Here is a 114,489-nt window from a genome sequence, read left to right as displayed (position 1 = left end):
GCACTTCCCTCCGCATTTGCACTGGGGTTTGTATCTATTTGTATTCATTTAGCATCTCCCTTTAGTCAGTTCTGTCTTGATTTGCATATTTATTTTGTGTGTAAGAGTTTGCAGTCCATTTGAGTTTGTTCACTATCTCATTTTAATTGCTTTGCACATTTTCTGTTATTTAAATTTTTCTTGTGGTTGTGTGCCTCACTTTGTGCCATTTTGTGGCTCTGTGTAATTGTTTTGCATCTCTTTGGAGTTGCTCCGTGAAGCTATGTGGAAATTTAATAGAGTTGCCAACAAGGAATGCCAATTATTTCTTAAACAGCGTCTAAACCAGAGCTCAGGAGTCAGGAGATGAACTCAATCTAACAGGTTGTTCCTCAGAATTGTGAAGTAAATGTTTGTGTGTTAGTTTATTCAAAGCAGATTCCGATTTTACATTTGATTTTAGGAAAATTCAGTATTTTCAAACCTTAAATTAAATCAAGTCAATTGTTCAGTTTGGAAAATCATTGTAAACTCACCAACAGTCCTCAAATTAGCCATTTAAAACATTTATATATTTATATGTAAATTAATTTTAATGTATTCACCAGTATTCCAAATATGTTTCATTTTATTATTTTTTTAAATTAACTTTAGTCATACTATTCAATTTTCTATATGATATAATATTGCTTTGTTTAGTGTGAATTCCTCTCATATTCCAAACTTGGATTTTTCCAATGCATGATCCATTAAAGTGGATTTCAAGTTTGTCTTGGATTCCTAATCTGCAAACTGTAATCTAAAAAGATGAGGCTGAGACCGAGCACACCTCTTGGGAAGTAATAGGCAATATCGATATAAATGAGGAATGATCACTTTGCATTACACTGCGTGGCTCCAGAGGAGAAGGGAGCGACTCCAGCTGGCACCGTCTCCTTCACTATGTGAGCCCGAGTGAATTGCAGTACAACAACCTGACGCTGGTGCGCGCACTGCAGCTTCCATTCCAGCCCACTCACACCAGGATCCGCAGCAGCCAAAATCAAGCCAACCTGCATCAGCCACACGCATGCAGGAAATTAATTTGCTACGCCTTCAAAATAAATCACAACAAGCCTCTGGTGGGAGGTGGAGGCACTTTGAAAACAAGGACGAAGGTGAGTTCTGCGTATGGAGCCCGAGGAACTGATGGGGGAAATTTGTGCTTCATTTTTATTTATGTTTGTGTCTTTCCCTGCAAATCTGCATCGGTAAAGTCAGAGAGGGCAGAGACAGAAATTAGCAGGGGTTGTTGGGGGCAGAAGTCAGACGAACTGAGATTTTTGGGGGTCAAAAAGAGAGAATTGCTCTTTTTATTAAATATATGTTTTCCTAAACACCACATTTTCTAAGTTTTCAAAGTACCCATCAATCATTTTTGAAAAATAAAGGCCAGAAAATCTTTCAAGATGTGCACTTAACACATTATGAAATGACTAATAAATATCAATTAAATATAACTAGTAAGTGTAATAATAATTAAGGGTAGAATATTTTAGTAACAATGTTTGATATTTCTGTTATAAATGTTTGTGTAAACATTGCAAAATAGTGGAGGGATGCAACAGGTTTGATCTCACAGCCACAAATTCAAACACCAACCCACACCATCACTAATACCTCTATTAAATTGTTATAGCTGTTGTGCATTTAACACCCTTACTTTTTTTTATTTAGTCGTAAGTCAAACATTAAGATGTTAAGCATGTTTGTTATATTTATCACAGTCATTTCACATTATTTATTGAAGCAGGTTTTGGAGGCCAGTTTACTTATTTGGGTTATTCAGGTTGGCATCCATGTCTGCTATGCAACTTGGGTATAAAACTCAGTGGAGTAGGGAAGAGAGTCCATATTTAATTAGATGTCGTGAGAAGAAATATCGGAATATTTATGTTTCTAATTAGAAGTTAGTTGCAAATACAGTGTGCATAAAATAAGATTTCCTGTGAAATGAACAGGATCAAAATATGCTGCTACAGGGGAGGCGTGATGTCAACTTATGAAGTGAAATATTTCTTCTAAAGGGGCTGTATCATGTATGTTAATGTCTGTTAAAACATTGCTTTATCAAACACATCTTAAAGAGAGGGTGATGTCATCATGAAATGGCACTATGTGCTTGGAAAGTATGACACCATCCCTCTAACAAAACTATGAAAGTATGAAGATTCTCTATTGTATGAGCATAACTACTGTGTGTCTTGGTTACTTTCTATGCAACCTCTGTTACACTATGTGGTTGTGAAATTGCCTCAAGCTGTTTCTGGATTTATTAATGCAGCCAAGGTGCCTGTGTGTGCATCTTCTACCAACACTTTGTTCCCATTTAGTGGTAAGAGTTTGAATGACATCCAGTTGTGATCTTGCATTATTCATCTGTATTTGAAAATACTGTGGTGATGGACCAGACAGAAACTTAGTCAACTTCAAACTCCTGGTCTGCCGCAGAAACGATAAAATTAATGAATCAGGGAAATTAATTCAGTTGCTTTTTCTTTTCTGCATTTAGTGGCTACTTTGCAATAAATTTAGACCTATCCCCAGGCTGTACTTCCTTAATTTCAAAGTTTCTGTCTGCACATGATTAAGCATCTGGTTCACCTCAAAAAGTCATCTGATTACAAATGTGAAGTTTGAGAATTAGATCTTGTGTCTGCTGGCTTGTCTTGTAATGTAATTTGGATTTGAACCGCACTTGATCTTAATGGATTTGAATTTCAGAATACGATACTATGAAATGATCTTGAATTTGGACAGAATTGTGTTACTTTTTTCTGGAGATAAATTGACGCTCTTTGTAAAGATTATATGTCTTTAAGTTGGCGCGATGTAAATAAACTGACTTGATAACTTCACAAAGTAAAGCCCCGGCAAAAATGCCACTCAAAGGTGAAATTACAAAGACTTTTATTCTTGAAATTCTCCACCGGATGTTGTGTTTTCCCTCCTCCCCGCTCTGTGTTGACACCGGCCATTCAGTAGATCCCCACCGAGCAGACTGGACTGCCGTATTCAGAGACCCGAGCTCTTCTAGTTCCTGTTTCCGCTGCAGCCTTTCTGCTCAGTTTTCTGGAGCAACAAGACTCGCGTCAGACCCAGCCTCCGGCAGCCTCCCCGCCGTGCCTCCGGTCGGATGCCTCTGGAAGCTGGCGCGTCAGATAAAGGTAGATAAAGGTAGGAAGCGAACTATCGCTTTCATTTTGAACGCAAACGCTGTAGAAGGAGGCAGCGCTTCAGCTTACGTTTCCCGGCCTGTTGACTGCGTCGCGGCTGATGAGATCGGGGTAGCCAAATAGCGGTCACGGCAGAGAGCAATGCCTGTTACCGTTATCTGAGCGCCGCCGCTCGGACGTGCTTGTGCGTCTTCTGTTGGGGATGTGAGGATGCTAGCCGGTGCTCCGTGCCACGCTTTGTTTGTTAGCGAGCAAAGCAAGTAGGACCTCTGTTGTTGTTACCTTGGTTTCAGTTGTGAGACCGTACCTTCATTGTGGTGGATGAATCAATCATTTATTTGACAGCTTTTCTTTCAGGTACAGTTAGAGCTAGAAGCCATTTAGCTCAAAAATAAAAGTATGTTTGTGACGGTGTGGCGTCTGCATGAGATAATGCCGTAAAAAAAAAGAAAGAAAAAAAGAGAGAAAGAGTGAAACACATGTGACTCACAACCTGGAAAGAAACGCGCCTGACACATTTAGTTGCGCATCCTCTTGTGTCGTCTTGTTTTGTTGTGAATGCAGCTGCCGGTTTGGTCAGCACCATCGCTTGGCTGCTGCGGCCAGGATGAGAAAATGTGCAGGGTAATAATCAGCACAGCCAGGCAGGAGTTTGCTTTCAGTATCTTCAGGTGTGGTTTAATAAGGCCTCTGATACGGTGATTAAACGACACGGTCTGGCATTTACACCAGGATAGTGATAGGGTGACTTCTGTTTCACACAACTTTACGAAGCTGTATGATTACAGAGGCCGAAGACGTCATGCGGAAACAATGATGTGCTAAACGTGGATGGTGAGAAATGACCTGGTGTAAATGTGCAGCTCTTTGGAAACTGCACGCATACAGAACATTGCATGTAAATATTCGTGACCCGTTCGCTTTTACATGATTTATTGTTACCACCACAAACTGCACTGCGTTTTTATTGGGTTTTTATGTAATAGATCAAGAAAGTTATATGGTCTTCCCCAGCGTTGCAGCTCCAGAGGATGATTTTTGTTGTTGTTGTTGTTTCAGTCAGTTTGGATGTAGAGAATCTGTGAGCCAATTGTCAAATGTTGCCACAGATTCTCAATTACGTCAAGAAATGGACTTTGACTATGCCATTTTAACACATTACGTCATCTAAACCTATTTTGACTTCATTTTTCTGGTTTCTGTCCTGTTGGACGGTTTCACTTTACCCGATTTATAAGCTTCTTTACAGCCTCTGACGTAAGTTATTAATGAATTCTCCACCACATGATACTGCCACTACCAAGTTTCACCACAGACATGGCTTTTTTTAGAGTTGACAGCGCATATTTTGCTGCCATTTCTGGCTTGTGACTTCATTTTGGCAGCCCATACTTGTGGAGTGCACCACCAATAGTTGTCCCGCCAACAAGACGTAGAAAAATCCCAGTATTATTTATTGTCTCTGCTGTTTATTTTATAAGACTTTTTTCATCTTCCTTGCATGACAGCAAACTGTTTTGACAATAAGTGCCGTAATAATTCCAGACTCCCAATCCATTTGCGCCAACACTCCTACTTGAATTGCAGCTGCTGATTGCTGATAAGACGGAAGGAAACTCGACACCTATGGACAACTAATTCATCATTAATGTTATCTTATAAAGCCTGCCTTGGTTACTGGCAGAGCAGATTGATTGAGTTAGTTGCCCTAATCCATTCATGAATAAGTAAACAGCCGTATATATTGCGGCGACAGCACTCTGTGCCATAGTTGGAGGCGGTGATGGCGGTGGGGGCGGGGGGGACGCGAGTCTCGTACTCCGGCCTGCCTCAGATAGATGTCTGCCTAAATTTAAACTCCTCTCAACTGTCAGTGGCCAATTATTTTACGTAAAGCAAAAGTGACTCACTGTTCGGCTACAATTTGCTTTGATCAGGGCTGTCGTGCCATTTTTTTTTTTTTTTTTTTTTTTTGCACTGAACTTAGGTATTCATATCTGTCAAGTGCAAATAATTACATTGGAGTAGTTAATTCAAGGCTGTGCAATTTTTGATGATTAAATCAAATAATGGCAAGGGCAGTCAGAATGATTCCTTAATATTTTCAAAAAAGGCTTTGAAGCTTTTTTCTTTTTTTAGCAGAAACCAGCTTTGACTTTTCAAACAAATGACTTCAGCACGCTGGCACCTTTCCTGCCATGTTTACACTGAGTCACATGCATATGTAATGCGTTTTGAGAAGTAGGGTCCATTTCCTCTATTTCATTCTGCCTCTTTCTGCCCTTTATGGCCCCACATCGAAAACCTCACACCACTGTCTGTCTTCATTTTTTGACTAATGACTTCATTAAACACATTAGTGTTGCTCTGCCAAAGCCGTTAGGCGCGCTGCACTGAGCAAAAATTGGCGGTGACTCCTGTGATAATTTAACCTGTACATAAAATGTTGGCATTTGTCACATGGTGAGGAGCCTTTCTGTGTTTGTTTGGCTTTTTTTTTGTGTGTGTGCAGCAACTCACTGCCAAGTGGAGTTTTATTTAAAATAGCACCCGGATTTGTTTTTCATTTCAGTTCTGTCTGCAGCAGCAGCCCCGTCACCTGCACAGCTAGCGCCCATGTTTGCATGAAAAGCCATTCTAATTTCAAGCATCACAGTGTTTTTGGCTCAGTGTACAGTGTGTGTATAATGCTTGATATTGGCTTCAGTGTGCTGTGTATACATTCTCTTCCCTGCTTTTGTTGTTCCAGATATATCCTGGGTCTCCATCAGTAGGTTGATGATGGGGATGGGGTTTTGGGAGGGGGTGGGGGGGAGGCTGAATGAAGGAGGATTTATTTTCAAGAAATATTTTGAGGTGGAGTTCCTCATAGTTTGAGCATAGACAACAGGGAAGTAAAAACTCTATGCAAGACCTTAAAATCCTCGTAGCAAATTGTGTTGACAGTGTTACCAAAGGAAGCATGTTCATGGCGAAGCATTATTTTGTTGGAATTGTTCATCTCAGTGCAGCGAACCTCAGTTCTAGGCTATACTATATCTGAACAAGGCACAAACTATTGAAAAGATGCCTTTGTTAAATGTGGGGAATAAATATCTATGGGATTATAGATGTGTTCTGTGAAAAAAATCGTTTGTTTCCAACTGGTTGGCATTCATTTTGTTATATCTGCCTTTCATGTTGGCTTTATTTTTTCTCTGCCATCTTTTGAAACCAATTACTAATCTAATACTGTGTACAATGGAAATAATAAGAACTGAGCATGCCAGTATTTTCCACAATAAATGTATTTTTAATGGGGCTATTGACACAAAATTCACTATCCGAGTTACATAAACACACAAAGAATCAAAAACAAAACAGTCAATAAATTAGGTTTTGTGCAACAAGGTGGAATGGCACAGAAAATAAATACTGAAAATGCTGCGTGAAATGTTTTCACTTCTAAGGAGGAAAACCTTTGTTGGTATTGACAGTTTATATTGTTAAGCTGGTCAAGAATGTCCCAACTACATTTCTCTTTTCACTACATCAAACCACTTTAGTACCATATTCTAGAAAGCAACCCCACACCAACATATTCCCAGTTCCTAACTTCACAGTTGATATGCTGGTTTTCAAGTTTCTCTTACAAACATGGTGTGTGCAATTTCATTTAAAGAGTTCAGCTTTGCTCCTATCTCATAAGACGATGCTCTCCCAGTGTTATATTGGTTTGTTCAAATGTTCTGCAGGAAACTTTAAACAAGCTTCAAAGTGCCTATCACTTAGGTCTGAGTGTGCAAAGTTATAAAAAGTCACCCCACGGTTCCCAACTTAGCCACTTTGTCGATGTGGCCAAATAAAAAAATCTGTATTGGCCAAAATTGGAATCGACAGGCCAGGCTTTTTAAAGATCGGTCAGATCGCTGCACTCTATTGCGAGTGTCATTAGAGGTTTCTGACTTGTGCTTTTAACCACTCTTAGTGCTAATTTCATGTCAGTGAACCTATTGAAAATATATAATGCAAAAAATGTTGACATGACCGGTACTTCTTTTCCTCCCTGTTCCGTGGTGAAGACTTTTAAGAGAACATCATCTATAGGGTACGTATGCAGGCACTGAATTTCTTTTATACGTTTTCAGAACGTGGCTAAAGGGCAAAGTCTGTAGGAGAAAGCTGTTCCTCCATCAGTCTTCTCCCGCTGTCATCCTTTGCGGAGGGCCATTATTATCTGTATTGTAAGACAGAGTGTCTGTCTGGTGATTGTGTGAGCCAATCACAGGGCGAGTGTGAGGCAGGTTTCCATGGAGAATGGCGGCGAGGACCGGCCCGAGAGGCTGCTGAAGCTCAGCTTGAACAAGCTGGACTGATCCGGGCTGATAGCATTCTCCAGCAGGTGAAAGAGTAAGGCCCCAGAAGCCTCTTGCTGTTTATCTTCCTGTCTCACTGAGGAGTTGGGAATAGTTCAGTTTGAAAAGAACAATAGTAGCTCTACTCAACAGCTTTGTGGCATTAGGTTGGATTTGTTTTTTTCTAGACGGTGGATTTATATCACATAAAGCTATCTTTTGTTTGGGTATGAAAGATGTTACAATGTTAGATTTGGGTCATAGTTTAGCTTAGAATGTGACCTGCCTTTGTTTCACTTGTTACCAGTGCAAGGGCTTGACCTGAACGCTACCTCAGATGGTCTACTGCCCTGGCTCTGTTTGGCCCTGCAGGGAGGTTGCTCAGCAGGAGAGAGAGAAATAAAAAACAAGATAACATTAGAAAAGATGTGTATTTCTGTCCTCACAGTAAGCAGACTTGCATGTGTTTGGTTTTGATATATCTTGGGCAGTTATTGCTACAGCAGCCATGCCTGGGAAGTGAGTCTTCTTGGCTCCAGAAATGGGCATCCTGTACTTCCATTCCCCCTTTTTTTTTTTCTTGGTATAGGTAAGAAGCACATAACTCTGCAGTTCCTCGACCTCCTGCGGTTTTGCATAAATTTCCCTCTCCTCCTGAATTAATACTTGCAAGTATTCATACCCCTTCAGTTTTTTCACACTGTGTCATGCTACAACCGTTAACTTCATAGGGATTTTATGGGATTGACCAAGGATTAGCAACTCCAGTCTCGGTGAGCTACTGTCCTTTTATCTTTGGATACTATTTGCTACCTGAATTACAGAAATTATAATGGCCGGGTTTTTAAAAACTTTCTGTCATGCCAAGGAGGTGATTTAGCCTTTTCAGTTAGGTGTGTCGGAGCAGATATGCATCCAAATGTTGCAGGACAGTGGCGAGCTTTTGGCCAGTATTCGACTCTCTTCGCTCACACTATAAAATCCAGTGCAACTAATTGGCATCTGTGTGTGTAATGGAGTCCCACTAAAAATACAGCTGTTCTGTTGGGGCTTTAGAGTTTTGTTGGACCACATTAGGGAATAAAAAGCCCAGTAAAAGAAAAAGGACTGTGGTTAAGCTATTAAATAATATCCCAAGCTCTGGACTTCTCCAAAGCACACTTCAATCCGTCATCCGGAAATAGAAAGATCCCCGCTGCGAAACACTGTGGTGGCTACGTCATGCTGTGTGGATGCCTTTCTTCAGCAGGGACAGCGACACTTCTCAGAGTTCGTAGTGGCCAATCCTGGTAGAAACCCTTCAAGAGGCTCTGGGAGTATTTTAAACTGCAGAGAGGTTGACCTTCTGGCATATCAACAACCCCAACTACACAGCTAAAGCTACAATTGAATAATTTGGAATTACACATTTTCATGACTTAGAATTGCCAACTCAATTTTCAGAAGTAAAGTTGAGAATTTTTGCAGAGTCTTGAAAACCTACATTCCCAAATGTGCTGATTCAATTTGACTGAGCTAGAGCTATTTTGCAAAAAAAAAAAAGGTAAATAAATTTCTACATAGCAAAAGCTTTTTAGCTACAATACCAATGAAAAACTGTTGATACAGGGAGACTGAACGTGGATGGTATACAATTCAGATTATTTGTAAAAAGAAAAAAAATCAACAATCACTCTCATCATTGTATTAATCTGTCACTTCATAAATGCTACTTGCTACATTAAAACTTTTTTTTTATGTGTGTAGTTCTGTGAGTGTCATAACTAGATCAGAACAAATGAAGGTTTCCAGCTCTTTCTCTTCCTTAGCAGCTGAATTCAAATGGGTATGACACACAGTGGGAACTTTTAGCTCATCAGAAGTTGCTCAGGGATTCACAGTGGGACACAAACAGCCCCCACCGCCCTCACCCCCCATCTTCCCTCAAAACCTCCCACATCCTCGCAGATTCCCCTGGTGCTCAGTACCCTGGGCCCATCAAAGTGCCTTTTAGCCGCTGTGAGTCCACGGCTGAGGACGGGATCAGAGCGAGCACGGAGGGCTGGAGGGATTCAGAGACGCTGTGAAAAATTCTCAGCTGCCCGAGAAGACGCTGTGCTTTCTGGGTTTTAGGAAGTGGCGCCACACAGCGCCTTACCTAAAGCTGGATCTGAGTTTGCTTTGGTCTTCAAGAGCCCTTCCTCTGAACCGGAGTGTGTTGAACGCACAACCCGCTCTGATGGCATCAAAGGATACGTAGGACAAAGGTTTTGGAGTTTGGAAAGAGCAGATGGAGGAAGAGATTGAGATGGCTGCCGTGCTCCAGGCACAAACACTCAGATCATTTCTAGAACACAGCAGAATAGCTGAAGAACCAGACGCTGGACATTAGGATCATAGTGACAATAGCCCCAACTGGAACTCGGAGTGCTCAGGCCCACAGCGACATGCAGAAAGGCAGCAAAGAGCACGACTCTGAGCTCATGTGACAGAACTGGTGCAGTTCCCACACTTGGGTAGAAAAGGTTGTGTGACAGGCCTGCCTCTGCATGGGGGAAAATTTGGGATTATTCTGCTTTCAACGCCGAGTCGGAATTTCCCAGCAGCCGCTGCATCGCCACACACGCACACACCCACACACACACACACACACACACACACACTGAATGTCCTCCATTTAGTCAGGAATATCTGATTTAGTGCTAACTGGTATCGAGTGCCCTGTGTGTGACCTCTTCACGTGTCCACAGAGGGTTCATCCCCAGGCCCTGGAAAGTGGGCGCTGGAATGTGATGAAAGGTGGGCATTATCTTGCTCACATGCGGGGAGCTAGAAGTTTCGCTCCTGCTAGTCCTCCTTCCTGGAGGGCTTGTTTGCATTAGTAAGGCAACGTTGTGATTACTGTTAAACTATTGATCTTGAAGGGGTCAATTAATCTCTGTGACCTGCACTGAGAGGTCACGAAGCAAGGTTACCTGCTTTGTAAAGCTGGAAGCGATCCAGTGTTACTTAACACCTAACCCCTTTCCCATGTGTCTTTGCCAAGTTCACGAGAGGTAAGGTGATTAATGTGGATGGTTTGCTGCTCTATGTCTCTCAATAAGTTCACTGTAAGTGCATGTGGCATTCGCAGTGTGTGCCGCTGATGGTGCGGCGGCGCGCGGGCGGCGGCTGAAACGGTTTGCGAGGGATCGGAGAGGATTGGCCTGATTGGATTTCAGCCGCAGGAGTCCTGTCACCTGGCACAGCGTGGTGCTCTGGAAGTCGGCGGGGCGGTAATCAGACAGCAGTCAAACTGTGAAGAAACAGTAAAATTGGCAGTCAGGCACCGATGGCACACTTACTCACAATGGGGGAAAAAAATGCCAACAAATACTCGGTATAACTCAAGGGGGCTGTGTGTAAGATGAACAGTAAACGTTCACAATCTGAAGAAAGGAAATGTTTCTGTTTAAACATTTTCAAGGTCTTGAATCATAAGAGAAAGTAGAAGGTGGAAAAACATCGGTGTTGGAGTGATTTACCTGTCCTGTTGTTTACATGCTGAATAAATGAGCTTTGAAAATAAGTAGCTTTTTTTTTTTTAATGAAAAATATCCATCACGTCTTTCCGTCCATCCATCCATGCATTTGCCTGTGCAACCAGCCATCCCCGGAGTTTTTTTGCAGGTGCCATATTTAAAGGCTGATCACCATAGAAACTGATTTTGACAAAGACGTACATAGAAGTGATTAAACTATGCTGTTGCCTTCAAAGACTCAAATGCGGTCTTTTCTGTCTGGATTCCAGGAACATCCGCCCCACTTACCGTCTTTTCTTATCACAGGTCGAACTAAGATCCAGTGCTGCGTGAAACAACCTCTTCTGTTCACTTTTCTTTTTATAGCGCTTGTTAAAAAGCACTCTGGGAAATATAGGAAATCACTAACTTAAGCCAAATATGATGAAAAACCGGAACAAAATTGTAAATATACCAATCAAAGCTGAAATGCATTGTTTGGTACATATTGTGCTTTTCGAAACATTGCGGATGTAACTGAGGACACAGCATGCTTTAGTTGTTTTTTTTTTTATATCGCTGCACAATGGAGTGAGGGGGATTTAATTGGGGTCATCAGCAAAAGATTCAGCTGATAATGCAGAGAAGGAAGAGGAGTGGAATTTTAAGTAGTCGCCTGTTACAGGTACATGGATTCGATATGACCATAAGAGACTGAATGCAATCCTTGATCCTAACATCTCAGGCCTTTAATTGTAACTAATTCACAAGAAATGATTTCCGTTATCCTTGAAACGTTTTTTTTTTCCCCCCCTTGTAGCATAGTGAGCAGCATGGCCTTCTTATCGGAGATAAATTATGAAAAGTGGATTTTATGTTCATATATTGTACAAATCATTCTCTGCTAGGTTTCTTTGCAGCTGATTTAAAATTCAGAAACTTTCCTCAACTTTCACAGCTCATTTCCTGGTAGTGAGGAGAAACACGAGCAGACTTTTACGATGATCCGACAGTAAGACAAGAAAAAAAACAAACAAACGACCGTTTTGTCACTCTTAATGTGACTCAGCGCAGGTAATATATTCACTTGTTTTATCGCTTTCTATCAGTTTGAGTTCGTTACCCTTGGCCGCTGCATGCTATTTTTACAATCATTCTGCAACCCAAGGACAACCGACATGTCAAGGAGCAGCTGCGGTTCCCACAGTGAGCAAGCTTTACTTCAGGCTTTCATGCGGTCGGCTCAGCAAAATACTAAAGCGCGGAGCAACTAGAGCTACAAAGCAGGGAGAAAGCATCACATCAGCATGTTTTGACAGTTATTGTAATTGCAGTGCATTTAAAGAAAGGATTTATTGTTATATTAACCTAATAGATGTATCTTGAAACATTTCCAGGAGCGTTCCCCCTCCTAGGATACAGTTGTAATATCTCTTATTAGACCTCACCGTGATGTTCAATTTATGATCGCTTAATGGTATTCCTGGGTATTAGGGAGCTCTGTTGGCAAGGAAAGTCTCATTTCCAATGTTTTGGTTATTGATTGAATTATAAAATGAATTTATAATGCTTGTGTTGCAGCCAGTGCAATATTGATGCTTCTTCTTTTATTTTATGCTGCGTTGTCAATAAAAAAATCCTCCCCTTGTGCCAGTGCAGATGGAGGTTATTTATTAGTTGCAGGGGCAGTCAGTCTAAGCAATGCGCGTGTTTTATGAAAAGCAACATGCATTACTCTCGAGACAAAGCAGGCAACGGGATGACAGCGGTTTTTCATGCACAAGAAACAATTGAATGTTCTGTTCCACATCACCCCCAAAATAAATATTTGCAGAAGTGAAAAAGTGGGCTGCTTCCATTACCAGATGCTACGGTGAAAGCAAATTGAGATGTACAATTAGTACTGTTACTTTGTGTTGACGTCTGATTCTTCTTTTCATATGCAATCCCTCTGTTTTTAATAGTTTGCATAGGTGCAGCTGAATAAGAATCTGAATTGTTTGTGATGTTATGCTGTCTGTAAGTTTTCTCTTCATACCAGTGCTACAACTTTGATCATTCATCTACAATATATAATCTCCTTCTACATTAAGCTTCTTACTTACTGTAACACAAGATTATATGCTCTCTGGTGTCTCTGAAACTTCAGTCAGTTATGGAGCACGTTTTTTTACTATCATAGATTAGCATTGGCACAGTTTGATACTTTGTAGAATGGAAAAAAAAAACCTAGTTCTTATTTTCCCTTTTGGTCAATTGTTTTCCCTGTTTACTTTTTATATCGGGGTTTTATGTTTCAGATTGTTTTGCATTCTGTGTGGTATTTAATTAATTCTACATTGATACAGCCAATTGGCACCAAAGAAAATGAGTGGACCTCCTGGGTTTGAGGCTTTGCAACCACCAAGTAGTAACAATCAAGTAGTATTTAACCTTGGTATTTCAGCTTACCAATCTTCATGTGCTTGAGAATATTTTGGATATGGGGCAAAAAAAACTGTAAATAGGCAAATATTCCATGAATAAGTTAGTTAAGTTCCACAGAAAAATCCTCAAATACTTGACTGTGAAAAGACAGGGACACGCTGTGTTTCCATCAAATCATCAAATTTTTTCTTTTAGCCCTGACGATAAGAACCAGTTAAGGAAAATACAGCCCGTTCTGGTCTTTGGCTGATTCATTAGTGTATATTCGCATAAAACCTTTATGGTATTGGGGCATCCTTAGTTTGCCTGTTGTTGTAAGCTCGATGTTTCACCACAGCCCCAGTTACATTGCAAGTGTATCTAGAAAGAACAAACAAGTGAAGAAAAAACCTTGTAAGTGTTTTTTTGGTTAAGTTTCTTGTCACCAACTTGCTTTCCCATGTCAGCACTCTTTAAAATAGTGCATTTTGCTGCCTCTGCAGGCTTGTAAATGCCTCTCAGCATTTATAAGAGTGGTATTCACCTATGGCAAGAACCTCAGTAAACCAACACAAGGCCATATCCATCTGACACTTCTGCCATGTAGCCGCCGAGATTTTGCCGTCTCCTATTGTTCCTCTTTTCATACTTTCATTGCACAATTTGACATTGTCTTATTGCCAGTGCCACTGGTGCATGAAGGACTTTGAAAGGCCAGTTTGGCAGACCCTGTCCTCAGTTTTAGCTTTTGTCTTGAAGAGCAATAACAACATGCCAGTCAGATATAAGGCCCCTAATAGGCCTCAGTGTGATGACACAGCTGTCCAAGACCCATTATGTTGTTGGAGCTGTAAGACAGATTGGAGGAGGGGAAGAAGGAAAGCCACAGCAAGTGCCTGACCGCAGTCCAAAAAACATGATGCAACATCGTTCAGTCAAGCAGCAGGGAGAGCATGACAGAGGGCCGAGGAAACAGCATGGAGTTAGGCCGAGCCAGTGGGACGGATCCTGTCTGCGTCAGTCGCCCCTGAGCCAGTTTTGACGAGGACTGAGAAGACACTCGTGTGACGCCAGACGTGCCACCGCGTTGGAAACGTGCATCTGTAGAACAGCTTCGTGACGCGTAGTTGCATGAGAAAAACAGAAGCATGTCTTTGTGTGAATGTTTTTTGATCTGGCAACATCGCTACAAATTAAAGTCGGCATATCAAGTTAATGTGGAGCTTTAAATACCTCCCAAGAGCTCTTTTTCAACTCTGATTTGAGGAGATACTAAAGGATTGTTGTTGATGGATTCACTTTTATGGCTGCATTGAAACTTTCCATTTTGAAAAAGACAATAAAGCCGGGAAGCCATCCGAACTGCTTTGCCGTCACATTGCAAGATCAATGAGGCACAATGCAACCCCATATGGCATACTTACTCAATGTCATTTCACGTTAATACCATGTTATGGAGTCATTTAGAAACCGATAGATCTGATCTGGTGAGAGCTAATTTTATAGGCATTATTGAACCTAGGTCTTGGGAGTAGTCAGGCTTCATGTGTAAACTCGGCCCTCCGTTTTAAAAGCTGCTCTATCTACTCAAAGGAAATAACAAAACGCCTTTCTCAATCATAGCAGCATCACCCGCCTCACTCGCTCTGTTTGTCCTAATTGAGGCACTCTTGAGCCACGTTTATCACTGTGGCAACGTTACCCCACAGATAATCATTGCCTTGTGGATTAACATAACAACAGAGAGGAGGCTTTGCTTTAATTCCACCAACACTGGACCAAGCTCCTTTGTGTCGGCCTGCCTGCCAGGCTTGTCTTAACTGGGATTAGAAGTTCGGGCCCTCATGTTGTGCTCATGCCCTCTCCTCAAGAACTTGGCCCAACTTTCCATCGTGCCCTTGGATGGGTCTGATTACTATGAATAGTAAACATGTCTTGAGTTATCAAAACTTGAAAAGATTACCTTTTTAGGTTTAGTAGACATTGGCCATCACGCTTTGGTCTGGCATTTAGACTATTTACCAATGTCAATGTATGAAAAGGTTTCAAACAGTCGGGGTTAAAAAGCAGAATGCCATTCCTACAGTTTGAGGTCTTACTACTGAGAGTCCAGAGAAAGCTCCGCAGTAATCAGCGCTACGCTTCCCCAACTGCTGGTCAACTAGCAATGAGATTTTCTTAGTTTTTACAGGACAGACAATTTTTGGACAGTCGGTGAATGAAAACGAATTGAGCATCCTTCGTTGCTCATGTTAACATTATGCAGCAGTTAAAAAATGTGTTGATCATCTGATAAAATTAAATTTGTTTTTGTTTCTTTTCATATGTGATCTTGTAAAAACTGTGATCATTTTAATCCAGGTTGTCAGATTGTGAAAGTCTCACTCCGGCCCTTGTCCACTGCCATTTAACTAACTAAAACTAAAGGACGTTACTTTTTAGGAAAGAGGCAGAAGTGCCAACCGGCTGAGTTCAAATTGCTTATGATGCTGAAAAAAATTTTGTTTTAATGTTAGTCTGAAATTAATCTGCCAAATATTCTTCCTTTTAAAAAAGCGACACATTGAAAGCATTCTTTCTGAAGTAAATCGACTGAACTTAAATAGCACTTTTTGTGTCATAATGGCCACTTAAGGCACTTTACACCAGAAAGACATTGGTCTTAATATAGCACACAGGGCTGGTGTGAATGTCCTCCTAATTATTTCTGTCATGTTGTTTGTGTAAAGGCATCCGATTCTTTAAAGTTGAAAATGTTAACATAAAAAACTGGAAGTAGTCTAAATAAGTAACAGAAATTGTGACAATATGACTTTTACCTAATTGTACTGAACCAGCACACATAAGTGCCCTGGCTGGTGTCATTAGAAATGAGTCACAATTGGCAGCAAGTGGGTGGCTGGTGGCAGCTGAAGGGAATGGAGGCAGGCGTGGAGCAGGAGTGTGCTGTGCCGTCCTATGCTGATCTTGTCAGAGCAAAGCGGTGCTCCGCTGGGACACTGGGTGTAACCGCTTGTGTCCTCCAAGCTGCAGGGGGGGTTGGCGACTGAGGCGGGGGAGTGAAGGAGAAAGTAAAGACAAACAGCGGGGAGCGGGGGCAGCCACTGACCTCGAAAGCACACAATATTAAGAAGAAGAATAAAAAGCAGTCTTCCCATTGCTTCACTAATACGCGTGGTAATTTAAAGACTCTACAGAAAAGAAATGTCAGCGATGTGTGGGTGGGCACATTTCAGGGAGACCGAGAGAGAGAGAGAAGGAAAATCATCCATCAACAATCTGCATGGTGGTTTCTTGCGGCAAACCAACTCTGGCTTCTCGAGCAAACAAGTGGCAAAGCATGCAAAAGGAATTTCAGGCCCTCTCAAAACGATGACCACACGATGGCTGGGGAGCCCCTTTGAGCGATTAGCAGAGCCTTTATGCTCTCACCACACAGACACAAACCCGTACACACACTGATCTTTGTTCCATTTATTCAGTGATTGTGGTTTCACGCATCTTCCTGCAGCTGACATTATCTAAGTACATTATCCATTGCTAGGCTTTTTATCCAGGCTGATAAGATGTGTTTAAGGCCAATGTTTAATTTAGTGTAGCATGAACTGTAAGTGCTTGGCAAAACCATAGCAACCTGACATTGCCTGCAGCTCTGGGTAGCATTTCTGTAGTATTTTTGGGTTTTCTGCATGTGACTGCTTTGTGAATTCTCTTGAATGTTCTCGTTTTGTGGTCAGTTTTTCAATAGTTAGAAGATCTAAGCAATCAAAGAATCTTGATTTTTTTTTTTTTTTTTTTTTTTGTATGTCCGTGCTTTCTTGTGGAGCTGCGCACAAACAGTTGGAGCGGAGGGGCCGGGAGAGGAGGAGGGGGAGTGGGGTGAGGCAGGGACCAGGTGACATCTGTGACCTAGCACAACATCGGTGGATGCTGGACACATGCTCCCTCCTCAAAAGCTGCTGGCACCGTTTCTGCCTCACTGGGCCCATGCCCACACAAACACATCCCCAAACGCCACACATATATTTTCTTCAGTTCAACTTAGAGCTGCTTTACACAATGCTGTCTAATTAGTTGAGTTTAGCTAGTTTTGCATTTTCAGACAATTGTTTCGCAAACATGAAGCCAGGACAGGAAGCCTGCTCACGGTATGCTTATGAAATTTAACACTGTAAAGACAAATTATCACTTCTAATATGGTGGTGGCTCCATTAGGATATAGAAAGAACATTCTTAAGAAGGATAAGGAAGCTGGATAAAAATGAGAAGAAATGCTAGAGGTTGCAAAAGACTTTACATTACGGGGGGAGTTCACCTTTCAAAATGAGTATGACCCTAAAAAGACAGCCATAGTAATAATAGTACAGAAATATTAAAATTTCCTTTCTTTCCTTTTTTTTTTACATGAACAGATTTGAAAACCATGTATCATTTTCCCTTCTTTTCACAAACTCATTTGTGTTCATCACACAAAGAAAATCGCAATTAAATGTCATGAAACAAAATGGTGGAAAAGTTGAAGGACTGTTATTACTTTGCAATGCTTGGCTAAGTGCCTGAACTGAAACTTTTTGCAGTTTCACAAAGTGATAATCGGGTGATTAATCATAGTTTCTGAATTATAAACCTATTATATTTAGTAAGCCATTAGCCGTGTTATAATTGAACTGTTAATTAAAACAGAGGCCATATTTTTCCTTTATTAAGTCCCAAACTCCTCTCAGTAGTCGATTTTGCACTCAGTGAAAAAAGGAAATCAGAAATACTGGAAAATTTCTAACAAAAAAAAAAAAAAAAATGAAGTAGCCAGCTTTTGATTAACTTGTTTAAAAGTAAGAAACTACTCTACATAGCATTGCCACAGAGTGGCAATAAAGGCTTCATATGTCATTAGTTTCCTAATCAGACTAAGAAGAAGTACATCTACAATATGTGCAGAAAATTCACTAGTAAATGATTGTCTTGAAGAAATATCTCTCAGGAGTTCTGGGATCCTCACACACAGTGTTTGCATCTCTCTTCCATAATCTAGCAACCGTTTTGGGAGAAAACGTGTTTGGCTTGTTTGTGTTGTTAATGTTGTCTTTGACTAGAGTGGCCAACGTAGGACATTGAAGCGATAAATTGCACAGTATGTTAATGTTAGAAGTAATATGTAATATAATATTTTTGGAGTGACCCAGATATGTAAAAAGCTGGTCAACTAATTAAGGAAGGATTTGATTTCTGTCCTTCTAATAAAGATGTTTAAATAATAATAGTTTTTAAATATGCCACTAAAAAGAAAGGTTAATCAAAACAAGGAAAGTGTTTGTTTTTTTTTTAATTAATGGAGCTTTTACTTTGTTTCTCTACTTTCTGTGAGCTAGCTGCCTCATTTTCATTCAGAAGCAAACTTTTTTGATAAATTAGCATGGAAAGCTATCGTAGATGCTACAGTGTTTCCAGCCGCTTCTAAAAACCCTAAGAACTGCTACACCCAATTACAGTTAACACACAACACAAGCAGTCTGCCTCTTACTGCTTCTGTTCCTCTACCAACACCACCAGCTCACTTAGCGTAGTTTCCCAAAAACTCAAAGTAATCCACATCTAGGACTATGTCATAAAAGGCATTACATTCCTGCCAGAAGTCAAGATGTATTTTTATTTATTTTTTTTCTTTGTATGCGCCTCTACCCATCACTTCCCTTCCCTCCTCTTCTCCCTGCAGGGAATACAACTCTTCTCTTACTTTTTTGCATCCTGATAAACCAGACTCTCCCTCTGATCTTTCTTATCTGCTTGCATCTCATGCTGTAAAGTCCTCTTCTGTTTGTTCTAAGCTCCCTGACTGTTTTTTTTTTCTCTCTTTTGCCCCCCCCCCCACTCCTCTCTCCAACCCACCACTTCTCTCAGGTGACGGCTAGAGCCACGTACTGGTGCGCAATGAATCAGACTTGTCAGAGTAACCAAATTGTATGTTGACCCGCATCCCGACCCCTAGTGTTTATCAGAGTCTATGATGTACTGTAGCTAGATAACCCCCCCCCTCCGAACCCTTGCTTTCTTTGTGCAGTATAGATTTGTTGCACTATATCTCCGGCAGCACAAGGCTCTCCTTGCCTGCAGAGGGTGTGTCCAGCGCCAGGCTGCGCTTGGATGCGTCAGGTTAATGCTGCTGGCTAGCACGGATCCAGCAAACAAACATCCATTACTGAAAGCAGGGAGAACGGTTATACAGCCAAAAGGCCACACACAGAGTGTGCGCAACACTCTGTGTGCGTATGGTTGCATTTTTCGACGTGATTGTGTAGGCATCCACGCTGACCTGGTATGCACGCTGCATTTCAAGAGGAAACTGTTTCAGACCAGCTCTAACCAGGCTTGGGGCTCTGGCGTAATAACATCAAGTTGTACTTGGCAGAAGAAGAAACCTTTAAACAGATTGCAGCAGCAAACAAGTTTGTGTGCACTCCCTGCTTTGTGAGGCTTTCGGTCAGCATTATTTTAGCTCTCTGCAAGCTGGAAACGGGAAATCACGGAAAGTGAAGGAGATGGTTACATATGCCTTAAACTTAAATAGAAAGTCCCTCAATTTATTCTAATGTGAACTCCCTTTTTGTTACTTTTGTTGGAGTCTTGGCTGAGAATTCAGAATGCGTTTTTCTTGCATGAACCACCCCTCAAAATTCAGGCAACATAAAGTATTTATGGGCAAATGATCATGAATTGGCTTCACCTTCCAATTAAACATTGATGAGCCTGGGAATCTGAGAAAATAGGCAATTTGGATGTCACCTGAAGCCTTCAGGAATGTATTTCGACTTCATTTTGCTCTGCGCAAGATAATCAGTTCGAGTATGAGTTCCCTTTCATGGCAGCGCAAGACACACACACACAAAAAAAAAAATCCTGGGGAAGAACAGCAGCCTTATGAATTACTTCACTGGTTGATTGTTGACCTTGGAGGTGAACGTGTTTGTTATTTTTAAGTAAAACAAAAGAGGCTAATTACTAAAAAGCTCCACTGCAGGGTATAAAAAAAAAGGAATAAAAATCTGAACATTTTAAGCAAGCACTAGATGGTTTAAACTTTCGATGGTAATGTATGTAAATGAACCAAACAAGGTAACTATTGCTTTGTTAGCCTCATTTTAAGTTCTAATATTTCCTGCATTCCCTGAAGATAATATTCACAGTACTAGAAGGGTATGCCATCCTCCATGGCTGTGTTAGACCTTCTCCTGCTCCATGTTTCTTATCTTTAAACGGTCAACGAAAGGCCAAAAGGCAAAAAAAAAAAAAAAAATTATAATAATAATAATTACTGGTCCAAACATTTAGAATCCAGATGTCTTATCAGTTCCAGCAGTGTTGTCACAAGCAGAGCCAGTTCCCCTCTGATGTGGACTGGCAGACCAGACTGTATGAAAACTTGTCTGAAGTCACCATGACTTTGCCCCCTGTATTCTGCTTTGATTCTAACAGCTCTGGAAACGTCATCACAGCTGAACCTTCATACAATAATCATGTTGCATGTTGTTGCTTAGTCTGAAGCAAATCACAAGAATCTCATTAAAGATGGACGGAGTGGACATTTACCAGCCAGTAGCGATTTCTCACTGGAACTCAGACAAACTAACTTTGTTTCAATTCAAAATTAGACGTAAAATAAATGTCAGCCCATTTATGGAATGTCAATTGTTCTTAAAACTTCTTCAGAAACGTAAACAAATGCACTTTGGCTCCGTTAACTCTTTGCCCAGGTATATTTTGTTGTAAGTCTTATAAAAGGTAAGTCTCGATATGACATTGTTGCCATTTCAGCCAGCCATAACAGCAGCCCCTCATGCTGAAGGCGAGTTCAGCCTGGCAGTTCTAAAAGGGCAAATTCTTAAAATCTGTGATATACTTGAACCTGCATTGATTCATGTTCATCTTTGAGTGCAAAAGAAAAAAAAAGAGAAAAGATTTGGGAAGATTCTGTTTTACTAGGCTTTCCCTCCGCTACACTTTGATATTTCCCTTCCGCCATATTTACCCTTGACTTTGTATTGGCCTAAGAACGCAGAACGGTTATTTCATGTGACTTCGTTCTGGTAAAACGCACCTCCGTCGGTACGATCTGTCACACTCTCAGAACCTCATTTTCTCTCCATCTGTCACTGTCTCTCGTACTTCTTCACCTTCTCTTCCCATTTCTTTCATATGATCTGATTTACAAACAGAAATAGCTCGCAGATATGCGGTAATGTTAAGGGAAAAAAAACAACCCGGGACTCTTGGGTTAGTTCTGATATTCCGTCAACTCCTCTGCGTCTCCTTTGTACGCTCAACGCCGCCAAACGCTTCCCTTAGCTCAGGTGTGAGAACGAGGTGGCAGCCTGCTCTCTCTGTCAAGTCCTCGGCTCCCACTGGCCTTCCAGATGGCCTTGTTGTCACGACCGTACCTTTTGGCTCACACCACACTCCCCGCATCCTTCATCAACCCTGTCCCTAAGTCCCTTTCCCCCCCAAAAGGCACGCAGATGGAAATTATTGTGTATGTGCAGAATATCAAACAAACAATTCCTGATTAGGTTGTTGTTTTGGGTCTAAAACAAATGGTAAAGCAAGAAAAAGCTGGAAAAGGCCAGGCTTTGTTTAGAAGGTCTTTGTTGACAGTGTTCCAGAAGGCTCAATGAGATTTTTTTTTTTTTTTAACAATGTACTTCACATTTGATTTGGATGAAAGAACTTTGTGGTGGTCCTCCACACCTGTTGGCATCTTAAAATAATTTAAATTCTTTATTGCAAAAGAAATAACTGCAGCAAAACATCATTCGGCCTGCAACATTACAGAGTCTTCACTGGAGTTATTGATGGGGATGTTTAGTGCTAGTTTAAAGTAGGGCTGTTTTAACAAGCTGCACATACTTACATTTGTAATTTTAAGACAAAAAATAAATACTGCCACGCCTGCCAAATAAATGATTGCCATTTAGATGGGAGCTGATGGCAAACATTTCACCCTTTGCTGCAGTTCTCTTCCAGTGAGCTTTGAAGAATGTTTTTGTCTCCTTTTTGTGTGGTGGTTAAGGAAAATTGGGTGCTAAGCCAAAAATTGCAGTCGTGTTTTTCCTTTGAATTATTGTTCCGATTGAAGATATTGTCAAACTCCCAAACGAAGAGATTTTAGAGGATTCCTTGGGAACGTTTAGAAAAACTGGGCTGAAAGAAACCATCTTTCCCTGGGAGATGCCAGCTACTTGTGCTGTTTTTTTCTAATAATGCCAGAAAAGGGGAAAAAAACAAAAAAACTCTTTAGATTCATCTGTGCAGGAGGTTTCTGTAACAGAAAAGTTTTTTTTTTTTTTTTTTTTTTTTTTTAATCCCTGCTCCTTAAATTATTCAGCAAAAATCTACAGATGGCTGTCCCGCTTTTGTTTTGAAATGCAGTCATGCTGCATGTTTCCCAGCCATTCAGCACTGTGGATTCACCGTGAGGTTTCTGACGGGGAACCGACCACTCGCTTCCTTCTTTGGCCACGATGCGAAGCGGCTAACCCCGGCTTGTTGTTGAGGAAACGAGGGCCGTCTGTCCGTCTCGCCGCGCCCCTCTGACGTGGCCGTCATTTTTTAACTTTGACTCGAGCCCCCTTCGTTTTTGGTTTTAATTCTGTTCCCATCATCTCCCCTTTCAGTCATTATTGAAACAAGGTTCAGCTATTCAAAGACATATTCCCATTCGCTCTGTGTCTCAGCGGCGCTCCTTTTCATTAACATGCCTCATTCTCACCGCGCTCCTCTCGCTGTTAATACATTCCTCCTTACTTCCCCTGGTGAATTCCTCTGTGGTGTGTATAAATAAGCTCCCATTTGTTGTTCCTATCATGATCATCTCTCCTGCTGTCCTCCCCTCCCTCTCAATCTCTCCCCGCGTGCCCCTCACCTCCTCTCTTCTCCGTAACCTTCCTCTCTCCCCGTTTGCTTCCAACCTCGCTGCAGGGTTATCAGTCCCCTCCCGCCCCTGTTTCTGCTCTCCCCGTCACACTGGCCCCCCGCCATTCTCATCCATCCAGGCCTGTCGCAGAGAGCTAAAGGCGTTCAAGGTCCGTGACTCCACCGCCGACCTGTCTCTCGCTCAGAAATGGCGCCGATACAATCAAAACGAGACACGTCTCTGCCGCAGGTGATTTTAATCGCCGAGTACAGTATGAGTCGCTTTCATTCGAGCCCTTTTCAGATCAGCAACCAGAAGGCGGAGGGGGTTTGATAGTTTTTGTCTCTCGGTGATGTGATCACAGCCAAACTTTATCTGAATTCAGAGTTTTTCAGGGCTTTTCATCCATATCTTGCAGTCCCCGATCCACTTGGTATTCTTTGGTTGTTGTCCACGTAATAGACCACATCAGCACTATTCTCTTCAGAGCCGTTCCCCTCCTCCCCCTCCACCCCTCACAAAAGAGTTAGCACTTCCCCGGCAAACTCTCGCTTCAAACGGCGCACGCAGCCCGCGTTTGAACGGCAGAAAGCCCAGCCTTGATATAAAAAGTGCTCGCAAATGAAAAGTCCCCCAGAATCCTCCTCGGTGGAAAATTGAGTCATGGCCCCTTCTGCTTGCGTAAACTGACAGACAAGCCAAGCGAAAAATGGAATCAAAAATGTCCCTATACTCGGGGAGTGTGTGGGCTTGAGCGGTGACAGTGTGCAGCTCTGTAACAAGCACATGCAAATCAAGTCAATCCAATCCCCCAGGCTCATTAAAAAAAAAAAAAATTGTCAGTGAGGACAAAAGCTGGAATCTGCTGTAACCTTGCATATCCATAATAAGTGCTCTTCGCTAATGTGGAGTGGAAGGATGTAACGCAGGTTGACATTATGTGGCTGGCTGCTTCTTGAGTCTGAGCTATTACTGTAGATTCTGATTACAGAGGAGTGTAAGTTAATTATGTATTCAAATTGACCTGAATGGACTCTTTCACTTAAATGTTGCCTCAATGTTGAACGGTTAAAAAACAAACAAAAACAAAAAAATCTGATTTTCTTTAAACAATGACACAAAATGATACAAGATAACATCTCCAAAATCTTTATCAGTAGCAGTTAAAGTGCTTTATGTTCAGTTGGTGGCTGTGGTCCTCTTAAATGTAGTTTTTTTGTTTTATTTTAAAGAAATGTTTCCGCTTACCTATATTTATTTTTAGCGTTGCGTCAGTCAGTGAGTAAAACCCTTCTAAATTTATGTCTGATTTGAATACATTGGCCACTTAAAGCGTCTTTCCCCTTTTCTTGCCTGTCTCTCTCTCCTTTCAAGAGCAATATAACCTTTAGTAGTAACAAGAATAGAAATTGTGATGTTTTTTTTTTAACTCTTAAATCTTGTGAAGGCTAGGTACTATTTGCAGCTTTCAGTTTTGTTGTATTTCTGTTGCTTCTGCAGACACTCCATTACGCAACCTCTTCTTGTCTAGTTAATGCTTTATTCAGTTGTCAAGTGATTCGTGTTTAAAGTTCACTACCATTACCGATCCTGAAAATGTCTGGTCTCTCTGAAAGCGGTGATGTTCCTTTATTTATATGTTGTCTTTTTTTCTGAAATTACCAGAAATTCTCTGACTTCAGTCTTAAATGAAAATCCTAGCTTAAATATTTTATATTTAAGTCACAGCTCAACCACACCTGAAGCTCGGCTTTGAATCAGGTTTCTTTGGAAACAGAAACTGATAGTTGGACTCGTCCTTGAATTACATAATTTTCCCCAGCGATGTTGACAGATGCCTTATTTTAGCTTTCTGTTCAAGTAATTACTTTTTTGGACTTGACTATCAAGAGTCAGCACACAGCTTCAGCTACTACAGCTAGGAAATAGTGCATCTGAGTGTAGTGATGGATTCAGACCTGAACCTTCAGATACACATAAAGACGGGTACAAAATTGGCCTTCTATTACCAGAAGAACATTTCCTGGTTTAAAGGATTCATGTCCCAAACTTGATCTTGAAAAACTCTGTTATGCTTTAATCTTTAGTTGAAATTAATTACTTCAACAGTTTCTTAACAAGTCTGCTAAAAAAGTCAGTTAAAACAGCTGGAGATGATCCCGATGCTGCTGCTCGTGTTCTCACTACAACTAGGAAAATTGAGCATATTATACTGTTTTAAAGTCCTCCTTGTAGCTCAAGAAATAAACTTTAAACGTTGAACAAATCTCCAGAAAACTGCACTGATTCTGAATCATTAATTTCCTTTAAATCAAGTTAGTTTCCTGTGATTAGTAACAACTAAAACATCATGAACAATAATCTCTTTCAAACTGTCATAACTTTCCCCATCCTTCCCCCTCTACAATATAATGTTCTTTCTTATTTATTGTACTTTCACATAATTTTTCTAATCACATAAGCTCCTTAATGTGCCACGTTGCTTAAAACGTTCTATACAAACTGCCCTGCCCTGCCTTACCTTATTCCAGGGGGGAGTGGTTTCTACATTTTGCCACATTAGCTCTTAACTCCCTCCTGGAGTATTAAAAGATCTATGATGACGGCAAACAAAAAAACGAAAAGAAAAAGCTCAAGAGTGGCATACTTTTTAAGTAAAACTGGTGTTCCAAGTTTTCAAACTCAGCTGCACTGTCCCCAAATGAGCCAAGTAGTGCTAAAAAGGCAGTAATGCCCCTCTGCCTACATGTGCGTTTCATAACTACTTTTAGTGCTACATTGGTAGTAAAAATGAGCCAGAAGTTGCTCATTGGCATTATCTTATCTATATAAGCCCACAGAAGTTGCATGCGCATTCAGCATGTGGGCTAAACCCATAAAACAATTGCAAACACCATATTTTCTGCTAGATCCCCGGTTTTATTGGTGTGCTGCAGAAAGCAGCTGCGGGTCTGTAGAATAGGACAAACAAGAGATGGGCAAACGCTGGATCATAGTGCAAATGGCTTCTTATTGTTAGTGTATTGGTGCTCAGGCACATTTCAGCAAATATATATTACAAAAGGGGCTGGATTACTGCCGACGACATATTCGCGTTTGTAGATAGATTTTTACCCAGAATGCAAATGGAAAAAAAACCGTGAGCGAAACGGTGACTGGTAGTGACTAGTATATATTCCATTGAGGGAAACTAAGTTTCATATCTGCTCAAGAGCCCCCCTGGTGGTTGCAGAAAAATCCACATATATATGAAAAAAAACACTGAACGCTCTCATTGTTCAGGGGGCCGGACCAAATGAGGAGGCGGGCCGGATCCGGCCCGCGGGCCGTAGTTTGGGCACCCCTGGTTTAGATACTAGTTTTAAGACCCTCAGTCAGCAGAGTGGAAAGGAGAGCCCGTTTAAATCCGGCTGCACTGATCTTTGAGTCCTTGCTCAAACCGATGGGTCACATATGTGCAAAGAGGTCCTGGGCTCTGACAGACAGTCTTCATTAACGCTCCACTCTCTGCTGCAGAGTCCAATCAAGGTGCTCCACACAGGAGCACCCTTAAAAACTGAAGCGCTTTCACATGCATCCATCCATCCAAGCAATGATACAGGCAGGCTAAGCGTGGGCACTGATGGCTTCACCGCCTCAATTGATGGGCGCTCAGAAAGGGAGGGGAAAAAAGTAGATGGCAGGCCACTGAGAGTGATGGAACGGCTGGTGTGACCCGCTGACGACCATGTGATAGCAAGAGCTTAGCGCCACTTCTGCTCAACATGCAAAGCCCATCGCATTAACTCGCTTGCTATCCAGCTGTTTCCATTAAACGCTTCAATCGTGAAAAATCGGTCGAGCTGTCAGCAGATACACTGAAACTGCAAAAAAAAAAAAAAAAAAAAGCCTTCTCACTCCCAGGTGTGAAATTATGCTGCAAACAAGCTGCATTCTGTTTCGCCGATTGGCTATTTACCCAACGCTTGTATGCAGAGTCAAAGCGAGTGCAATGTTAGAATCGGTGTATTGTCATAAATTGCCTACGCTAGGTGTAACCGATTTCATTTAAATGTCCGCCTCTACAGAGAGCTGGCAGGTGCCACGTGTTTCAATATGCGATCCTCACGATTTACTGCGAGACTTGGCAAAGCTTAGTGCCGTGTCTCTCACAGTGTTCTGTTTGTGCTGTCATTCAAATGTTTACTTCCCGACAGCCATCTGAAGTGTAATCAGCAATATGTGCATTGACTCTAAGCCCATTTAGTGGTGTGATTGAGTCAAACGGTGGACAAACAGCCAGAGCCCCTGCAAACATTTTTCTTAGATAAAGAGGTCAGTCGCTGACTGAAGCTGCGTCTCCCCGATCCGTCCTTGACCTAACTGGCAGTAAAGACGTTGAGAGTGTGGCAGAGTGCAAAGTCAAGAGTATACACATGGCGCTTTGTAAACAGCTGGCTTAAGGTAAAGGGGTGTAAAAAATCCAATTTCACTTTTTCATTGTTTGTGATCTTGTTCAATGACGGCTCAATTATACAACATATTTTCTTGTATACATACTAGGATGTTTTATCTTTAACATAGTTTTATAAGGAATTTTGTATTTTATCTTACTGGGACAATTGTTGGCTTCAATATTGGCAGAATTAAAAGGTACTTTAGCAATTCTCAATGTCTAATTGTTGCATACAGTTGTTGCTGAACAGGAAGTGTGGAGAATTAGGTATATTAAAAAAAAGGTTACTTCTTCACAGGAAGCAACCTTGTGTATCAGTGGGGTTATTGAAGGTATAGAGTTTGAAGACGAGCTTCATGCATGCTACATGCTTTTGTTTTTGTTCTTTTTTTAGTTGCATTGTCAAGAAGGAAGAGATTAAAGTCCAGATTAGCTTGATGCTGTCGTGCAATACATGTTGCGCTAACTAGAACATTTATTTACTGCTGTTTTAAGAGTGTTAAGTATTTTACAGTGCTTATTGCGCAGAACATTATACGTTTTTACCATTCTGGTCTTTATAGAGTAACAAGACCATAATAAACCATTATTAACTGGTTAATTAGTCAGGCTATCTACTCCATTAGCCAGTCTGCGGTTTGCTACTTAGCCATGCCTTTCGCAGCTTGCCAACTATAGTTTTAAAGCAGCGCTACTTTACTACGAGTATGGTCGCTGTTACTTTGGTTTGCACAACATGGCAGTCCATGTTTTTCACAACCTGAATTTTTCCTTTCTTGTAAGTAAAGGACATGTACGTAGGAGCCTTCTTTCTGCCAGCTGATTGGCAGTTGCCAGCAATAGGTGGGAGAAGGCCAGTGCAGTTTTACTTACAGTGGGAGAAAATTCTAGTCAGTCCAACATTTTTTTTTTTTTTTTTTTGTGGCATCTCATTAAAACAAGTTCGATTGTTGGAATAGTATGACAGAAAATTATGATTTTTTTTTAACTTTGCCATACAGAGATACTGCAGAGAGCATGTCTTTGTCATGTGAAATAAGTCACGTATTAGACAAGAAGATGTAATGAAAAGCTCTAGATATTGTGTATCTTTGTCTGAGACTCTTATTTTGAAGTAGGAAAGATGGTGAGCATGTTTGAAAGTATCTTCACATGTAGCAGCTAATGACAGAAAAATCCTTTGGTGTTAAAGCATTTGTCAGATCAAATTTAAACCCAGTCAAATAGAGATTTTTTTTTTTCAGATAGAATTTTAAATTGTTATATTCTACTTGAATAAAAAGACCACTTTTAAGATTGAAGACCACAAAACAAAGAGTAGACTGAATCTTCCTGCATTAATTACAGATTACTAAAACTCAGTTTGGGATTTATAAAACTGAGAAAATTAGTATTGTTAGTTATCCAACAAAAAAAAGGCAAAAATCTCATTTTGCATAGTTCTCATGAGCCTAATAAATCTTTACACCCCTTGTCTGTCTTATCTACTTTGCTTGCTGAAAATCTTAGATTGCCCATAATAACTGGGTTGCCGCTTCCTGTAAGCTCTCCGTCTCGCCTCTTTCCTGCATAAGCAACATCTCCTCTTCAGCCTGTAGGAGATTTGAGGCTTGTATTCCAGGCATTAGAAAAACCTCAGTTCGCTGCCCCTGTATGATAACACATCTCCGGTTGGCATCACACTCATCATAACAAATGTTAAAAAGTCCAAGAATCACTGTCTGAAACCGCCCAGGCAGGACAAGACAAACTAAGATGCAAAATCTGTGTTTCAGAGGAAACGTAAAGGGAAAGAAAAAAAATCCCATAAAAAAAAAATATATATATATATATATATATATATATATATATATATATATATTTTTTTTTTTTTTTTGTAATTTACACAGTAGTCTCTTTTCTTATTGCTCTGTATAATTACAGAAGAAACACTAAAGAGCTTTTACACTTGCTTCTATAAAACTAGAAATTTCTTTACAAGAAGGAGTTTAAGGCCATTGTCACATGGTTTGTTTAGTGTGAGCCAGTTAAGTGTGTAGATCCTCTAAAGGCTGTGCTTAAAATCTAACAAAGCAATGAGGAGAAACACTTTTATAACTCTTTCAAATATGAGTATGTGGAAAAACAGCCAGATGTTCCTTTTAAAGTCTCATTTTTAAGACTTAGTCAAACACAAATTTGCAAACATAAAAAAAAAGAAGAAAAATCTCAAGTGTGTGATTGAAATGGCGTTATTAGCATGAATAAACTGGAGTACAACGCAGAAATGGCGTGACAGAGATTTAGAAAAATACGTTATGACAGAAAATCCAAAGTCATAAATTACGGTGGACTTGTCCTTTGAAGCGTGTGCTACATTCCCTCGAGACTGCCTCTCTGTTTCAGTTGCTCCCACACAAGTCAAGTATCTGCCGCCTTTTTTTTTTTTTTTTTTTTTTGCATAAAAAAAAAAGATGTTCAATGAATCTAATTATTTTGATAGCTTATGTTCACGTTAAACGTTCAACACTGGGACCCTGCTTGCTGGTTTGAAACTCTCCTTCCCTCACGGTCTCCTGCCTAATTACGTTGTACCAGATTTTCTTTCCCCCCCTCACCATCCTCGTGCTCCGCTAATCACATGAGACAGTTGCAGTCAGGGACAAGACTGATCAATCTCATTAGATGAGCTGATACATCTGAGGAAACTGCGTGAGTATTGGCTGCTGGACATGCGGCGACAAATGGAGCCGCGTGACTCGGTGTCTGCTTCAAAGTGCATCCCTTTGAGCGGTTAGGGGAATGAAAACAGGTTTTGCTCCATCAGGAGTGCGGCGCGGAGACGGGGTACTGAATTCTAGGGGGCTGAGCATGCTAACGAGTTCATTATTGCTGCACGGTTTAGGAGTAATTACCATTTTGCATCCAAAGCAAGACAAGACTGAGTTGCGCACGTCAAATTAAGACAAGTGTGAACTCATAAAAAAAAATAAAAAAAATGTGCATAAGCGTGAGAATGCACTATGTGAATTTATTTACCCGGCTGTCGGTGGCTTTAGTTTGCCGACATGCTCATATAACCTTTGGTGCATTGAACTGCAGCGAGAATTTAATAGCATCTCCTGCAACATGCGATTGTAAAATAAGTCATTTTGATTATCGTAGCTTACAGCTAACTAAAACCCAAACTGTTTCTCAGGCCATGTAATTTCAACACAATAAAAAAAGATTTTCAATACAGAATGTTGCTATCTCACATGTGGCAGTTTTAGAAAGTAGCACTTGACATGCTTTAAACAAACTAAAGAAAAAAAAAAAGACTGTATTGGCACTCTGTGGTCTAAAGTCCGCTTTTTAGATAAAAGCACATTTTTGTTTCATCTTCAAATTGAGGTCCTACAGTTTGGAGACGGAGCAGAGAGGTACATAATTCAAGCTGTTTCTGATCCACAGGGGACTTGACAAGGTCTGTCACAGTAACACATTTTGCTGGATGATAAATTGTCCCAATAATTATTGTGATAAATGATAATATTTGGCATATTATATGGCAGAATAATTTGAATTTCCCCTCTCAAAATTATTCTCAAATATTAATTCTGTAAAGAACCTTTAACACAGGAACTGGAAGATGGTTTTAAATACCCAAAAATAAAGCACAGCTAAAAACAATATTGTTTTTGAATATTGAAAACATTTAAACCTGAAATAAAATGGATTATAATGTCTCTGTGAACAAAAAAAATTAATAATCAGAATGTATGACCCTCTTTTAAATTGCTTATTTTAATGGCTTAGACATAACAATTACCTACACTGCCAAAAGTACCAGTTCCTGATTTACTGGCCATTCTATCACTGTTGACTAGCTAGCCTGAGTCAGTTTGCTGGTTAAACCCCATAGAAAACGTAGCCATTTCCACTGGAGACAAGCTGGACACTGCTATGAAAATAACTTACGCTGCCAAACTGAATTTATGCAGAAATGAATGAAACAGGATCCCCACTGAGTATTCACTGTGTTGTGGATGGTCATAGTTTTGTGTACGACAACATTCACGTAATATTTACATTTTCAGAAAAGCCGAATTTATTTATTTACCAGCTGTAAAAGTTTGAAATATGTCAAAAAGTTACACTTATTTTTGGCTAAGTGAAATAAACTTCGTCTTTCGAGGCGTACTTACCGAGCTGCACTTGTTTCTTATTGTTCAGCGTAAACCTGCTTAACTCTGAATCTTTCGCTCTGTTTCCTTTTCTAGCATGAGATTGGAAATGGCACGTTCCTAACAAGCAGCCATGCATATAGCCCACATCAGATAAGTAGGTTCGTTTTTTTTTTTTTTTTAGGTCTCACAAGAACATCATTAATTATAAAAAAGAACAAGCCCTTGTAGTTGTCTGCGTTGCTACTCTTATTCCCTTACTTGCCAGAATACACAGCCACAGAGGAGGATGTGCGAGAGCATCCCCTGTAAGCCTCAGAACTCTCCGATGCTTCATTAAATCTCTTTGCAGAGGTTGCTCAATCAATGTTCCTGAAAAGACGGGATTTTAAGAAGATCCCAACAGACGTGTAGAGAGAGATTGATTCTGTACGTCGGCGGATGTGTGACATTGGCAGCTTAGAGCGAAAATTGCTCCGGGTTTAGTCTTCCTCGAGATTTTAAAAGGTTCATTTTACTAAAAAGATTTTTTTTTAGTCATCTTTTTCAAAGACCATAATTATTGTATTAAATTTTTAGCATATGACCGCTCAATTGCAATTCCCTGATTTTCTCATTTGTTTGCTTTTAACTGGTAATTAAATCCCTCAACTGAATGATTTATAGCCTCAAATTAGGAATCCTTGTTTGCGTCTTCTTTGTTGTCTTGCACATGTATTACTTAAAACATCTTTCATTAGAGTGGTTACTGAATAAATCATAGCAGCACATGAGAGAAGTGATTAAACGTCATTATGTTTTACAGTTAGGGTGTAGCTCCTCTTCTTTGGACTCATGATTAAAGTAAATCATGCCTCCCATGTTGTTTTTGTTATCATTACTATCAACAGGCACGTGGGGAAGCAAAAAAAAAAACATCACAAAAGTATAAGATCTAAGGCAAAATGTATTCCCAAATAAATTTGCTAAATTGCATCTGTAGCTGGAAGCACATCACATCTGTGATCAGACAGATACCCAACTAGAAATGATGCGCGGCCACGTTGTTGGCTGTGCTCGTCGCAAAGCCTCCACCCATTGGTGTTTATGACAGAGAGCCTTTGTTGTTCTGACTAAACAGAGTTCAGCTCTCACTGCCAGCTAGCCACCGGCACACGCTCGATCTTCTGGGTAAGAAATATGTTTACTGCTGGATCAATTTGAGCTGGAACACCACAAGTCAGGGGAAATATATGACTCTAACTTTCATTTTAATGTTCATCCCTCTTAAGAGGCTGCAAAAGCATTCAGCGCTGGGGGAAAAACAAAAAAAAGAGAGACATTCAGTAGGCCCATTACACAGTTCCAATCAGGGATTTCAGTCGATCAGTGAGAAGTTTGGCAACGCTCATTTGATTCTTCATCCTGGTTCTTGCGTCCCAAAAAATGTATACCAGCCACAGTGTTTTGTAAAACTATTCATATTCCTTCGACTTTTCATATTTTCTGTCACAACAACCGCGAACTTCAATGTCTTTATTGGGATTTTAAATGATGAATCAATGCAACGTGGATAATTGGAAAGCAGAAAGAATACGATAGAAGGCTTTCAGATTTTTCAGATGCGTTGCGGGCCATTTTTGTTCCATGATGAATGCAGCTGTTCAGTGAAGGCCTCATTTGTTGAAGAACATTCATGAACAAGTAGCATAATGAAGACCAAAGAACGCGCCGCAGCACCGAGAGCCAGGGATGCTGTGCAGAACTTTAAAGCAAGTCTTAGGTTATAAAACTTTATCCAAAAAGTGCAAAGCCTGTGGAGGCACAACGCAAAAAACCTGCAGCAGTAATTGCAGTAATAGAGGTTGCACAATGTATTGACCCGAAAAGCCTCAATACACATGCACACACCACATTTTAGAACGTGTTGAAGACCTGTTTCTTCCACCTCACATTCATGCACTACTTTGTGTTTACTAAAAAAATAAAAGTAAAAACATCGTTTTGAGGTAACGCAAACAAAAAGGGAGTAGTAAATAGTTTTGCAAAGTACTGCGATTTAATATAACAATAATGGCTTCGACAAATCAACGCTAACTTCAACAGAAAAAGAAAAAAATAATCTATTTTTCTGGGTTTTAACACCGGTTGTATCAAAACAGCTGCCTTGAAAAACATGCGGCGTCTCTGCAGGTGTTTAGCTTTGTAATTTTGACTGAGGGTTTGCTCCTCTTTTCATATGCATGCCACTGCAGGTGCACAACTGAGATTTGGAAACTTCACATTACAAAGATTGCTTTCCCCCCCTACTTGAAAATTTGACGTGATTTCCGCAGGGTGAATATTTAGTTGCTAGGCAGCAGTTTTTTGGCATCCGATTGCAATTATTAACTGGAGAAAATAGTGAAAGGTGTGGCAAAAAACAACAACAACAAAAAAAAAGCAGGAGTAGATCAGATTACGTTTTATGAACAAAGTGGCAATTTCATGTGGTTTGAACCGAGTATGTTGTTTGGATAAATCGGCCCGCATGCTGGACAGCTGATTGCCGAAATAAGGCCTTTAATCAGCACGGCTCAACATTACTGCAGCCTCCTAAGAAGGGATTTTATTCAGAGCTCTGAAACTTCTAGTTTTTCTTGGATTTAGAAAATAACCTGAAAATTTCAAAGTGTTGAAGATCTTTAAAAATATATATATTTTTCATTTTTTTCCCCCGTCTGATGCTTAAATATACTAAACATTCCTGCTACATATCGGTTAGGATTACCCAAAATATTTCTATTTGTTAACTTCTTTTTTACCTTTAGGTTACATACATTTTATTAATGTGTGGTAACATTGCCTTTTAGGTGAATCTTCTCATATAGTTTGGTGGAATTTTGACCCATTCCTCTTGACGGCACTGCCTAACTCCGTCAGTATTCCAGGCTGACTTTCTCCCAAACTCTTTGTTTTAAATTTTAGTTCTTCCCACAGATTTCCTGTGGCACTGAGATGAGAGCTTTGTCACAGCCAATCCAAATCACTGACACTGTTAAGTTACTTTGCAACCATGTGGCGACATGATAAGGTTTGTTGAGCATTAGGAAAACCCATTCTGTCCTGTTTTATCTTAATGTTCTGCATATTGTCACCTGATGAGGCCGTCTATTATGTAAAGTGCACCAGTCTCTCCTGCAGCCAAAAAACTTCCACTATACGATCCGGCCGTCTGCATGCTTTGGAGTTTGGGATCATGTTGTCAGGCTTGCAAGATCCCTCTTGTTCCGAGAATGGGAATATTGGACTTCATGACCAAAGAGTTCAGTTTTTGTTTTGCCAGATCACAGGACATGTCTCCAGAAATTGAGTGCATTTGCAAATCTGCCTTTGTGTTTGTTTTAAATTCATGGCTTATTCCTCTACTGAGAGAAAACGATTGGTGTCTTGTAATTAGGACTGAAACGATTCCTCGAATGATTCGAGTACCTCGATTACTAAAATTCCTCGAGGAAAATTTACCTGCCTCGAAGCTTCGTTAATTTATGTTTTAGTAGTTAGCGCACCGTGTTCCGGCCGGGACTTCATTTGCGTTGCGCGGAGCTCTCACTTCCGCCTCTGAGTTGTTGACAAAAGCTAAGTCTCAGCGGCATAAAGTCCAATCTTCAAGATTGGCCCGTGGGGATTTTATTGATTGATGATAATGCCCGACCTTAAAATGACTGGGGGAATGCCTGGAGTACGGCAGCATTTCTCCTCCGGGGCTGCTGGTTGAAAGCGAACGGCGGGAAGAGCGCTGAGGTGAGCGGATAGCCTGAACAGGGCGGGCGGCTGAGTAGCTGATGCTTACCGTGTAAATGTAGCTTTACCGACGAACCGCACAATAAATTTCATATCCCGGTCTGAAGAAACGTGTGGCGGAGCGCATCGTACATGGCTGGTAGATGAGTTTCTGAGTGTGACCAGTGAAGGTGTCGTAAATATCCCGTATTGCTTCCCCCCGTGTTCATCCCCCGGTCTAACGGTTCGTCAGTCCGCTGGTCTATTTCCTCCCCTCCACCCCATGTTCGTTCATTCGCCCTCTCCTCCCACTCCAGGCGGCATTTCCCGTATTTTCAAACCCAAAGCGTGACAGGTTAGGTGGCAAGGTGAGTTTAATTAATCTATTAAACTCACTGAAGATGAATACATAAACTAAAAGCTGGATTGTAGACATTTTTTATAAGCATATTTGTGAGCCTGCCTCTTTGTTATTAAATTCAATATAATTTCAGATTTTTCTATAACTTTTCTTCTGGTTAACTTAGAAAGTGAGCTATTATTGTTACAGGTTAGTTTTCTAAACTACAAAAAAGCAACTGTTAGGGATGCTCAAATATGAAAAATTGGACTGATATTGATATCTGATAGTAACACCGGTATTATGCCAGATTTACCAATATTTCATTTTATAATTTTTTTTATCCGATTACTCGATTAATCGTAAGAATAATCGATAGATTACTCGATTACTAAAATATTCGTTTACAACAGCCCTACTTGTAATAGTTTTATTAATATCTGGTACATGGATTAGTTAACTGCCTGATGCTTTTGCATCTTTATATATTTTATCATTATTCGCTCATTACCTTCAGGGCTGTGGCTGCTCCTTGCCTCTCTCTCTCCCAGAGACGAACTCCATGACGTTGATGCAGAATGTTCCTAATATCATTCTCCATCCACGCCCGTTTTTTCCTCAGATTTAAAAAAAATAAATACATCTGTCATGTTTCTAATCTCAGGGCATGGACTAATAGTATTTGCTGAGCAAAATCCGTTTAAAACCTGTTTTTTTTATTTTTTTTTATATAATGGCTTCAAGTGCGTGACATTGCCTGCAGCCCCCCTGTCTTGAATAGTGGAAGGATGGGTCTAATTTTGGGTAATGGGTGACTCAGCCGGCTTCGTCGTGTGTCCCACGGTGGGCTGCAGATGGTCGGTGAGCCACGGGTGCAGGGGAAGCCATTGTTACACACACATTCAGTCACACGATGCATCAAGCCTGTGACACAGGCAGCCCATTCTGGCATTTGTCAAGCCACATCCAGGGAGAGGATGGTGGAAGTAATGAGCCCCGCTCAGCTATAGGTGAGCAAAACGCAGGCGGAAAGGGTTAATCAGTAGCCAGGATAATCGAATCATTTGTCATCAGATTAGATTAAAGCACTGAACCTTTCCTGGGGCGGTCGCAGGGAGATAGCTGCTGCTCTGGGACTATAACATTGATGGGAAGTTATCCTGTGCGGTAAGTGATTGCTTACTTTTTCCCGCTTGAACTTATCCGTACGTAATTGGAGATGGACACAAGGTAGACTTGCTGGAAGCTGCAGGTTTTGAAGGTGTGTTTGGCCCTGTGTTTGGCTGCTGGATGCGCAGAGGCGGAGGCGGGGTGAGGGGGCAACCAGCAGCATGCTGGTTCCCAGTGGGGAGTGTGACTGAGGGCAGGCAGGAGCCGGGTGCTGCAGTGCTTAGTTTACATTCCACAAAGTCGGTTAAGTTTCACCAAGCACTACTCTGCTTAGACATGCTTACAGACATACACACACACACACACACACACACACACACACACACACACACACACACACACACACACACACGCGCGCGCTGTTGTATTTGCAATTTGTCTGAAAAAATAGCTTTGCTATTCCTCTCTGCTCCCCTTTGAACAAAACCCCTGTACTTCCCAAAACCCTTCATCAGACTTTTTCAACTGCGTGGCCCGATAGCAAACCATCACATCTGTACCACTTCGCCTCATCCCCACCCTCTTCCTTTCCCAAGTTACCTTGGCAACAGCGTCACCTCGCTTCATTGTGACGCGAAGAGAAGGTGCTGCGAGGTTGCAGCATGCATGAGTCGGTCCCGAGGGGAGCGCAGGCCCGTTTACGAGACAACCTGGCAGCACGGTCCAGCCGTGAGCCTCCCTACGGCCCCCCCAGCCCTTGGAGACTGATTACCAGAGGTCAGAGAACTGGTCTCAGAGCGGCCCTGCTGGGGCCTCAGTGCGCAACCCGTCAGAGATCAGCTGTGTGACCTGAGTGCACATAGGGCTTGTCCGGAGGGTTGGGTGGTAACGCGTCTGCTGTGGATCATCTGTGAGCCGCTGAAGGATCAAAGGGGGTGCTAGCATCACTTCTGTAGAAATGAAAAACTCAAGTAATGTGTGTGTAGCTCTTATTTTTTTTATTTTTGTATGTGCGTGTCATATGGTGGCTTTGGGATTCATGCTTTTGGGGAAATATTTTAATTGATGTTTCAATTGTTTGCGTTACTGGTGAAGAGTGATGAAGGTATTTCCTTTGAGACTTGATGATCGCCTTTGTGTCAGGGGAGAGAAGGAATTTCTTTAGATTTATGATCAACGGTTTTTGTTAATCAGAGTGTCTCTGTGTTATCACTATGGGTGCTGTTGATTCAAGTGCTAAAGTTAATAGTGGCGCAGTTGGTAGAGCTGTTGTCTTGCAGCAAGAAGGTTCTGGGTTCGATTCCCGGCCCCGATCTTTCTGCATGGAGTTTGCATGTTCTCCCTGTGCATGCATGGGTTTTCTCCGGGTACTCCGGTTTCGTTGCCCCAAAGTGTGAGTGTGTGTGCGCATGGTTGTTTGTCTCTGTGTTGCCCTGCGACAGACTGGCGACCTGTCCAGGGTGTACCCCGCCTCTCGTCCAGAACGTTAGCTTTAGATAGGCACCAGAAACCCTCCCGACCCCACTGAGGGACAAGGGTGTAAAGAAAATGGATGGATGGATATTTAAAACAAACATGGCCTGAAAATTAGGCTGTAAATGAAACCGTGGTAGGAATTTTCACAGGTAGTTGATTTTAAAGTGAACCTATTAATCAAATGTCAGTTTTTGCATGTTTTTGTGTTCCATTTGGGTCTGTACTGCTTCTAGAAACAGTTCAAACGCAAAATATGCATATTTTATATTTTCAGAATTTACAGAATTTGATTAAAATATGCAAGAAAGACGGAATAGGCAGGGGTCACCAACTCCAGTCCTAGAGGGCTACCGTCCTGTAACTTTTAGATGCGTCTCTGCTCAGACACACCTGGATCAAATAAACTGCTCGTTTCCAGCCTATTGCAGAGAGGAATGAATGCTGGTGAGGGAATTCAGACATTTTGGAGCAGAGGTGAATCTAAAAGTTGCAGGATGGTAGCCCTGGAGGACTGGAGTTGGTGACCCCTGGAATAGAGGATGAAAAATACTTGTGTTTTGCGCATGAGCAGATCCCATATAATTATAAAAGTTGGACCAATGTTTGAAAGCCATTTATTCATGACTTGGTAAAAAAAAAAAAAAAAGACATGAAAATTGCAATGAAATTGCAGGAATCCAAATGATTAACTCTTATTAGAGTTTCTTAGACAACATGCACTGGAATTCTTTGCATTGTATTGAAATTAATTTCTAAGAAGGAACTCCCCCGTTATTATACACACACACAGAGAAGCATTCATGGACATCTTGGAACAATGTGACCTCGTCTACTTCTAACATGAAGGCTTTCTTCAAACGCAGCATAAACAAAAACGTTTCTGCACAATATTCACAAGGAATTTATTTAACCTGAATCAAGCTATCTGAGTCAGATTAAAATGTAAATATTTCATTCAAAGTGATATTGTCTTAGTTGTGTTAGTTTGCTGGAAATCTGAATATTAGGTCCTACCGGGGTTGTCATGGCATCTGGTAACACACTGCTGCTTTATGACGCATGCAACCCAGGGCTCCTGCAGAGTGAAGATATAATGAATGCTTTAGATGGAGCAAAAAAAAAAAAAAAAAGCAGCCGTGGCAGTGATCATAATGATTTGCACTGGTGCAGTCGGCGACCTTAATAAAGCTAACCCTCATAAGCTGAATCCATTTGCAAAGCTTCTGTTATTTTTGTCTGCAAAATGACATCTAAAAGCTTATTATTGTAATACAGTGCAGCAGTGTTTCTATTATGCGGAACAAAAACACAACTCTGCGCAAACCCGCCACCAAGTTCAGCCCGAGAAATGATCATAACAGTCCTCTCTTACACAGCCAACAAAAAGGCATTGTGTTCCTGACAAAAGCAGCACGTACCGCAGGACTGTTGCACAGGATTGCATTAGGGTTTACAATCCTTTGTTACATATTTTTGCCCACTGTTGGGAGACAGCTACCAACTTTAGGTGCTTGCTTTCGACTGAACGGCTGAAGCAGTTTAAACAAAACAAAACTTCCCAGACGTTATGAGCGCTTTCAAACGCAGCAGGTTTTTCGCTCCGTCTTATGATACCTCTGTAAATTTGCACGATCAGGTTAAATGGCGCCCGACTCGTTAGTCTGTGAAAGAGCGGGAGACTTTTTTGCGCCTGAGCAAAGATGTGATATTGAGCCGACTCAATGAAATGTCAACAGAAGCCCTGCCAAAATACACCCTGCTTCAGTCGGGACTCTCAGCCGAAATCTGGTGAGGGCGAGCATCAAGCAAGTGGTTGGAGGAGGATTTATCTGTATACAAACCATTAATAACCCCTCCCAACTCCTCGTCAACTGGAACCGCCTGCCAACTTCAGGGGAGAGCCTGCATACGCTGCAGGTTTGTGCGCTTCAAAGAAAGCTCAGCGCGTGTCTGTGCTTGGTTATATCTATATTTATGGAAGAATCCCTGGGCTGCGCGAGTCCTGCCCCGTTTCTGCCTCCCCGTCCCCATTACCGGCAAAAATGACATTAAGGAAGCGCATAAACATTTTTAGCATCTGACAGAAAAAAAGAAACAGGCCGCACATATACCGCGGCATCAGATAATTCAAAGCAGTGGCATGTGACAGGTCGTGCAGATAATGTTCGTTCCTTTCTACCCCTGCAGTCCCACAGAGCTTAGTTGAAAGGACCTGTAACCCAGCGTGAACAACTTTTTTTTCCCTTTTTTTCCGTAGGAGACAGCCTGTAATGAGAAAGCCCCATTATGTGTCCAGCAGGAGCTTGTGCCTTTGCGCTGCAGCATCTCCCACAGTTACCCATGAGGTCTTTCTCTTTGTTAGTTAAGGGGAAGAGCAGCCGCAGACGTCCCTCGCTCTCTGCTTGTTAGCCAGCAGTAATGACAAGGCTGTGGGGAGCCAGGCAACCAGGCCAAGATGCTGGCAGCACGTTCCCCTCTGCTGGCCCTCGGCTTACCGACAGGAAGGGGAACAGAAGCAGACAGCGCGGAGGACACACTGGGAGGATAAGATCCAACAGACTGGGGAGGAGAGGAAAGATTGTAGAGCAGGATGAATATATATATATATTTTTTTACCTTTGCACAGACTGAGACCAGACCGGGCCATTATCAACAGGTATACAGACGGGGTCAAGGAAGTACCTCTCTTGTTCAAACCTGGCATAATAGGTGGTTTGCTCAGCAGCGCCGGGATCAATGCATAATTTGTACAGAAATTGCCTCTTAGGGTTTGTGTTTCTCTGGGATCCTGAATTTAAAGGGTACGTGATTTGAATTTCTGAGTCAAGGAACCGTTTGCGTCGGGGGTGGGGGGATGTTGCAATAGAAATCTCTGCAGGGAAGACTTTCCCTAACCGGTCGTAAGGATCCCACGTTTATCTCATGATGCAATGCGATACTGTAAACACAAGCTCTGCCTCTGGCATGTTATGACTTGAAGTGCGTGTTCATTATAGCTGAACCGGCTTACCTTGCATGCCACGTGCTTTTTTTCTGGATTTATCAGAGATGGAGTCGCACTGAAAAATGTCTTGGTGATTGTACTAGGCCCACTTCAGCCTGATGACCAGCTGATCAGTAACCTAAAAAAAAAAATCAAATAAAATGTGACCACGCCATGCTAAGTGCTCCCAGGTCATGCTAACACCTCCCTATGTTGAGAAAAAAAAAAAAGGAAGTTGGTTCTTGTAATATGACACTTCTAATAGAACCACAGAGATGTGTGAGAGAAGTTCCTCTTATTGAATTTTAACAAGTATTCTTTTGCACTTGCAGTGAATAGCCAATAGTTGATAAAGTATTGTATGATGCACTAGCATTCACTTCAGTTCTGTGTGCATTTATTACATAAAAATCCCCAAGAAGCACAAATTGGAGATTTTCAAAAATCCAGAAATTTCTAGATTTTAAACGTGCCAACAGATAGAACAGAACAAAACGTGCTGTGCGTCTTGCTCTCTCTCGCTCTCCTTCAGCCTTAATGAACTGCAAATGTAACTGGGTCTATATTAATAGTTGTATATTTCCACAAAATGTGTTCTTTCATGTATTTGTTTGCTTCTATTTGACTGTTGTTGTGTTCTTCTGTGTCTACTATAAGGGGTTCGGTCCTCCAACTCCGCCTTATTTTCTTCTTCTTTTGTTCAGGGTCCTCCAGGACTATTATAAATATTAAGTTATTAATTTCCTCTTCCCTTTTGTTGTTCGTTCCACTGGGGAGAGATCGGGTTGGAGAACTGGAGCACATGCTAGGTGCTAATGCTAATATCTCCCGATTGACAGAATAAATAAACGGAGACCGCCTCCAAACCCAGACTTGATGTCTTGTGGTTTGTCTGATCACCACACCAAACACAACGCAGAACTCCACCGGTCACACAGACATATCTCAACCAGGCGTAGATAATACAGTCTAAGGGCTGATTCTCTTGACCAGGCGATTTTGTTTTTTTGTGCATCACTTTTATTTATGTCACAGCTGGCCAGATCAGTCATTCAATGGCTTCAGTACCTTAAGAAAAAAATGGAGAACAGAATTTAATTGCTTTTATTTAAAACCAAGTGGAAACAATTAGCTCCGTTTCTGTTAAAATATAGTACAACACATTGGTTATTACAGTCTAAATAATGTTTTATCATTTGCTTCTAACATTTGTCCAGTCCATCACAGGGCCACACACACACACACACACACACACACACACACTCATTCCTAGGTCTATGGCATCTCAATGAAACAATTTTAAACATAGAAGCAGTACGATAATAAAATTCAAACCACAATTGTTTAAAGCTGTTGAGTTTTGCTACATAGCCTATGCCGAAATACTGTGTACCAAAATAATGCATGGGGAACAATGGAAGTACTTCCTATGTTTTTTAAAATTTAAATGCACCAAGTGTATTCAACATAAATTGTGCTTCATTTGAGGAAGATGGGACCAAATGCAGTCGGAAGTCACTGCTTTGGTTTGTTGAGCTGAACAAGAAGCTGCTGATGCCGCTTTAGGGGAGGATCAGCTTTTGAGGAAGGATTTTGTTCCTCGGCTCGGCTGGCATTGATGAGCTGCGGCGGGGCGGTTGTCCCGAGCCAGGGCCCAGCGCTTGGTAGACAGGAGCACAGATGGTGCAGACTTATTTAGTGGGTCTGAAGATAGCGAACTCCTTAATTCCTCATGGTGAAGCACGCTTTTGGCTCAGGCGTCCACTCATCGGCTACGGCCATCACCCATTCTGTCCCTCTCTCTCAAAATTTGTCAGGGCTTTTCGTAAAGACCAATCTCTTATACAGAAAACTAGATTAGTTTAGCTCGGCCTTCTCCAGACCCGTGCTGACTGCAGCGCTGAGACACAATTGCCTGACCAATATCGATCAAATCGGGACGTAACCTTGGTGTCTCAAGATTGACCTCCACATATAAGCCTGTACTTTTAGTTTTGCATAATTTGTGCAGAAAGGGTTGTGGCCATTTTGATTTCGTCTTTCTTGATTCGCGTTGAATTCTTCCCGTGACGCCATCGGAAGAGTCGGTACAGCAGGCTCTAAAACAGAAAAAAGAAATGGTGACTGGATCTCCACAAGAGCGAAATGGGATAGCTCTTGTTATAAATAGATGTCATCAATCTGAGAAAATGTCCTTCATTTGGCATGCGTCAGTCCTGGAGGGAGAAATGCATATTCAATCTTGAACAATGAGTGTCAGTCACTCCACTTTCATCCAACACATGACAGCTGTGCACAGCGGCTGCTTGCACAGTCAGAGAATAGTAGCTGCAAGGAAGTCGGAGGGAGGGGAAACACAATCAGCGTGTTACCGACAAACCTGGAGCATGATTGATGGACAGTTCACACTGGACATGCTGCACATGTAAAAGTTCGAACCAGATTCTTACGTACGCCATATGAAAAAAAACAAAACATACATCATCCTTTTCTTTTGTCTGACATCAAATAAGATGATTTTTTTTTCTGTTTCAGCCACTTAGGATGAACAGATTTTTTTTCCTATTTGCTAAAATAACTTTTTAGAGAACTTTTATTTTGCTTTCTTTAAACTTAGAAGTTTGTATACATTAAGAGTCTTGTGCCTTTACCAGTTTGGGAATGATGATGACGATGTCTTGGCTTAAAAGATTTTAAAGTGTTTAGGTTAAATCGAGGCACCACTTTGAGGCAACAGCTCAAAGAAACTTGAAAACTAGCTGAATTTTGCGTATAAAAATGCTTCAAGGATGTTCTTATTTGACACACTTTTTTTTTTTTCAAATAAAAATCTGTTTGACAATTTCCATAGATTTATCTGGATATATTTTAAGTAAAACTTCAAAGTAGAAATCATGTAGTCTCGAGAGATTTTGTTGCATTAAAATTTTGTTGAGATATTACAAGTTGATTAAATTACCCGGACCGTTTCTGATTGTTTTTAGAGTTAAAAAAAAGAGGGGGAAGCCATACAAGCCTGAGAATACAATTCAAACTATAAAGTGGCAATGAAATTATCTGTAAAGTTAAACCCAAAGAATAAATTCAGTGACTCTAACTGAGCAAAAACAGAATTTAGTCTGGTTTAATATCAGAATATAAGGATAAAAAAAGAAAAAGTTTATATATCTTTTTATAAGGTCTATGTGAAAACAGCACGGCGTCTGATGCAAAACGAGTTGACCGTTAACATCCCAAAGCATCGTGAAGGAGTCCATCTGTCCCCTGCAGGATGTCCCTCGACTGATCCTCCCAACTGTAAGGGCGCCAGCGTGTCGAAGCAAGGATGCAGCTGCTCCCAGCTGGATTGCTGTGTTCCGCCAGCACTGGGAGAAATGTTTGGTCTTTCTCTCCTCACTTTCAGCTTTTACCAAGTCACGTTGTGTAAACTTCTGCTCTGGCTTTCCTGTGTGCTAATAAGGCCTCTGTGGTGCCTGCTCCGGATGGAGGGCAGGACCAGAAACATCCGTCTGTTTGCACTAACGCGTAAATGTATTTTTGTTCTTGTCCGAACGCAAGGAATTTAGTTTGTAAGTGTGACTGCGTCGGCCGCACTCGCCAAACCTCCGGTTTTCTCGTCTGCGGTTCGCAAGCTTTGATTTTTAGCGACAGATCCGTGATGGAACGTAGAAGGACGGTGGCAGGTTTCTCGGGGGGCCGGTGCAGACAATGGGGAATCGCTTCCTTTTATCCACTAGTAAACAGCTTCATCTTCTTCAAGGATTTTCTTCCCCTTATTGACTCTTCCTTTCGTTCGTGTCCGGCTGAGTTGAGCTATTTGGGGCCAAGCACGAGTGAATACGCCGGGAAAAAAAGAAGAAGCAGGAGCTGGTTTTGAAAAGCCGCGGAGGGAATGTCTGCCACGGCCTGTAATTGTCAGTTTCATTACACTAACAGCCAATGATATAAGCAGTTCATGAAAGTCAAGGCTGAACATAGTGAATCTGATTAGTGTCTCCAGTCAAGCAGAAATGCTTTAGTTTGATGACAGGATTGTTTTGGTACAACACCAGAATAAACTCTTCTTGAACCAGTCAAAGCAAATCATCCCTACATTCACAACAAAAAAAGAAAAGAAAAGAGGATCGGCACAAGGAATCGGTTACATAATATATGCATTAACTACTAACAACTTACAAACAGGTCACATCGAGTGGAAAGAATCATCCAAGTGGAAGCTGATGGGCCGAGCAGACCCACAACAATTCCAGACGTAGAGGCGGAGTGGAAGAGACGGAGGTGAAGTCATGCATACGCACGAGTACGGACCTGAAGCAGAAAACGCAACCTGACGGGGACGTGGCGGTCTGTCAATACGGCTTATGATGCATTCAGACTGATGCAGCGAGAGCATAAAAAAGGCGGAACTCTTTAGCAAAGATGAAAGAAAATGAATAAACAGTACCGGTGAACATTTGCTTCTGCAGCGAAGAACTGTATACCTCGGAAATGTTCTGAAATGATCAAGAATCGACCTCCTTTTCGGTCCCGTCCACCAGATGTTACTGCAGTTCTTTGTGATTCTCTCTCTTTTTTCACATGTTCGTATGTAAAAACCACCAAGCTTTACGGAAGCTTCAGAGGTTTGGTAAAGAACTAACGACATAACCTTCATCAGAGAAAACCACCAGAGGTTGGTGGTACCTCTGGAGAAGCTGCAGAGATTCACAGCTCACGTGGAGGAATGTTCTCTCAAAAACAAATTGAACTTTTGGCCTTTTTTTTTTTTTAGAACATGCAACACATGGAGGAAAAGAAGCCAATTTCTCAAAATATATGAAACACAAGTGTCTGGAATGTTGCAATCAAAAGCACCGTTCCAAAGCAACACCTACGTAGGTGCCGTGCACTTACTCTATTTGACCGTCTGAATAGACTTTCACTCACCATGACAGACGCCCACACCTGATGTTGATTTTAGTGATTGAGACGACAAAGAACCCAGAGACTGGTGGGACAATGTAATGAAGAAAGATCTGTGTTAGGCCCAATGTATCTCAGTTATCGGTGAACAGTCATAAAATCAGTTACAGTTGAGATGCAGTGTTAGGCGTAGGAGTTTATATTCCGAGTGAATACAACAAAGTAACCGTGAAAATGTTGAAAACGTCATTAAGCACAAGTCAAAATTACACAAAAATCTGAAATTACATTTAATATAATATTAAAAATAGAAAGGCACTCCGTTCTTTAGTTCTTGCTTTCATCCTCAGTCAATTTAATAGATTGAGCCTCTTTTTGCACAACCTTTTTTTATAGTTTTTGTGCCCATGTGATCTACGGGATGAGAACAGAGACACATCAGCTATCTGCTGCTGTGGCTCACTGCGTTGGCCCCTTTGTTTCAACTGGAATGATATGAAGGAACCGTATTTTCCGTCTTGTACGTAAAGCTATATTTGCTCTTTGTAAACATCAGCTGCGGAGCTGGAGCGCAGCCCGCTGTATTTCGTACAGTAGATATCAAAAAAAAGGAAAGTTTTTCTTTTTTTTTTTTTTTTTTGCATTTTGTGCGGCGCGCCAGTCGATTAAAGCAAAAGTGGACATGTCCGGGCAAAAGAAGTCGTTTGGTCACCCTTTCTGAATACGAATGCCACTTTTCAGATTATTTTTTGTCCATAAAAAATGTTCAAGATCATCTGTTTCCTTTCACTTCAAAAATATGCACTGCCTTTGTTTTGGTCTATTACACGGAGTCCTGATAAAATTCACGGCTACAATGTGACAAAATGTGAAAGAGTTCAAGGAGTACAAGACCGTGTACATCCAAGTGCTCATGAATTTCATAATTTCTCATTGTTAAATTAAAGTAAGACTGTTTAAATATTTTCAAGTGACCCAGACCCAAACTGATTAAATTAGAAAATTCATTACAGGCTTACCCAACGCTGCTCCCTTCAGGTCCCACTGGGTTGGGGTTTAAATGCCAAGCGCTAACCAAATTCAGCGAGGATGAAGAAGAGGAAATGAAGTTAAGAGGAAGCAAGGGAGCAAAATAAAGTGGAAGAGGGAAGAACACCCGCAGAGGTGTTCATATAAGGGCAAGGCAACAAAATGTCTCATCTACACTTGTCAATTATTAATTTCACAGTCTGCTTGTTATTTATGGAGGTTGGCAGCATGTCAGAAGCACAATGCAGACCGACCAGTGGCTGAAGGTTGAGCCGATGCTTTATTTTTGTTCCATCTCACTTTGGATATCTTAAGAAACGAGAAAGAAAGGATGAAGCTGACAGAAAACACAGAGCCCCAGCGACGCTTTGCTCGCCGGTGACGTCCCGACTTCTGCTCGACTCCGCATCCTAAAATAGATTAAACTTCAACAATCTTGTCTTTTTCGGTCAAACGCTCTTTTAATCCGGTAACATTTCAAAATGCATGAAACTGCTTTGTTTTTCTCGTTGCAGAAGGATTTTGTTTATGCACGGTGCCAGGAAGGTTACCTTGCAATCAGCTGCCTGGGACAGGTGCCAGCTAATTTTTGTTTTTCCCGTCAAGGTGAAAGCTTTAAGGCTGAACAGAGCACAGGAGTTCTTCGCTGATTAGACTTAAGGTCAGCATATTAGCCATCCATTAAGGGGGAAATGATGGGAGTTTATGTAGCGTAGTGATGAATCTCCATTGCATCTCGTGTTTCTTTTCATTGCCACACGTCTCGTCTCCTCTCTTCCTTCCTTCCCTCTTTATTATTTTCCACCTCTGTATGTCTCTAGAGCTATTTCTCTCCTTTTGTCTGCCTCTACACGCTTGAGCTGGGTCCTTTGCCCTCTTCCCTGTTTTTAGTCTTCCTCTTCCACAGCTGCTCGCGTCTCGCCTGCCAAAGCTCTCTCCTCTTCATCTTTTCTTTTCCCAGCCCCGGTCATCGTTGCTTTATGACTCAAGCCTCAGAGAGGGAGCTTTGAATTGTTGCAGGGCGGTGTTACGTTTGCCCTGAGCCAGGACATAATGGGAGTTAACCGCCGGCTGTAAATTCGGCCGCCGAAGATGCGAGGGGTATGAAATGCTCAGCAGTGGGGCGTGCTGCTTATTGTGCTGGAAATGTAACTTATTGCACACGAGACTGCCGGGGCCCCCCTGTTCTCGTCAATCCTCGCTTTTATTGGGAGATTGCAAGAGGAGATCACAGCAATTTTTCCTCCCCGTCTCCCTCTGTGGCTGGTGTTCCCTAACCGCCTGTTTCAACCCCCGACACATTTATTCTCCGTTCGTTCTCACTGCAGTGTTTCTCCTATAGTTTCCCTATTTTTTTTCTTATCTTTTACTTACTAAACTATTCACACATCTCAGAACGTTTTCACATCTTGTCACAGTGCTACCACAAACTTTATTGTGTTTTTTATTGGATTTTTTTTTTCTAGTGGGATTACTCCGATACCCCGAAATTAAATCAAGCAAAACCAAAATAATTCAGAAGTCACCTAGTCCCAATAAAGATCTGACTTCAGAGAACATTTGTGAACAAAGAGAATCATGAAGAGGAGGTTTAATATACAAAACATCTCAAAGAGCACTTTTCAGTTCAAACTCTGTGCATGAAAATAGTACAGCACAAAAACAGACCTAACAAAACTGCACTTAATGTAGCCGCCTGAGCGAGGAGAGCATCGTCTTAAAAGTCAGAGATGCCTGAAGTTGAAAAGTTTTCTTCATAAAATTTGGCAGAACATTTCAGCCTTGAGGTGTCCAAAGTTGGTAGAGGCCAACCCCTGGAGACTAGCAGCAGCAAATGTTGCATAAGTTGATGTTGACTCATGGGAGCTGAATATAAATGTGACAGTTTTTATCTAGTAAGAAAATATCAGTTTCATTCAATCTTTTTGATTTTCATGGTAAAAGTAGGAATGTACCGATGGTGAAAACAATGTTGGTGTTATGGATATATTATCACACATTTAATAATATATAATTTATGCTATATATATTGAAATTTGTATGTAAAGATGCTACAAATACTGATCCTGAGCTTTAAATGTTGTATTTTGTAAAGGGTGAACGTCCCTGCCTTGGTTTTACATAGATGTGACTCTGCCCTGCCTGTGAAATCGTCTGGAGGCTGTGTAACATCTCTGCGTTATTTTCCTCCCAAAGACGTGACTGCGTCTAAGCCAGAAGCGCCTCATTTGTAGTCTTGTCCTTTCTTCTCGGAATTGATGACATTACCATGAAACCACCTTGCATTATGCTAGCCTTGTGTCAACTTTGGCACACCTCAAACTGACAGCGTCTATCTTTCTTCCATTCTGCCATTTTAAATCCATCAGGGCCAACTAAAACCTTCAGCGAGGGTCGTAAAGAGACAGAAATAAAAAATAAAAAAAATACCGCAAAGGAGGGTTTGCTGCTGCAGTGCACAGCGAGGGGAAAGTAACGTATGTCTGCGTCATTTAGAAGCTACAAACGTAACTGTAAACTGAGGAACTAGTAATTATGAGTATTTTTGGACTGTTTAGCTTTTACTGTTGTTTTGCGTTCACTGCAGACAAATTATAGAAATGAAAATCATCAGTATTTGCAGCAGTATTTGCACTTTTGCAGCTTTATTCTGATTGTAATATGAACAATGTGAATGTTGAGAGGATCCACTGAGCTGCATCACACATCCGTGCATATTACTTTGGTATTCCTTTCTTTTTTCTGTTTCTTTTCTACTGCAAATGAAGTGCATTCAGTTCATTTGCATAGTCATGTTTTCCAGCTCGGATTTAATTTTGTTTACAAAACGTTTATTTTACTTCCTATTTTATTGACTCAGATATATTTGATCATCTGTCTCCACATTCATCCATCTTTTCCATCCATACATTATTTCCGTCTGTTTCTGCAAGCATCGTATTCCTTCCACTCTGCTTGCTGGTTCTGTATTTAAAGCTTGGTGAGTGTAACATTTATTTCCAGAAAATATTTTTGCCATGCAATTTAATGTGCATCTAAAAACAACTGTGAGAACTCTAGAAAATTTCTGGTCTGGACTCTTATGAAAAATGTCTAGGAAGCCTGTTTAGAATGACCAAATGAAGACTGGCACCCTCTGCATGGGGTCACTGAAAACCCGTTCACCCTCCCCTCTCTTTAGCCGGTCCCCGGCACCCCGGGCTGCGAAAGGTCAGTCATCTTTGGGACTCATTATGTGGAACAGAAACTGGAACAGACAGTAAATGCGTGCGAGTCCCAGCAGCAACACAGCTCGAGGTGGAGGGGTAACTCTGACCCTGAGTTTATTCTTTTCGCTCTCGCGTCACGATGGTCAAGGTTCTTCGCAGCCTGCGGTCGGGCTCACACACAGGATTCCTTTACAGCGCCGAGCGTAGAGTAAATGATCGATTTGGAATTTCTCCGCAAGCCGCCCATCACCACATAAACACCCCCGACACCCAAGGTCCTCGGCTCTCGCCGGAGGCCTGATGCATGCAGCCGCTTGGACGTCTTTGACTCCTGCTCTGTAAGTTCGTCTCTCTCAAACGCAAACGCACGCTCCGTTGCAGAGCCCGTTCATCACCTTCCCTGACACGGAGGATTTACAACGCCGCCCTTGACCGTGGCTCGGCCCTGAGATCCACCTTCTCTCGTCGGGAGACAGATTGGGTTGGCAGGTGTGACCCCCTCCTCCCAACGCCACGGTTTTATGTGGACATAAAAAGTAATAAAGCAGAGGAGTGATAGGTGCTTTTCATTGCTAATTATGTCCCTCTGTGGCAATTAAAACCTGTTTGCATACACTGTTGGCACAAATGAGCCACATCACACCCCCACCACTTGGCCAGTGAGGTGTGTGTGGGTGCGTGTACGCATGAGTACCAATCTTAGTGTCACCCTGGGGACGCGAGTCCATGTGTATCCTGCTGTCAGCGAATTTTCCACAGAGATAACCTTGAAGAAGAGGCCGGGCGCTTGGCTGGGACTCTGAGCGCCAAGCTGGAGCGGGCCAAGCGATGGCACCGGTAGAACTTCTCCGAGACCTTTAGCCACTTTGAGGAGACTTAATCCCAAAGTTGCAATGAAGTGGAGCAGCTTAAGTGCTTTAGTGAAAGCGAAAGCACACACAGTTCGTTCATGAAAATGAAAGACCATCTCTGTGGATACCTCTTGAAAAGAGAGGGGAAATAATTGACTTTTGCTCGTCCTTATTTGATTAGAAGTTAAATGGTAACATTTAAATGATCTCCCAGGCTTACATTACTCTGGTTTATCAGCCAATATAATTCACACGAAACTTGTCAGATGTTACCTTTTATTTTGACGATTGTTTTTTTTTCTCAAGCTATTTTATTTTAAAAAAAGGAATCTTTACTCTAGATATATAATTAGCTTGCAATTACTCATGTATACTAGTAAGAAATATAGATAAATAAAATATTATTTTTTTCCAAAATGCGGATAAATATCACATTAGCGCAGTTGAGTAAGTATTTTGTTTGTTCAAATCGTTTAACCCCCGTTTTTCCACTGGAACGTAAAATGATCCGTCTCCCATTTGTAGCCCATTTGTTGCTTTTTTTCTTTTTTCTGCAGAAACATTTTGGGTCAGTTGTTTAAGTGGGCCACTAAATCATTTGGGGCCGTTTGAGGAATTTGCTGGCTGGCCAAGCAGTGGAGCTCTTGGGTCCATGTCATTGAACATTGGCCTACATACTTAACGTGGTAGAGTCTTTTCTTGCCACTGCATAAAAAACTATGGATGCCCTGATCAGTCATTAATTGTTCCTTCTCTTCCAATTTAAGAATAAGCAAGTCGAAACCAATAATGAAAAGGAATACCTGACTGGAACTGTTATTCTTCAGATGATGCTTTTACTCCATCATGTTTCCCCTCCATTTTCATATGACTTGTTGATACTTGGGGTTCTAAAATACTTCAGTGCAGTTTCAGTTATTATATGGCGACAAAGCGTCTACAGAAAACTGTTAGAGAATACCTTGATTTCTTTGATCAACAAAATAAAGTGGAAGGCTTATGATGAGTTTTGCAAACTTCCACACACATGTAGACTGTGGCTTTTAAAAATTGGACACTCAAATTAGCTTGCCAGGATTTAGGTTGATAAAAAATCCCAGGCAGTACTCAAACAAAATGTTAAATCCTGAGTTTAAGAGTTTTAAAATAAGTTAAAAATAATCAGGAGCTTTATCTGAAACCTTATCAGATTAAGCTCCTATTTAAAACCTATATTGATTTATAAAATTGATTGCACACAGCTGAGGGACGAAGACTGAAAATGGGCAATTGTTGTTTTTATTAAATTAAATAAAACTGGAAAAACGTGTAGAAAAACATATTTATTTTGAGGTTTGAATCATTGGGTTACTGTTGCACTCCAGATTTCCCAGCAAACCATCTACTACACAACAAATGACTAATTCATCACATCCTAAATTGTGACATGGAAAGAAATAAAATAATGCAATATTTTAATCAGTCTGTAAATGTAAGCAATGTGTACTGTAATTTGTGCGCAATTATAAAATGGCTGCATAATAAACTCCCACTGAGGACATGACCGCTGTGTATAATACGTTTGCTGTGGGTCTCTCCTTCCATATGTGTATATTAAAATTCATTGCATTTATTTGGCCGCCGTGCCCTTTAGTCCCCCGGCTTTCCATCAATCCATTTTCTCCCATTTCCCCCCATGCTTGTCCTCGTGCCCGGCTTTCTCTCCGCCTTTTAGCTTAAGTTAATGGACTACTGCACATTCGGCTTAGAAATGTTGTGAAGTAAACAGCAGCTCATGAAATATTTACCGCTCTCCGATGTGTGAGGGTGGATGCCTGAATGTCTGCGGATGCAGTCAGCTGTAGCCAGCCTTTTGCTTCTCCCACTCCCACACACACACACACGCACACACACACACACACACACACACACACACACACACACACTTTCTCTCTCTGTGTGGCACACACTTGCATGTAAAACTCCGGGGGCACCCCACAAAGCAATGGGTGCCTCTGCATTTTGGTACAGAACCAGTATTGAAAAGCAGCGCTGGGAGGGGTAACGTTCTGCTGCGGAGTGAGTCACACAGTTTCTTGCATTCGTATTTACTAAAAAGTTGCACTCGGATAGCATTTTTATTCTCTGATGGAAGCAAAAATGTGGGGAAAAAAACATTGATTTGTTAAGAATTATAGGCTTTGTTACATTTATAATAATGTTTATAAATATATCAGATTCATATTCTGCTAAAAAGCATAATGTAGGTGGAAATGTTTATTTTCATATTTGCAGTATCTGTATTTTTTTAGGCTATAAAACATTCACAATCAACTCAGAGGTTCATCTCGTCTCTTAGTAGGAACAAGAGACAATAAACTAAAAAATTATTCAATCAACAGTGAATAAATAAGCAAAATGCACACATATTCAAAAAGCTAATAGAAGCAACTAAAAAATTGTCATGAAATGAACGTTATGTGAGAGGATTGGAGTTTTTAATTCAGGAAATGTTTGATTCATATGATTTAAGTTCAGCCATGACCTCCCAGCTTTCAGCACCACACCTGCCACTGTAGAACAACGACTAAACACCACAGTTTAGTCCAAGTGGAGCCTTACCATTGGTGGAACCAGTAGACAAACATAACATGGCATACTTTGCTAAAATATATGAAATATACATTAATATATTAAATGAGGAAGGCAGGGCTCAGTACTGTCCTGCATTAACATGGAGTCTCTTTTTCCCTTCGTCTTTTAAATAAGATCCCTTTTTGACTTTAGTATTTTATATAACATAACTCAAACCATCTCAGTTGAAAAGTTGTCCCCATTGTGTGTCTAAAACTACTTAAATTGGCCTTTAGAATAAATACTCCAAGAACAGAAGGTTGCTGAACTGAAGATTTATGCCAGGAGGGACTGTGGAGATTTTGCTGCCAGTTATGAGGCTATAAGTAATCACTGTAGCTTAATGGCAACAGAGATGTCTGTTTGTCCCAAAAAAAAAAAAAAAAAGGAAACGCCTGCTCAGCAAAGACCATTACAGGATATATTATAGATAAAAACTGCCGCCAGGGTTGGCATTTTTGTTGTTAATGTTTTGTCTCTGTAGTCCAAACAGAAATTCCCCCACATTGTACCTCATAAACTGATAAGGACCATCAAACGTCTCAAACCGATGATGTGCTGTGCTGGAAAAATCTAGATTGTTTGGAATACTTTGACGCTATCAGCAAAAACCCATCTGCTCCTCATTCGGGGCTCACATTGGGTTTTATATTTCATATAAATATTTAAGTGTCGCTTATATGTGTAAGTTTGTGTGAAAAGGCTCTTTGGTCTTTCTTCCCCCAAGACTGTTCCGCCTTCATTTCCAGATCTCGCACCTGTTTTTCCAAGCACATCATACCTCTCCTCCACCATGTTATATGCCATGACATGCATCACATCATGCTACGTAACCCCTTGGGGTTGCCAGTAGCAACGCACATACAGTTTATATATAATCCTCTGAACAAGCAGAAATGAGAAGTGAGTACATGCTGTGTATATGCGATTCAGAATGTTTTAAGAGGCGTTCCTATATCGTTTAAGACGCTTCTTTATAAAACGTCCAATATGGGGGACAAACTCCACATTGTCCTCGGAGCTGAGTTGCTGTGTTGGTGTAAAAGAAGCCGCCGTAAGCTGGGCTGCATGCATAATTCAGTAGTGAACCTCATCGCCGTTCTTATTGTCTGGAGACCGGGGTCTGCAGATAAATGACCGCTACTATGCCCTCAGTCTACACACACAAAAATTCACCAACAGACCCAAAAGCAGGTCAGTCCCACTGACCCCCAGGCCTCTTCAAGTTGCTCCTGCTCAGCTACGTTTTGTGACGGCGCCAAGAGTCCGCCCTACGGGGTCACTCACACCTCAGCAGCTCAGACCATAACGGGAACATAATGTTATCGAAAATTCAAGGTGAAGAGAGAGCTTTGGTAAGCTCGGGTGTAGCAGGTGCAGACAACGGTTGCCCACTTATCATATCCATTTATAAAGCAGCAAGGCTGTATGTTTAATGGGACGCGTAGCTCATCCTGCCCATTACCGCTAAGAGCTGGCGTTCATGTCTCCGCTTTACTTTGAGGCTGCAGGATTTAAGGGAATAAAGGAGAAAACTTTTCAAAAATCCCTCGGTCAGCAAGTCTGTCGCACCGTCCAACTTGCATAATTGTCCCACAGTGGGGAAACTCTTATTTATTTAAATGGCATTATTATCATTTCCATTAATAATGTATACCCTTCTGTTCGTTTGACTGAAGGGCAGATGTGAGAGGGTTCTGAAATTGCTCAAATCTTCAGTGGAATATTACTCTGGCAGATTTTCATCAGCGGAACAAATTGTGGCGGAGTATCATGGCAGAGCAACATTTTCTCTTTAATCGGGTTACTTTCTGCGGACAGAGGACTCAATAGACGTCGCTTCATTCTTTTAATTATAAAAACCAGGCTATCTGAAACTTTATAATGCGTTTTCCCCTCTCCTGTGTCACTACATCAAAGCCAAAGCCGAGCTGAAAGGCACGATGAAAAGGAACTATAGAAGCCTTTCTGCTCGTTTTCTGAAGCCACCGACTGGATTTGATAATTGTCCCAATGTTCAGTTGGTGCGAACGGCTTTCATTTTAGTCACTGAATCAACACGCAAACCTGCAGGTTTCACACATTCTGAGCAGAGTATGTTTATTTACCGGAGTCTCATTGAACGTGGTCATGGTCATGTTCTGCCTGCCGTCTTTGTAAACTCAAGCAAAGTGATTACATCGTTCAATCTACTCGTACAGTTTTTGACCGGAATTGGCAATATAGACTGACCAGATATGCTGTGTCAGGAATGTCTGTTGTGATTTTCATTTTACTGTTGGGCAGGAATTAGAGCCGCGCGCTATTTTAGAAACAAGCGACACTCGATAACACTGATGAATGTTGCGATAACTATATGAATTGCGACAGTAAGCAAATAATTAAAAAGTGTTTATGCCTTTCTCCTTTGGGTTCGCGGCAAACAGAGGACTCGGGTAATGAGCGGTTTATCCAGCTACTGGGGGAAAAATCATTACTTCTGTCACTGCTAAAAGGATTTTATAAGAAATTGCTTGAGGTCTGCTATTGTGCAGTAGTAGTTCCTTCATGACCTGACCTGCTCTAAATACTAGGATGTTTTATTCGGCCTTAAACAACAAGGATTGCCAAATAAATTACCGTCCTAGCGGTAATATATTAATACTTTGCCACCTGGTGTCAGTAAATACTCAATTTAACGGTTTTGAAGGATAAAATATCAATCAATCAAGCTTATTGGTAGTTGGAGAAAGTTATGGCACATCCACATATCGATTTGTTCTAAGCATCTGTTTAATGCTTGGATGGGTTCAGATCACAGTATTTGCAATTTGTTGCAGTCATACAGAAACTCAGTATCTCCAAGAATTCAAACTTTTTAAGGAATGAAAATTTTTTTTTAAAAATTCACAGACTTTGGTGAAAGTCACAAGCTATGTTTGATACTTTCCACAGGGTATTTATCAATGGAACAGCCGAGAGATGACTAAATATAAAAATGCGAGATTTCTGCCTCAAGGAGACAAATAGCTTGTTTTCCTAAAACTTAAGTCGCCACAAAATATTACGTTTTTTTTTTTTTTGTTGTTGTTGTTTTTTTTACTGTTAATCTCATTTCTTTATTTTTTATTTTTTTTTACGACTGGTTACAACACTACACACAATGGAAATAAGAATATAAGTAGAGCTGCAATTAAGGAACATTCAAGAATTGCTTCGCTGCAAGCAGGCTGTCGGATCACAAGAATGTTGATCAAGTAACTTTATGAACTATTTTATTCAAGCCCTCGTTTACTTATTTTTAAACTTTAAGCCGCAATGCCATAGCAACAGAAAACGTGTGTCATCTCTTAGAAACCAAAGCTGAAGTAAAACCAGAAATACTTTAATAACTGAAGCAAAAAGACAAGATGAAAAACAGCTGTGTTGGAAGATAGCAAAACTTTACAAAGTAGTGCTATTTTTTTTTTTTTTTTTTTTTTTTTTGGTGCTGACTGAGTCTCTTTGCTTATGACTTTTATGACATTTAAGGTTGACAGCATTCAATGTCATCGTCACATAGAGGCTCGTGGGATACAGCGGACCCCTTGCGGTCCCAGATCGTTCAGTTTCAAAGTTATTGGAACACCGACCTTGTCATTAACTGCTCCATTTCCCTGACCAATCAGAATCGAGGAGTTTGAATCTGCCAACACTATGAAACCATGGAAAGAAAAAGGAGCTGATATTAGAGGCCACTGAAGAAGTTATTTGTTACCTAGCAACAATAAGCTCTCCAGTCAAGTGGTTGAATAATTAGGTCCTGTTTGCCTCTAGTGCAAAAACAGTTGCGTATGAAAAAATGATCCTTTTTGTCTCCTATTGCAGTGACTGCACTTTCAACTTGCCTTGAAAATAAATACCTTTATTCACAATATATTCTGTGACATCGATATCCTCTCCATTGAACCATTTAGTGTCTGTTTTCATTTATTAGTACGAGCTTCACAAGTAGGTTAAAATTAATCGCAAAATCTTGTCAAGTCCGATTTAAACATCGAGAAGCTTCAGATGTGTCCGTTTTAGTCTGCCGCGCCCAAACCCCATTTATGGTTCCTCAAACACAGAGACGAGGGTTTATCCAGCCTGGCTTTTAGTGAAGTCCCAATCATGCATTATCTAGCAGAGTGCTATCCTCACGCACCTCTTATTTTCCATAATAAAAAACTGCTCAGCACTTTGTTGCGCTGCATGCATAAAAAGGAGCTTCTCGCATGCCAGCCCAGGTTAGGCGGAACCGTAACTGTTGCTAACTTCTTCACAGATTTCGGTATTCCTACGTCGTTCAATCAGAAGTCTGCACCTCTCTGCTTTACTGGGGAAGTTTGTGCCCCCGTTGCCTGAACACACCCTAAAATATTACAGCATGCCACCGTTTATGTCCTACATATCAACTTTACCACTGCTGTAAACACGAGCCACCGCTGACTCGTTTCCTCGCTCCCGCAAGAACCCCAGCAGGAACATTTCTACTCGGTTTCTGCAGCTCAGATGGAAACACAAGAGAGGCTGCAGCATGCCAATCAAGCCCATCCCAACCAGTGCCACTCATGGAACATCTAGGATGTTTGGCATTATTCCAGCTCGCTGTTATGATGGCACACATGTAGATGACTTGCACACGCATGCACATATCTGCCAGTCTTCATCCTGTCACAGGTCTGGTCTCGGTGACATGACAGGGCTTTGTTTGGGAGTTGACAGCGAAGGCTGCTTCATAAACTCAGCACGCATCCATCCCCATCTTCTCTGCTGCTTTGGGATGAAGGAAAGAGGTGATCCAGGTTTTTTTTTTTTTTTTCTGGTTGTTTCTCTTCTCTGGTAGTTCGCTGAATCACCTTGAGACAGGTTCAATCTGTCACAGAGCTTATTGGGAAAACTTTTTACTCCAGATATAGGGCAGTGACCAGAATTGGACATTTTTTATTTGATAAGTCTCGAATTAACGATAATTTACAAAAAACAAACAAACAAGAAAACAGTTAATTAAATGTACCAAAATTCTAAACTATCACTGTTTTCCTTCTCTTAATGCATTAACCAATTGGTGGTTTGTTAACAATAAGCTAAAACTTAGGGAAATGTGTAAAGATTCAATAAAACAAAAATGTAATTTTATCCCAAGGATAAAATAAATCTGAATAACCTTCTGACTTCTAACATGCTTTTCCTTGCAGCAAAGACGACATTTCACAGTAACATGTCCTGCATGGCATCATTGGTTGTTGGAAAGCACTGCTAATCCACCTCATTTGCTTTTGCCGCTCCTCTTTAAATCCCTTTCTGGCCATATGTACAGAAAGACGTTTGAGTTGTGGTCATGATCCTCGCCCATCATGACGGATGAAAGAGATTTCTCTCTGCTCTTTGGTCCCGCTTCACATCCAAAAAGCCTGCAAGATTTTGGGTCACAGCTCAGGTATTATTTGAGTTTTTGTCAAGCTAATCAGCCGGTTCTAGTTTTGAAAACAGCACCTTGTTGCCACGGTTACTCATTATAGCAACTGTCTGAAAGTTAAAAAAAAAAAAAAAAAAAGTAACAGCAAAAAAATCCTTCCTGCTGCACAACCTCCAAAACCAGAGGGAATAATCGGCAAAACATTCAACCAAATCAGTTATGCACAAAAGTCCACAAAGAGAACAAATCAGAACTAATGTAAAAAAAGCTACTCCCACATGGTGCTGCTATTGGTGGCGCAATCCTGGAAAAATAGAGGCGTTGATCATATTTAATGCTTTAGGACTCATAACTCCCATATCCATCGAGGACCCTGCGATGCATTCCCTTCTTTTATTTGTTGTTATGGTGTGAATTTGCACATCAGAAAACCGGAGATCGTCCAGGAAAAGCGCCTCTAATTCTTTTTCTGAATAATTTAGCAAAGGTTGTGCTTTAACTGAGGGTTAAAGCCTCAACCCTTGAGGGAGAAGACGGGGTGAATGTGTGGCGACTGGACTGAATAAAAAAAAAAAAAAAAACTGAATCTTTTAGTGTCCTTGCTTGTGTATGTGTGCATGCTGAGTTCATTGTGGATGTGTACAAGCGTGTACATAATGCGCGAACAGACTAGACGCAGAGAGTGGAACATCCGTGTCCTGTCTCTACAGAAGTGCAGCTCAGCTTAGGGACTGCACATCACTGTGTAAATGCAAATTGCAGTGTCATGCTGATCAATCCTGTGGGCTGCTGAGACAGGTTTCTGTCGGGGCCAGTCAGCAGCATCCAGGGCTGCTCTGTCTTCTGCTAGTCTTTCTCGGGCTTTCCACTTCGGTTGTATTGTTGCTTTTCGCCAATCCTAAAAAGTGCTTCTGTTTGCCTCAGGACATATTTGCAAATCAAAAAAATAATTAATGAGCTTGTTTGCATATCAGCGTTAACCACACGTGACCCCGGCTAACTCCTTTTTTTTTTTTTTTTCTTTGTTTCCGCAGAATGCAACTTGAATAAAAGAATCCGGTGGGACTGGACGGACACAGCGCAGCACTCTTGGATAAGCCGGTCAGCGCCGAGCCGGGGGAGAGGTGAAGCCACTAATCGGGCCGTCATGCTTTAGCACACAGGAAAGACTGGCTGATCACTGGAGAAGCACCGTTTGCCTTTACATAGATAATCCTGAGCCACAGAGGCGCACATCTCCCACTTATCTGCCGTTTGTCATCCTTGCAAAGATGCCAGTGCCAAGATTAGCGCGGTGGCATTTCTGGTGACGGAGCACACAGCTTGCGTGCGCATCCAGGCAGGCCGGCCGGCTGGTGGATCGACGGGCGGACGGGCACACCACAGGACATTTTCGGTGGGCGTGGTGGAAGCATGAGGCCCTGGGCAGGCTCTTGGCGGTGGATTACCCTGGTGCTGCTGGCCTGGGGCACTCTCCTCTTCTACATCGGTGGCCACTTGGTGAGGGACAGCGAGCATCCGGAGCGGTCCAGCAGGGAACTCTCCAAGATTTTGGCCAAGCTCGAGCGGCTTAAGCAGCAGAATGAAGACCTGCGGCGCATGGCAGAATCTCTCAGGTAACAAAATGTTCAAATCGACAGATTTATCTGCGGCACCAAACACTTTTTGGTTTCTAATTGTTGCTCTTGTTTGCTCTTAGATAAGTCCTTTATTAATCATGTCTTCTTTATAATATAATCTACAAATTAATTGAATTAAGATGTTGTCCTTGCAGAGTTACCTCACCTGCAGACAACACTGCTTGGTGGTGAGATGCTTAAAATAATAAATTCAAAGAAAAAAAGGAACAACTGAACTAGCTACCATGTTGGTAGTCAAACTAGTTACTATAAATGCTTTCTGTACTAAATACAATTTTATTTTAGATATCTGTGTTTTACATTGGCTACTGCTATTAAATTAATGGGTTAGCTACTTGTGTAGTTTCCAGCATTCATGCTAACAAACCTAGCTTAGACAACAGGTAGAGAAATCTGCTCTTTGTGCATAATAACCGAACAGTAGATGGAAACATAAGTCTGTCTAATGTTCAAAGTTTATGCTAGTACCAAGAAGTAGACTTATAAATTACAACTTGTTTAGATAAGACTATTCTCTCTGAAAGAATATGGTAGCAGTGGATTAGTTAGCAAAATGTTATATCAGTGAACCAAAATGGAGACATTGTGCTATAACCGACTGTTAGTTTGGCTTGGTTTGCATCTACAGAACCCGGGTCAAGAGTTAAATGCAAGTTCATCTGTCCTACTGATTGAGTTCTGTTTAAATGTATAGATCGACAACAAACACAGCAACAAATCTACAACTGAGTGGCTGAAATGGGGAAAAATCAAGATGTTCCACTCGTCCTGTCAGGCCTCAACCTGATTAAAAGGGCATGGTGGGGTCCATAAGAGAGCTGCGCAGAAACAAATGGCTAAAAATGACCTGATGCACAGCTGTGGAGACTGAGGATTGAAATTTGTTAAAGTTAAGAAACATTGGGTCTATGTTGTTTTCTACATTTAGCTTTTTTTCCACATTGGCTCCTTTTTTCAGCCCTAATATGTAGAACATTAGAATAGAAACATTGTTGGAAGAACTATGGTAAAAATCTGTAAAAGCACTATATCTATAAATGTCTAGTTAGTTGAGGCTTTCACAGCATCTGTGCAGATCATCCAGTGGAGGACGTTTGCAGGACGTTATCTTTCCTCTGGCTGCTCTGTAAATATTTGAAATGCTTTTCCAAAACCACATAATTCCCCCCAGGATTTTGTTTGTGCTAAAGCTGACAAGGTGAAATTTAGAGAAAAAAAAAAAAAAACTCAACAGTGGACACAATGCACCTGTTAAAGTCCTGCAACCACCACATGTGGTCGCCTCACTTTCAGTCCAATCACAAAAACCCGGAGCCGTCGGTGGCTTGTGGTGGAGCTTCATCAGACGTCCACGATTGTAGCAGCTAATCAGTGGTGTGATAGATGCTGAGTGTGACAGATGGATAGCGTGTCACACGTCTCACCAGATTTTGTTATTTTAAAAGACAATAGCAAGTCCATTAACCGCACAGCATCTTTCACACATTCAAGCTATTCGTAACAGTGAGGCAGATGGTTCTGCTCTTATCACCGCATGCTGACAGCGTTTTTCAAAACACTCAAACCCCAGTTCTGGACGTGGATGTGTGCGAGCGTGCCTCCTTCTACGAAAGATGCGGTTAGTGCGCGTGTGTGTGTGTGTGTGTGTGTGTGTGTGTGTGTGTGTGTGTGTAGTTTTAAGGGAAAGCTTCAGATGTTGCCGTAGCTGTTCCTCTGTGATATTCTGATTCACTTTGATGCGAGGACCTCATCGGTGCACACAAACATGAAAAAAACAAAACACATGCATTACTTCAGACAGCTGGTCCTTGATTAAATCCCCTGCTTTTGTAATTATTCAGAATTGGCTCACAAACAAAGGTGGAATTCGCAGCATCAAAAAAACAGAAGAAAAAAAAAAAAAAACAAGTGCAGCTTTCCGTCTATGTCCAGATGGGTCCCTGACACACTGCGTGCTCGCAGCTTGTTATTGAGTTCAGGATGTTGATCTGGGACTGAGGACTCTGCAGTTGTTTACTGGGGCAGTGCAGCGTTGCCTTGTCAAGTCCCACTAAGCTAAGTATCACAGAACGGCAAGCCAAAAGGAAACTGCTGGTTTGCTGAGGTTAAGCTTTATGAGCTATCTACAGCAAAAGGGCTTATTTTGGCCTCTATTCCCTTCTATATTTTTAAGCTTGGGGTTAGGCTGTTCATAACCGTTGAACTTTTTCACATTGTTTAACTTCAGAGCCACAGACTTCAATGTGTATAATTTCGATTTTACGTGGTAGAGCAACAGAAAGCAGTGAATGTTTTGTGAAAGAGGAAAATGGTGCGGCCGTTTTAAAATAAAATAAAAAATCTGAAAATTGTTGCTCGTATTTGTTTTCAGCCTGCCTGAGTCTGAGTTACTTGTTAGAGCTATTTTGGTGCAAATACACCTGCAAGTCTTTGGTGTATGGCCCAGCCAGCTTTGAAAATCTAGAAACTGAAATGTTTCCCCCCATTACTCCTCATGCAATAGCTCAGGCTCTGTCAGGTTGAAAAGCGTGCATCTGTGAGCATAAATTGAAAGTCCTGCCATTCTCAACTGGATTTAGATAAAATCATCCTCAAACACGGCGACTGAGCCACTGTAGCATATGAAAATGCTTTAATAAATCCCAATTGTAAAGTCATCTACCCAGATGATGTTTGCTCTGCTGGCGGAGGATTGGGAGGGGCTTAGCAGGAGTGGAATTGATGCGGATGGGACTTTTAATACCACCCACAGGCAAAATGTGTTGTTTTGGCCAAACCTTTCAAGAGTCAAAGAGCTATCCCGCAAGTTCCCATCTCGGCTGATGTGCAAAAAGCCTCGGTGCTGCCAGGCTGGCAGGAGGGAGAGAGGAGAGTGCACGGGAAGGGGCGGGGTCAGGGGTGGACTAGCTGGGTCAGGCTTGGAGCCCGTTCTGGTTCCAGCTCCGGCTGTTTGAAGCCTCTAATTGTTTACCTTCCAGGACTGTGTTTAGCTCCGTCAACTCTGAACAACATCTCCGTTTCTGCTGCAGAAAAGTATCTCTGCAGTGTGACACTCCAACCAGCATTTATTAAATAGCACTTTGTGCATCTAGACAGTGGAGTTCAATGTTATGGTCTGCATAGATCGTCTTTAATAAAGGATAGATTTTTGGATGGAACATCTAATGTCTACCCTGTCAACAGACATCCGTCTGGGGTAATTAGTGCTTTCCTTGCTTTGCCTGTCAGTTTATGAGGACAGACATTGTTTTCTTTGTTTGTAGCTGATCTCTACTCTATTGATGTTTTTAAATGTGGACATTTTTCAGTCTTATGTAGAAAAAAATGTTGTTTATTTTTAACTAGCAGCAGTTTGCGACAAATATCACTTTAGGGCACCTTAGGGAAAGATATTTAATTCAATCATTTATATGACTAAGTCACTGCCTAATTGTTTGATCCTCACTATCAAACAATGCAGTAAAGTTTAGTTTATTATTCAAACTGATTTATCGAAGAATATCCAGCAGATTTTTTTGAATCCTGACAAGCATGTGGTGACAGTGGACTGTTTAAAAAAAAAAGAAATCATGACTCCTTTTTTTTTTTTTTTTTTTTTTAATTTGCACTACTATTTTCGCACTAAAATACAAATAGGAGTTTGAATACTTTTCCAAAAATATTGCATGAGAGCCCCATTAGTGTCTGTTATTCTTGTATTATTGGCTTAAAAAAAATAAATGAGTTGCTGGTGAGCTGTCCGTCATCCCCTGCCGCTGGCTCCTCTTCGCATCTGCTCCTCCTTATTTTCCGCCTTTTCAAACCTCCTTCACCTCCGTCCTCCGCCAGCAAACTGCTGACAGTGGAATGTCACGGAACGGCCGACTGTGTAACAACTCGCCAGTTCAATGATCACCTAATTCGGCAGCTCATTCGTTCCGCTAATTTGGAACGAGAACACGGATCTCTGTGCCTCGTACAAGGAGCAGAGTCGATTCGAGGCGAGCTTCCTGCCGACGTCTGATGAAAAAAGACGAATTCATCCAAAGTGCCTAACCGTCGCATCAAGTGTGCTCATATTTTACGAGTGGCCTCAGAGAAATTTAAGCCCATAAAAGTAACATTATTACATATCATGTTGAGTTCTTGCACTGTGAAGAACTCATTGCATTCAAACTGATTTATAGATCGGAGTACAATTTAACTTGTTTAGTGTCATTACTCCACAGCACCAAGAGATAGATGAGTTGGGCATTATCAGGCTGCATGGTGCAGTCATTATATATCTGACAGGATTCTGATGTTTTATTAGTTTTATTTTCTTTTTACCACCAAGTTGGTTTTTCAGTTAGATAATTTGATAAATCACTGACAGGACAAGAATTTTGTGGCCCCCTTCCCCCCCCCCCCCCCCAACAGATTTCTTCATTTTTACCTTTGTTAGTCATGCTTTTCAGTTCAATAAACACATTTTATTGAACTGAGAAATGCAGTTTTCAAATTATGATTTTATTTTTTTAAGCGAAGAAAAGCGATGTCCTTTATCAAAAAGTAATTACCCCTTAAAGGAGAAAACTGTTCCACCCTCCGCGGCAACAGCTGCCATTAAAGCGTTGGCAGGGAGTCTTTTACATCACTGTGGAGGTAATTTGGCCAACTCATTTTTGCAGAATTCTGACAGAGTTCTGGCACCTTGGATGGTTTTCGAACATGAACGGCTTTCTTAAGGACTAACGACACAGCAATTAAATCAAATCTACATCCATACTTTGACTAGGCTATCCCAAAACCTTCTCTCTCTCTCTCTCTCTCTCTTTTTTTTTTTTTATTCATTCAGGGGAACACCTGCTGGTGTGCTTCACGTCATTATCCTTTCACATCACCAAAGTGTGCTTGAGTTTAAGGTTACAAACTAACGGCTCTTAGCCCGCACTCAGTTAGGGTAAACGGTTCAGGTCCTGAAGCGGCAAATCAGTCTCAGATCATCACAGATATTATGTTTTTTGAAATGCACACAAAAAAAGTTGTAAAAAATTTCCCCTGGTAACTTTTCCTCTTTCTTTATACCAGAACATGGTGAGTTTTAGCTTGCTTCATGCTGTCAGATACGTTTCCTTAAAGGAATATTTTAGAGATTTGGCAGAAGAGAGAGGCTACTGATATTGAACTCAACTTACCAAAATGTGACGTTAACTGAGGGTTAATAGTTTCTTAGATAAGTCCAATTTGGGTTTCAATAGCTCAGTGATGTGATAATTTATTTGATCATCTGAAACATGTAAGTGTGACGGATAAGCAGAAACAGATTAAATCTGTTTTGCTTCATCCTGTCTTTAGTCCTCGTGCGCAATTCTTAGGACAGTCATGTCTGGTTAATCAGCGTCCGTCAACGCTCGGATTCAAATTAAATTCACCTGGCTGACCTACAGATGCAGTCCAATGAATCAGGCCACTCTTGAGTGATGCGAGTGACAGGCGGTGTGCCAACCCACCAATCACCCGGCAGCATTAATGAGAGGTGAGCATGAGGTCGAGTTGCTCGGCCTGTCTGGCTCCGCCCTCTCTGCAGCTGTCAGTCACCCCGGGCACAGAGCCACTGCTCCCGCAGAGACGATGACACGCGCCAGCCTGATGGTGCGACACCAGAGGGAGCAAGGGGGTAAGAGTGACAGCTGGGGTGAGTGATGAGGACCTGATCGATGTCCCCCTTCCCCACCCTCCTGTGGCATGCCAACAGAGGGGATGCAAGGATGGAGCGGAGGAGGGTGCGGGGGACGGTTAGGAGGAAAGGGGGAATCGAGAGGATGATGGATGGCGTTAGGACCTCGCTAAGTAAAGAGCAGCAAGGAGAAAATGAAAAATGACATCTGAGGGGATGAGAGGAGTTGCAGAGACCACAGTCATTGCCCTAATCGGTTTTATTTGTTATTTCAGCTTACCTCGGGGCCAGCAGAATGTTTGCTGTTGTGCAATAATGTCAGAAACAAGCTGGTAAAGGAGATTTATGCGTGGCGTTGCACTGTTACAGTCGACGCAGATCTCTAAACCCCGTGTAATGTGTTCTGCGAGTTAAAATGGATGCAAGGAATTATTTGCGCACACACAGGCCCATGTGACTCAGATTTATGTACACTGAAAGAGAAAAGAGCATCTCTAACAAATTGTTTATACATGCTTCGGTGGAATTGTCTTTTAATGGTATAGGTTATTGACCATTAGACCTCAATTACTCTCATGTGTCCCCGGGTTTTTCTCAGTTTCATTGTGTCTCGCGAAACCTGCCGCTCATTTGGGTCTCCGTCTTTCAAGTCAAATAAGAATGTAAATTTTAACCACGAAAAACTCATTTGTATAGCTTAGCGTGTTGAGGTCATCGCCTTCTCAAGTAGAGGTCGGAGCGAGGGTTGACCTTTTTGCAGAAGCTGACGCCACTTCGGGACCTGAACTCCGGTCGGTCCGCAGAGCGCGCTCAGGCACACATAAGCCTCATTGTTGGGACTGTCTGTGGTCGGGACGTCTCTGTCGAGCAGAGCTCAGAGCGGAGCTGGCGAGCTAAAGACGTTGCGGACATGTGAGGCAGGAATGCGGTATACAGAATCGGTTTACTTGGAATGTTGACGTTTGAATCCGCAGACATGAAAGCAAGGAAGAACTGAAATTGATTTGACATATGATGGCGTAGTGAAGTAAAACAAAGCCACTGTCTGAACGATTCTTTAAGGCTTCAAAACCAATTTCAGTGTTCATAGGGAAGCAAGATGTTTTCCACCCATTTGACTTATTGGAATCAAGTGGTGTGAGTTGAGGTACAAGCAAAGGCACTCAGTTATCAAGAAATGATGAAACACACAGTTTTCTAAGGCCCCCTTCACACGGCGCTAAGCCCACTTTCTTTCAAAGTATTACAGAGAAGTTTTGGGGTGCATCAAAAAGCGGGACACTCTGGTTTTGTGTAATAAAGTTTTTTTTTTTTCTTGTTTTAAACATGAACTTAGGATTGAGTCGGATTTAATTCTTCATGGTGGCTGGATATCAGTGGAGGACTATGCTAGCAGCAGTGTTAGCTCAGGCATGATGTGTAGCCTGAATACAAAGGTATGAATTGAATATCAGGAAATTTGTATAGAGAACTAGCGATGCAGGCTGGGTGCTAAGGCTGCAACCTCGTCACACACACACACGCACACACACACACACACACACACACACACCAGACTGCCTGCTTTCTGAATATTTTATCTAACCACTGTTGACTATGCAGCTGCTTTCATACTGTGTCTCAGCACTGCACTGGCAGCTACAAACATATACTTACATGCAGCTAAAAATGAACAATCCATAATTTTTGTTCTCCATTATTCCCACACCTTGCACAAAGAACTGAATATGCAATGATTTTTTTTTTCCCCTGAAAAGAGAGTCACAGATATAGGGAAGAACACTCCTCCAAATTGTGCATAAACCAGTTGGAAGGAGCCTAAGAAAACATTTGCTTAAAAGAGCCGTTTAAATTCAAAGTGCATCAGAATTTAATGATTTAAGGACATGCCTTTTTAAATACAGAAGTGTAGGCCTTGTAATTGCACATTAGCCAGTTCTGGGAGATCAAGAGAATCTGAAATACAGCACTATGCAGGATGTGGAGAAGCGCACGCCACCAAATGACACCTAAAGATTGGTTTGTGGGTAAATCAGAGGAACCTGTGAGAACTCTAAGCACATTGTGATGCAAAGTGCATCACAATGTGATCATGCATGGGTATGCCCGTTTAAACACAGGCTAGTTGGTTCTTTGTACGAAGCCATAGGGTGTCCATGTAGCCTTCTTTCATCTAGACCTCAGAGAATGCTTCACATCTCCATCCATATGGATGACTTTTCAGGTCAGCACATACGTTTCCTTTTGAAGTCGGCCTGAGCGTATTAAGTCTTTCCACAGGAATATAGGTGCAGTTTTGCCACTCGGGGCCCCCACTGTTCAAACTCGGTCCCTCGGCTCTGAGCGCCTTGTGAACTCTGTGAACACTGGGTGTAGAAGAGGGAGCCAGTGGTTTCACCAGCTGAGCTCAAGTAAAATATTTGAACCTTACATGCTTCCCGACGCAGCGCTTAGAGGCAGCAGGCCTCGTCCTCCCCCCTGCTTTCAGAGCTCGTCTTTTATGCCCCCGCATCCCTCCACGTATTTGCGTGCTGCTTCTCCTGACTCTGAGTTTTCTTTTCATCTCTTACCTTTCGTGTGTTGTTTTATTTAGATGTTGTCGAATCCAGCTGCATTGTCTAATTTCTCCTTCAGGTTTCAGTAGTCTCTTTTTTTTGTGTTGTTCTCTGTTTGCCTTTTCTGGCATATTCTGTTAGTTTTGATTCAGCTCAGTGTTTGGATATATTTTATATCGACACATCTTGTTCTGGGTGCGTTTTCCATGACTCGGGTTGTGACAAGCGCACTGGCAATTTGTATTCTAGATAACCCTCATATATGATGTTCGCACTAATTAGCCTGTGCTCCTATGGCCTATTTCTTCTGCCTTGTTCAAGAAGAGATCAGGTTGTTTTATGTCGCCGTTTTAGCAGCACTTAAAACCCCTGGGAAGTGATGAAGCAAGTCTTCCTTTTTGTACTGAGGTGTAACAGCATGTTAAGGTGTGGCCTATGGGGAAGCCCAGCTGAGTATGGTACAAAAGATAATAGAGGAGAGGAGGTGTCACCGGGTTTTATTTCAACGATCCGTCTCGGGGTCTTGTAACGGACACACCGTGGCTCTAATAATGACAGGAAATCTGAATCCAATAAGGGCAAACTCTGTTCTTGGAAAGTATGAAAGGTTGATCATTGTCCATCGCTGGTTTGCATAACGTCTGAGTAGAATATTCTGCTCTCTTTTTCCTACAGCTGTGGATGCCCTTGAAGTAGATTGCTCAGTTAGTAGTCAGTGAAGTGGGAGGCAAGGGCTTCCGAGGGACCAGACTCGCACATTGAAGGGAGTGTTTTGTGGCGAGAGGGGCCGTTGCAACTCCAAAAGTCTCATCTCTGTGCCTGCAGGCGACTGATGTTCTTTACTGAAGGAGCAAATTGAGTTTGCATGCCTTGATGATTTATTATGTCTATTGCTCAGGGGTGTTTGCAAATACAATGCTGGAGAAAAAAAAAAAAAAACTGCGGATTTTCTACCATGTTAGTGCCATTTTTCTTCCCCTTGACTGAAGGGGAAGTTTACATCCTTAGATATAAACTTGGTGCTCTAAGGATGTCAAAGTGCTCAGTTGTGTTTTTGGTGTGTGTGTGGGGGGTGGGGGGAGGTAGTTATCCACGGTTAACTGAGGGAGTTGGAAAATGCAGATTCAAATTTGCATTTATCAACCAGATATAATTCACTAAACACTTAAAATATGCAACAGTTCGGCAGATACAGTTAGATATATGCAAATGAAAATAGTTTATTACTGTACATTAGGCTAATTGAACTGAACGTCTGTCCAAACAAGCTTTCAGCGGTAATGAAAAACAGCTTTCAGCTCTTGTGAATTTGATGACTGCGGTACGTTTTTTTTTCTTTCTTTCTTTCTTTCTTCCTTTTTTTTTATCACAGATGTCTATGATGTGGAAGAGCTTGAGATGATCCCACTCATCACACTCGTGGGCTTGGAGCAGTGATTTTATGCGGCATCTGTGATAAAAGTAGTTTTCCTATTTGTTTTAGCACTATGGAGATGATAAAAGACCAGCTGGAATGCCGTGGCACTCTTGTATCGACTGAGGCTTAGAATGTGAACATTTCATGCGTCACTTTTAGTTTTTCCACATTATTCCAGGGCATCTTTTCTCTGTGTTGCAAAGATGTTGGATGAAATTAATCTCATTTGGAAGCTTCCCTGTTTGTGTTCAGACTTTAGAGTATTAGACATGCATCTGAATGGTTCAGCGACAACGTATCCTGTCCCGGCCTCACTTAAGTTTTATCTTCAGGACGATTCCTGCAAACTTCGTTATGACGGCAATAACAGCATGGACAAAGAAAAACGCTGGTGAAATGAGCTGAAGTTGGAAAATAATTTGTCATACTCCTGGCAGATTTGGATTTGCAATCATTTTGATCCAATCAAAAACTTTGTTTCTGTATTTTTGACTTGTTTCACAAATAGATTAAACAATATTCGCCACTGGCTCATTATTTTGAAGTGCATTCAGACATGAATTGTTTCTGATAATCACATGTGTTAGGTAAAGTAAACTCCAGACTGGGAGCAACTAATCATCTTATAGTTTCCCAATATTCCCACCAACAAGTGCCACATTTCCACCAAGATTCCTGATCCTGATTTGTTGATTTATTGTTTGATGTTTCAGATTATAACGTGGGTTTTGGTTCTGCAGGGTTAGTTGCTTGTGTGGCTGATTGTTTTCTTGGTTGTCAGTTCGTGTCTGGCTCCGTTGGTTGGTCGGTTTCTGTCTGCAAAACGGGAGCGCTGCTAGTTTTCTGGCTTCTGTGTTTGGGATTAACTACGCGTTAATGTCAACGACTCGCAAATTAATTTCTAAGTTTTGAGTGATGCTTTTCAGATTTTTTGCAAACATCATAAAATACAGACTTATCAAAATGTAGCCATCATAAAAAATTGAACCTGTCAATTTGTGCATGAGCAGGCATAAAAATATAATAAAAATCTGCAGATCAAACACTTATTTTCCCCCGCAGTACGTTAGATTTGTTCAATTTAGCCATCACTCTTGTAAAACTGAAGTAAGAAAAAGTTGAAATAGTTGTTATTGTAATTTTAACTTCATGAGCTCATCAGGTGCGTTGTCGTGTCGCAGCTGAATAACACTCTGGGTTTATAATTGGGTTTATATTTTTCCTATTATTCCACATAATCGTAGCATTTTTCTGCAAATTGCCATTCCGTTCACAGGATATTCAGCAGATTCTCAGGACGTAATTCATGGATGAGTTTGGGAGCAGATGATAGGTCGAACCCAACAAACGTGGATTCATCCGGTTTGTATTCTGAACCCAATCTTGGGCTCAAAATTAACACACGGGGCCACAACTTTCGGGGGTCTACACTGGCGTTTTAACAAATTACATTTTGTGGAAGTTTCGCCGGTGAACATTGTGAGACGCAAGCCTCCGCAGCTCGGTTTTCTCAGCAACTTTTAAATTGAAAGATGAGACCAGAGTCACCCAAGCAAGAGACGTCTCGAATCAGACGAAACCACAGGATATCCTTACCGCTTCGCCTACCTCCTGAGTCACAACTGACAATTAGAAAGAAAGTTTTTTGACTAAAATAGTCTGCAAGTGGATGCCTTGCGGAATCCATCTAGAGTTATTCAGAGGATAACTGAGCATTCCTAAAAATATTATTTTGTTATTCCGTCAGTGCATTGGACTATTGCGTTCGGGGGTTTTTGACATGTTCCTGCCTCCTCTTCCTGCTTCTAATCTCCTAATCCACCCGACGTCTTTCTGGGCCTTCCAGGATACCAGAGGGTCAAGCAGAAGCCGGGTCGCTGGCGGCAGGACGGCTCCGCTCCCTGGAGGACCAGCTGACCAGAGCCAAGCAGAAGATTCACAGCTTCCAGAAACTCACTGGAGATGGTAAGTAAGAAGGTCTTTCGCAGTCTGGAAAACCCTGGAAATTTGTGTCAGCATTTTCCAAGTTTGGATATGAAAAAAAGTATTTATTCTAGACTTCAATCCTTTTCTTGTACTCTCACATTCCCATCTGTCAGTCTCTATCTCCACTCTGCATTCAACCATTCATCCCACCTTGCTCTACATCACCAACCCACTCATTTGTCTGCAGTGTTTGCTGGTTCCATTTCCAGTAATATCTACCTTAAATTCATTCTGGAGTCTTGCATTTATACCTTCAAAAGTATAAACGAAGAGAAAGTCCAGAAATGTGCAGAGCAATGAATCTTAAAATAGTCTCACCCAAAGTCGTGGGTTTGGGACAAACTTGGAGCATATTGAGCGAATTGTAAGTGTGTGTGGGCTCACGATATAAATCTAGACGTGTGAAACCTCTCAGCTGCTTGTGTGAGCTTCCGCCTGCAGGGACGATGTCAGTTCAGGCCAGTGTTCAACCCGCTGCAGCCTGACGACGACGACGACGGTGGAGCCGCGGCGTCAATGGGGGCCGGGTTATGTGTGTGTGTGTGTGTGTGTGTGTGTGTGTGTGTGTGTGTATGTATGTGTGCACTCTCTACTCTAAGCAGTGGTCAAAGGGGCAGGAAAGCTGTCAGGTGAGCGGGGGGGGAAACGTGTGAATGAAGTGGGAGCAGTGCGAATCCCCCCGCTGGCAAAATAAGAGACCGAGAGGGAAGAAAAGAGACGGGGAGAAAATAAAAAAGGACATGTGAGCGTAGAGGGCAGTGGAGGGTCAGTTTTTCCATCATGCTGCAGGGGGAGAAAAAGCTAAAAATACCCTCCAGCTTTTTTCCACAAGCGGAGCGGGTAAAGTGAGGAGAGTGTCTGAGGTAGAAGGTTGGGGAAAAAAAAAAAAAAAGAGAGCTTTACCATCTCCAGCACCACCTCCGACTTCTCCTGCTTGAGGCTGTTCTTCTCTTTGCTCTGTTCTTTTCCATTCTGTTTTTCTCAACAGAAACCAGGGCAGGCACATGCAGTGCCTGCCCATGTTGGCTGCTCCACATTGTCTGGGTTCAAAAAGGGGTATACATTTCCTGTGTGTGGAAAAACATGAGAGAGATTGTGCACAAAAGCAGTGATCAAGTGTTTCCTAACGAGGCCAAACTAACACCTGGGGTCAGAGTTCCCGTCGGCACATCCACTGGCGAGGGGCTATTTACCCACTATAATCAGAGTCTTTTGAGAGCGTATTTCGTTTCTTTGGTCTGCGTTATTGGTCAATTGTCTTTGATCGCGCCGGCCGCTTCAAAGCGTTATAAAACCCCGCCGTCCTCTCCTCCCTGTTCTCCCCCGCAGGGCCCGGCCCCACGCAGGAGGAGCTGCGCAGGAAGGTGGAGAACGGCGTCAAGGAGTTCTGGTACTTTGTGCGGAGCGAGGTGAAGAGGCTTTCCAACGTGGAGAGCAACGAGAGGCAGAAATATGCCGACACACTCCTGCAGGACCTGGGACATCAGGAGAGGTGAGCATGTGCAGCAGCCTCCGACTTAGCGAAGTCGGAACTTCTTTACTCCTTTTAAGGAGTCCTCCTTCATTGCTTGAAGGGAGCAGCTCCCTTCAAGCAATGCACAGTGCTCTAGGTTTGTGTTCCTCAAATTGTTTGCTTTGCTTTATTTATTTCTAATTTGAAAGATTGAAACCATTTAATGAGGAGGCCCGCGGTGTCTCTAGTTACAGCAGCACGTCCCACAAATTTCTTCTTTTATATCGCCGTTGGTAAATCCAACACTTCACACCACCTCAAAGCCACCAACCCCGCCGTGGAGAACAGTAGTGGCAGCATCATGCTGTTGAGGTGCTTTTCTTGAGCAGCACTGAAAGAAAAGCCTGAAAAAGACACGTGACAATCAGAATCAGAATTTCTTTTATTGTCATTGTGCGAGAAAGCTCAACAAAGTTTGTTTCTACAAATTCTACAAGGATATAAGTTTCGCTAATAATCTTTTCAAAAGCTTGAAAACTGTTACACATGGGTGAGTTCTTCTCCATCACAAAGAAGCCTGTTTACATTTTTAGTTAGGTATGTGGCAGCAAGAAAACACCTCAAACAAAGCAGGACAGTGAGCCCTGAAGGCGGCGTTCAGAAACACTATAATCCTCATTGCTGTAAGTGCAGCAACAGATGATTCCATCAAATCGTGGGTGATTGAAACAAACGCATTGCATTTTTTTGTAGGTATTTGTTTGCAATAAATGTTGAAAGTGTTTTGTTTTGTCTCAAATAGGGCTGAAACGATTCCTCGAATGATTCGAGTACCTCGATTACTAAAATTCCTCGAGGAAAATTTACCTGCCTCGAAGCTTCGTTAATTTGTGTTTTATTAGTTAGCGCACCGTGTTCCGGCCGGGACTTCATTTGCGTTGCGCGGAGCTCTCACTTCCGCCTCTGAGTTGTTGACAAAAGCTAAGTCTCAGCGGCATAAAGTCCAATCTTCAAGATTGGCCCGTGGGGATTTTATTGATTGATGATAATGCCCGACTTTTTATCGTTTTTGGGGAACCAATAAGCATCCTTAAAATGACTGGGGGAATGCCTGGAGTACGGCAGCATTTCTCCTCCGGGGCTGCTGGTTGAAAGCGAACAGCGGGAAGAGCGCTGAGGTGAGCGGATAGCCTGAACAGGGCGGGTGGCTGAGTAGCTGATACTTACCGTGTAAATGTAGCTTTACCGACGAACCGCACAATAAATTTCATATCCCGGTCTGAAGAAACGGGTGGCGGAGCGCATCGTACATGGCTGGTAGATGAGTTTCTGAGTGTGACCAGTGAAGGTGTCGTAAATATCCCGTATTGCTTCCCCCCGTGTTCGTCCCCCGGTCTAACGGTTCGTCAGTCCGCTGGTCTATTTCCTCCCCTCCACCCCATCTTACGTTCGTTCATTCGCCCTCTCCTCCCACTCCAGGCGGCATTTCCCGTATTTTCAAACCCAAAGCGTGACAGGTTAGGTGGCAAGGTGAGTTTAATTAATCTATTAAACTCACTGAAGATGAATACATAAACTAAAAGCTGGATTGTAGACATTTTTTATAAGCATATTTGTGAGCCTGCCTCTTTGTTATTAAATTCAATATAATTTCAGATTTTTCTATAACTTTTCTTCTGGTTAACTTAGAAAGTGAGCTATTATTGTTACAGGTTAGTTTTCTAAACTACAATAAAGCAACTGTTAGGGATGCTCAAATATGAAAAATTGGACTGATATTGATATCTGATAGTAACACCGGTATTATGCCAGATTTACCAATATTTCATTTTAGAATTTTTTTTATCCGATTACTCGATTAATCGTAAGAATAATCGATAGATTACTCGATTACTAAAATATTCGTTTACAACAGCCCTAGTCTCAAATAATATCCTGATATAAAATACATCAAGTAGGTCTATAGGAATATACAACAGCCATTGTGTTGTCCTTGAAACTAGAGAAACGTGTCTGCTTCAATTGAGTTTTAGACTCTTAATATATGATGTGAGTTTTGCCAGTGTAAAAAAAAAGATGTCTTTTTCTTGTCACAGCCATGAAGAAAAAAGGACTTTGTGGGACTAACAACCTGCTATGGATTTGTATCCCTGTATCAACAGGTTATTGGATAATAAAAGGCTTAAAAATGTCTGAAAGTAAAAAAAAAAAAAAGCCATCACAAGAAAATGGTTAAAAGCATAACATAACATTTAATTTATGCAAAATATCGACCTTTTTTTTTTCCGTAAAGTAAACTTGTAGTTACTCTGACAATGTCCTCTGCATGATGTGAAGATAGCCCCCTCTATAGTTCAGTTACTCAATCACAAAAAAATATAGAAGAGAATAAATCTATAGGTGAATGAAGCCAGTTTGACGGATGCAGGTAGAACGTTTGCAGTGTTTTACTTCATAGACAGAAAACTGCATAATTTATTTTCCTGAATAAATTATATTTAGCTTAAACACTTAAGATAGTTTAAACGTGCCGGCAGAGACACTCTTTAATCCCAAAGCTCTATGGAACTAAATATATTGTTAAAGTACTTTGTGGAAAAAGAACAACATTGGGGGATAGCCGTGTCTTTTTCAAAGGAACTATGAATTATTTATATTTAATACATTTAAATTACATACATTTTTATCTGAAGCTTTTTTTTCTCCTGCGGGAAAGTCACTTATTTCCAGATGGTTTTAGTTTTACTCAAATTTTTTAACCAAATGCATCAAAATGCTCCAATTTTCCAAATCAGAATGTCTTTTAAACGGTGTTGTCTTTCTTAAAAACGACCCTCCCAAACACCAGTTTCTGTTTCTGTTTAATTTAAAGACAAAAAAAAAAAAACCTCCCACATTCATAATAAAAAAGAAATCATCGACCAAAATTGCTTCTTCTCTGTTAGGACTTGATTTGGATCCTAACACTGCTCAGCAGCACGTGCTCCTTACAGAGCAACAAAGGACAAAAATCCCAAACACGCCCTCTGAGTCACCTGGAATTAGCTGCAGAAGGAAAAGTAGGTGTCACATTCCGAGATGTAATCCTTCCTGAGGCAGTTTACAGGACCTATTGTCTCAGGCATTGCTGCCTAAGTACTCCCCCCCCCAAAAAAGAGAGATTAACCATCACATACACACAGTAACTGATGTGGCCAAATATCCTTTTGGCATTTACTTACAACGTCTCTCTCTCTTTTTTTTTTTTTCTTCATTAACTTACATGTGATAAGGAAGTCATGACCAATAGAAGTGGGAGAATGAAAAGCGGTAAAAACGAACAAATGTTGCAGCTTCTTCTTTTGCATTCTGCTCAGGATAGGGCATGCTGTGCACCGAGTACAGCCTCGGTCTGGAGCGTTTTCCCCGAGTAAAACAGAAACGGAGCTCTTTAAATTGAAGTATGAAAGGATTTTTTCCTGCTCTTCCAGTGGAATCAGTCGTTGCATTAAGAGCCGCTTTTTGGGCTCATTCTTCCTTTCGGATATGGAAATAATGTTGATGTTCACAGCTGGAAAGCAAAGAAACGTATGTAAATCTGATAGAAGTACTGTGTAGTGATTCTGTGTTCGTAGAGACTCTTTGGCTGCATGCTCACCATCACTTAGCATTAAGGAGTGTTAATTAAAACAAGCCTGGGGATCTAAGAGCTGTAATACCATTATAAGAATGAGACTTCAGTTTGTAACTGAACCAGTGCGGTTCACATTGTCTGCAAGAAACCAATTTTATACTGAAACCTAAAGACTTTTCATGCCTTTGAAGAGTTTCACATTTACTTTGTTTTAGCCAAAAATCGTCATATATTTAATTTTTATTTTACATGAAACGTGACTGTGAAGTGGAAGGAAGATGATAAATGGTTTTCAGAAATTTTCTACAGTCAAAATCTGAAAAGGATTATTATTCATTACTATTAAACCCTTTTTACTCTGATGCTCCTAAATCAAAGCTGACCCAACGACCCGGCTTGGGACGACTTGAAAGCTGCTGCTCTCTGACTCTGTTTTTATCCCCAGTCTGACAGAGGTTGAGCATTTCCGCAAAGACTTATGAAGAAGCCTTCCTCTGGATGTGAAAAGCTGGTTTAGACACACCCAACAGACCTGGAGCTGCCTCTGCAACAGTTCAATCCACTCCGTAATCAGGCACTTCCTTCTGTTGGCCTGTCACACAAAAACCCATTAAAATAAATTTGGATTTGTGGCTGAAACATGACAGAATGTGTGTTATTTCACGCTACTTGGTTGTTGAAAAAGTGTGCCTTAAATTGTATCGTTAAAAGATTATTTCTCATGACTGTGAGGCCCAAAAATAACAGGGTAGTATTTCAAACTTGCTAAACTTTGTGTGATATTGCGATATTCTGTGGTTTTACTGTGATACCAGTAAAAAATATGGTAAAAAAAACATATATATACATATTACTTGTCTGATTTTGGTGACCACATGACACAGCAATCACGTATTACATCAAACATTAAATAAACTAGGGCTGTTGTAAACGAATATTTTAGTAATCGAGTAATCTATCGATTATTCTTACGATTAATCGAGTAATCGGATAAAAAAAAAATTATAAAATGAAATATTGGTAAATCTGGCATAATACCGGTGTTACTATCAGATATCAATATCAGTCCAATTTTTCATATTTGAGCATCCCTAACAGTTGCTTTTTTGTAGTTTAGAAAACTAACCTGTAACAATAATAGCTCACTTTCTAAGTTAACCAGAAGAAAAGTTATAGAAAAATCTGAAATTATATTGAATTTAATAAAGAGGCAGGCTCACAAATATGCTTATAAAAAATGTCTACAATCCAGCTTTTAGTTTATGTATTCATCTTCAGTGAGTTTAATAGATTAATTAAACTCACCTTGCCACCTAACCTGTCACGCTTTGGGTTTGAAAATACGGGAAATGCCGCCTGGAGTGGGAGGAGAGGGCGAATGAACGAACATGGGGTGGAGGGGAGGAAATGGACCAGCGGACTGACGAACCGTTAGACCGGGGGACGAACACGGGGGGAAGCAATACGGGATATTTACGACACCTTCACTGGTCACACTCAGAAACTCATCTACCAGCCATGTACGATGCGCTCCGCCACCCGTTTTTTCAGACCGGGATATGAAATTTATTGTGCGGTTCGTCGGTAAAGCTACATTTACACGGTAAGCATCAGCTACTCAGCCGCCCGCCCTGTTCAGGCTATCCGCTCACCTCAGCGCTCTTCCCGCCGTTCGCTTTCAACCAGCAGCCCCGGAGGAGAAATGCTGCCGTACTCCAGGCATTCCCCCAGTCATTTTAAGGATGCTTATTGGTTCCCCAAAAACGATAAAAAGTCGGGCATTATCATCAATCAATAAAATCCCCACGGGCCAATCTTGAAGATTGGACTTTATGCCGCTGAGACTTAGCTTTTGTCAACAACTCAGAGGCGGAAGTGAGAGCTCCGCGCAACGCAAATGAAGTCCCGGCCGGAACACGGTGCGCTAACTAATAAAACATAAATTAACGAAGCTTCGAGGCAGGTAAATTTTCCTCGAGGAATTTTAGTAATCGAGGTACTCGAATCAGTCGAGGAATCGTTTCAGCCCTAAAATAAACATCAACATTTGAAACTTACGTAAAGAAGTGCATCAAAGTCATACTTTCGAATTTAATGATGTTTATGGTGCTCTTGTGAAACAACGGAGAAAAATTCTAAAAATGATGCTGTTAGTTTAGTTTTTAATTTATTGAATCGATGATAAATCTACATTTTATTATAAAATAAACAAAAAAACAATATGAGAAATGCCCACCCCTAATACGAAAGTCATGCGTTTCACTTCAGGACGAGGCCTTTTGTCCCCCACCTTTCCTGTGTTTGCCCGGTTTTCTCTCACACGATCCGTTTCTCAACTTGAAACTCTGTACTTGCAGCGAAATGCACAACCGAGGTGTCGGAGTGGCCTCCAAGCTGCACGTATGAATGACCGCAAACATTTATGTTGGCACACACACAAACTCATCTGCGGGGCTTCAGTCCTGCGTAGCCGTCCTCTGCCTCGCAGCCGGATCCCACGGGGCCCGTTTGCTGCTTCCTTCTTGCTCCGTTTTGCGGCCAGCCAGGTGTGCTCCTCACCGCACTGGGCTTGTGATGGTTCCCCTGTGTGGAAAAATTTTTTAGATCCATTTACACACCACACACATCCGCACACACACCATGCCTGCTGCTTCAGAATGTTACAATGAGTGATGATACTGTCTAAGTTAGCTTAGAAAGACACTCTTCACAATGCCACGCTGCTGAAATGAGGCAGTGCGTTTCTTCTGCTTTGTGTGCATGCATGTGTGTGTGTGTGTGTGTGTGTGTGTGTGTGTGTGTGTGTGTGTGTGTGTGTTTACATGGGCTGCTGAATACATGTATAAGAGTTCTCCGTCGCACAGGATGTGACTGATTTGGGTCGAGAAGTGAGTAATAAATTAAGCTTGCATAAGTGTGTCTGAGTGTGTGATGTGTTTGCCCGTAGCTGCATATATCAGAAGTCTCGGGCATGTCTGAGAGTGGATGGTCACGACGTTAGGCAGTGTGTGACATGCACTCGGATTTGCTGTCAGTGGGATGTAGATGGGAGACTTAATCCAAAATACAGCTCAGGAGCCAGGGAGAAGTTGCTGTTGTCAATCAGCATCGTAGATGCATAGGTCGCCTCCGAATCTGTAAATATCATACAGAAATCGAGTCTCGAAACGCTCAAAACCAGGAACGATTTGAAGGCCTTAAAATATATCAACATATCTGAAGCGCACCTTATTTTCTTAAAGGATATTGTAATCTTCATTACAGGATTTTTATTTTTAATTTTTTTCAATTTGAAGAAAGCATTACACATATTTGCTAAAAATGTCTTCCGCTCATGATCCTGGCTTTTAGCGAATAGGAAAAGTAGTAATCCTTGCTAACAGTAAAGGTTTAACCCGACTTAATGCAAGATTAAACAAAAAACAATAGATTATGTGTATTTTTATACCATGTATATTAATGTCTGGTTTAAAAGTTATGCTCACAAATTGTTTTTTTTTTTTTCTTGTCCTGAAACCTTTGCATTAGACTCTGTTTTGATTTATTTGGTTCTGACCTCCGCTTGGTCCGGCTGAATGTTATGAAATGTGACGCATACGGACCGCTGACCAAACCAGAACAATTCTCAGCCATGTCATGCTGTTACATGTTAGTTGTTGGTAGAGTGCATATAACGGCGAGACATGCAATTCTTAATGTTTGTGCATAAACAATATAGTTTATGATAAACAAACAAATACTTATATGTATTATGCTAATCACAGAAGGCTATGGGTTTATGGCAATCGCAGACCCCAGATAGCTTGACATTTATACAATAATTTCATATTTATTGCAACCCAAGCAGTTCTTGGCAATGTTGATATTGCGTGCACTGATACTGAGATACATTTGCAATATGTGGCGCATCCCTAGTTATTGGAATCATAAAAGTCGCATTCTTTACAGTAGGACTTGAATAAATTATTATGTTCTGTGCCTCACATCCCTCTAACTAAATGCACTGAATGTCTCTGTTCTCTTCAAATAGTCTTCCAAATAGAGGAATTATTCACCTTTGGTGGCTTATGTGAAACTCTGCTTGTGAAAAACAGCACTGTGACCTATTGGGTAAGCTCTACATAATGCTACAAGACTAAAGCGACGTAATTCCCCCCCGTGCAGTAGGTATAAGTCTTTTTTTTTATTTTTATTTTTTATTTTGCCTCTGCTGTTGTCAGGTTCAGAGAACAGCAAGCAGCAGAGCATGCGAGTAAGCTGCCTGCACCAGGCAGACTATTGTTCCTGTGGTTTATTCAGACAGAGGCCACACTGTAGTTATTGTGAGAAAACAGTTGGAAGACGTCACAACTTTACACCAGAGTGATTATTTTTAGGGTTAGTCATTTCTCAAAGGTCAAGATTATCCTGCAAAGTGGAGCTCTGGACTCAATGAAATTGTTCCGTTAGAGTGGAGAAGGTGGTTTCCCCCCGTAGTCCTACAGCCGAACTGTGCATAAACAGCGTGTTAATTTTTATTAGTTAATACTAACACCCAAGTAAACGTAGCCATGGTTCCCTGCAGACAGGTAGCCCTCTGCTTGTAATTCTATTTACTTATTTATTTGTTTCTGTTTAACTTCCCACGGCATCACCAGGGTGCTGTGTTTGGGCGCCGGGTGATTAAACGCCAGCGAACGAGAGCTTGTGGCTGTGATCGGCCTTCGTTCATACAAAACGTGCTCCGTCGGCAAAAAAAAAGAGAAAAAAAAGTGAGATTTGAAATAAAATCCAGGAACAAAGCAGCTCCACATGGCTGCCTATCGAAAGCCGAGCTCATGGCTGTTTTCATACCGATACGTACGCCGGTTACCGAGGCAGGTATTGTGCCATCTTGTTTATCTGTTTCTGAACTGCAATTTCACAGTTTATATTTGCGTTTGGTAATCTACACCAGCGCAAACACCGCTCTCAAAATAAACAGATGCTCAAATAAACAGCAGGCTCGGTAAGCGGACCTGTATGTGGATGCAGCGTTCTCCTGGCCTGGTGGTTTACATAACTCGTCATGTTTGGTTTGTAACTTTTGATTATATCCACGACACAGTTGCGTTTAGCTTTTCATCTTTTACCTCACTGCTACCTAAACTATTACCCTTCCGCTATATTCTGGTGACACTTACTGGCTGGCCGCAGCAAGCAGCCAGCACCTCCTTTTCTCTTCATTTTGTTTTTGTTTCCAATTCTACATGAAAAATGCATTCTGTCTTTTTTCTTTACATTTTCCGTAGCTGTAGCTGTTGATCTGGAATTAATAAAAACCATTAGATAAAGATGGGGGATTTTTTTTTTCAATAGTTCTTGTTGAGAATACACTTCATAAAAACAAGTAACTATACTGTTTGCATATCCAGAGTAAAAGGCCACATGATTTTTAATCTGTTTAGATTGTTCTACTGTTACTAACGCCATACTGAAAATTGCTGAAAATAAAAAAAAAAAGTTAAAAAAATACATTGATTTAAATGCATGTAAGTTGGATTATCTACAGTAACAACAAAAATTTTAATCGTATCCAAACTGCCATGATGTAAAAATATTTCCTTCGTCATTTTTTTTTTTACTTATTTCTGCTTCTTCTTCTTGTTCTGCGCTCTTTAAATTTGCAAAGTTAATATTGTAGCCTGGGATAACATTTAATAGCAACAGCAGTAATACAAATGACAATAATAATTTAACCTGACTTGAGTTAGTATTATTGTTAGAAATGCAATTAAAGAGTTAAAATGTAAAATCCAAAAAGTGCTTTGGTTTTATTTCAACCACTTCCTCTCTGTTTTTTTTTATTTATTTATTTATTTTGGGTTGTGCGTTTATCCTAGAAAGCAGAATAAGCATAACATGTTTTATAGAGAAAAAAAAAATCATCTTTTTTCAGACTGTGTTTATATTTGGATGTTGGTTTAAGAAGCGATCTCGTTGATTGAAAATGTTTCCTTGTTTCTACAGATCCATCATGACAGATTTATACTACCTCAGCCAGGCAGACGGAGTTGGCGAATGGAGAACGAAGGAGGCTAAAGACCTGTCAGATCTGGTCCAGAACAGAATCACCTACCTACAGGTACCTACAGACACACCTGCTGCTCGGGCCAGCTGGCCCGTGTTCTCCTCCGCGCAGATACGTTTAGACAAAGCAACATTGTTAGCATTCATTCGACTCTCTGCCTCACATGGACGGGTACGCATACGCGTTTTTCCCCTTCTTTTTGTCTCATTTGCACCATCTTTATCTGCCGGCGTCGGTTTCCACAAGTAGCAGGTAAAAAAGAACCAAAGCAGCCGGTTTCAGCTGTGGGATCTGACAAGCGGGATTCTGGTTATTTGTCAGCGTTTTCGAGACACACACACACACACACGCATGCACACACACACACACACACACGCTCAACATGCCAAAAGACAGGCGGAATGACATTGCACACACTGAAATGTCTATGCAGTTTAAAGACAAAACACTCCCATGCCCCAGTCAGCCACCTTGCTGCATGTTCATAAACACACACACACACACACACCTCAACAGAATACACTTATATGATATTCAGGACTCATCCCCTGGCCCGAGCAGCCCCGTTCCTCTTCGCCGGCTCTGCCGCCGCAGGGTTTTCGAACGGGGCGGTGCGTTGCGGCAGCAGGTCCTGCAGCATTAATGAGCCGGTGTGTTTGATGAAGAGGACCCAGTCAGTCTGGCTGGGCGGAGACGGCACCACTAACAGCTGCTGTCACCGCTGCTGAGGGATCACACTGCTCTACCAGCTGCCTTCACTAATTCATCACACACACACACACGCTCACGCGGCCGCGCACGGACCCATTCGCCCGCACCTACAAGCAACTGTTATTGAAGTTGAGCCATAAGATTGATGCTCGTGCTTAAATGCAAAGCGATAGCCTGTATACACACACACACGTGTGTGTGCGTGTGTGTGTGTGTGTGTCTGGCTCGCTCATGCAGATCCATACATCTATATGTGCACAGAGACAGACAGGCTCCTCCTTCTTGTACTGCTGTCGCTGCCACCTGCATCAGCTTTCCTCTTCTTTCCTGCCATAACTAACTCCATCTGTCCACTCGCATCATCCAGCAGCCACGGCTCCTTCAGATGGAGCTCAGTTGGGTTTTTCTTTTTTTACTCTGATATTTATTACTGTCTTGTTTATTTTTTTGTATCTTCATTGCCTCCCTGGTTGTTTTCCCAGCGATAATTCATCACAGACAAAATGCAGCCTGGTAACAATGAGTCAAATCCCAGCTTTGTTGTGCTTTCTCATCAGCGACACAGTTCCCGTGGCATCACGCCATCGTCGGAGCTTTGTCGTTGCTCGGCTCGAAGAATACGCGATTACGTGATGACAACCAGTAAAGTGTTGCGAGAACTGTTTGAAAAAAATCATTTATTTTGATTTGAAAAGGAAAGAAACCAGGTTGTGCCTGTGGTTTCAGTGCTGTCTGGGAATCTTGGAATTAAATTTTGCTCTTTTCCGGTTTGGAAAAGTAAGGAAAAGTTTATCAGAGAATGGAAAAAATATTAGGATTTCAGGACTTTAGCCTCTGTCCTTCCTTCTGTACTTCTTTCTTTCCTCCCTCTGTATGTTTATTTATTCATTTATTCCTCATTTAGCCCTGATGTCCTTCATCATGCACTTTTTCCTTCCCTCCTTTCTCATATATCTTTTCTTTCATCCTCGTGTCTTTTATTGCTGCCTCCTTTTGTTGCAGTTCTTCCTGGTGGATATCCTTTCTTACTTCTTCACCTTATTCTTTCTCATCTTTCTTGTGTTCTTCCTTCCCTCCTTTATGACAGCCCCTCTTATCTTACCTGTGTCTTTCCTCATTTGGTTCTTAATTCCCTCTCTTTTGCCCTTCCTCCTGTTTATTTCCCCTGTGTCCTATCATCCTTTTCATATGTTCTTCTCTCGCTCCTTGTGTCCTTCTCCCTTGCTGTTTTAATGTCCCTACATCCTTGTTATCATCATTTTCTACCTGCCCTTCTTCCTCATGTCTTCCTCTCAGTCCCTCTTGGGGTTTTCCTTCATTCCACTATCGGCTGTAGAAGTCATTGCCACAAGCTTATGGTTAACTTTTAGCATTGTCTTTTTATTTTGAGCTGTAAACAGAGGACTGCAAAAACTGTAAATTTTAGTCTGAAAAAGTCAAGAATTTGTACTTGGTGTCGACATTTGAAGTAAAAATGTGGTTTGGCCATTGTAAATGCTGTTAAAACAGAAATAAATGTTACTCGGAAAAAAGAGAAAAGGCTAAATACACAAGGAAAGTGGATTACTGTGAAATACAGCAGACGTGTTTCCTTCCCTTTTTTTCTCAGTATAAAAAAAATCAGAAAAAAGTTCTTTAAACATTTAACAAAGGAGCTAGAGGTTGTTATACCAAGGAACAGATACCATCAAAATAACAGGAAACGACGTATTGTCTATTTTTTGTCAAATTGAGGGCATGTGGGTAAAATGACTGTGGTATCTAATAGCTTGATGACTTGCTTTTCACTCCCCAAACACCTTCTTTTTGTTAATTGTAACACTTTGTCTCCTCGGCTTTTATTAAAGCAGCTTTCGCTGGTGTCATGCGGCGCCCTGGGATCTTCCAATGCCAGACCTCTAATAAACATAATAGCATCAAAGCCCATCAAACCAGTTGTTGTTACGTTTCTGCACATGGTACACAGCGCCACGTCCTATTTTGAAAACTGACCCGATTCTTTCTGCCTTTCTCGTGTATTTGACAACGTGACGACTTCAGCAGCTTTTTGCACAGCTTCCAAAATAATCCAGGTGGGTTCAGGAGAGGGTCACTGTGCATAAACCAGAGCCAGAAACTGAGGCTTGTCCTAGCGTTAAACTTAAACAGCCACACCATTCTCTAAACTTATAGAACGTCCATTTAAAACGATGCAATTGAGTGTAAATTGCTCATAAAAACAGAAAAGTCGTTGCACTCGACCTGCTGGTTTTATACTATTTCTGGTTAAACGGACAGTTTAAATGTTTTAAAACTATTGAATGTTTTTTTTTCTTCATTTACACAACATGTACCGCAACCTTTATCTTAACTGTTAAGACTGATTGGTATAATTTTTGGCCATAGAGGGAAATCCAAATTAGTCACTAAATGATCAATGGAATTAGGTTTTGTTAGACCAGCTTCGGCTCTGGGTGGTTTTTGAATAGCCCTGGAACTTACTAGGGTATTTTTACTTATAAACAATACAATTAGTTCACATTTTCTCTGTATTTATTTTCTTTAAAAAGCTGTGTACGCACACGCTGCACCGTAGAAGCGCAACTACGTGAGCAGGCAGCTGGTGATTATTCTCGCAGTGTCTCAGTAGTTCTGTATTAATGCGGTTATTAGAAAGCTTTTCTTTTTTTTTTTTTTTTTTTTTCTCCAAAGCCAGAGACGTGCAAATGACTGGAGATGGAAAAAAACAAAAAAGTTTCTCCGCAGAATCAAGTTGGACGTATTTTATCCAGATCGAATTAATAAGGTGCTCTTAAACATGGCTGTCATCGTTTATAAAAGTGGTGGCAATTTTTTTCTTGCTAGTGATGATGGCGGGGTGAAAAAAACAGGAGCAAATTAGCAAACCATAACAAGTGAAGTGTTTGGTTTTAGCTGCTGCTTCACTCTTTTCTGTCCAGTCCTTGGACTATATTTCTGGTTCAGTTCATATCTATGGTTGTAACTTTGTTAGTTGGAAAGCAGGATGTGCTTTACACATATGGTACTTTTTTTCTTGAATGTAAAAATGTCTCATAATGATTATGATTGTGATCAATTCATCTGTTTAAATGACTGTTCTCATCTGTGTGTAAATCCATCTTTTTGTCTATTCAGTCTACCCAGTGACCACTGTAGAAATATGCATATTTAACATTTTACTTTGTATTTTGAAATTAACTTTAAAAATGAGGAACTTTCTAATGAGCGTCAGACTAAAAGCACATCGACTTTCTGTTGCTGAAAAAAATCAATTGGCCGTAAACTGTCAACAAAATACGTTCAATATCATTAAGATTTTTTTTTTCTTTGCGGGCCATTATTCAGAGCATTTTAATTATTTATTCTTTTTTTTTTTTTTTTTAAATATTGCTCATTAAAACTTTGGTGAAATCTGTCAGTGTTGCACTACTGGTGTTATTTTTTTTTATTTCTAAAATAACACCAATAAGAACACAAAGCCTGATATGAATACACCAGCAGCGATGAACTGTTCTTTTATTACTCGAGGTCTTTTGAGCACAGAAAACGTCCCGCATTCACTTTAAGCATCTTGAAGTGAGTGGATGGGGGGGGGAGCACTGTGGATAATTACCTGAGGTTATTATTCTGCCATATTCAGTTGGTTCCAGCCGTCCATCGCTCCTAAAACCAACAATAACGCCGTGGTCTGCCCGAACCCGAAGCGCTCTGCTGCTGACCCTGGGTGTTAGTATGTGAGAAGAATATTATTTAAAGAGGTACTTAACCTACAGCACGCTGCCCGTGTGCGCAGCTGGCGTCATTACCCTTGAGCCGTTCCAGCTCCGCCATTAGCAACACCGGATTCCAGTGACGGCGGCTTCGTCTCGGCACGACTCGTGCCATAAAATGACCTCACGCAGATACAGTGACATGCCTCTCTATAGAGAAAGGAAGCTTTGAGAAGGTCCTTTGTAATCAGACGCCACTGACTGTGTATTTTAGTGGGTTAGCTTACACCCGTGGGGCTGCTGGTGAACTGGGATTCTGGAAATAGAAGGGAATACCTGTGTGGGTTGCCGTGTCCCTGTTTGCGGCCGTTGTACTTTGAGTTATTGAGAAAGAGGAGCGTTAATCAGTTTTGGCCATCTTCCTGTCCTCTTTTCCTAATGTTTCTTTTTAAATGCCACTTTTTAAAAAAACTTTAATCTCTCATTTTTTTCTCTCTTTTTTTTTGTTTTTCTTACTCTCCTGTTTTCCCCTTTACTTCTCCTGCTAGCGTGTGATAGGCAGCGTTAGCCGGTGGGTGTTGGGCGGCCTGATTACTCTGAACTATCCACAGCTGCAGCAGCCTAATGAGGAAAACACTCCCATCAGCGAATAATTGCTGTTTAGAAAGCCGGTTGGCTTCCAGTCGCTCAGATCGGCTGCAGAGCGGATCACAACCCGCCCGGCAAGTCGTCAGTGATGTAGCGTGCAGCAATCTGTTGCGTCCCACTTGTTCTGTACGTAAAATAGACAGTTTGTTGTTCCTTCTCTCAGCAACCTCTTACTCGGTATTCTAACCCTCAGCCTGCATAATGTCGCAGCTAATTTTTGAGCTGATGAATTGAAAGAGAGAGAGAGAGAGCATCGAAAAATGAGAAGGAGGAAGAAACGAAGGATATTAAAAGATAGGAAGCCGAGAGAGCAGAGGGACTGCTTAAGAATTAGTAAACATAGAGCAAAAGCAGCACGGAAGAAGTGAATAAGAGAAAGCAAAAGCAACAATGAAAAGATTAAAGGATAGACCTGGCACTATTCTTTATTTTTTATTTTTTCCTATTGTTAGCAAATCACCGGAAAGGACTAGACCTGGAAATTAGTCGGTGTCTGTCAGTGGCATTCAGCCCATTTTGAAAGCAATCAGTAATTTTCCAAAACAGCTGCTAAAGAGCACTCTATCTTTTATTGCGCATCGCCCAAACAAAAGCCAAATATAGATTAAATAGCTCTATATATTCTTCTGGAATGAATAACTCTGTGGTGAATATCTGGGTTCCTGCACAGATTTGAAGTCTGGAATTTGATTGAGGTATTCTCCAGACTGGGATTAACACAGAAAAAAGGAAAGTACAACAGAGTGGGAAGAAATATGCGGATCTCCTCTTTTTTTCCCCACCATCTCGATCTCTGACACTCAATTTCCCATTTTTGGTTAAGAAAAGTGCAGACCCCATTAATCTCTCTATCCGTCTTTTCATCCATTCACTAAATATCTTGTTGTTCATCAATCTGTCTGTCCATCCATCTATCCTTTCATCTTTCTTTCTTTAAATTTTTTCCATCTTTCCTCAAATCTTTTTCACCTTCATTTTTATGTCATTCAATTTTAGATCCCTTCCTTCCTTCATTTTTTCCCATTCTGTTCCCCCAACCCTTCTTGCTCTATTCCTTCATTCTTTCATTTTGTGATTATTTTCATGCTTTATTCATGTCATCCTTTGATCTTTTTTCCTTCTTTCTTTTCTGCTGTTATCTTTCTTGTTGTTTTTTTTACTCCAATCCATCCATCTTTTGGAAGTAAAATCTGACCATTGTATGAATATATGCTGTAAATTAATAGTGAACTTTTCTGTTTGCTTGTTTTTTTAAATCGTCAGAGATATCTGAGAATACAACAGTAGAAATTTGAACGTAAAAAGATGCAGGAAACCTGGTCAGACGGGATCTTCAACAACAAATTATCCCCAGAATCGCTTTTCTGTTGAAGAAAGACAACACTGACCAATTTGCATGTCTTTAAATAAAAGGGTCTTTTTGATTACAACAAAATAAAAAGTTTTAGCATCTTTCTCCTTTTTCAGTAAAGCAGAACGATTGCTGGAGATAAGTGGAAGAGATCATTTTAAAAGACAAACTTGGGGAAAATCATGAGCAGGTGACATAAAATTCAGAGTTCAGTACGAGACTGGCAATGAAAACTAATAAAACAATATGAGCCGTGTGTTATTACGTGTCAGAGATCAGTCTTCCAAGGAACTCAAGGTGAAAGTTGAGCTATAAAAAAGAAAAGAAAAGAAAAACAAAACGTTGAAACACTCTCTCCTTTCTCCTCCCAGAATCCCCCAGATTGCAGTAAGGCGAGGAAGCTGGTGTGTAACATCAACAAGGGCTGCGGTTACGGCTGCCAGCTCCACCACGTCGTCTACTGCTTCATGATCGCGTACGGCACCCAGCGGACGCTCATCCTGGAGTCGCACAACTGGCGCTACGCCCCCGGCGGCTGGGAGACCGTCTTTCTGCCCGTCAGCAACACGTGCACTGACCGGTCCGGGGCTTCCACTGGACACTGGTCAGGTGGGTACATCCACAGCGACACAGTCACGCTACGAGCTGCAGTTAGCGCTAGCAACAGAGCTAACGGCGAAGCGAGCTAAGCAGCTGCTAAGCGCTTTGTTTTCACACCGTTCATAGATCTGTCATTTGAACACGTTTGAGAATGACATTATTTATGTATCATTGAACTTGATTTATTGGTTTCAGAAATTAGACAGTATTTAAATTGAAGATGGAGTGGATTAGCAAGTTTACTTTCTAAAGCACGACAAAATAATATTCATAGGTTGATTGTTGTGTTACCATAGCTACAGTCTGATGCTACGAGTTTGAGCTTCAAATTCATCTCAGCAAAAAATACCCAGTTATCCCCTTTTGCATTATTATCTAATCAAGCAGATTAGGTAATAATCTGCCTGATTATTAGCAGATAATAATCTGCCTGATTATTAGCAGATAATAATCTGCCTGATTATTAGCAGATAATAATCTGCCTGATTATTAGCAGATAATAATCTGCCTGATTATTAGCAGATAATAATCTGCCTGATTATTAGCAGATAATAATCTGCCTGATTATTAGCAGATTATATATGTTGGCCCATATAACCTTGGGCCACCTCTGCTCTACAATTGGCCCTGCCAGCAGTAATTATGATAAGTTACCTAATTATCTTTTTTGGAATAACCTCATCTAAAAACTGAAAGTTCCTGATTTATTGTCCTCATGTAAAAGTAAAGTTTTGACGAATGTTGCTGCAACGCAGGATGAGGTTGCTTTGTAATGGCTTTATTACAGAAAACCCCCAAAATAAATGATTTGGGATATATTTCCTGCAAACACAACCGCTGCCCTTCCGACTTGTTTATGCTTCCAGTTTTCAACTGAGTCGATTAATCCTTTCCTTACATTCATATCCGTTTCAGCACAGGTTTAGCAGAAATAAATTCCACCAATCTTAGCAGGCTTATGAAGTTTTAATTCTTCGTGTTTTTCTCAGTTGCAGTCCCCGGACTGGAGCATGAATTCACTGATGGCTCTTATATTTTCACATTTAAAGCTGCTGCTGGGCAACGTAAACATATTTCTGCCAAAAATCCATTTTGACATCAATATTTAATGTCATCCTGAGTACTGAGACAGTGTGTTTTTTTTCTTTTACTTGCAACTACTTTTTCACATATTTTTCTAATAACTTATGAACATGCAGTCGGCAATATTTACCTTTAAATTTGTCATGTTTCCATTAAGAGTCTTTTTTAACATTGGTCCAAGTAAATGTCCATTAATGCAGGTTCTGAGCACATTATATCTTTAAACTGAGGTTTCCTTGTTACACTTCTCACAGCCTTGCGTTTGTTGGCGGGACTTTTGTTTGGTGAAGGTTAAAAATGCATCAAAGTTTTTAATTTCCTTGTTCTCCACCATTAAAACATCTTGTCTTTTATTCGAACAAGTCTTTACTGTAAACAACAAAAAATCCATTTAATAAACAGCACAAGAAGCATAAAGTTATATGCGTTAAATTAGGTTTTGCTATGTTGGGGGTTCTGCAATTTCATGGTTGATGTGCAGTGCTCTCCGCCGTTATTAACAGCCCAGCTAAAGACGGGTTAAAAGTAAATTAGTACTTTACTGTAGCAGCATTGTCCCACTCCTCTCTTCAAATCGGTGAAGACAACCACACATCCCATTCGAGGAAGGTGGATGTGTTTTGATCTTAAAGAGTCATGAAATGGCCAAAAGAAAATAGCTACTGTAAGCAGTTTTTGTAGCGAGCAAAAACAAAACTGGACAAGGACTCATGTCTTGTCTTGTCACGGCTCACAGTAAGTAGAATGAAAAACTCTAAAGCTCAGAGTTGCAGCTCCGGAAAAGAGAGACATGTTGGGGTCATCAAGTTTCAGTCGTAAACATTCGACGGCTTCTAAACACTAAGTGGCTGTTTAAAAGTGAAAAACAACCCTTTCTGTTAAGCACGAGCATGAATTACGTTCAACAGAATTAAATATTTTACTTATTTTACGTAAATCGGTGATCGTGTTGCATATTGTACATCTGTAGCCAGGATGCTCACTCGACTTGTTTTTGCAACATTGCTTAAAAAGCTTCTGAATTTATTTTCACCTTTCAAATTAGCTGCTAATCCCAGAAGTTCGCATCCCCTCTTGTCACTGACAAGCTTATAATTTTATTTTATTTTCTGCAAAGAAGGCGAGCTTTTATCTTTCCCATTTAATTGCTTTTTATTCATTTCGTTTTGGGTCTCATGAGAGAGTCTGACGCAAAAAAAAGGAGTTTACGCGCCAACCGAGGGGCTACAGGGAGGCGAGATGACAGAGAAACATGCCTCTGTTGCACAAGCTGTATATGGACTTGTGTGCATGCTGAGCAGTGAGGTTGCGTCCCGCTGAGTAAAAAGCAGAGATATCATTACTGTTTCAGTCGTGATGGTTGTTTGGTTGTCTGTTGCGGTTAGTGACTCAGACAGATGCCGGTGGTTTACTTGAATCCTATTTATTGTCATTCGCTCCCATTTTGAGAAAGTAGCAAATTTGAACTTTGAAGGGAAGGCGCAGATTTGCATCAACTTTGTGCAAATATCTCCCAGCCCGTATTGCACACTGGTGTCTTGTCGCTTTTATATTTGCAGCACACCTGTGGCTTTTATGCAACTGATGACCGTCACTTTCTCATTTTGCAAAAAAACAAAAACAAAAAAAAAAACCTTAAACTAAACATAGGTAGTTTTTTTCATTTTTTTTTTTTATGAAACACAGATTATCCATAACCTGTCCTGATTGCTAAAGGGCTGCAGATCTGTCCAGCACTTACAGCACCTTCATGTGTTCAGTATATCGCTCAGATCGGTCTGTGCATGTTCCAGAGAAAAGCTGCAGCAGCAGTAAAAAGCTTTAAACTTTTACATCCAGGAGTGGGCGTGCCAATAGAGTTCCCCAGGATAGAAATGGGTTTATACGATTTTGTTTCTCTGTCTGTTCTGCTTCACTGCCCGTGTTGGCCGAGGAACAGTAAATGGTGTTTGTGTGAGTGGGATTTTCCCACTTTATAAGCCATGACCAAAAAAAAAGAAAGAAAGAAAAATGACGACAAATAAAAACGCAATAAATTACCTGTAGTTCTGCACTCAGTTTCAACTCTCGTTATAATACAGTGCTTCACAAAAGTATTCATGTCATTTCATTGAGATTTTGTGACAAATAGTCACAAGATGCCACATAATTATAGTTATAGTTATGTGGACGGAAAAGGCTACATGATTTCCAAATTGTTTTACAAATATAAGTGATCTAGCTGGTAAATAAAGCTCAGCTTTGTGGGATTTAATGTCAGTATAAACACAGCTGTTCTGAAAGGGAATCGGTGGTTTCTCACTTTGACTGCGAACGACTCAGAACATTATGAAAGGTTCAACTTGAAGCAGCAGGTTAACAACCCTGAACATACTGCCAGCTACAATGAAATCATTTAGACTAAAGTAAATCCATTCCTTCTGATTAAACTCAGACTATTTTCCTAATAAGTTCTGGGAGAATTTTAGTTTTTTTTTGTTTGTTTGTTTTTTTAGTTATGTGGCGCTTGGTTTATTTAGCACCGTCATGGTAAAGGGACTTGAATACAAATACCTGCCACACTTTTCAGATTTATAATTGTGGAAAAAGGTTAAAAACTATACATCGTTTTTATTCGCCTCACAGTTCTGCTGTGTGCTGTGCTGGGTTATCACATAGAATCCTGATAAAATACAAGTTTGTTTTTGTAACACAATATTTTACGAGATTCACATTTTGTGTATTTCAATATGCCGAAAAAAATCTAAAGCAGTAATTAACAGGGCCTGCTTATGATCTCAAGCATTTAGTGCGGCCTTTTACCTCAATTATTTTCTCTCTCATTGCTTCTCTGCGCTCATCTTTGAATTCTTTCAGGTCTCTATTTTTTTTTTTTTTTATCATATTGCTTCATTTGACTTGTGCTCTCCTGGGCTGCCTCTTCTTATCTCCTGCTCTCCCTTTGCCTTTTCTCTCATATTTTCTCGCCTTTCATATGTCCTTTTTCCGCTTTTTAATGTATTTCTCTTCTTCCCATTTGTGTGTGGTGTGTGTATTAAAAGCTGCATTTTAAGAACCCATATGTGCCATGTGGCTGTTCACGCCCAACAACCGATTCACGCTGATTGATTAGTGTTTGCATACATCGACACAGGCTCTTCACTTCCTTGAAGCTTTTTAATGTAAAAACTGTCATTATTGGTTTGTTTCTGTGACTCGTAAATTATAGAATTTATTCTATGCTGCATTACTGAAACCAAAACACGACCCATTCTTTGTATTTATATAAAATGTGCCTTCAGCGTTGTTTTTCGTGTTGTTTATGCTTACATAGAGAGTGAACTTTTCTGGAGCCTAATGCCTCAAAGCAGCAAAATTCCAATTTCCCCCACAAATCATAACATGGATAGCCTGCTCTCTTTTAAGTGCTTCTCTTGGGATCTGAGACGCTTACAGACCAAAAGAAGATGCATGCTATGTGTGTCTATGACATGGTATTTCTGTCAAGAAAACATATTGCTTTAGGGGAGGAGGAGAAGATAAAGACAAAGATAGCGATGGAGCTATTATTGGACCCGCTGATGTTCTTCTTGCATATGTGAAATGGAGGAGGGGGGAAAAAAACAAAACATTGCAAGAAATGCACATCCACACAAACATAACCCTCAACTCGGATTTGCTCCACCGCAGAGATTAAATGGCTTGTGGCCTAAAAAAAAAAAAAAAAAAAGTGGAAAATAATATAATTCCAAATGAAAACCTAACCGTAGGAAAAGGAAATGTAGATTAGTGATGGGCTGGTCAAATAAACAAATGAGTTTCCTTCATTTTATCGTCTTTAGAAAGGGTTGGTGCAGATCCTCAGCCATCCAGGATAATGGAGCGCTACATGTTATAAATAGAACTCCATATGTTTCCTAAATCCAAAAAAATCTTTTTCAGTTTTAAAAAATGAGTTGGGAGTGTCATACTTTAAAATTGTCAACTTGAACTGGCCTCTTTGGGTCACTAATGGGGCCGTTGAGGCCAGACGAGTCACTGGAGATGCCGTGCATTCATTTCAGTGTTTGGGTTGTCACTTGACCATCCAATCATTATCTCACAATGGACAAAGCAAGTTGTTTTGGCTGCATGGGTCAGTGTGTGAATTTCTGTAAGACGGTTTGGGGATACGAGTCGAAGCTTTTGGAAAATGAAATCTGAAGGCCTTTTGTGGGATAGTTCTTGAGACGTATATAAACTGCAAAGTCTTGACAATTGGAAAGTAATTGTGGTTCATGGAAAGCCTGAGCAGCGTATTATAGCATGAACATTTTAAGAAATGATTTGTGCGATGTTTAAAGCCCTGAAGTAAAATCTTTCCGCCTCGACGTAAATTTATTTGATCTTAGTTTGATAGAGTAAAATTTCTGATTCCTGCTTTGGCTAACTCCAATTTTATTCATATGCTATAACACAGTTTAGATCGTTTGTGTAAAAGTAGTTTTAATTCAAGAATTAAATGACCTAAAAGTCCTTAAGGTTCCTTGAATCTAGCAGAAAATGAAAGAATCACCAGATTGCCGCAAGTCAGTGACAGGGATTTCCTTCGATGGAAAACTTTTACTAATTGGATTAATAAACTAAACTTTTCTTACTAATACCACTTTGGAATGCATGCGACTGACCTAAAGTCGAATCGACTATATTTATATATATATGTATATTGACCGTGATGTGTCGATTTTGTTTTGTTAAATGCCTCGACAGATTATATGTTGTAAAGCAGCGCTATATAAATTAAGTGAATTAAATCCCATTGTATGCATTGAAGAATAAACATTTGTCTTTAATCAAATTGTGTTAAAAACCATGCTGTCTGCTAGACTGATGGAAACACACACAAAACAAAAAAAAACAAGTTTTCAGTTTTGATACATTTAATGACTACAAGGAAGAAGTATTTGACCCGCAGAACACATCGCCAGCCGCAGCCGATGAAAGGGAAGGCTGGTTGATTTTCTTTCACCGGCTCATTTATTCCCGCAACACTATTTGAAATATTGAGGCTTTTTTTTTTTTTTTTTTAAGGGGGGAAAGCACAGCTATCCCCATTCGACAGCTTTTGGAATGTTACTTTGTATTCATGCTGTGAAGAGGTTCTTCCTCCAGGCCTTTTCATTTTGATAACTACACTTTTATATTCTTTAATCTTTTTTAAAAGAAAAACAGGTTGAAGCTGCAGGGCAGTTTGCCCCCTTCCCCGGTTTCTTCCTCCATTTCACACCTATGCATTACCTTCCCATCCCCTCCGACAATAATGTCTCACCTGTAAACAAAGCATTTGCTTAAACCATGCACGGTACTGGAGATAAATGGCCGTATATTATTGTGTATATTTTTTGTTTACAGACCGTGTGAACTTTGTGGTCCACTCTATTTTCAGCTATTGTGTTTATGTTGCTTGTTGACTCATAAGATTTAACACATAATGGGGAAAGTAACTTTTTATTTTTTTTTTTTTTTTGAGGATAGATCTCACTTTTTGGAGTCATGTTACTGACTCCCTTCTGAAATTACTATAAGCTGTAAGGAAAACTTGCTTTGAATTGTCAACTGTCCCAGGGGGTAAGAAACGTCCCCCGTGACAAATTGATATGCTCAATATTAAGTCTTCCAATAAACAATTCCATTTCTTGTCTCTTTTTTTCGGGAGGGGATGAATTAAACTGTAAGATTACAATTATTTGGTGAAGGTGCCAAATAACTGGTAAGTTATCATGGCTGCTTAAAAAAAAAGACAAAAAAAAAAAGTCCATTAACCTGGTAAACATATTTTAATTGACCATAATTAGCAAATACAAAACTTTCATTATTATAATGCCAGTAATGATTTTTCCTATAATTGTTCAAAAGGGTATAAACATTTAACATTCCATTGCTTTAAGGAATTGCAATAAAAACGTTATTGTCTGATTGCTTTAATACAATGTTTTAATTATTTTTTGAGAGACTCCTTCCTATTTCCAGTTAGAAAAAAAACCAAATCTTACCCAAATTAAACGTCTTTAGAGGAAATACAGATTTTCGTAGAGGTTTTCAGCAATGTAGAGTTTAGTTAAAATATTCAACAACAATTACAAAAACCAACTTTACTCTTGTGGGTGATAGATGGCATCGCTGATGAAGTGTCTTCCGTTCCTTTTTCCTATTACCTTTAGTGGGAAGCCATGAAAAAAAATAATCTAGAAAATCAAATAGCATAATGCTAAGATTTTGGTGAAATAACATTAAGCGTTAATACCCCGATCTACTCCTGTTGCCTCATCTCTGCATATTGTTGCATCTATGAAGCGCAGATTAGAACAACTGAAGGTTCCTTCTCCAGCTAAGTTCAAATTCGCGAATAGAAACCCAGTTTATCTTCAAAACCATGACTGGCTGCCCACACAGATAATTTGTCCAAGAAAGCGCACTCCTTTGTGAAAATATTTCTGCATTGTGCGTGATGCTGGGAGCAGAAGGCGAAACATAATGTTCCCTGACATGCAAAGGCTGAAACAAGAGATCTCAAAGATCATAAATTCTGTCTCAAATGTATTATGAATGGAGAAGCTCGGCACTTTGTGTCTTGATGGTGTCACTCTCGGTTCTCCAGTTTCATCGTCTCTTATGAAAGATTTATTAGGGCCAGTGCACATCTTAGACTCCAAATACAATACAGGAACTTTTTCCTTTTAGTTCAGATCCATACGCATCGGAAGAGGCTGTTACAGAAAACGTATGCAGAGGTTGTGCAGTGAAGACATACTTGAGAGAGGCTTTTGTGATCTAATTAAGCAGCAGTGAGAAGCAGACATACTTCATATCTCTACATCTGTGCCAAGAAAAGCAGGCTTCAAAATATGCCCGTTCCCCCTTCTATGAATCATGCCAATGTTGTTATATAAGCAAAGACGAGCCTGGGAATATTTTTTCTGTTCAATATTTAATGCTTGTTCTAATTTATATTCAGTTCATACTCCAGCGCGCGCACACACAAATCCGAGCCTTTTTTTTTTCCCTCTAGTTGTTTTTTAGCATATTTTTTTAGCTACTCTGTTTCTGTGAAAGGCCGTTTTTAACGAGTCATTATGCCATTTATTTGGAAGCGTCTTATGGAGGCTGTGTTTGCAGCTGTGCTAGAGCCTGTTGTATATGGCAGTGACAAAAGTCACTTTAGTCTGACAGAGCGCAGGCCTCAAAACTTGTCTTTTTACATAATTCAAGGGTTTTATACACATACACGCGCACACACACACTAGCAAACCTAGCTTGGGGTTTAAGACTGAAATGGAGTGAAGGTTGTGTCTGCCAGGCACATCCCTTCTGGCGAGATGTGATTAGCTGGAGCTCTTTGTGTGAGTTTGAGAGCGTGAATGCAATTTCTGTTTGTTGCCGTTTTTATGTGGACCGACGTAACTTATCACTGTCTGACCACTTTCATCGTAGTTCACAGGATTTTTTCTTTTTTTTTTTGTTCACGTGCACATTTTTATAAATTAGTCTGTGTAGGTACATGCAGTTTTCAGGCTTGTACATGCTTGTAACCTTTTGTTCTGACACGCAGGTGCACAGCTTCTGCATTTATGTATTTGGGTGCACAGTTGGTCTTGATTGTCAGGGAGGTCTGGCAGTTCAGGCAGTTGTGCAGTCCAGAGGACTGACCTTCATAATCAGCTCTGGTCAACCCTTCTTCTTGGGGCTGCTTCCAAGCAGGACTCGACCCTTGGATCGCCCAGTTTTGGTCCACAAACCGTCACTTCCTTTTCCTATTTAAGCGGGCTGAAAGTTAATTGTAGCCTTTGAGGAAGGGCAGGTGAAAGTCATGAAGCTTGATTATGGCTACATTAATTATTTTTTTACCATTCCTCCTAATTATGACAAATTAAGAACAATTATAACCGTAAAACCTCATGACAGCTACTTAAATGATTAGCAAAGATGTAGATGTTTTAAACTTAAAAGATATTTTTCTGTCCATGACACGAATTAGTTCTCCAGAATTACACATTTGTGGCCACAAAGTCCATGTCTGTTTCTTAAAGGTAATAAAATGTATGAATTTGTGGCTTTAACGTGGAGTAAGATAATACACCACTATATTCCATAGTATTGTGTACTCACCAATGCGACTCCATAAGTCGGCCTGTAATGTAACTCAGGGTTGTTCTAGTTAACCGTTTGCAGGCACAATTGGGATCAAACGTTGCCGTGAAACATTATGAAATGTGATAACCAGTGTTTCAGCTGCTTTTTGTGTAACTTTTTTTTTTGGTTTGTTTTTGTTTTCCCTCTGGAGTTTCCCCAAAGGGAAACTTGCTCGCCTCTTTAAATTTGACGACAGTCGCCTGTTTAATTGTAAACATAAAATTTCATACCCAAATAATCTGAAAACGCAATGGTAGTAGATCATGTAATGCAACTTTCATGTAGATTAACCAAAAATCCAGATTTCTGTTCATGTTCACAGTCCATCTTATAACTTTTGACTTCTGGAAGGATGTTAAAATTATAAGTCCGGCTGAGTTATAAGGTTTCACATACCTGATGATGAGCCTCTTCTTTGAACAGCAGTTCATTGGGATCTTTAAAAAGTGTGGCTGGACAATGGCTGATTGGTGGATACGATTGGCCATCGTTGGCATTGCTAACATCTTGATGTCAGATGTAATAGGTCACCTTTATGGGTCCGCAAAGAAGGGATTTTTAAAAAAAAATTTTTTTTATCCTCATCAACTATTTTGTATGTTTTCCAATCTAGGTGAGGCTCATGATAAGGACGTTCAAGTTGTGGAGTTGCCCATTGTGGACAGTCTACACCCTCGGCCCCCCTACTTACCTCTGGCAATCCCGGAGGACCTGGCCCCGCGTCTGCAGCGTCTGCATGGCGACCCGTCTGTCTGGTGGGTGTCGCAGTTCGTCAAGTATCTTGTTCGCCCTCAGGCGTGGCTGGAAAAGGAGATCCAGCAGACCACCGCCAAGCTGGGCTTCAAACATCCCATCATTGGGTGAGGACACTTGGCTCTCTCTCTCTCTTTTTTTTTTTTTTATGTTTGCAGCCTCGCTTTAATTCAGTAGTTACAAAAGAGTCAGTTACTATGGTGTTCTTCTACAATAGAATTCCTTTACTATTAGAGAAAAGAAACTGAAATGTTACTCATTATAGGGTTTTGCTTTGTATTGCTGCACTGCCGGCGAATACTCGGCTTATGCTCATGCAAATCAACCAGTTTAAAGAAATTTCATCACTCTGTACTCATCACTCAGAGGTTTTTATTTATTTATCTTTTAAAAGCAGTTTGTTTGATCATTTCTTGTTTTTGCCGTCGCCCTCAGTGACCTCACATCAAATCAGATCCTTCAGTTTAGCTAAGAACTTGCAGAATGAAATGCTAGGGGCTGTCTCAAATTAAATGAAATTGGACAAGACAAGGAAACTACACTTTTTATTAGATGTAGTGGCCTGGCATCTGTTCTTTTATCTTCAATGGCCGCTGTTAATTAAGGCGAACTGTTCACTTCATTTCCTTCGCCGTCAACCAATGTTTCAAGAAGCCGGAGCATCACAGTGAATTTATCAATTTGTGCTATTATTGAGCATTATTCATCTGATCAAAGTTGCCTCGCTTTGTTTCAGTGACCTCTGCAATCCGAAAAATATGAAACGCAAAAAGATCTATATCTGTGTATTTGTTGTTTATTTTGAAATGATCCCACACACGCAATTATGTTTTATCAAATACTTTTTTTTTCTTGCTAAATATAGTTTCAAATACATGCAGTATGTGCTCCTTTGTACTAAATTCAGCCCACAGATAAGTCTGTTTATAGCACAGGGTACAACAAAAGAGTGTTTCCTAAAGTGTGCTGTTTATAGAATAAATCTTTTTTTAGTAAAAAAAAAAATGTGTTAAAATTAATACTGAGTTTAAAACGCTGGGCATTAGTTTGAAAGATCTTCATTTCTTAATGAAAGCATAAAACACAAAAAAAATAGTCCAAAAATATCAGACTCTGTGAAGATATCTATTTTATTTTAGTGCATTTTCAAATTAGGTTAGAAGATTATTTTTTCATTCATATAATATTTCATAGGAAATCCTACAATCTGCATGTTATATTTTCATTTTAATTTAATCGTCTTTCTTTTTAAAACAAAAGGTTAGTCAAATCTGTGGATCAAATATGTTTGGTTGATAGTGGTATTATAATGTATAATATATAATAATCAGATTTTTTAAAAACTCTCTCTTACCTATAAATTGGATTTGCACAGTTTACATGCATGTCAATTATGTTAACTAATTGTCTGTCACCCATCACATCACTGACTGGGTTTATCTGCAGGAGTTCACCGCTGGCTCACTTGCTGTTCACAGTCCATCAAAAGTCATATGATGGACTGTGAACCCTATCAAGATACTGCAGACCAATTTTGAGAGCAGCACTCTCTTAAACAGCTTGTACATTTTTTAGCTGTTTACTTGTTTACGTCTCAGCAAATCCCCATCAGGCGCCGCGGCAACCGACTCTCATGTTCTGTCGGCGAGCGTTTTCTTCCAGTCGTGAAATTCTTCCGCAGCACGCATTTTAAATCTGAAATCAAAAAGACTTTGCAAATAATTCTTGGCAGTTTTTCTATCCCACATTGAAGCGTGTTGCAGATGGTACGGGGTTTACCTTAAGAAGGCAATAAGCACAATGACTGGTTAACTGTCAGACGCTGGGAAGTCTTTGAAATGACTTTCAGGTCCTTTCAGGTGGTTTTAAATTTCTGCAGAATCCCATAAGACTAACTCCGTCTGTGTGTTTGAGGAAGGTGTTTAAAACAAATGCTTAGACTTAGTGTAGAATGTTTTCTTTAAAGGCTTGTCTTGTTTCGCCTTCATGTTGCTGCTTTCTGTCTTCATCTGTGCCCTCAGATGAAGACATAAAGGGGGTTTGGTCTCCCATCCTCTCCGACCAAACCCTGGCCCTCAGATCTCCTCATTTGTGATCGTTCCTCTGTCTTCAGTTGTTCACTCCGCTTCAGGGTTGCTCAAATATTTTCCACAGTCTCTCTTATGTTCCCCAGGCATCCAGCTGAACCTATATTCCTCCAACTCTTGCAGTTTTCCCACGTGTTTCTATCACTGCGCGCTCCTTGCTTTCCTTTGTACAACACGCGACGCGTAGCCCTCCCTTTTTTCAGTCCAGAGGGGTTATTAAAAGGTGTCATTTGGGTGTAGAATAAAGCTTTTATCTCTCGTTATTTGGCTTTCAGTAGTGCCACTTCGCACTGAAGTCACACTGCAAGAAAAAGGCTGTGTGCGTCTAAAAACAATGCGGAGGAGGTAAAGGTTGAACTCAAAGTAAACCACAGAAGTAGTGCGAAGATCAGGACAGGCTTGGGTTGATGGAGAGGGTGTCGGAAGACGTAGGACGACATTTTGCCCCCGAAGTCTCTCTGCTGACTCACATGAGTCCCAAACATCGGCATCGCTCTCTCCGGGCCGCTCCCTTTAGACCCGAACTGCAGCCATAAACCAGGAGCAGCCGTCAGCACAGATCCAACTCGCAACAATTTAGTGCAGTGTAATGTTAGCCAGAGTACCCCGAGAGAAAGTGCTGTTTCAGTCAAAAACACGCTGGCATCCACCCCGTGCCCAGTGTGGTTACCAGCAGGTCAGATTTCTCTGTGTGCTCATCAGTTTGGTGTGTTCAGTAGGATTGGAGCTGCAAATTTCAATAAAAATAACTTGCCTTCTGAGTTTTCTTGTTGGAATCCATTATTTAGATTCTAATTTTGCATGCTGGTGTAGAAAGAGAGCAAAAAGAAGCTTCTATGTCTGAATATTTAACTCACATAACACATCATGTTGTCTGCCTCTGGACAGGAACGCAGGCAGTCGGAAATAATACGGCCCCTATATTTGTTTGAGGTTCTGGTTCCAGTTAGTAACTGTTTCAATCTTTTGTTTCTTTTGAAGCCATGCGTAATCCTCCACTTATGACCACCTAACTGCCTAATCATGATGTACTTAGTTTTCTTTTCATTCATTAATCTATCCACAAACCTTTTTTAAAAAATGACCTAATCATTTCAATTACTTTCTGTTGCAATAAAGTGGAGCCTCGGCATTCAATTCATTTAAATACCATCATCTGCGCAAATAAATCTGATTAAAACAGGATGAAGTAAGATGTATTTGGTCAGCTGTACAAAACTTGTACTTTAGCTTGCAGGGACTGAGGAGGTCCATCAAACATGGGTCCAGAAGTTTCCATATACAGTATATTTGTTTAAGAGAACATGTGAGACAAACATTTCTCACTTATTTAGTTTGTTCCTAAACTAAAGCTCATACAGAACCAGCCAATGGGCTGGAGCCAAACACAACTGGAGGCAATCCTCCTTAATGAACAAATTACTTAAGTGCCATCATGACTGCAGCCTTCGCCTTGTACTCGATTACATCAGTAGAACAACTGTAACTTGTTAAAGAAATTCTTAAGCAATACATGCGAAATATGTTGACTAATAATTTTGATTTTAATAGACAATGAGGGCAGACGTCATAGATTATGTGATTAGCTGATGCTAGCTGGCTGCTACGGCTCATAAAAGGTTCTTGACTTGTTCTGCCAACAGGTAGATGCAACAGAAGCTGATAATGAGATACAGTACTTCTCTCAACTGTGTGCATCTAAAGAAAAAACAAAAACCAAGCAAGCATGATTTTGACTATATTTTCTCTGCATGACGGCCATATTAAATAGAAACTTAAGGTTGGTAAGATGCCTCCAACCTCCCAAGTCAGAATTCAGAGCTGCAATCCAAACCTGTTTCTAAAACCAAGAAGAGCAATTTCAGCATTTCCCATTTCCACAAAACTGTTAATATTTTGACTTTGATGACGAAACAGAATTGTGATTTTTTGTTTGTTTGTTTTTCTGAACATCTTGACTTTATTATTGAAATAAACACACACACAAATAACAATTTTGCACAAAAAAAAACCAAACAAAAAAAAAACCTGTGAGCTCAACTTCCCTGGGGGGTGGAAACAGATTCAATAAACATATCAAACACATGAGTGGAACAAACATGACAAAATCAGGTGCATCACTGCAGGCTTGATGGCTCCCTGTGCCGGCATATTCTGAGTCATGTTTTCCCTCCGTTCAAGTCGCCATATGCCAGTTCAGTTGAAAGCAGCGGGGGATTTGAATTGACACGAGCCGCCTCAAACTGAGAATATGTGTTGGGAGTGCTGCGGTTGCGCAATCGGTGCCGCTCCTCATTTCGACTCCTTGCAACCTTGACAGCTTATTAAAACACTTTACTTTGGCTGCTCTTTTAATTCCTCATTATCTATAATTTTACGCAATGAGGAAGCGTCTTAATAACAGCTCTGGCGTGTTTTGATGTCAAAGCACATGTTGCATAAGCAATGAGTTTATGGCTGGTGTGTATGTAATTATGAGCTGCTTTTTTCTAAAGACGGAAACTCTAGTTGGAGGCTGCGGTTCGGAAAGCCGAGTTTCCCTGAGTTTCCGTTGTCCCCTCGGCTGGCTTCTGATCGACAGCCAGAGCCCCGAGGTCAGTCTCCAACAAATAATTTATTCAGTCTATGTGCTATTGTCACAGTCTGCCAGAATCAGCACTTGCTGTGCCTTGTGTGGGCGTGTTTGATGCCATTAATGTATGCTTTTACGCCCACCACGAGCGTCGCCCTGCCTTGCCAATACCGTATGAATAGACGGGAATGAATTGAATCTCTGTAGTGGCGGAGTGGGAGAGTGCCGTTAGGTTCGAAAAGAGAAACCGGTGGGGTGGAGGGGGGGTGGAGGAGCCGAAAGCCGCGCGGTGCGTCACTAAGGCCTCTGTTGCTCTGACAGACGGAGAACAGGGCTGTAAAAAAAAAAGAGGTTTCACAGGAACAAAGAAATGCAGACATGAAAGAAGGAGGTGAGCAGGAGGGAGGGCTCCTCACAAAGCCTGATGTCAGGACCTCTGTCCGATCACAGACGGAGAGACCAAATGAAACGCTCCAACATCCGTGTCACCCACTCAACCTTCTGTCCTCACCTCCATTCTCTGGCTTGTGTTTGCCACGTAAATAAACCAGAGCATCCTTGAACAGGCACTGATTGATCTCCTGCCAGAAGCAGAAATTAGGAACAGCTTGTTTATTCTTTTTCTTTGAACCTTGGAGGCACTTTTTTTTGTGCTTTTGCCTGAGTTTTTATTTATTTATTTAATTTTTTTTTTTTTTTTTTTTATGAAGGTAGTGGATGCAACACGGCGGTTAAAAGAAGTCGCTGCGATCTGTAAATCGGTTGAAAGATGCTGAACAGATAAAAGACAACAACTCTTTGCCCCTCTGAGGATTTCCTCACCCAAGATGTCCTGGTGGATCCTTGACCCAGTGGATGGGTTTTTGCAGTTCCCAGAGGGGAAATGTGCAAGCGTTTGCTTGCCAGAAACCTATTGAACATCGCTGTCATTGTCTACAGTAAAGGATTTTTCACTTTGCCATAGGCCAAGAGGCTGCTGGCCAAAAATGTAGACCATGCTTTAAAGAGAACTCAACAAAATTTTGCAGCTGGTTGCATGTGAAAGGTGACTGGCTTCTGGAGAAACTGTTTTCAGCTTGGGAAGACAAAGATCGAACTACTTGGGCCCCAATGACAACAAAGTTTCTTGTGTCAAGAAAGAGATTCCAGACTTTCTTCCACCCCAGGCTTCATAACTTCTGAAAATCAAATTTTCTACAAACATTGTGCATTTTGTATTAGTTATTGTAATGCCATGGTTTTTTGTTATACTTTCCACAACACAACTGTAGTTTAATATTTCATCCATCACTGTGTTGTCTTGAGTTACTGACTGGAAACCCAAAGCTAAAAACACACTGAGGAATCAAGTAAGGGCCGTTTTAGTGCTTTTTATTTATTCAGCTGCATCTTTCATTTTAAAACTAAGTCTGGCTTAGATGCCACCAAACAAAACATTAAGACTCCACTTTTCTTTTTTCTTTTTTTTTTTTTTGCAGAAAAAGCATCAAAGATCACAAACTGTAAAATAAACAGTATTCAAAACTACTACTACTTTAAACTACTAAACTTTAAGCAATGTCAAGGTAAATCTAAATCTGTCTTAAATGTCCAAAACATTTGAAAATCTGCCAGAAAAATCTGGTCTGGAAAAGTAAAAATGTTGAAATGGAAAATGTGTCAGAACCCTAAGATACGAGGAGCCTTTCAAACTGAAGAGCCAGCTGTTAAGTGTGGCGCTTACTGTTTCCCTGCTGCATTTCACAAAGTGGTTTTTAATTAGGAAGGACAACTACCTCCAAATCTCCATCTCCACTTTCAAATAATCTTCTAGCCAGACTAATGCAGGACAGTGTTGGGTGGTCAAACGGGAAAACGATGCCAAGAAAATCACAACTTATTTCAAAATTAAGAGAACAGGCCCCAATTAGCACCAGTTAGCTACTAGAATGTCTTTCACATTCACTCTGCTGGTTGGTAAAAGATTTTATTTTTTTTACGTCGCTGCTCTGAGAGTTTCCTAACTCTGGATGTCCTTACAAATACTTGGTTCGTGGAAAGGTTGGGCTTTCCGACTTAAATGGGAGATCTCTCAGATTTGGACATTTCATTTGCTCCCCGAAACTAAATGTCACAATGCAGATTTAGTGGCGGCTGGTTTCGTCATTGAATAATTCAGGATAGAAGGAAATTTAAGTTTCATTCTCCATCAGTTTGAGGGATGTTTCTGTGCTAGAGAGGGAGTTCTTGTCTTTTTATGTTTTCAAGCTGCGCTCTTGTCCTCGCGTGTGAATCTGTGACCACGGCTTCTCTGTTTCTCTCCTTCTTCCCTGGAAGCGATGAACAGGATGCTGAAAAGAACGACGATTTTGCTCATTATTTCTTTTCTTTCCTTTGTCTTTGAATCTCCCTATGATTTCTACTATAGTTCCCCACTTTGCCACAGTTTCCTCATAGCTTTGTTTTTCTCCTATAGCTCCCCTGCTGCAACAGTAAAATCATTTATAAAGTGGGTAATTTAAGTGGGATTTTATTTTATTAAAACAGCTGGAGAATTGAAAAAAAAAAAGATTCCAGGAAAGGAAGCTTAAAGCATTAATGTTGTTGTGTCTTAGTCCTTTGTTTGTATTTGTTTATTTTAGTTGTTTATGAAATCATTAATTATTTTTTCCATTCAACAAATAATGTGACTGCTGTCACACGTAGCTTCCATCACCTTGACTATTATTTCCTTAAAAATCTTCTTGCAAGCAAAATCTCTTTCACCTCGTCTCACATTTTGTATTAAAAATTAAAATAGATTTATGCCTAAAAATAATTGCACCAAAACATTACTCATTATAGCGTGAGAACTTCTTTGTATTGTACCACAATAAATATTTGTGTTGAACAACTTAACTGGAATTTTCACAGTGGACTAGGACAAAAGAAACAATATATATTTTTTGTAGACAAACAGTGTAAAACAACATTTTTCAAAAGTTTTAATTCTGCTTCAGCAATCAGCACATTATATGAAATCAAAAGGACAAATCGATGACAAAAATTAATTATTTGATTATATTTTGGCATAAAAGGCAGACTGCTGTTTGTGCGCTCAAGGTGGAAGTGCAGTTCTGACGAACAGCCAAGATCAGTCATTAACTTTTATTCTTTTAATAATTTTTTGGGCAATTCTTCTCAGATTGGACGCATTATGCAACAAACAACTTTATTCAACTTACTAAATTTAAAATATTAATTCACGTGTTTGACTTTTTGTTTTTCTTTTGGAAAAAACACCAGCCACCTATCATCAAAGTAAAAATGACTTCATCGAAATTGTGTCTGTGACCTGCGGCGCTCGTCTATACAGTCATGTGCGCTTTTGATTTTATAGGGTCCATGTGAGGAGGACGGATAAGGTGGGCACGGAGGCAGCCTTCCATCCAATAGAGGAGTACATGAAGCACGTGGAGGAGCAATTCCAGCTTCTAGCCAGACGCGCCAATCTTGACAAGAAGCGGGTTTATTTGGCCACAGACGATCCCTCCCTGCTGCAGGAAGCTAAGACAAAGTGAGTGTTTGTGTTGCATGGAGTCACAGCTAAAGTGCAGTGAAAAAGTATTTTCCCTTACATATTTGTTATTTTTCAGCTTTTTTTTTTTTTTTTTTTGGTCACACTTAAATATATCTCAATGACGATCTCTTTTTATTAAAGGAAAAAGAAAAAAACTACCCAAATCACTGTGTGAAAATATGATCACCCCACTTGTTTAACTATGGGTGGCTTAAGTGACTAAGTTTGAAGTGTTTTCAGTTAAATAGCAACACCCATTCCTGTTGAATCAAGAAATCACTTAAATACAACCTGTCTGACGACATGAAGCAGGCTAAACCACCTTAAATAGCACCCATTATCTTCATTTGTTTGTTTCTTCCCTCAGGTATCCGGACTATGAGTTCATCAGCGATAACTCCATCTCGTGGTCAGCGGGCCTTCACAACCGTTACACCGAGAACTCGCTGAGAGGCGTCATTCTGGACATCCACTTCCTGTCTCAGACGGACTTCCTGGTCTGCACGTTCTCCTCGCAGGTTTGCTCGCAGCAGTCGACTCTTGGCATTTCTTAATGGAGTTTGTTAAAAATCTAACTGAAAGTTGTGTAATATGGAAAACAATACATTTTGGTTGATGGGTGGCGATTTCTTTGCAACTTCAGACAACAAATTGCCCCAGAACTGTATGATTTTGAAAATCACATACATTAATTCTTGCACTAAAAAAAAAATGATCTGACGTGCATTTCGTCTTCTGATGACGTCTGCTGACAGAAAATATTTTACAGCTGAAAAAAATGTTTTCTGCTTTGTCACAAGCCAAACTGGAACGACTTCATTAAAGACACTTGTGATCGTCAACAACCCCATTGTCCTATTTTCCCTCACATGTTTCAAAGCGCAGAAACAATTAACCCGTTTACTACAGCTTTGATGTCGCATCACTCCTTTGATTATTTTTGGCTTCTTCAGTCGTGTTTATTGCAAATTTTAATGTGAAGTGCAAAGGCCTTATTCCAGTACTAAAAATAAAGTGAGAGCTCCTTGATGCCGGGGTATAATCCCGGTATATAAACCTACATCAAAGATCTCACAGAGTAAGGTGCTTAGCTCATCTTATGTTATCCCTTTATTCTGTAGAAAGAAATGGAGGCTCCACGTCGCCATGACTGCACCATACAGTGCTTTGCTAAAGTATTCATACCACTTGACCTTTTTCACCTCTTGTCATGTTCCAACCACAACAGCAGTCCACAGAAATTATTGAGATTAACTATAATTTAGAAGTCACATGTGGGGTTCAGTCCTGGGGGCATTTCTATTTAATATTTACATGCTCCATTATGACAAATCAGATAAGTTGCCGTAACTACGCAGATGATACACAGCTCTACATTATAATGTCACCAGATGACTATGAACCCATCCAAGAAACGAACAAAGGCGTGCAGCAAATCAGTGTGTGGATGTGCCATAACATTTTTCGTCAGCTGAAAAGAAACAAAACCGAAGTTGTTCTCTAGAGTTAGCACACAGCTCCAGTTACTACAGCTGGAAACTACTGATTAGGCCCAAAGTCTGGGCGTAGTGATGGACTCAGATCTGAACCTTCAGAAACACATAAACTCAATTACAAAGTCAGCCTTTTATCACCTGAAGAACATTTCTGGAACACTTCCTCCATGCGTTTATCTTCAGACGAAATGATTAGTGCAACTGTGTCTTCACATGTTGTTTTCATAATTTATTATTGTGTTATGTTTGACTGAGCTGCCTTGTTGCTGAAATGTGGTATTCAAACAAACTTGACTCAATTTACTCTTGGTTATATTTAAGGATAACAGAGTAAAGGGGGTTGAATAAAAACCCATTAGACACTTTCAAACACTATGGGTCATTTTCCATCTTGTTAAGAAAAAAAAAAGTAAGATATTTTTGTCAATCACATACAATCTCAACAAAACTTATTAAAGCATTTTGTTGTATTGTGGCAAAATGTGGAAAAGTTTAAAAAGTATGAATTATTTTGCAGGGCATTTAAATCACCTTTTTAGACTGTAAAAATGATCCTTGCTTATGTTTTGCTTTTTTGTCAGGTTTGCCGTGTAGCCTATGAGATCATGCAGACGCTCCACCCGGACGCCTCCTCTTATTTCTACTCCCTAGATGACATTTATTATTTCGGAGGTCAGAACGCCCACAATCAGATCGCCATCTACCCGCACCAGCCACGCAACAGCGAGGACATTCCTCTGGAGCCTGGCGACGTGATCGGCGTGGCCGGCAACCACTGGGACGGATACTCCAAAGGCATCAACCGCAAGCTGGGACGAACAGGCCTCTACCCCTCCTACAAGGTCAAGGAGAAAATTGAGACGGTGAAGTACCCACTGTACCCCGAGGCAGACAAACTGCTCAACTCTCAAAACAAGTAAAAAAAAAAAAAAGGAAGATAGTAGGAAAAAAAAAAAAGAAGAGTATGCAGAAACATGTAGTCTCCGGTTCCAGGGAAGGAGGCTGCCTTTTTTTGTACAGAAGAAAGAGGCGTACACGCTGCGCTAAGCTGAGAAGAAAAGAAAAAGCCTGCACCCAGGGGTGATAGGAACAAAATGCACTCTGTATGTGCGTGCGTGCGCGTGTGTGTGTGTGTGTGTGTGTGTGTGTGTCTGCGAATGCGTGTGCGTGCACTTTTGTAAATGCCTGTGCATACGTCAGGTCACGGAAGACTTGCGCCCTACCACTGCTCCCTCTCCCCAGTGCCCCCCTCTTCGTCCCCCGGCCTGACGCGTCGACGTCGGGTTTGTAGAGATACGTAGACGTGAACATTGATTTTTAAAACAAATCGAGAGAAAAAGAAAAAAACAAAACAAAAAAAAAACAATTAAGATCTCCACGCAAGCGGGCCGAGCTGTCCGTCCTGAAACGACACTGGGACTACTGTAAGCCTGGCACGCCCCAGTACGAGCTTCGAATCAACGACTGAAGAAACAAACAAACAAACAAAAAAAAATCTAATTATGTGTTTTGATTTTTATTTAATTCTTTCCAGTGGTTTTGATTCTAACCTTGCCTTGTTTTTTTTCATGTATTTTTCTTTGTCTTTTGTTTACTGAATGTACTGTATCCACTTCTTGCCATGCTTCTCGTCATCTCACCGTGCTTCCTCCATTTCATGTCATCACGTGCAATTAATTTTACTGAAACCATGTTGTGCTTTTATCAAGTGTTTATAACTGTCTTAATTTTGTGCGTCTGGGGCTTGTGCATTGTATACTGTACAGTGTGTGTGTGTGCGTGCTTGTGTGTGTGTGTGAGAGAGAGTGAAAAGCAGAGAAGGACGTGTGTGATCATGTGTGCCTGTGTGTGAGGTTTAAGTCTAAGGGGCCATGTCATGACCATGTGCCTGGTTATTGGTTTTCGTATGTCTGGGTGAACGGTGTTCGGGCGGCGGCAGAGCGGACCCTGATCGGCCCTTAGCACTTAGATCAAACCACCAACACCTGTCACTCCACTGCTGACGATAACAGACAATGATTAGGTTGTATGAAGAGTGATAAACTCATGGTGCACAGACACATGAGCCGTCCCGAGGCTCACCAGAAAGAAGCACTCCAATGACGATTATGTCCTTTTTAGGCGTTTTTTCTGCCTCCACCATTGTCGTTTGTTTTTTTTTGTTGTTGTTTTTGTTTTGTTTTTTTACTTTGCTGTTTTAAGATTTTAAATATGTTTTTTTTTTTTTTTTTTTTTTTTTTTTTTAAGTGCTATGTCATATCAAACCTCCCCACCATGAAGGCTTTTTTCATAACTTATGTTCTTGGGCATTGTCTTTGATAACCACAAATAAAAATAAACTTGAGAAACAAACACATTTTTCCCTCTGGTCTGATATGTTTTTCCCTATGCAATCCATCTTGCCCAGTGATGGACTGGTGACCTGTCCAGGGTTTAGCCTGTCCTGTGTCTCTTGACTACTGAAAAGATTAAGCAGGTGCAGAAATAGATTGATGGATTGGATAGAACTATACATTTATCAATTCTTTCCCACTTGTGTAGGGGCTACTGCTATAAATGTACAGTCCTGCTCACCATTATTGGCACCCATGAAGTTTAAGTACATATAATCGAATATTTACTGAAGGATTGATCAAGTGAAACAACATGTTGCTGCTGATAGCCTGTGCTTGATGCAAAACAGCAAATGATAAAAAACATTTAAAAAGATAAACATTATGAGGAAAACAAAGAAAAAACATCATTTTTACCATGCCAATGGTATTGGCACCCTTTGCTGCAAATCAATATGAAAACCCAATTTGGCTCACCTGTTGCAAATCATACATATCAATTGTGATGGACTGCCTCTACACATGTGACATGAATTAACCAATGAATAATCATGCTGGTGCTTTAAAAGCCACCTGTTAGTCCATCTCCACATGTGACAATGGTAAAGACAAAGGAGCTGTCTGAGGACATAAGAAATGCTATTATTTTCAAGCACAAGTCCTCCAAAGGATATAAAGCCATCTCCAAAGACCTTGGTATCCCTGTTTCAACGGTGCGTAATGTTATTAATAAGTTTTCCAGGCATGGAACGGTCAAGAACCTCCTTGGCCGTGGGGGGAAGAGAAAAATTGATGACAGAAGTCTCCGACGGTTGGTGCGAATGGTGGAAAAAACACCACGTCTAACATCTAAAGACCTAAAGACCAGCCTGGAGCAGTCTGGTGTGATTGTTTCAACAAGTACCATACGCCGCACACTAAACAAAGTGGGGCTTTATGGGCGGAGGCCAAGGAAGACCCCATTGCTGAAGAAAAGACATAAAAAAGAATGTTTGATCTTCGCAAAAGAGAACCTGGACAAACCTCAATCCTTCTGGGACAACGTTTTATGGACAGATGAAACAAAAGTGGAGCTTTTTGGTAAATCACACAAACAATATGTTTACAGACGGCGCAATGAAGCCTTTAAAGAAAAGAACACCATACCAACAGTCAAGCATGGTGGAGGATCCATAATGCTGTGGGGCTGCTTTGCGACATCTGGTACTGGAGGCCTTGACCGTATCACAGGCATCATGAAATCAGAAGATTATCAAGCAATTCTAGAGCGAAATGTCTTGCCCAATGTAAGGAAATTTGGTTTGCGGCGAAGATCCTGGGTCCTCCAGCAAGAAAACGACCCAAAGCACACCTCCAAAAGCACACAAGCCTGGTTGAAAGGGAAAAAATGGACTGTTTTAAAATGGCCAGCAATGAGTCCTGATCTCAATCCAATTGAAAATCTTTGGGTGGAGCTGAAATCTGCCATTGGAGAAAGGAACCCTGCAAATGTGCAAGAGCTTGAGCATATTGCAAAAGAAGTGTGGGAGAAAATGCCACCT

At 40.9% G+C, this 114,489-nt stretch overlaps 1 protein-coding gene and 1 long non-coding RNA gene across 3 annotated transcripts; one reads left to right on the top strand and one right to left on the bottom strand.

Moving 5' to 3' along the window:
• Positions 1–2,970: 2,970 nt before the first annotated feature.
• fut8b (fucosyltransferase 8b (alpha (1,6) fucosyltransferase)) lies at positions 2,971–112,971 on the top strand. Of its 2 annotated transcripts, none has more exons than XM_088002156.1 (10): positions 2,971–3,185; positions 60,602–61,183; positions 72,664–72,782; positions 74,133–74,295; positions 83,858–83,972; positions 90,710–90,947; positions 100,783–101,029; positions 108,940–109,116; positions 109,487–109,637; positions 111,197–112,971. In XM_088002156.1, the coding sequence occupies exons 2-10, from the start codon at positions 60,981–60,983 to the stop codon at positions 111,533–111,535; spliced, it is 1,752 nt and encodes a 583-aa protein (XP_087858282.1). In that variant the 5' UTR covers positions 2,971–3,185; positions 60,602–60,980; the 3' UTR covers positions 111,536–112,971. The 2 variants fall into 2 exon arrangements, with proteins under 2 accessions (XP_087858282.1, XP_087858283.1); XM_088002157.1 differs by having other exon boundaries at positions 2,971–3,195.
• On the bottom strand, positions 42,636–47,535 carry LOC148153067 (uncharacterized). The gene is made up of 2 exons (XR_015761782.1): positions 47,469–47,535; positions 42,636–43,646 (listed from the first exon to the last, which is right to left on the bottom strand). It is a non-coding gene; the product is annotated as an uncharacterized LOC148153067 (long non-coding RNA).
• Positions 112,972–114,489: the final 1,518 nt, after the last annotated feature.

The sequence above is a fragment of the Poecilia mexicana genome, unplaced genomic scaffold (genome assembly GCF_051168715.1).
Source record: "Poecilia mexicana isolate PSO_F unplaced genomic scaffold, ASM5116871v1 scaffold_21, whole genome shotgun sequence".
Taxonomy (NCBI): Eukaryota; Metazoa; Chordata; class Actinopteri; order Cyprinodontiformes; family Poeciliidae; genus Poecilia; species Poecilia mexicana.
The sequence above is the reverse complement of the archived record's forward strand: the minus strand, read 5'-3'. Positions and strand labels throughout refer to the sequence as shown.

Coding starts and splice junctions, on each gene's coding strand:
- fut8b (XM_088002156.1), top strand. CDS start 60,981: ATGAGGCCCTGGGCAGGCTCTTGGCGGTGGATTACCCTGGTGCTGCTG. Junction 74,296..83,857: donor GACCTGGGACATCAGGAGAG/GTGAGCATGTGC, acceptor TTGTTTCTACAG/ATCCATCATGACAGATTTAT. Junction 109,117..109,486: donor CTGCAGGAAGCTAAGACAAA/GTGAGTGTTTGT, acceptor TTCTTCCCTCAG/GTATCCGGACTATGAGTTCA.